General features: G+C 39.9%; 4 protein-coding genes, 1 long non-coding RNA gene and 1 pseudogene across 7 annotated transcripts; 4 read left to right on the top strand and 2 right to left on the bottom strand.

Annotated features, from left to right (window-relative positions):
- Positions 1 to 12,015: 12,015 nt before the first annotated feature.
- On the top strand, positions 12,016 to 13,948 carry LOC308522157 (heat shock cognate 71 kDa protein-like; the record flags this gene model as incomplete). Its single annotated transcript, XM_081095377.1, is given in 4 exon segments — positions 12,016 to 13,169; positions 13,171 to 13,543; positions 13,547 to 13,759; positions 13,763 to 13,948. Coding segments are annotated over 4 exon segments (1,926 nt in total).
- Positions 13,949 to 49,123: 35,175 nt separating this feature from the next.
- LOC308524800 (peptidyl-prolyl cis-trans isomerase A-like) lies at positions 49,124 to 49,613 on the bottom strand (annotated as a pseudogene). Its single transcript has one exon. The product of its transcript is annotated as a peptidyl-prolyl cis-trans isomerase A-like (transcript).
- Positions 49,614 to 62,727: 13,114 nt separating this feature from the next.
- H2AZ1 (H2A.Z variant histone 1) lies at positions 62,728 to 65,041 on the top strand. The gene is made up of 5 exons (XM_081107606.1): positions 62,728 to 62,893; positions 63,337 to 63,414; positions 63,708 to 63,821; positions 64,179 to 64,308; positions 64,603 to 65,041. Exons 1-5 carry the CDS (start codon positions 62,891 to 62,893, stop codon positions 64,662 to 64,664), a joined length of 387 nt encoding a protein of 128 aa, XP_080963732.1. The 5' UTR covers positions 62,728 to 62,890; the 3' UTR covers positions 64,665 to 65,041.
- A 1,238-nt stretch (positions 65,042 to 66,279) lies between these two features.
- Positions 66,280 to 112,237, top strand: DNAJB14 (DnaJ heat shock protein family (Hsp40) member B14). 2 transcript variants are annotated; one of them, XM_081085653.1, is made up of 9 exons: positions 66,280 to 66,551; positions 75,377 to 75,459; positions 84,010 to 84,178; positions 92,935 to 93,080; positions 105,181 to 105,366; positions 106,941 to 107,035; positions 108,005 to 108,114; positions 108,917 to 109,089; positions 111,052 to 112,237. In XM_081085653.1, exons 3-9 carry the CDS (start codon positions 84,027 to 84,029, stop codon positions 111,174 to 111,176), a joined length of 987 nt encoding a protein of 328 aa, XP_080941779.1. In that variant the 5' UTR covers positions 66,280 to 66,551; positions 75,377 to 75,459; positions 84,010 to 84,026; the 3' UTR covers positions 111,177 to 112,237. The 2 variants fall into 2 exon arrangements, with proteins under 2 accessions (XP_080941779.1, XP_080941778.1); XM_081085652.1 differs by lacking the exon at positions 75,377 to 75,459.
- Positions 112,238 to 118,190: 5,953 nt separating this feature from the next.
- On the bottom strand, positions 118,191 to 122,741 carry LOC308524116. The gene is made up of 4 exons (XR_013996387.1): positions 122,072 to 122,741; positions 121,521 to 121,821; positions 120,313 to 120,414; positions 118,191 to 118,373 (listed from the first exon to the last, which is right to left on the bottom strand). It is a non-coding gene; the product is annotated as an uncharacterized lncRNA (long non-coding RNA).
- Positions 122,289 to 137,725, top strand: LAMTOR3 (late endosomal/lysosomal adaptor, MAPK and MTOR activator 3). Its single transcript, XM_081098256.1, has 7 exons — positions 122,289 to 122,400; positions 122,674 to 122,719; positions 125,930 to 125,964; positions 131,564 to 131,622; positions 134,005 to 134,138; positions 135,310 to 135,373; positions 137,176 to 137,725. Exons 2-7 carry the CDS (start codon positions 122,711 to 122,713, stop codon positions 137,247 to 137,249), a joined length of 375 nt encoding a protein of 124 aa, XP_080954382.1. The 5' UTR covers positions 122,289 to 122,400; positions 122,674 to 122,710; the 3' UTR covers positions 137,250 to 137,725.
- Positions 137,726 to 144,179: the final 6,454 nt, after the last annotated feature.

Consider the following 144,179-nt stretch of genomic DNA (forward strand, 5'->3'; position numbering starts at 1 on the left):
GAAGGCCATAGCACAGGGATATTCAGAGGGAAAGGACCTCCTGCTTTCATGCCTAGAAAACAGATTTTTCTAACATAACTGCTACATGGCAGCATCCAAGATAAAGAACTTCTTATTTCAATTAACAAAGGATGGGAAGGAGCTTCTGCGACTGCAACTTCAGAGCCCACAATTTTTTAACAAAACTGCGTATGTTCAATCACTATTTTGCTCTTGATTTAGAATTTGTTGCCAAGGAAACACCAATATCTAAGCGCAGTCCAGGTAAATCTTTCTTCTTCCTGTTTTTGAAGTGAATTGTCTAGCAAGATAGCAAGTTATAGTTTAGGTAATCCAGTAGCTAGTTGGGTTTAATCCTACTCACCATGTCCTTGAATCAGCTGGACCTCCTTATGCCTCAGTTTTTTTACCTTTAGTTTAAGGTAACTATGATTTTACTCTTGTACTCTCTGGTCATTCAACTCTGGGCCATGGTCGCTTTATCTGATGTATAGTTTGCCATCTCATTATGCTATCAAGAATCAGTAGATTCAAAGTCTTCTGTGAAATTATCCTGGGAAGGAAGGGGCATGAGAACTTCCATTTAATCCTTCAATAATGCAAAGCCAATACCTGCCTTGCCCAAAGGAACTGGGGCAATGTGAAAGAAAAATGAAGTTTTAGAAAATCCTGTCCCTACAAATATTATATAGTTCTCAGTTTCTATATTATATATGGTTTCTCAGTTTCATGGCACTTCAGAACTCAGAGCCAAGGAAAGCCCGAAACCTGGGTATGTGCCCTGACCGGGAATCAACCAGCAGCCTTGCAGTTCACAGGGTTATGCCCAACCAACTGGGCCACACTGGTCTGGGCTATAAAAGTTATTTCATGATTTCTATAGGGAGAGTAGAAGGACTGTAATATCTCTATAAGCAGTGTTAGTCAATTTTTATTGATAATTTAGAAAGGCTGCTTTCAGCTTCACTTCTCATTATTGTTAGTTTTATATAAATTTTTAAGATTGTGGTCAATATTGAGAAGGCTTTAATCAAGGTTTTTGTTTTTGTTTTTAACATGGGTACTTTAGAATTTAGAAGAATTTCCTACCAGTTGCATCTAATTTAGTACATTCCCTCTGAGAATGTGGCCACACCACGAAGCTCACCTCCGGGAAATCATAGACAGGCTCCTATTGGGGACCTTAAAAGCAGTACATGTTGCATTGTGTACTGAACCCCTCATCCCAAACAATTCCTAATGGATACGCTCCCCATTATTATTCATCAGAGAAATGCAAATTAAAACCAGAATAAGATACCACTTCACAGACTAGAAGGGCTTAAATTTAGATTGGCAAAGCCAGGTGTTCACAGAGATGAGGGGAAACTGGAACTCTTAAAAACTGATGGTGGGAGTGTAAAATGGCACAACCACTTTGCAAAAATACTTGGCAGAACTACCTAAACTAAACGTAGGTATACTTATATTTCCCAGTAATTCCATTCCTGGGTATATGTACAGAAGAGATAAGTGCTTGTATCCAACAAAAGACATGTACAGAAATGGTTATAGGTGCTTTTTCCCTAATATCCAGAAAATGGAAACAACCTGAAATCCCATCAGGATTTCAGGAGAAAGGAGAAAGGATGTATTGTGCTATAATCATAGAATGAAATAGTGTACGAAATGAGAATGAACTAACTTCCACTGCAGGCAACAACAAGGATAAGTCTCACAAATAGCATGCGTGAAGGAGTCCGGACACAACAGACTGTATACTATAGTATTTACAAATTTACAAGTGAATATGACAGCATTAACAAGAGGGCAGCACCAGTCCCTAATGATAGAAATCAGGAGGGTAGTTCCTGGGGGGTGGGAGTGGGGTTTGACCAGGAAGGAATGTTGGAAATCTACATCTTCCTCTGAGCAGTGGCTTCCAAGGTGATATATATGAAAAATTCATTGAGTTCTTGACTTAAGATTTGTATGTCATAAATATTGTGTCATACTTTAACATAAAATATTGTTTATATTGGCATCAATGCACACTTGCCTTGAAAAGAAAAAGAATCAATACATCGAAGCAGCTAGCCCTAGCCAGCTTGGCTCAGTGAATACAGCATCAGCCTGCAGAACTAAGGGTCCTGGGTTCGATTCCAGTCAAGGATAGTACCTTGGTTGCAGGCTCCTCCCCAGCCCAGACCCTGCCCTGGTCAGGGCGTGTCCTGGAGGCAACCAATTGATGTGTTTCTCTCACATCGATATTTCTCTCTGTCTTCCCCTCTCTCATCCACTCTCTCTAAAAATCCATGGGAAAATATCCTCAGTGAGGATTTAAAAAAAAGAAATATATCAAAGCAGCTAAACAGGAAAGTTGAGTCTCAACCACTGTGGCCTTGAGAGAGCCTAGGCCAGTGATGGCGAACCTATGACACGCGTGTCAGAGGTGACACGCGAACTCATTTTTTTGGTTGATTTTTCTTTGTTAAATGGCATTTAAATATAAAAAATAAATATCAAAAATATAAGTCTTTGTTTTACTATGGTTGCTAATATCAAAAAATTTCTATATGTGACACGGCACCAAAGTTAGGGTTTTTCAAAATGCTGACATGCCGAGCTCAAAAGGTTCGCCGTCACTGATCTAGACCCTAGGGGAAGAAGGACGGAGGACAGAACATGGGGTATCTCTGAGCACCGAGTATATATAAGCTGTTTCTCTCTCTCTGTCTTCATCCCTCCTTCCCTCCAATTTTTTTTTCTTATTTCTTGCTTTTCCCCCTCAAATCTTTCCTAACTACAGAAAGAATAAGTAGAAGCAGAGCTATGGAGTCAGGGAAGCCTGGTGCATCACCCTCTTATGGTTTTGCATGAGGCAAGGCTAGGCTTCTGCAGGAATGGGTTGGCAGGTCATCGCACCCTCTCTAACACTGGAGTCGTGTGAAACTCTAAATGGAAGAGGTTTGATAGTGAGTCCCCTATAGTCTTACTAATTGTAATTATGCTTTTTCAATTATCTTTATTACTTTATTTCAGCAACAAAGAACTTGTAGAAGGCATATTAACCCCCTAAAACAACCTAAATCAATGTTAAAGATGTTTATAGAAGCTACCTGAAGGAATTTCTTAAAATAAAGAACGTTAACACCATTTGGTGGTTATTCTATGGCACATCTCACAATGGCACGTTTGGGTCATCAGTGTAAACCAGGGTCTGAAATATCGCTTTAAATGCAACACACTAAAGTGGGTCTCTTAAAGGTAAAAAAAATGCTCATTTACATGAGGATTGGAATTATTTTTCTAGTATTATGAGAATGAGTGTGTGTGGTTCAGGGTAAAATTGGCAGTATTATATCTCAAATGACATAGATTGAAATAAAAACTATATCTTCTGGGAAAATGTAAGAAAATTTGAAGAGGTTCTAGGGATGACAAAAATACTTCAAAGGTTCAAGGGAAAAATTCAGTTTACGGATTTTGTGTTCTCTACATTGAAGAGTTCTAATTTGCTTCCTAAAATATGAAAGCAGAGAGGAAAACTTTTTGATCATTTATCTACAACCTGAAAAGTTTCTGCGTTCACATTTGGACAAAGAAGAGATTGACGATGATCCAGTCACCTTGCCTATGGGTAAACTTGACACACCAACTTGAAAGTGAAACAAGTAGTTTAAATACAGCATAAGCATTTTATTGAATTCTAGTTTGACACTTTTGTTATCTTCACATCATGTTTCTGATTTCAAGGAGAGAACTGTGCTATGATATGAAGGCAACAAATCTAATTGTATTTAAGATTAAAAACACCTCTTTGGAAGACTAGGAATATGTGCCTTATGCTAAAAAAAAATAGTGCAGTTAGAAAATGTGACTGCGGGGAGTCCTCACTATGCACTAGTAATCACCCCAAGTCCCTGCTCTTTAAATGTGTTGTTAGGAAGGAGATAGGAATAGTTCGAGGGAGTAAAGTGAGTAGAACTAGGTAAGAGGTTCAAACCACAATCTACCACTCACTCCCTGACCCTGCACATATTATGTAACTTCTCTGCACCTCTGTCTCCACATCTGTAAAATGGGAATAACTCCACTAACCTCGTAAGGCTTTTATAACTAACAAATGCTAAAACACTTCTAAAGCAGCTAGGAAAATGCCTTACACATGGCAGTACTCCATAGCATGAGCGCTTCTACTTGATCCTCTTCCCTTTTGTTGACAATATTCATAGCCTTTTATTTTTCCCCATAGAGGACTTTCTGTAATACAAAAAGCGAATACAATAAAATACCCCCGAAACTTAATAGAGCAGAAAATGGAAACGTAGAGACATGGAAACGAGAGTTTATTTTAAGCAGAACACCACATGTCATCGTTTAGGCTAATGACGACTTTAGCTCCTTCAGTGGACCCACCGGTGCCAACGAACACATCAAAGGAGCCAAATCTCTGACGTGACAGGTTTCTTTCCTCTGTTCCTCCCACCGCTTCGTGCAGTGCTCACTGACTTCAAACCCAGCTGGGGTGAGCAGTAATGAAACTCAAATCAAATACTCCTCGATCCAGAAGAGGTCAAACTCAGATCCCTGGCAAATGTAGAAGCAACACCTCACTTAAAAGATTTTGCACAGCGACTTGATGGCACAGCAGCATGAGCTACAACCAGAGCAGCTTCCACTAAAGGTTCCACACGCATCGCAAGGGCCCCGTGCACCACTGAGAGCGAAACGCCACTGTGTTCCAGGAGGAGCATTGAGGACACTCGTCTGGTTTATAAATCCCCACCCCACCCCACCCCCATGCTTTCCGTTGGCAATGGCTTGCTTTTAGTCCAAATAACATTCTCCAGGAATTCCTGGGCCTCTTGGACCCCTGTCTTGAGCGACATGAAGGAGCAGCTCTGGGTCCCTGGGAGAGGCGGTTCGTAGTGGAAAGAAAGTGGAAACCAAAAGCACCTGCGTGTCCAAGTGTTTAGGCTCCGGGCCAGGTTAGCACCTGGTTAGCCTCAATCTAAGATACGGAGGGAAACACACGCCACTTCATCTGGGTTTCATCATGGATGTCTTCCTAATAAAAGCACAGCTACTCGAAGGAAGAGCCTTAACAACATCAGAGTCCAAATGGATTCTTTTGCCCCATTCTGGGGAGTTGTTCCAGCCAAGATTAGGTAATGTCTGAGACGCCCCATTCTCGCCAGCAAATTCTGTGTTTTGGTTTGGGAGTGGTAACTGGAGAGGGGCTCCATTTAATCTGCCCACTGTCGGCGGTAAAACTGCCAGCCATCCGTTGTAAGAGAAAACATATCGGCTGTGCCATTTTGACTTGGCTGCCTCACGATGGCTATTTCAACTTTTCATGACCAAGTAAAGCGTGCAACCAACATCCCTGAGTATTATGCATTGTTATTGCCAAGACTCACCCATCCTTCAGCCTCTCACTGAGACGCCCTCTTTCTGAACCTTGTCTTACCCTCAGCTTGGGAGAGATTAAGGGAGGGAGTTGGAAGAGGGAATTGTGCACATCACTTGGTGGTGGAATATATGTACTGGAGGCTAATTCCAGCAGGTCATAAATGCAAGAAGTTCATCAAAAGGTCGATGAACCTTGGGGCTTCAGCAGGGCTGAAGATCTGCATGTTATTGCCTGCTGCCAGACAGCTGAGGGCAGTTCCCCCAACCTGATAATCCTTTACTGTTTACCAAACCTTACCTTTGCTATGTATATCTGCTTTGCTATATGGCAAAATGTGTGCATAAAAAGCCCTGGGTACGGAAATTCAGAGAGCTTAGTTAGTAAAGCTAAGCCTCCCCTGGATCCCCCAAAATGCCTCCCAAATTTATATTTCATGTCTAGTCTCTTTAATAATTTGCATCGCAGCCCTTTCTCCAGATTCCTAAACCCTAGTAGATGTGGATAAGACCCCGGCACATATGCCAGTTTCATTACTTTTCTTTTTAAAAAGCTGAAAGTTTAATGGTTTATGTTGGGGGCCCTATCAAAATGTCTCTGACTCAAAATAGCTGCCTGAAAATGTCACAGACTGTGAACTGTTCAGAAACATTAAGAAAAACGTCTCCAGAGAAAGCAGTAGTATTTCTCTCGATGACCGTGAGTAATCACCAAAGGATTCATCCAAAAGATGCTGGGGCATTTGTATCCAAAGGGGCCTATCTACCTGTATGCTCACCACACGTTCTCTTCTGTGTATAAGGAAATACCATAAGGATATGAAGACAGAGCTCAGGAAGCCTTAGAAATTCACCAGAGACTTCAAGGATCATGAAATGGCCCAACCTTTCATCTCAGGCTCACAGAAGGCCTTAAGAATGTCATCAGTGGGCCCAGCCGGCGTGGCTCAGTGGTTGAGTGTCAATCTAAGAACTAGGATGTCTGGAATCGATTTCTAGTCAGGGCACATGCCCAGGTTGTAGACTCAATCCCCAGTAGGGGGTATGCAGAAGGTAGCCAATCAGTGATTCTCTCTCATCATTGATGTTTCAATCTCTCACTCCTTCTTCCTTCCTCTCTGAAATCAATACTATACATATATATATATATATTATCATCAGTGGGATGAATGCACATATATGAATCTTGGATTCCTTTGCTTTGTTACTGTTACCATAACTCATAGCAATACAAGTACATAAACAGGAAAGAGCAGGAAGTGAGCTACATATCATATGCTTTTGTCTGCCATTTCCAGATAATACATGGGAGCAGGTTTAGAAGGAAGAACATACCCTCTGGAAGGGAAAAGACAGCTAATTTCATTGCTCTACTTCCGTGGACCCAATCATGTTTCAGTTTTCCTACTACAACGTTAAAGGGGATGGTCCTGCTGGGAGGCTCCTCTGAAAAAGAAAGGACAATAGAAAGGTCACCAATAAAAGGCGATGGCAGTGCAGCAGAGTATGCAATAAAAAACAAGCAAACAATCTGGGAAAAAGCATCCCCTTAGTAAAACCAAGAGTAGTGCCAATAAAAATATGTAACCATTACTGGAAACCAATACCTTCATCTTGTCACATATCCATGCAAATGTTAATAAGCCTCTTTCATTAAAAATGCTTCTCTTACTTGAAACAAGTATAGCACTTAAAAAAAAAATAATTACTCATCCGCTCCAAACACATTCATCAGCCTTTGCCGATATTGTACAATTATACTCTTTTCTCCAAAATATAGAGGAAATCAAAATATAAGAAAGCACGACCTGGGAATGTTAGGAATTCAATAAGGTTTTACCTCAACCTTAAGCATTATTTCCAGTTGCTGATATATACAGGTAGTACACCGGTGCTTTCCAATAGAACTTTCTCCGAAGATGGAAATATTCTATATCTGCACTATCCAATACCGTAGCCACTAGCTATTGAATACTTAAAATCCAGAGAGTGCAACTAAGGAAGTGAATTTTTAATTTATTTATATTTATATAGCCACACGTGACTAACGGCCATCAAATTAGACAGTATAGATTACTTAGCTATTGCTTTGTTACTTTGCACATTCTTTTCGCATTAACTATGACTGATCAGGGAAAAAATGTTGTCAGAAGTACAAGAAAATATACAAAAGTTTGTGCATATCTTTAGCGCATAAAAATTTTGGAAAATGAGTAAGAAAATAACAAAATCCAGTGGGGGGGGGGGGGAGTGGACAAACTGAATAAATAGACAATTCTCCAAAAAAAAATAAAATTGCAATAGATATTTAGAAAAAATCCCCAACATCACAATTGATATCAATGAAAAAATTTAAATGAAGACACCTTCAAGTTGGCAAAGATTAACAAATGGTTATAAACAATATTAATAAGTTTATGAGCATTTATACTAGAACTTGGACAATCTTTCAGGACAGTTTGTCAATATGCATCCAAAGCTTTAGGAATGATCTTTGTCTGACATGGTCATTTCATTGTTTGTGGGAGTTTTTTGTTGTTAATTCTTACTGGAGGATATTTTTTCCATGGATTTTTTTTTTTTTAAGAGAGAGAGTGGAGGGGAGAGAAGGAGGGGGAGTGAGACACATCAATTGGTTGGCTCCTGCATGCACCCTGATGAGGGCTGGGGATTGAACCTGACACGAGGTGCTGGTAGTCTTGACCCAGCATCTAGAAGGGTTTAGGAATCTGGAGAAGGCGCTGTGCTTAACTTAAATAAGAGTCCAGATACAACACGTAATTTTGAAAGGCATTATAGGGAGTCAGAGAAGACTAAGCTAAAGGAACTAAGTTCTCTTTGCCTCAGGACCCCTTGCTATTTATTAACACAATTTGTCCTAAGGCAACGTAGATACACATCAAAGGCTAGGGTTAGGTACAGAATCCATTGTCAGATTGGGGAATTGCCTACGGTTGTTCAGGTGTTTGGCCAGTAGGAGGCAATAACATGTAGATTAAGATGCACTTAGCTGTCTGGCAGCAAGCAATCAATTTATGCATCCTTTTCAGGTTTGGGGAAATGCCTTCAGCCATTTCCAGATGATTCAGCCCTGCTGACATGCTGGAATTGGCTTCCGGCAACCAGGTACATGCCCTTGACCAGGAATCAAACCCACCAACCTTCGGTGTGCAAGCCAACGCTCTAACCACTGAACTCACTGGCCAGGGCATTTTGTGGGGGTTTTTTTGGCAAGGAAATAATCAGATATACAAAAAGATGTATATAAAAGGCTCTTCCCAACAGCTCATTGTGATAGTAAGAAACTTAAAAAAGTACTTGAAGTTTATGTTTATAAAATAGTGAAATCTTCTCTAAGGTATATTATGCATATATTAATTGAAAAAAAGTCTGAAAGAATATTTATTAAAATGTCAAAACTCATTTTTACTGTGCTATGGGATACAGGCAATTTTTTTTTCAATGATTTCCACATTAGGCATACATTATTGTGTAAATCAAAAGCCATAAGTTCTATTTTTAAAATATGCACAGTGAAATCTTGCCTTTGTAATGCTTTCCCCACCGGATCCCTGACAGTGGAAGGCATCACTGAAAGGTGGAAAGATTTTTCAAGCTGGTCCCATGTTAGGACTTGGCTTACAAAATGTTGTCTCAAGCAACACTTCAAAACTTTAATGCACATACTGGTCACCCTAGAATCTTGTTAAAATGAAGATGCTGCTTCAGTAGGGCTGGGTAAGGGCCTCAGCGGCTGCGTTCCTAACAAGTGTCTGCCTGGCAAGGCGAATGCTGCAGGCGGTGGCCTGCACGCCCAGTTGCAAGGGCTTCAGCCAATTATCAATCACCAACCACAGTTTGCCACTCTGGAGCCATGCTACTCCCTTCCCCATTCTCAAAGGTATTTCTTCTGTTCTCAGGTTAACTTCATCAGAACACCCACTTTGAGCTTTGTGTTGGCTTAACATGGCTTCCTGCGCTGGTCTGCATTTACTTTATAAATCACTGCCGACTTCTAGTGTTTGACCTTGCTACACATTACAGTCACCTGGGGAGCTTTTACTGCTCAATGAAGTCAATATTAATTCTAACATGACCAGCCATGTTTGCTAACCACTATTCTACAGAGAAGGAGAACATCTGAGGAAGATGAGGTCATCAATACATGAGCAATAGCAGACATAGCTGTGCTCACTTTCCTATCAGATAACCAACCCCTTCTCAGGATCATAAGGGACCCTCACATCAGCATTATATAATAGAAACATAATGCAAGCCATGTGTCATTTTTAAATTCCTGATAGCCACATGAAAAGTTTTAAAACAAAAAAAAAGGAGACATATGTAATACTCTTTGTAGTACTTTAAGCAATAAAACAAAATTTAAAAAAAAAGTTTTAAAACAGCCCGGCTGGCATGGCTCAGTGGTTGAGTGTCAATCTATGAACAAGGAGGTCATGGTTCAATTTCTAGTCAGGGCACATGCCCGGGTTGCAGCTCAGTCCCCAGTGGGGGGCGAGCAGAAGGCAGCCAGTCAATGATTCTGTTTCATCATTGATGTTTCTATCTCTCTCGCCCTCTCCCTTCCTCTCTGAAATCAATACAAATATATACATATTTAAAAGAATTTTGAGCTATAAAATTGTGAATGGCTCATAGAATGCAATTTACTAAATTAGTCCCTGTTCTTACAAACTAGAGTAATCTCATCCTTTGACAGTTGAAAATGTATATAATTTATATTTTTACAGTCAGTGATCCATAGTTAATTTTCATCTTTGGGGGGATTGGCAGTTTCCACACATTTTAGCTAGGGTGCTGTGTCCCTGTTGGCTTGGAATAGCAGGAGGCATTCAGTTTGTTTATAGCGGTTCTCCAGATAGATATGATTGGTCTGATAGGGGAGCAAGGTTGTTCTGAGTGAAAAGAAGATCCCTAATTTGGGGTCTGTTTGGGGAGAGATGCTGAAAATGTTGTCCTAATGAAGGATAAAATCATGTAGATGAGGAAGATGTATTTATTTCTATTCTTTAACCCCTAGTCAGTGTGAGGTATGGTATTCAAATGTATATAGTTTCAAAGTTATTCTTACTTTCTCAAACTTCAAATAAAATATGAAATATTCTTCTGTGAGGACTCATCAGGCCAATGATACACAATCAGAATCAAGAAAGCTGTCTGTGTAAAATTCATCACACTGAATACAAATCAGTTGAATAAAGTTTAAGCCAAATAATGGATGGACTAAACAATGAGTAAGATGTGTTTCCACTTTTAAATTTCGAATTAATGTGTCTCTTATGGTCAAGAGCTTAAAATTTAAACAAAGTAACAATAACGCAGAGCACTGTTAATAAAATTATTGATGTTCTGCCCTGGCCAGTGCGGCTGAGTTGGTTGAGCATATCAATAAGTCATCGGTCCAATTCCCAGTCAGAGCACATGCCTGGGCTGCAGGCTTGATCTCTGATGGGGGGCATGCAAGAGGCAGCCCATCTATGTTTCTCTTTTCCTCTCCCTTCCTTTCTCTCTAAAATCAATAAAAACATACTTTAAAAAAATTACTGATGTTCTGAATATTGACCTAGAATGGTATATGTTCTACAGTCTAACTCTTTAAAGCTTGTCTATTGCTTGCTTACATGTAGATTATTTTTAAATGCATTGGCCATGGCACCTCCACCAATATACCTACCCCACTACCAAGTGGAAAAAAGTAGAAAAGGTACTACGACTTTAATATTAAGAGAGTTTATACCTCTACCTTATTCTTGTTCTAGGGAAAAAGCACCAAATCATTAGGCTTTACATTTCATCACTTCCTAAAAAGATAACTCTAGAGTTTTACTTGTGGTAGATGTGTCATCTTTCTTACCTAAACCAATACATTGCCATGTCTTCATCCTTCGCCACACCAGCTCCTGGGTAAAACCAAAAGATATCATAAAGAAAGGGAAACTCAGTCAACTGCTTGATGCTAAAATCTTCTATAAACCTATAAGATACAGAAATATAGCCAGCAAATCCCTACTCTCTCTCTTCCCCCCATTGAATGAGCACCAGAATAACAAGGAAGTTACCTTTCAGGTGTCTCTGGCCAACAATATGCTGGGCACTGGGGTACCCAAAGCAAGCATAAAGATGTGCCACATGGAAATGGAATCTCTGAGAATACATCCAGATGTAAAGCAAAGAGATCATGGTTCCCATTATGACCAGGAGCTGGGAGAGGGGAAAACAGAAGAGAGAATGAGAAGAAAACTTTGAGGATCTACTTCAAATATGGGTCAGATGTGAGAGAAATAAGTATATTCTATTGGAAAGGCATTTCAGGATGCAATGCATATGACTTAAAGATGAGGTGTGTCGTTTATTGGTCTCTGTTGGGACAATAATATTTATTGTGACTAGTCTTTCAACTTATTTTTAGTCATTCTGATATATACTTTTCCTGGGTGGTGCAGATAACTGTATTGAATAATTAACTAAGATTAGATGCTAACCAACAGGATGTTGGAACTTCATAAAAGAAAAAACATGAAAAGAGTTAATGTTTTTGCTCATTGAACGCGGGGATACCAGTTCTGCTCCATCTGCGCAAGCTGAGTGCGCACACCAGCAACCATGTCTAAGGGACCTGCAGTTGGCATTGATCTTGGCACCATCTACTCTTGTGTGGGTGTATTCCAGCATGGAAAAGTGGAAATAATTGCCAATGATCAAAAAAACCAAACCACCCCGAGTTATGTTGCCTTTACTAATACTGAGCAATTGATCGGTGATGCTGCAAAGAATCAAGTAGCAATGAATCCTACCAACACGGTTTTTGATGCCAAGCGCTTGATTGGACATAGATTTGATGATGCTGTTGTCCAGTCTGACATGAAGCATTGGCCTTTCATGGTGGTGAATGATGCTGGCAGGCCCAAGATCCAAGTAGAATACAAGGGAGAGACAAAAAGCTTTTATCCAGAAGAGGTGTCATCCATGGTTTTGACAAAGATGAAGAAAATCGCAGAAGCCTACCTTGGGAAGACTGTTACCAATGCGGTTGTCACAGTACCTGCTTACTTCAATGACTCTCAGCGTCAGGCCACCAGAGATGCTGGAACTATTGCTGGTCTCAATGTACTTAGAATCATCAATGAGCCAACTGCCGCTGCTATTGCTTACGGTTTAGACAAAAAGGTTGGAGCTGAAAGAAACGTGCTGATCTTTGACTTGGGAGGTGGCACTTTCGATGTGTCAATCCTCACAATTGAAGATGGAATATTTGAGGTCAAATCTACAGCTGGGGGCACCCACTTAGGTGGAGAAGACTTTGACAACCAAATGGTCAACCATTTCATTGCAGAGTTCAAACACAAGCATAAGAAGGATATCAGTGAGAAGAGGGCTGTCTGTTGCCTTCACACTGCTTGTGAACATGCGAAGCGTACTCTCTCTTCCAGCACCCAGGCCCGTATTGAGATTGATTCACTCTATGAGGGAATCAACTTCTATACCTCTATCACCTGTGCCCGATTTGAAGAATTGAATGCTGACCTTTTCCGTGGCACCTGGGACCCTATAGAGAAAGCCCTTCGGGATGCCATGCTTGACAAGTCCCAGATCCATGATATTGTCCTGGTGGATGGCTCTACCCGCATTCCCAAGATTCAGAAACTCCTACAGGACTTCTTCAATGGAAATAAGCTGAATAAGAGCATCAACCCTGATGAGGCTGTCGCTTATGGTGCAGCTGTCCAGGCAGCCATTTTCTCTGGAGATAAATCTGAGTGTCCAAGATGTGCTGTTGCTGGATGCCATGTCTCTTTCCCTTGGCATTGAGATGGCTGGCAGCTTCATTATGGTCTTCATAAAGTGCAACACCACCATCCCCACCAAGCAGACACAGACCTTCACCACCTACTCCGACAACCAGGCAGGCGTGCTCATCCAGGTTTATGAAGGTGAGCGTGTCATGAACAAGGATAACAACCTTCCTGGTAAATTTGAACTCACAGGCATGCCTCCTGCACCTCATGGTGTCCCCCAGATTGAAGTCACGTTTGATGTTGATGTCAATGACATCCTCAATGTCTCTGCTGTGGATAAGAGTACAGGAAAAGAGAACAAGATTACCATCACTAACGACAAGGGTCGTCTGAGGTAGGAAGACATTGAGCCCATGGTCCAGGAAGCTGAGAAGTACAAAGCTGAAGATGAGAAGCAGTGGGACAAGGTGTCTTCCAAGAATTCACTTGAAGCCTATCTTTTCAACATGAAAGCCACTGTTGAAGATGAAAAACTCCAAGGCAAGATCAATGATGACAAACAGAAGATTCTTGACAAGACCAATGAAATCATCAACTGGCTTGAGAAGAACTAAACTGCAGAAGAGGAAGAATTTGAACATCAGCAGAAAGAGTTGGAAAAAGTCTGCAACCCCATCATTACCGAGCTGTACCAGAGTGCAGGAGACATGCCAGAAGGAATGCCTGGGTGCTTCCCTGGTGGCAGAGCCCCTGCATTTGGTGGTACCTCCTTTGGACCCACCATTGAAGAGGTTGATTAAGCCAGCTTTGAGCATAGATCTAGCATTGTTCCACGCAGAATACTGAAGGACCCAAATTTGTAGCAAATTCCATGGCAGTTCTAAAAGTTGAGCTGCTGTATAGTAAGTGGGCATTCCTGATACTTGAATACAGACTGTGCACAGGGAAAAGAAATAATGCACTTTATAACTGTACTAGAGGCCTGGTACACAAATTTGTGCACAGATGGGGTCTGGCCGGCCCACCCTGATCAGGTTCGATTGAGGCCAATTGGGCCAGGCCAGCTGGGGGGAGGTGCCTCAGGTGGTTGGCCAGCCGGTCCTGCCCGCTGGTCAAACTCCCAGTTGAACTCCTGGTCAAACTCCCATCAAGGGGACAATTTGCATATTAGCTTTTTATTATACAGGACTAGAGGCCCAGTGCATGAAAATTCATGCACTAGAGCAGGCGGTCCCTCAGCCTGGCCTGCCCCCTCTCACAGTCCGAGAGCCCTCAGGGGCAGGAGGCAATGCCCCATCACACCTCTGCTGCTGCCACTGCCAGCAGTGCAAGCCTCAGCCCGCCCTGGTTATCTGAGCCTCAGACATACCTGGGCAGCTGGGCAGTCACCATCCAAGGCTTGCCTATGCCTCAGGCCGGCCCTGGGTGGCTGGGTGGCTGGGGATCTCCAGAGGCAGGCACAGGAAGTGGCCAGGCCCACCCCAGACCCTGTCACCCCAGCAGGGCTGAGGAGACTGGGTGCCACCCTCTCTTGCTGTGGGCGCTGCCATCTTTGAGGGTGGGGCAGTCAGTAAGCATAGTCCCTCCTTATTAGCTGTGGGCACTGCCATCTTTATGATGGCATGAGGGTCAATTAGCATATTCCCTCTTTATTAGATAGGATTGTAAAGTGGAAAATGCAATATCTTAAATAAAACTATTTAAAATTAGCACCATAAAAAGAAATAAGAAGAATTAATGTGTTGGCAGTTTGGGCAAAACATGGTGGGTTCCAGACTCACTTTGTCACAATCAGGAAAACTCACAGTCCTGGCCATTTTTCTAACACCTTCAACTGCCTTCATAAATAGAAGACCTTCATACAGCACTTTCAGCTCACTCCATTAAAATGTTCAGGTGAACCAGTGGGTCTCCAGAAGGTGAAAGAAGGTGAGAACTCACAGCTGAGATCATAGCTGTGTTAGTTTTCTAGGGCTGCCATAACAAAGTATGACAAACTGGGTGGCTTACATAACAGAAATATATTTCCTCACAATCTGGATCTAGGTATTCCGGATCAACGTGTCACACACATACTTAGGCTTAGGATAAAGCTATAGAAGAAGAGGCATGCATTTTTTAAAACTCGGGCGTTTGAGAGAGAGAGTGCAAGATTGAAAGTGTTCCAGATTGAAAGAGACATGACCACTAAATACAATGCAAGTTCCTGGACAGGATACTAGACTGAAAAGGAAAAGAGACTTGTTAGGACCATTGGATAATGTGAAGAAACTCTTTGAATTTGACAGTAGTGTTCTATCAATGCTGACGTTGTTTGATGGCTGCATTTTCTGTTGTTACAGTAGCAGACATTCCAGCTTGGGGTGGAATGCAGTATATTTTAGGGGTGATGGGGCATCATGTCAGGGGGGTTGAGAGAGATGAGAGAGAGAGCAAATGAAATAAAATGTTAACTGATCACCCACCCAGGAGCTGGGAATACAAATGTTGTTGCCTCTTCTGGCAGCATTTCTGTAAGTTTGAAACTGGTTCAAAAATTGTTTTAAATGTTAAAAGCAAAATCATAATTCTTGAAATAAATTTTAAAAATTATATATATATATATATATATAGAGAGAGAGAGAGAGAGAGAGAGAGAGGCCCAGTGCATGAATTCAAGCATGGATGGGGCCCAGCTGGACGGCCCCAATGGGGGCTGATCGGCTGGCAGGGGGGGAGGGGCCACAGGAGGTTGGCCAGCTGGCCTTGCCCCTGATCAGGGTGAGGGGGGCCGATAGGGGATGGGGACAGTGGGGGAAGGGGCCGCAGGAAGTATGGGGGGGGGCCAATCTGGCAACCAGTTGTTCCAGTTGTCTGGTCATTCTGGCCACTTGGCTTTTATATATATAGATTGCTTTATTAAACCCACCTGCAAGTTTTTTCTGATCCTATGTATATAATTAATTTGAGCCAAAAAAAATATATATGTACACAGGCTAACATATAAAAAGCAGCTAGGCCATTTCCACAACCAGGATACTCAAATGGCAATACCAATAAAAAAATAAAAGTTCAATAGTTTTGCTTTGTCACTGTCATCTATAATTTTATACCATCAACTCAAAGTAGCAAGTCTATGCCTTTCTCCAAAATAAATTCCTGAGCATTTTTATTGTCTTTTTCTATTTCAAAAGGCCCTATTTTCTTCTTGTAAGCACTTAAATGTTACTTTTTTATATTAATGTTAAATATTAATTAAATGGTTTTTTTCCCCTTTGTTGTATGACCCTTCAAGGGGCTTTTGTTTGTTTGTTTGTTTACACATGTCCTTCTTTTATTTGGTTCATTGGCAAATACTCTATATAAGTATTTATTTATTGAGAGAATAATTTATCTACTTTCTTTTTTGTACCATTCACTTATTTAATAAAAATATTGAACAATACTATGCTAGATATTAGGGGTGAACAAAAAGGAGAACAAAAACATATATAGCTTATGGTATGGGAGATAGACACTTAATATATAATAAAATATGCAAGTAAGATTACAACTGTGGTAAGTACTAGAATGAAAACATAATAGGGAGGTTTGTTTCTCCATTTCTTTGTATCCAAGAGTGAGGGTTAGTTTCAGTAAGATGAGGCTATAAAGAGAGACAAAGAGCAAATTATGAAAAGCTTTGAAAAAAAAAAAAAGAAAAGCTTTGATCAAAGGCCAGTTAGAGACTTTGGTCTGCATTTTGGGAGCAGCAGAAGTCTCTGGAGTGTTAATGTGTAGGGAGCAAGGGGAGGTGAGGAGTGGTGGGAAAGGATCATTTTGAATTTCAAAAATATCACTCCGATTTCAGTTTACAGCTGAAGTGGAGTACACAAGATGCTCAATTGGGCAGCAAGAAAAGTATTTGAGCTCCTATTAACATATTATATTAACAACTTAAGCTTTACTGATATTTAACCTAAGGGTTCACTTAGCCTGTATATCAGGTGGTTGTATGTTGCTTAGGGTAGTGGAGATAAACGATGGAAAGTATGATTATTCCACAGTGTTGACTGATTGGGGAACCCTCACCCATTTATTTGTTTATGCATGCCAGGTTAAGTGTACTTATAGACATAATGCTAGTTTAACTGAAATAATCTTTGTAAAGTGAACACAATCTTTAAAGGACTCCTGTAAAAAAAAAATGTGGACTGAAGTTAATAGTAACATCATAAGGCTTAGTGATCAAGAAGTCACCCTGGGTTTCTGACTTGCGCGACTCTTGTCACTGAAATGAGATGGCCAGCTTTGGAGTGCTGTGAAGGAGAGAGGGCAGGGTCCATGGCTTTGGTTTGGACCATGTTAGGCTCAAAGAAGTGCTGTTGAATATGGATGTCAGGCATTTCACAGATGTCTGGCCTAAACGTGTGAGTCATCTCAGTAAAGGTGTTAATTTAGGTTATAGGGACTTGAATGAAATCTTAACTTGAAACATCAAAATTTCAATTTTTAAAATCTTCATATCTCTGTGATCTATCTTCTCTTATTGTCAATAATTAAAGTTGTATATTTACTCTGATGTCTTTAAAGTTATCCTTTCTAAAGTAAAGCAAGTCTGTTTCCACTCTGGGGTCTTATAAGAGGAGCTCATAATATTGTTTTTTATGAGTAAATGTATTAACCACTTTTTATATGGGTGCTTGTTTAAAAGAGGCATTTGAAACCATTTCACTTTTAAAAGTATGAATATTTCAAACATACAGAAAAGTAAATTAGATATATACCTATTCACCCACCAGCCATATTTGGTAGGTTTATATTTTGCCATATTTGCTCCAGATTTTTTAAAAAAGAAGTAAAACATTATAAAAATAAAAACATATCTACCCTCATCTCTTCTCCTCTCTCTTCCCAGAGGTAACCATTAAGTCTGCATCTTAAGTGCAACACTCTAATGAATGTTTTTAAGGAATAATAGACTCAAGTTAGCTGTATCAACAAGGATAAATCTTAAACATAAATGGTAAGGGGAAAAAAGGAAGTCCCAAGTTATTTTAGCATTTCACATAGTTGAATGAAAATAATATTTAACTACAGTAGAATTGCTAAGGCTAATCAAAACATCAAATTGCTTTACTCTTGGTTGGAAATTTTTTCAATCCCTGTGGTGTTATGTTTATATCAACAATAATGATAAGCTAGAGATTATTTTAAAATTGCAGTTTGTTTGGTAGAAATCTGTTAAAACATGAACTTCATTAAGGGGAAAGAATCATTTTAAGAGGACCTTGTAATGAGAAAACTAGAATCATTTCTGGTTTAGGACATATGCCTGATTACTTAATATTTCAGTCACTAACTATGGTCAGTTCTATAAATTTGAGGCCATAATTTGTGCCAAGCTCTGTGGTTATAGAGTCTAGACCAGTGATGGCGAATCTATGACACGCATGTCAGAGTTGACACGCGAACTCATTTTTTTGGTTGATTTTTCTTTGTTAAGTGGCACTTAAATATATAAAATAAATATCAAAAATATAAATCTTTGTTTTACTATGGTTGCAAATATCAAAAAATTTCTATATGTGACACGGCACCAGAGTTAAGTTAGGTTTTTTCAAAATGCTGACACGCCGAGCTCAAAAGGTTCGCCATCACTGGCCTAGCCCTTGCTCTTCAGCATTTCAAAGTTGTGGAGCAAAGATATGAGCCAATTGCAAAACAGCATGATAAGCACTTTCATAACCACCCAGAATGTTCAAAGTTCCAGGGGAGAGAGGATAGTATCTGATTCTACCTAGTGGATTTGTTCCAAAGGTTCTGTCACCGATATGACCAACAACATTCTTTGGCCTAGAGAACAGTTCGCACACATAATTACAAATTGCAATGCTCTTTTTTCAACTGGTCTTTGAGGCCCAGAGAAGAGCCCTGCACTGGACATAAAATGCTGTTGTCCTTCAAAATAGGGCTTAGACACTGTCCCTTCAGCTTCATGTTATAGATAAATAAGTAGACGAACTCTCAGATTTTGTGTAAGCAAAGTGAATAATTTTCATATAAGTTTATTTGCCTTCATAAAGAAATAAAGACCCAAAGAAATGGTTAAGGCTGAGTGCTTTTATGCTCAGTTTGAGGAAGAATACAGTCATGGAGAATTATAATAAGGTAGTAAAGTGGGTAAAACTTAGCAAGGCCTGTTTGTTCAGATTCTTGGCAGTGTCCCTCAGTTTTGAAGATAAGGATGGTCCTTTCCTACAGGAGTATCCTCGCTCTAACTGGTTTGACTCAGTGGATAGAGTGTTGGCCTGTGGACTGAAGGGTCCCAGGTTCGATTCCAGTCAAGGGCAGATGCCTGGGTTGCATGCTCAATACCCAGTACGGGGCATGCAGGAGGCAGTCGGTCAGTGATTCTCTCTCATCATTGATGTTTCTATCTCTCTCTCCCTTCCTCTCTCTGAAATCAATAAAAATATATTTTTAAAGAAAGAAAGAACATCTCTCACATGAAGGTTTTATGACCAACTTCAGGGAAGAAGGATGGTAGGAGGTCAGAGAAACCTTTCTGCTTCTGCCATTTTCTCAAATTCGTTCAGCTTAAAATATTCAATATGCCAAGGTGCTATATTTTGGGGTAGCCTATCCTGAACGTCACCAATGCTAATTGCTCATTTCTTGAACCCTCTCCTCTCTTGATATATATGAGATTGTCTTTTCTTGCTACCCCATACATGTCCATGTTCCCTAAGGTTTCATCGTCCAACCTTCTCTAACTTCAGTTGGGCACTTTCCTCCTTGACCTCAATTGATATGGCTTCAGATATCACCAATGTGTGAATGACACCCAAATATCTATTTCCAGAGCAAATAATCCCTTTTGTTCTCCTATTCAAATCCCCTCTTAGATATCCCACAGGCAAATAAAATTCAACTTGTCCAAAATTAAACCCCCTGTCTTCTCCCCCACAACTCACCCATCCTCACTCCCCCAAATAATTCCAAGTCCTAATTAGGCTCCTGTTGTCTTTCATACATTCACATTTCTCCTTCCCCACTGTCACAGACTTAATTCAGCCACCACTTTCTCACCTGAATTATTCAACAGTCTTGAGTTTCTACCAGGCCCCGTGTTGAGCCTTCCTATTCATCCCATAGACTGAAGCCAGGGATTAGATGACCCTCCTTTCTTTCAGACTAACACATACTCACCTCTATTTCAGTATCAATGATACTAACCCCGCCCACCCAAAACACACACACACACTTATACCCACATTTTATAAATTTCACAAAGGAAAAGATGTTTTGGTTTTCCAATTTATTTTTGTATCCCTACTATCCAGCTAATTGCTTCATACAGTGTAGGTCCTTTAATATTTGAATGGATGAATTTGAGTGGACTTAATTTATAAAACTTATAGATTATCCCTACTTCATCCTTAGCTGAGATAAGAGTTTGTAATTTGGCTTTGCGGTGCTGCAGAGGTTGTTATTAGGCCAAGCTGACAATCAGTCACAAACATGCTTTAATCTAACACTATGTTTGCTCAGCTTTATGGAGGGAAACAGGACAGGAGACACAGTAGGTACAGTCTCCACCTCTCACTCAATCTCACCCACAGCTCGTAGGACTGCCACAGAGCAGGAAGTGTGTGTGGTCATAGGCCACAGTGAAGCTGCCCTCACTTTCCACCTGTCTTCTAAATGTTCGTCACATCTGCCTAAAGCCTGCCTACCCACTCAGACCTCCAGGCCAGGAGAAAGAGAAAAGTCATGCACCAAGGAGCATGAATCATAATAATGAAAACTGCATATTGATTTATCAAAAAATGAAGCTGAAGCTATACCAGAAGAGGAGAGGGTCACTTCGTGTCATTTGAGGAGCAAGAGTGCAGGGTTTAGAAACAGGGAATTGACCGCTAGAATATAAATTGAACAAAATTGCATTAAATCAATGTTATTTCCAAATATGGCAGGACACACCAAGAAAAGAAGTTGAAAGTGTTTTTTCTGAAGAGTAATAATCAGGGGAAGGAAGCAGGAGAAGGTTGTTCTTTGTAAATTACAATCCTTGTGAAATACATGGCTTCTTAAACCATGGATCTGCATAGTTTTGAAATAAAATGTTGGTTTAAAAAGTAGAAGAAATACGACTGCTTTATCTTCAGAAATTCAAATTTAATTTATGGGTAATAACAAATCAATATGTCTTGGATGGTCGACCTAAGAAAGTAAGTATAAAACAGGTTTAAATTTCCTGCTGGCACATACAGGGTGGGGCAAAAGTAGGTTTGCAGTTGTTCATAAGAGAAATAGTACAGTAATTAATAAATAATGCAAGAATAAACTCTGTTTCATGGTCTCACAACTGTAAACCTATGTTTGCCCTACCCTGGACTAAAGGCATAATACTTCATAGTGAGCAATACTATTAGAATACATTGTGAGATGTGGCATTCCCATCTTTTTTTTCTTCCTAATATATTTTTATTGATTTCAGAGAGGAAGGAAGAGGGAGAGAGAGATAGAAACATCCATAATGAGAGAGAATCATTGATCGGCTGCCTCCGACACGTTCCACACCAGGTATCGAGCCTACAACCCGGGCATGTGCCATGACTGGGAATCGAACCACAACCTCCTGGTTCATAGGTTGATGCTCAACTACTGAGCTACACTGAATATCATCTTGAATACCATCACGGTATAACTGTTCTGCCAAAATTAAATGGCTCAGCTAGCTGCAGACTCCTCCTTGCCCCCAGCAGTCCTCCTCCTGGTCGGCCACATGCACCAATTCAGATGTGAGCAGAAAATGAAAATATTCATCATTCATTGTCATCATGGCGTGTTTGTCACAACTGTTCCAATTCAATCTCCCAGGTAAAGCATTGAGAACTAACAGGGTGCTGGCATTTACTTAACGCTGCTGTAGATGCCAAGCAGAACTTTGGCATCATAAGAGCCATAGACACATTGCTGAGGACTTTCTGCTGTACCACCCTGGTAAATTTTAAATGGTTGCAAACTACAGATATTTTGGAGACATTATCAACTTTAAAGTGCTTAGAACTCAAAGATCTATTGCTGAATTATTAATGACTGGCATTTTATAGAGACAAGGTAGTCTTATAAATGTGTCAGCACTCTGCGTGGGGGTGGGAGAATGTGCAGCCTCCGCCTGTCCTTTGTTATCGATGTGTTTTCACGTGGCTGGTGATAATTCAGCCAAAGCAAATAGGAAACCTGGGACATAACAACAAAAAACAAAGAGCAATCTGTTTCCTTTCACAAGCCAGGGCCACCCATATCACTCAACTTATAAGAGGGAGTCACATTCATTTTACATTTTTATTTGGATTCAGCTGTAATTACTGGGCAGTGAACTAATGAAATAGAGCCCATTAAGGCAGGACAGATCCCTAGGAGTCGGCTATTTATCTAGTTGCCATAGGAAAGAACTCTCTGCTAGGGGAGAGAATCAGGACCGTCCTGGGTACATCCAGCAAGTTTTCAGTTACCTGGACTTGTAAATGGAAGCCTTTTCCATATGGGAATCAAAGACGACAGTGCCATTTTGTTGTTTTAAGTCATGAAAAATTGAATATCTTAAGTTTCAACATGGGGACAGAAGAGAAGTTTTAAAATCTTCCATATAATACCTCTGGAATACACAAGATATTGATAATCATGGTTGCCTCTAAGGAGGATTGGGTGGGTGGAGGTTAAGAATGATAAGGTTTGGGCCTAGTAATAGGAGGTTAGGGGTCTTTCTTCTTACTACACAACTCTTGAATTTTACACCATATGCATAAATTACCATTTTTAAAAAACTAACTTTTAAAATCACTGTGCGTGAGTGTATATCTATAGTCTTGTACTCTTAATTGCTCTTGCTCAGACTTCAGTGTTGCCCGTTAGACCAGCAATCACAATACTTTCTGTTCAAGAATATTCTGTAAAACTTAGGTTCTCCATTAATATATTCCATGGCTTTTCTTTTGAGTACAACATAGCTTCTACCTTCCTTCCTTTGGTTTCTGGTGTGTGTGTGTGTGTGTGTGTGTGTGTGTGTGTGTGTGTTTTCACAGCTGGAAACTGAATTATTAGGTTCCCTGAAAGTCCATCTAGTTTCATTTCTTTGGGGGATATCAAGTGTGCCATGTCCATTAGCCATCAAGTAAGAGAAAAGAAATGTAGAAAACAGAGTGGTAATATTTATTTATTTTTAATTGCATATTGTTTTTTATTAAAAATTCAGGATTTGAAAACACATTATTATTACACAGAGTATCCTTATTTTTTTATTTCTTTATTGATTAAGGTATTACATATGTGTCCTTTTCCCCCCATTACTCCCCCCCAACCCACCAGAGTGGTAATATTTAAATGGTGCTATAGAGAGTGTCAACGTAAGAAATGTTCAAACCTGTAGAGAGTTTTTATGAGTTTGTATGAACCAGACAGATGACAATTGCCTGGAAGTAAAATCTCAACAGATTGAGAAAATGCTGCCGAAAATGGCAGTTTTACCACTTACTTTATACATCAGACTCAAAGGGCATTACGGAAGCGCGTTACGTGAAATTCATTGGTGATAGATTAGGAAGGTGGGAGAAAGCAAAACTGGGGGTAAATAGACGCATACTTGTTTTACATTTGTGTGGGTACAGGATAGTTAACAGCCAACAATTAATACAATAACAATAACAGTGAGGGGATTTGTGGTCTGTGCTCTGATGTGTGCTTGTGCCCTGAGGGGTGAGGTGGGGGATTACTCTGATATTCTGAAGGTATACTATCCCAGATGCAAAAAGACAATAGACAGGCTCAGTAAGGTAAAGACTGGCCTTTGTCAGGGAAGATACTAGCCTAGGACATGACTACTTGCTATGACCTGCTTTTAGTTTGGAAGTTTTAATTTCAGACCATCCTATGAAGTCTCTGAGTTTGTAAGGCCCGAAGGCCTCCCCTGAGCTTGTCAGGTTTATACGTGGCCCCTTTTTCATCCTTAAAGAGCCTAAAGTTGTAGGTGTAGCTGCAATAATGTCTAAAATAACAGTTAATTTGCACTTTTTAATCTATTGATTAAAAATATGTTTATATTTTCTTCACTTGGTCATCACAAAACTGCTCACAGTCCCCCTTCCAGCACCTCTGCGGCCTCATCCCCTTTATTTACCTGTATTTAAATAATTCACTCTCTAACGCATTAGGGTCGGAGTATGTTAAAATGTAAAATGTGAGTGAGCCGAGAACACTACCAAGCAAGTCTGATGGCAGGATTTTATTCTTCTCACACAGAATTTCAAACTTTTAAAGTTCTAAATTTTTAATACCAAACAAACTAATTTTCAAAAATAGAAACAACTGAAATTGATACTTGTCCTCTATTTTTCCAGCTAAGTTTGTATAAATTAGACTGTGTTTACGTGATTCCTAGCAGCTGGCTTTAAAAAATAAAAAAAATGTAAAGCTGGCTATCAGGTATCAAAATTATTTTGACTAAATTTTAGTGAATTTTTTGTTTTGCAAGTTCTTTGTAAATAAATGAAGTGGTAAATTCAGGAAGTCCAACTTTGTGTAAACATATAAATGTGGAGAATTTTTTTCATGTGTATAATCTTGAGTAACTATCTACAAAAACTGAAATATTTTTACATAAACTCTTAAATATGGAGCACTGTGGAAAAACAGAGTGGTTCCTATTTTAAGTAATTATGACCCACAATATTAGTGTTTTTCCTCTCAGTTCTGTCTCGTGTCCTGGGTTGAGCACTTACCTCCCATGTACTGCACAAATCCGGAGCATGCGCCTTCTACTTCCAGGGCAGACTCGCTCCCACGGCACTTATGTCACTTGCCTGGGATCTTCTTTTCTGCGTTTGAGCCATGAAGGGTTTCATCTTTCTCTTCCCTAGGTGGCTTCTCTGCTCTGCCAGTGCTCACTCGACTAGCTGAGGACTTTTGTTTGTTGTGTTTGGCCTAGCAGGGATTCTCTAGGGTCTTTTATTCTTCCTTTCCCCTTCTCTCCATTTCCCTTTCCTTTCATCCCACCCAGCCCCCCTCCCCCGCCCTCCCCCCCTCCCCTCCTCAATGGGCAGCTGGTTTTGCTCTTCTGATTTATGCCTGAGGTAAAGCAGCTGCCTTTTAAAGATAAGAACCAGAGAGCAGAGATATGAAACTGACACAAGAATAACAGAGGAAAGACAAAAGGCCCCTTTCCCTAAAAATAGCTTTGTCATTAGTTTTTTTTGTTTTGTTTTGTTTTTGTTTTTTATGTTGAACACCGAGATTTATTTCCCTTTGTCTCTCTTTTTGAGCAAACCAGTCAGTCAAAGTACCTCCACCTGAAGAAAAATGAAAAGTAAGTCCTTGACTCCAAGCTGCTTTTACCAAAGTAATATGAGGACGTGAAAAGTGGCTAATTTGAATCCTCTTTGTTTTTAGTAACTGTTAAAATGGCAGTACCTCCATGAAAATAAATTGTTTGGGGGGCCAAAAAAAGAGTATCTATATATACAAAAGCCTAAGTGACCGAACGACTGGTCGCTATGACTCGCACTGACCACCAGGGGGTAGACGCTCAACGCAGGAGCTGCCCCCTAGTGGTCAGTGGGCTCCCACAGCAGGAGTGCTGCTCAGTTGACCTATCCGTCCTGGTGGCAGCCACTCACTCCCTCAGTAGTCCCGCAGGTCTAATCTCCAGAGAATGGGCCAGGCACCATGACCACTTCCCCTCCATAGACGCTCTGCAAGGAAGAAATGATATAAAAGCCACTGCCATGAACAACATAAACTGATGAAGAAAAACAGATCCAGAGACAGGGAAGCATTGACCAGATACTCAAACCTCAGAGGGAAGGAGGGGAGGGTCGGGGCAAGGGGGAGAGATTAACCAAAGGGCTTGTATGCATGCATATAAGCCTAACCAATGGACACAAACACCAGGGGGTTGAGGGCATGAATGGGAGTGGGGTTGGGGGGGCAATGAGGGGATAAGGACACATATGTAATACCTTAATCAATAAAGAAAAAAAAAGCAGCCACCAGGTGGCTCCCGACACCAGGTGTGAACATCAGTGGTACGGATCCAGATCCCGGGCCAGCAAGGGTGTCCCACGGCCTGCCTGGAAGACCGATCAAGTCCCGGCCCCCACCTTCCCACCTCGGGACCGGTGCCAGACACAGGGCTCATGGCTGGCCAGCGCTGCTGTGGCAGTGCAAGTCTCTCCTGATCAGGACTGACTGGGCGAAAGCCCGCGGCAGGCACATGGGGGCTGGGATGAGCAGGAGTGGCAGGCAGGAGCAGCAGGTGGCTTTGGACTGCTGTTTTCAGCCCAATCCCCACAGGCCACACGGAGGGACGCCACCCGTGCACGAATTCGTGCACCATGCCTCTAGTAGGAGGATAAAAAGACAAATCAGAAGAAAATGGAACTATGAACACCAAAGAAAATTGGAAGCAAAGTAAAATAAGTTAAAAAATATGAAGCAAGTGTAATACATAGATTATATTGATAAAGTTAACTCATATATTGGGACCCACAAAAAGAAGGCCATCCCAATGGCCTGGCCAAGTCATAGCAGGTAAATCTAAACTCCATCAGCCTGCACTTACAGGAAATCCAGCCTACACCAATCACAATCCTCCCCCTCAGTTCAGCCAGCTGACCTTCCCCTAGAACAGCGGTCGCCAACCTTCGGACCTCACGGACCACCAGTGGTCCCCAGACCACTGCAACCGCTGCCCTAGAAAACAGGACCTGCTAGCCTTACAAGGCAATCCCTGGCCTCCTCGCCAATCGTGCTGTTCCCTTAGTGCCTCTTCTAAGGCTCTATAAAACATTCCTTCCCCAAGTCCCTCCGGAACAGGGCTGCACTGCTGGTGAGGCTCCACAATCCATTGATTACTTTCCCTTGAGTAAAGGACATGAAACCTATTTCTAAATTATTTAGTTTTGTCATTTGACAACATATGTATGTTTATATGTGTGCATGCTATATGTATGTTTATATACACACGCACACGTGTGTGTGATGCATATTTGGGCATAGAGGAATAAGATAGTGATGGACAACTCCATTCACTGAGCAAGAGAAACCCTGTGACTCAAAAGCAAAGGCGAGGTGGCAGCTGCCACTGCCCCCTGTATGTTTCCTCCGGGGAACAGTGGCCCCAGAAAAGGCAGACATTCAGTTGTATTTTGTTTCTCTGAATATCCTCAAGGGTAAAGTTACATCACAGATGTACAAGCAGCAGGAACTGGCCTCACTCCTCTATCTGTAAACCATAATGTAATGAAGAGAGAGGCCACACATACTCTGCGCAGGGGTTCGGTGCCGGGCCTTTGGTGTCAGACAGTCAGGGTTAAGACCGTCGGCCAGCTACTGTGTCGTGATGTAAGACCTTGCTACTCAGTATGATCAGTAAGCCCACCGTGTTGGCCTACACCTGAGAGCTGGTTAAAAATGCAGAATCTCAAGTCCCGCCCCAGACCTATGAATCAGAATTTACTCACTAACAAAACTCCCAGGTGATTCTTTTCATAGAAAAGTTTGAGAAACATTGGTGAGTTACCTAATCTGTGTATGTCCCAGGTTCCTCATTTATAAAACGGACATACCAGCACTTACTCCCAGACAGGCAGACATAGCGAGTGTCCACTAACTGTTAATAAAGACAAGTCATAAAATATGGCTCAGGATTCTGGAATTGAATTCTACACACCAGTGCAGGTATGATTAAATGTAACTAAAGTTGGGTTTTCATTTTAAATGTTAACTGACTTTTATGACCATTTCTCCCAATGAAATGGTCATTTAAAATTGAGTAGTTTCAAAATGGCCATCCATACTAATTGCCTAGATAAGCAAGTCACTGTACTTTTCTAAAAATTGTGGGGTGTTTGTTTTTTAAAAACTATCTGGGCATAAGAGCCAGTCAGCTAAGCTCCTTCCTAATTCTAAATTTTTATTTTGAGGTATTAACTATAAAAAGTAACATTTATTAATTCATTTGGAATGTCACAAATTAGATATAATGATAGTATATTTCTTAGTCTATCTAATTTATGAGTATTTTACCTTAGAGGGAGAGGAAAAGAACCAAAAGGAAGGATGACCAGAGTTAAGAGGCAAAACCTGCAGGAGGGACTGAGAGATCGTGTGGATTTCTGATTTCTTTTCTATAAATCTATGCTCTCTAAGACTACATGCCGTTAAATATGTTAAGCCAGAGATTTTTTAAGCATCATGGTGCATAAGTCATGTGAGCCTCTTGTTTAAAAATGCTAATTCCAAGGATCCCACCTTCTGATCCAAGAAGTCTGAAGAATGAAGCCCCGGAATCTATATTTATAACAAACAGGATCCTTGTCCTGACACTGACCAATCGGTGGAGACCATGGCCCTGGAGGAGAACTCCTTAAAAAAAACCCCAAAACTGATGAATATTCTGCTGAAACCTCCCCTGACACCTGTGAGAAAGAGATAAAGCCTCCAGACAAAGGACCCAGCACGTTCTGTCCCTTTGGGGAGCAGCCCCTGCCAGTCCCTGTCTCCCCTTCATCCCTCCCTTTGTCCCCACAAAAGGCATGCATCTCCTAAAGTCGAAGGGACCCCATGAGGCTTGCAACCTGGGGAGCAATGGGCAGTGGCAGCTCATCGAAAGCTATTCCCCTGAACCTGTTCCCAGGCCCCCTTTTCCCTGACTTCTCAGAGGGCTAAGGCAGCCCAGCCTAGGCTCTTGCTGCTTCTTCAGTACCAGCCCTTCCTTGCTGCACTGTCCCCAGCTTTCATAAACGCTCCCTCATCGCCACCTGGACCCGTGCTGTGAAATCTTTCCTGCAGGAAGTCAAGAGCCCACACTGCCGGCCAGCCCTAGGCAGACCCACTCAGGGCCACTGCCCCTTTCCAATAACAGTATAATATAAACACTTTTTTCCTCACAAATACATACTCATAGGCACTCCGCACTGTTGCATACAGATAGAACTGTCATTTGGAAAATATATATATGAGTTTCAACTTTGATGTAAGTTCTATGTTGAGCATAATAAGCAGCAGTTAAGAAAATTAATGTCCATGCTTCTCTTTGTCATAAGACTGACCTAAACTGTTCTTATAAGGATCACATGAAGTATTTCAAAAACTCTAAAGCAATTTTATTTATTTATTTATTTTTTATTTTTTTTAATTTCTTTATTGATTAAGGTATTACATATGTGTCCTTATCTCCCCATTACCCCCCCCAGCCCCCCCTCTCATGCCCTCACCCCCCTGTTGTCTGTGTCCATTGATTAGACTTAAATGCATGCATACAAATCCTTTAGCTAATTTCTCCCCCTTACCTCCACCCTCCCCTACCTTCCCTCTGAGTCTTGATGGTCTGATCGATGCTTCTCTGTCTCTGGATCTGTTTTTGTTCATCAGTTTATGTTGTTCATTATATTTCATAAATGAGTGAGATCATGTGGTATTTATCTTTCTCTGACTGGCTTATTTCACTTAGCATAATGCTCTCCAGGTCCATCCATGCTGTTGCAAATGGTAAGAATTCCTTCTTTTTTTACCGCAGTGTAGTATTCCACTGTGTAGATGTACCACAGTTTTTTAATCCACTCATCTGCTGTTTCCATATCTTTGCTCTGGTGAATTGTGCTGCTATGAACATAGGGGTGCATATATCCTTTCTGATTGGTGTTTCTAATTTCTTGGGATATATTCCTAGAAGTGGGATCACTGGGTCAAATGGGAGTTCAATTTTTAGTTTTTTGAGGAAACTCCATACTGTCTTCCATAGTGGCTGCACCAGTCTGCATTCCCACCAGCAGTGCACGAGGATTCCCTTTTCTCGGCATCCTCTCCAGCACTTGTTGTTTGTTGATTTGTTGATGATAGCCAGTCTGACAAGTGTGAGATGGTACCGCACTGTCGTTTTGATTTGCATCTCTTGGATGGTTAGTGACTGAGTATGTTTTCATATGTCTCTTGGCCTTCCTTCTGTCTTCTTTCAAAAAGTATCTATTTAGGTCCGTTGCCCATTTGTTGATTGGGTTGTTTATCTTCCTTTTGTTAAGTTGTAAATATATTTTTATTGATTTCAGAAAGGGAGAGGAAGAGAGAGATAGAAACATCAATGATGAGAGAGAAGAATTGATTGGCTGCCTCCTGCACACCCCCTACTGCGGTTGAGCCCGCAACCCAGGCATTTGCCCTTAACCAGAATCGAACAGGAGACCCTTCAGTCCGCAGGCCAATGTTCTATCCACGAGCCAAACCAGCTGGGGCTCTAAAGCAATTTTAAATATAATGTTGATGATTATATTTCTTCAGCCTATAATTCTTTTCACTTTTATAAAGTCCCTGAGGGCAGGGACTGCATCTTTTAAATTGAACAGCTATTGTTTTAGCTTGCCTAATATTCCTTCCCCCTTTAGTTTGGTAACAGAATCCTGATTTTCCTTAGGGAAATCTCTGTTCTTGCATGTTCAGTCCATGCTGCTGGTGGGGAGGAAAGTGGCTTGAGTTTGGGTCCAGCCACCGGCCTGTGACTGGCCTAACAAATCTGGGTGCTTCATTCCTCCTTGTCACTGTGATCAGTTCAGGAATTTGTAAGTGATCCAAGACCGGCCAATGGGAGCCAGCCCCAGAAGTTTTGCTGAAACCATTGGGAAAGAGAAGTCTCTTCTTCCTGAAGTAGCCAAGCCTTCCGTTAAATATACCCTAGAGCAGTGGTTCTCAACCTTCCTAATGCCAAGGCCCTTTAATACAGTTCCTCATGTTGTGGTGACCCCCAATTTCATTGTTACAAATTGAACATAGTTAAAGCATAGTGATTAATCACAAAAACAATATGTAATTATATATGTGTTTTCCGATGGTCTTAGGAGACCCCTGTGACAAGCTGAGAACCGCTGCCCTAGAGTCATGTTCACCATCACAAAAGAAAGCCTAGGTGAAAAAGAAGCCAAATGTAGAAGAAAAGAGAGGCAAGAAATCCGGGGCCCTGAATTAGTCACACTTAGATTTCTTCCAGCAGAAGAACCTCTCTCTTTCTCTCTCTTTCCTACCAAAGCAATTGCCATGCAGTTGGAGGTTTTCAAAAAATGCTGATCAATTTGTATGCAAATGAAATAAAACTCCTTAGTCACAGATGACAAGGCAGGGAGGTTGTTCAGCTTCATCATTGCAATGTTTTGGTGATTTGTTAAAAAATACATAACACGTACATACATATAACTGACAGGGTTTTAAAATTCAATCAGCAGAATACCCAAAAACATCTTATATAGCTCCTAGACGTTAAAAGTAGTCACATCCTAAGTTATCATTCTCCTTTGAACAATTCGCCAAATAATTGACTCACTTGTTAACAGAAGGCATTCAGCTTAAAGGATGAGTCACAACCTGATTGTCTGGTCCCACTTACAATCGCAGAGCTCGGCTCTCTCTCCTCTCACTCCTTCTTGTTTTTGAGATCTCAACCCCATCACTTACCTTTCACTCCTGCGTCTGTGAGAATCAACTAGAAAAGGGGCTCTCTAGGTAGGTAGATCTGCAGTTTCCCTCTTTGTTCATATGGATTTTTAAAAATTAAAAGGATGGCTGCATGTGAACAATTCTTTATTCTTTTAACATGCTGCCATCATGTGGTTGCTTTGCTCATTCACATTCAAATGTGCGAAGAACAATGGTTATTCATCCAGGTGCAGAGGAGGACGCTGCCAAATTAAATGCAAGTGAATAGAATACATTCTTCCCTTAAACTTAGTGCAGAGGACGGTAGCAAATATGTACAATTTGCCAAAGCTGTGGATGATACCTGTAATTTGCCAACACGCAAGCTGAAATGTGGCCGGCACCTAAGAAGGCTTAGACTAAGTGCCAAGCAGATTCCGAGGGAAGCGTTTACTGTCTCAGACTTCAGTCTGTCTTTAAAATTCAAAGGCTGTAATTTTAATAAAGCTATCTAATAAAATTTAACAGTATTTTCTTATATTATAACCCCTTCCAACATAGCTGCCATCTCCATTTTAATTCTGAGGTCCTTGAGGCCAACAGAGAATTTGCTATATGTCTCAATAATGTAAAAGCAAAAGCAAGACTCGTTGTTCACAATTTGGTATAAAAATACCTCGGACTTGTACAGCTTCCTATGGTAGTCTATAATGTATCTTTATTTGTGTGTTTATTCTCTTTTGTTTTTGTGTTTTTTTTACTCCTGTGAGACAGATTATGCAGATACATTATAGAAGTTTCCATAAAAATTTTCTGACTCTCATCCATTTCTTTACTGCATTTTGCTTTATGTACAGGTGTTCAAAACTATGATTTCATTTGATTGTATGGATCCATGTGAAAATACGAGTTTTGAGGTTTTGTATATGATTTCCCATAATCAAAGAGTCAGTTAAATTAGTAGGATTCAGTTTTACTGCAATACTGTCAAACTGTTTTCAGAATAAGTTTTAGCACCTAGAGAGAATTAGAGAAGTTGTGCCTTTTTAAATTTCCAAAAGATGATAGATAGATAGATAGATAGATAGATAGATAGATAGATATAGTTTTTTGGTGCTGCATACAGGACAAAAACTACCAAATTCTGCTGGTATTTAATTACCTAGATTATGTCTGCAGGTTATTCTTTTAAAATGTTGCAACCATGGTTTGTATATAGAGAGGTCTTCTTGGGCCTGCCCATATTTAGAAATGCCATTACCTCAGACTGCTTTCTTCCCAAATTAGAAGCCAAGACAGTCCTTTATAGTCTCTTTTTCTCCTCTCCGAGACAGACATTTTATTAAGATTAGCAACCAGATTGGCCTTGATGTGTCTTCCTCAACATTCATGTTTTGAGGTCCTCACCCATAGTAGCTCAGAATGAGACCTTATTTGGAAACAGGGTCTTTACCAAGATAAGCAAGTTACAATTAGATCATTTGTATGGGCCCTGATTCAATACAACTGGGGCTGTCCTTATAAAAGTGATAAACTCGGGCACAGACACATACAAGGGAAGACGATATGTAGACACAGGGAGAAGATAACCATCTATAAGCCAAGGAGAGAAGCGTGGAATGGATCCTTCCTTTGCTGACTTGAGAAAGAACCAACCTTGCTGAAGCCTGGATCTTGGCCTTCTCGTCTCCTAAGCTATGAGAATTACATTTCGGTATTGCTTAAGCCACCCACACTGTGGTACTTCGTTACAGCAGCTCTAACAAACTGATACAATTAGCCTGAGGGAAAGGGGTTCTATTAACTTTTCTTTAGGCCATGTGTATATCTGTGGCTAGCCCTAACTTAACTGTTGTAATGCTAGAAAATATAAAAACAATAAACTGATTTTCATTCAGAAAATATTAGTGTGTTAAATAATTTTTTATTAAAAGTAAGCTAGTGAAAAGAGATGGTGTAATTTAAAAGTTAGATTAATGGATTAAAAATGGGAACTTCCAGGAATAAATTTTAGCTTTGGGGGCTAATTGTCCAAGTGCACCCTTTTATGTCCTGTCCCACCCAAACCTCTGATCAGCTTATGTGACTAGAGGGCCAATTATTTTCCTCCTTAGCCCTTAGTATTTCAGGCCAAGAGAACAGAGTGTTTATCAGTCTTGATTCTCAAGTACCAGTCTTACAAAGACCTCTGCCAAGAGAAGAAGAAAATCAGTAGAGAACTACTGATGACAACTGTCAATATTTTTGGCCACCCTTCCAATTATAGAGCCTCCTCATCTTGTCAGGCAGAAGATGAAAATGCCTGGTTCTGGTTTCCAGAACTTTCTCCCAGTGAGAGCATAAACCCCTGACCCAACAGACCAGACATACCTAAACTGACCAAAGCAGATGTTATGGGTCCAAAGAAGCAGGGATTTCTCCAAATCCACGTGAGATGAGCCAATAGTAGTCACATCCAGTTTCTGGGGTAACAGGAAGAGCTGTGCTCCAACAGCGCTGGGCGTCCATCAGCAGTGATCAAGCCACATGGATAGCGCTCAACAACTGTGATGGATTCATGATTGTGTAATGTGACTCTAACCACAATTCAGAGATCAAGAGCCTGGTTGCCTGCCTACCAAAGATTCTAGAGTCACTCCATTTGTGTGTAAATCATCCATAGTTCTGTTGCTTCCAACTAAGAACTCTGACGTAAAGAACATGGGATTTTTAATTTATCTGTTTTTTTAAAGAGAAACTATATATATATATATATATATATATATATATACAGACTAGAGGCCCAGTGCACAAAAATTTGTGCACTCAGGGGAAAGGGGGGGTCCCTCAGCCTGGCCTGTGCCCTCTCACAGTCTGGGACCCCTCGGGAGATAACGACCTGCTGGCTTAGGCCTGCTCCCGGGTGGCAGAGGGCAGGCCCAATCCCTAGGTGCAGCCCCTGGTCGGGCTCAGAGCAGGGCTGACTGGGGAGTTGGGGTGCCGCCCCTGTCATGCACAGAGCAGGCTGGATCTGGAGGTTGCAATGCCACCCTCAGTCACACTCAGGGTAGGGCTGATTGGGAGGTTGCGGCACCACCCCGTCACGCACAGAGCAGGGCCCATCAGGGGGGTTGGGGCTCTGTACCCTGTCATGCACAGAGCAGGGCCGATCAGGGGGTTGGGGAGCTCCCCCCTGTCACTCACAGAGTAGGGCCAATAGGGGAGTTGGGGCACCACCCCCTGTCACACACAGAGCAGGGCGGATCAGGGGTTTGGGGTGCCGCACCCTGTCACACTCAGGGGAGGGCCGATGGGGAGGCTATGGCTCTACCCCGTCACACACAGAGCAGGGCCGGTTGGGGGCGGGGGGGGGGGGGGGGCACCTTCCCCTGTCATGAACAGAGCAGGGCCGATAGGGAGGTTGTGGCCCCACCCCCTGTCACACACAGAGCCGCAGGGCGATCAAGGGGTTTGGGTGCTGCCCCCTGTCACGCTGATCCCGGTGCCGGGAGGCCTCTCAGCTCCGCTGATCCCAGTGCTGGGAGGCATATTACCCTTTTACTATATAGAATAGAGGCCTGGTGCATGGGTGGGGGCTGGCTGGTTTGCCCTGAAGGGTGTCCTGGATCAGGGTGGGGGTCCCCACTGGGGTGCCTGGCCAGCCTGGATGAGGGGATGATGGCTGTTTGCAGCTGGTCACACACCCTTCAGGGTGGGGGTCCCCACTGGGGTGCCTGGCCAGTCTAGGTGAGGGGCTGAAGGCTGTTTTCAGGCCGACTGAAGCTCCCAACTGCTCCTTTTTTTCTTTTCTTTTTTTTTAATCTGGGCCAGCTTTAGGTCTGAGGCTCCAGCTCTTAGGCCTCCACTGCTGAAAGCAGGTATCTGGTTTGTTTCCGTTCCATAATCGAAACAATGTATAACTCCAGCTCTGAGATCCCAGCTCACTGAAAGCAGGTTTCTGGGGTTTTGTTTAGCTTCTATATTTGTTACAATGTTTCAAACTGCAGGCTCAGAGGCTGGCAAGGCAGGCGGGGAAGGTTGGTTTCCTCCGTTACTGAAGCAAGCAAGCCTCATGTTAGTTTCAAGCTGCCTGGCTGCCGGCCGCCATCTTGGCTGGCAGTTAATTTGCATATTGCCCTGATTAGCCAATGGGAAGGATAGCGGTCGTATGCTAATTACCATGTTTCTCTTTTATTAGATAGAATAGATATAGATATAGATATAGATATAGATATAGATATAGATATAGATATAGATAGATATATTGATTTTAGAGAGGAAGGGAGAGGGAGAGAGAGAGACAGAAACATAAATGATGAAAAAGAATCATTGATCTGCGGCCTCCTGCATGCCTCCTGCACGCCTCCTACGGGAGACCAAGCCTGAAACCCAAACATGTGCCCTTGATCAGAATCGAACCCGGGACCCTTCAGTCCACAGGCTGACAGTCTATCCACTAAGCAAAACCAGCTAATTTATCTTTTAACAAATACAGAATCCTCTAATTATTTTTCTTTTACACAATATGAAAAGAGATTACAACAGTTACTCGATGTATATATAAATTCTTTAGGAATAGTTAAGAGAGAGAAGGGCCAGAGTCAAACAGAAAAAGGAAGATAGAAAATGAAATGCAGAAGGAAAGGTGATCATTAAAAATTTGTCCAAAGTTTAAAAAAAAATTTTAAGATTAAAAACCTTCTGTCTTGTTTCTGACAATTATTTAGCTATTATTTTATATAATTTTTAAAAATCTGTGTGAGATGTATCTTTGTTACCTAAATACTATAAACATTGGCAAGTGATATTATTATATAATTAAACACATCAAAAGATGGTCAGCCTCACTCACAATAAGAGATTGCAATTTAAAACAACAGTGAGAAACTCTTTCATCTGTCAAATTGGCAAAACCAGAAAAGTTTGATGATACACTGTGTTGGAATGAGTGTAAGAAAACGGGCCTTCCGCCTGTGGGAATATAAATTGGTCTTTTTTTTTTTTTGGAGGGAAATTCAGAATCAACCATCAAGATTACACATGCTTCTGTCCTTTGACCCAGCATTTCTATTTTTAGGAATATGTTCTGTCAATAGATACATGCACAAAACTACAAAAATAAAAATATCTTAATTGCAGCTGTAATAGAAAACTAAGCCAATTCTGATATATCCAAACAATGAAATGTTATGAAGCTGTTAAAATAAACCAGGAGCTCTCCACATGCTGCTAAGGCAATCAGAGCCAAGACTTATTCAGAAGTAGGAGGAAAAACTGTTTTATTACATAGCATGTTACCATTAGGGAAAAACAATAATTATAATTATCTCTGTATTTATTACTATGCTTGTATTTATATGCTGTATATAGCCAGCATATTTCTAGATGTTCTCATTTTTTTTAAATACTGCTAATACAAGTAGGGATTGCTTCTGAATAAGGAAAATAAGTGTCCAGGAAATTGGGGAAACAGGTAGATTAGACATATATATATGCTTTTTCCCACCTTCTGAATTTTATGTTTCTGTATTATCTACTCAAAAAATGGTCAACTATATAGCTCATAGTACTTGTGTAATACTATTTGTTTTTAAAGCTCTATCATTGCCATAGCAATAAATTATATGCATTATTTTGATATTTTTTGACATTTTTATTGATTTCAGAGAGGGAGAGAGAAATGGAAACATCAATGATGAGAGATATTCATTGATTGGCTGCCTCCTGCACGCCTCCTACTGGGGATTGAAAGAGGCTGATGCTCTATCCACTGAGCCAAACTGGCTAGGGCTTATTTTGATCTTTTAAGTAAAATTTTAAAATTGTGTTTTAAAGGATATTGATAAAATATGCACACATCATACTACTTTAATTTTAATGTCTTCAATATTTACTGTAAATAATAAATAATTTCAGGGGAAATGTGCTATTTCCATCATTCCAGATACAGATTTTTCTATGGGTAAGTGAAATTTCTATAGACTAGGAGTTGGCAAACACTTTCTCTAAAGGTCCAGATAGTAAATTCTTGAGACTTTATGTGCCATATGGTCTCTGCTGTTAACTAGTCACCTCTGCCTTTGTAGCTCATCATGGGCTGAGTTCCAATAAAACTTTATTTACAAAAGCAGGTTGTGGGTCATAGTCTGCCGACTCATGCTATACACAATAAGAACTAATAACAATTAGAGAACAAAGTCATTAACGTAGACTATACATAGAAGGGTAGGCAATGTATAAAATGTATTCTATGCAGTAGAAACTGAACGTGTCAAGATACAGACATAGGACTATGCATTAGTAGAACCTCCAAACAGGTCTATAATGGGGAAAGAATTCACTTAGGCCAGGGCTAAGAAATTTGGAGGATGTATAAATGAATGTTATGAGTCATGGTGGGCAGATTATTAATGGTCCTGAAAGTCTGTTTAGTGGAGCAGAGCGAGGCAGAAATCAGCATAATAGGGCTGACATGCATCAGGTGTCAGAGCGCACATGGAATGAGAAAGGCATCCACATTGGGAGAGGGATGGTCCAGTTTGGGTATCAGAGTATGAGAAGAATGAGGTGAGCATCCCTGAAGGAAGATGAGCCCAGTGATGGCGAACCTATGACACACGTGTCAGAGGTGACACGCGAACTCATTTTTTTGGTTGATTTTTCTTTGTTAAATGGCATTTAAATATATAAAATAAATATCAAAAATATAAGTCTTTGTTTCACTATAGTTACAAATATCAAAAAATTTCTATATGTGACACGGCACCAGAGTTAAGTTAGGGTTTTTCAAAATGCTGACACGCCGAGCTCAAAAGGTTCGCCATCACTGTCCTAGAGGTTCAAAAGAAGAAGGGAGGGAGCTCTCAGTTCCCATGTGGAGTGAGGAAAGCCCCCATGCTAGGCAACTTGGAGCCCAAAAGAGTGAGGCTGACATGCTTGAGGGAAAGCAACCTGACATCGGGTGTCAGCGCCAGAACAGAATGAGAAGGGTTTTCATATGATGTGGGATGGAGGGAGGATGTTAGAGGCTGAGCAGGGCAAGGAAGGTGTTCCACAAGGGAAATATGTGGCTGGAGTATCAGAGCCTACGCAGAGTGAAGACAGCATTAACCTTGCTGGGCAGCCCATGCCGGACACCAGAGCCTGAGGAGGGTGTCCCTGCATGGGGACAACCTGGTATGGGGTTTCAGACTCGGAGTGGGTTGAGGAGGGAGTCCACATGGGAAGAAGACCCAGCTGGAGGTGTCAGAGTTCATGCAGGAAAAAGAGGCCATCTGTATAAGAAAAGGCCCAGTGCAGGGTACTGAAGCCCAAGGGAGGTGAGGGATTCCTCTATGCACGGAAAGTGCCCTGGAGTGGTATTAGCACCTGAGTGAGGAAGATGCATAGCAGTGGGGGTGCCTAGCCCAGTGCAGGGAATCAGCCTGAGCATGAGGCAGGGATGGGAAGCTCCCACACTGGAGAGGGGCTGCAGTAGACTGACTAAATAAATATGAAAAGGGAGAAAAACGAGATGGAATTCTATGCTGCTTAATTGGAATCGAAGGTATCGATGTAACCTCATGGATCTGTAGATATATGTAGAAATTAATGCAGTTGTAAATGTATATTACACATGTATGCATATGTATGTGTACATATTCCCCACCTCTAACCAGCGATAGGGCTTGCGGCAGGGACTACCCTCAATCTCATCTCTGTCCCTGGTAACAATGAGCTCACCAAGCACACAGAAGATCAGTGCTCATCCGTTTCCCCTCAAAAAGGAGCAAGGACTCCTTGAAGAAATGGCTGATTTCAAGGATAGGATCCACCAAGTACAAGATGGGACTGGGCACCTTATGCACCCAGATAAGGAAGTGGTCCAGAATAATGAGTGTCAAGGTCATAAAATTCAATGACAAACTGATGGTTATTTCAGACTGAGATGAAAATGACCTGGCAACTACATGCAATTTGTGTTTCTGGACTAGATCCATTGGCAACAAAGGACATATTGGGACAAATGAAGAAACTTGATTGAGATCTGTCAACTGGATGTGGATTTGATGATAGTAATGCAGGAATGGTGATTTCCTGGCTTTGATGGCTATCCTGTGGTTATATAGGAGAATATCTGTGTTTGTAAAGAATATACTCCAAAGCATTGGCCAGTGATGAGTATCTACTTAGTATCTAATGGTTTAGGGCAGTGGTTCTCAACCTTCTGGCCCTTTAAATACAGTTCCTCACGTTGTGACCCAACCATAAAATTATTTTTCATGGCTACTTCATAACTGCAATGTTGCTACTACATAATTCATAATGTTGTTATGAATCATAATGTAAATATCTGATAAGGAGGATGGTCTTAGGCGACTCCTATGAAAGGGTCGTTTGACCGCCAAAGGGGTCGCAACCCATAGGTTGAGAACCGCTGGTTTAAGGGGAAAAGAATACTGTACTTGTAACTTTTCTGTAAATCTAAGATTATTTCAAAAAAATGTAGAAAGTGTTTGTATTTTAATACTTATCTCTTTCATGACTCAACTATCCCTTTCTCAGTGAAGTCTTCCATGACAATCCCATTAAAACTTCAGCCTTAGCTCAGCACTCCCTATTCCTCTACCCTGACTTATTTTCTTCATAGGGCTTAGCCTCACATATAATACAATCTATATAACTTTGTGTTTGTTTTTTATCTGCATCCCTACTTACATCCATCCCACTACTAGAATGTAAGTCCCTTGAAGGCAAGGCTCTGTACCATTCACTGTTGTAACCATGTCTAGAACAGAGGCTGGTATATAGCGGGTATTTGATATTCATTAAGCTACTGAATGCAGTTGGTTGTTCAGGGACAGAGTCTGTTTTTGCTCTATAAATTGGTGGCTCTTTGGTCTTCAAAAACCGAAGGCATTTTGTTCCACTAAGTTTTGGTCTAAGTCTGTTAAATAAGATATGGGGTTAAGGATCCTTAAAACTCAACTAACTCCCTCATTCTAACTTCTAATTTTAAAAATTCCAAAAGTAAGTGTACTAGTATGGGTAGATATGAATAAAACAATAAAAGAGATCTCACAAGTTTGTAATAAAATATATTGCCATATCTCACATCTTTACATGTGGTTCATTTAAAAGTCATGCATAGTATGTTGTACATGAACAGATAAATGGATAAAGTGGCATGATCTGACACTGAACACCAGGACTAGAGGGCAATAATTCAAGGATTAAGGAAACAATTACATAAGCAAAGTGCCTCTTGGACAGCATGAGGCCAACATTTTGAGAATCTCCACCTTAGATCTGAGAATGCAGATCTAGATTAAAGCAATAAACCCCAAAGTGTACATGACTATGGAATAGAGACAGCACAAGAGAAGAACAAAAACTAAAATAAAATGAAGAAAATGTGGTATATACATACAGTGTAATATTATTCAGCCTTAAAAAAGAAGGAATCCTGCAATATGTGACAACATGGAGGAACTTTGAAGACATTAAGCTAAGTGAAGTAAGCCAGTCACATACTCTATGATTCCACTTTGTGAGGTGCCTAAAATCATCAGACTTACAGAAGCAGAGAGCAGAGCAGTGAATGCCAGGGGCGGGGGCAGGGGAAAAGGGGAGCTGCCAAACAATGTGTATAAAGTTTAAGTTATGCAACATTAATAAATTCTAGAGATCTGCTGTACAACATTGTGTTTATGGTCAACATTATTGTATTGTACACTTAAAAATCTGTAGAAGGGGTAAATGTCATGGTAAGTTTTACCCACAATAACATAAAAATGAAAACGTTAAAAATGCATACATATCTTGCTTTTATTCAGATTTTACTACATAATTGTTGATATATTTATATATACTACTTCCTGAATATAACTATTTCTTAATATTCCACACACCACTCTTAATTAAATCAAAATGTTGCCTTTGTAATATTTATGAATTTACCTTGTATTGAAAATGACTGTTGAGTATATTTCTGAGTCACAAAATTAGCACCATTATGCATATTTAAGCCTATTTTGAGTAAAGTTGTTCTAAAAAGTATAATTTAATTACAAATTAACATCAATAATTTATGGGGAGCATTTGAGATCTTGCTCCCCAGCATATGTCATCGTTTGGCTCAACTAAACTCATAAAAATTAGCTATAGGTTTGAACAATTCTTATGTCAACATTTACTTGGCATAGTGGACAAGATGCTGAAGAAGCCCACCCAAGACCAACCTGTGGACCCAGCCACGATGCTAGGTACCAGCAAGGGCCCACCAGCTCAGCTCCCTGCTCCCCATCTGGTGAACTTGGGTGAGTCTCTCAGAATCCCAGGCCTCCTTGCTTTAAATAACAGGCCATGACTTTATTTGAACTGTTCTTAGAAATCCTCGAGGTGGATAAGGGTTGAGACAAACCAGGAGGAAATAAATGGGTTGCTGCTTTTAATTTTGGCTTTTAATTTGATTGCTTACTGAGAGTCTGAAGAAAATCTTTGCTGGTTAAATGAGCGACTGAACTCTCATTAGTTCCAAAAGAGAAAGGACACTTGCTACCCCAACCTGAATAGCCAATGCGGTGAAGAGAGTCGTTCAGATTCCAGAATTTGGAGTTGCGGAGACGGGTGCTGGGAGTCGTCCAGTATGGTAATGAAGCAGATCCCAGAGAAGCCAGCGGGAACTCCAGGGAGAAGGGCAGGGTGCCCTGAAATGGGTACATCCCAAGATCAGGCCCTGTGCCTGTCAGCGTCTGGTAAGAAAAGCAAAGAATGTTTGTGGGGCTCTGGCCAGTGTGGTTCAGGTGACTGGAGCGTCGCCCCGTACCCCTAATTTTAGCATGCACTCTTAGTAAAAGCCGGTTCTAAAGTCTATCTCTCAATGCTTCCAAAAGAGGATTTGGGTATGGATATTTATATAAATGGATCAACCTGTGATGTCATTTAGGTGTCAACCCAATTCTTTGAGGAATTAAAAATGTCTCTCCTTATTTTAAAAGGTGGGAGGTCATTTGGAATGTGACATAAATTTTAAATGCTTCCAGGGCAAAATTTGGATTTGATTGTTCTTTTATAAACTAGTGAGTTTTTCTCATGGCTAAAAGGTCTCTGTTTTTTTGTCTGTCTGTGCATGTCTATATATGTACAGGGGTGAGCAAAAGTAGCTTTACGGTTGTTCATATGGAAAATAATGCAAAAATTAATAAACAGTAATACAAGAATCAGGTACTCACAACTGTAAACCTACTTTTGCCACCCCTTTATGGTTGTAAATGTAAGGTAATTTTTTTTTACCACCAAATGGTATTCTTAAAATTAACTTAAAGGCAAGTGCTTGTGAGGATTGGATATTCTAAAATTCTTAGAAATGTAAAAACTAATTAAAATGCTTTTCAAGTTCACATTGTCTAAGATTAATCCTCAGTAAATAAAAGTTAGCTTAAGTTTGTTGGTTTAAATAAAACAGACCTGTCTTTATTTAGCCTGGGTTTTACAAAGTAAATCCATGTTAATAATTGACTTTTATGTCTATGAAAAATGTTTCTAGAGGTTATAAAATGTCTTTATAAAATGCCCAAGCTAAAGAATGCTAATTGATCACTTCTTAGTTTTCATTAGACTGAGGTTCCAAGGGTTAAAACCTCAATATACGTAGGGAAAACTTTGTGGTGTTTCAGAAGGGCCCCTGGGACCCCTCAAAAGATTTGAAATTGCATGGGAAGCATCTATATATAAAAAAAAGCCAGTGTCTGAGACGACCAGGACGACCAAACGACCGGACCGTGAGGTGCATTGAGCACCTCTCGGTCCCACCCCCGCGGCCCATAGGCTCCATTTGCAGCAAGGCGGGTGGCGGGCAGGGCTGCGAGTTCCGCCAACAGTGGCAGTGGCGAGCGGATGGGCAGGGCTGCGAGCAGCGACGGGCTACCGGGTGTGATTTCACACTGGGCTTCTAGTTGTAAAATAAGTGATGAAAACTTCTAGGATACTTTGTGTAGGTAAACAATGGTTGTAAATTAAACAAATAGGGTTATGAGAAACCCAAGATGGCCCCTTGGTTCTTCCCTACTCCCTGACGCCCCATTTTCGGTTTTTGCATTCCTTCATGCATCACAGTGCATTTAAGCTGGACTTAGATGAAGGAACTTATGAGCTGACATTATTGAAAGGAGAAATCTTACACTATTGTCAAGGTTTGATAGAGTCACTTCAAGAAAACGCCAAGTTGCAAATGAGCTCCCAGGAGACAAAGGCTGTAAAGATTATTGACTGCCACCTGGAGATTTTTTTTTTTTTTTTGAAAGAACATCAAATAAACACTCTCCAACCTCATTGGAAGGTACTTTATCCGATGCTTAAAAGAAGCTGCAGTACTGTTACACTGCAGATCACTTGAGATCTTACTCTCTAGTGTATATCAGCAGTTTGGCTCAGATAAAATCTTGTAAAAATTTAAAAAATAATAATGTATAGAAATTTTAAAAATTTACTGGTGAGTAGATAAGTATTTTTAATCCATTATTCCAAATATTTGGGACATTTCAAAATATCCACATTTGCCTTCTACCATATAACTCTAACAAAATAGAGATTTTACTTTGTTTCTTATGTCCTAGAAATATACTTCTTTATTTAGAAATAGGGTTATTTGTTGTTGCATCAAATATCTACAAGGCAAGTCTGAAACCAGGGCAATATAATAGTTACTTACATTACAAAATATTGTTTCCCAGTAGTGACTAATATACACTTTTTTGCTTTGTGTGTGTGTTCCATTTGTGGTTTTAGAAATACTCACAAAGTAACTGGTAATGATAATCACCACAGTTGCACATGGTAGTTGAAGAACAATTTTCATTATGTAAGTCATATAACAATTGAATATGTAAGTCTAGATAGAACATTAATCAATTCTTTATATTACTATCCAGATTTAAATGTTGCTTTAATGGACAGGATAAATTGCAATATAAATAATGGCAATGCACTTTTAAGTATTTTGTAAAATCTTATGGGATACCAATAACTTGCCATATGAAAGCCCATTATAACATTTGAAGATGACATGTAAAATTCATGATTCCCTATCATATCTAAGTATTGCTTTGAGTTCTATTAAAAATATAGATATTATTGCTTCAGCAGAGTGAAGCTTTGCCCCATTCTAATTCATTTTAAAAACTATCACAAAGTTTCAATGAATCACAAAATGTTTAATTTGGCAAGCTGTCAAGATATATTAAATGAAAATATTGATCATAACTCTATTTTTCTAAAATAAAAGCAAGAAAAACAAATATTACAAAGTATATAATAACTTATTAATTGCATATTCCTTTATACTACCCAAACATCACTGGTCTATTAACAGAAGGCCAGACATGCCAACTATAATTAAAATCAGTCATCCTTTACATTTTCTGAGTTGGAGTTATGTAAAAACAACATAGCTCTTCACACTTCTATTTTTGTCATTGTAAATGTAATTTTTCAATGTAGGAGAATAATGCATATATTTATTTAACAATGTTAGCTTAATTTTTAACATGTAAATATTCATGAATATCTACACTAATAAAAGAGAAAAATGGTAATTGGCGTACGGCGATACCCTTTTCATTGGCTAATCAGGGCTATATGCAAATTAACTGTCAACTAAGATTGGCAGTTAAATGCCAACTAAGATTGGCAGTTAACTGCCAACAAGATGGTGGCTAATTTGCATATGTAGGCACAATGCAGGGAGGCGAAAGGGAAAGCAGGAAGAAGCCCCCTGCCACTGACAGTGATCGGAAACCCAAGGGGGAGCTAAGAGCTGGGGGGCAGGGCAAAGGCGGCCCTGGGGCCATGATCAGAGAATCAGACGCCTTTGCCACCCTGGCCAGTGATAGCAGGAAGTACGGGTGGAGCCAGCGATGGGAGCTGGGCACGGTAGAAGCTGGCAGTCCCAGGAGCTAGGGGTCCCTTGCCTGGGCCTAAAGCGAAGCCCACGATCGCGGCGCCTCCCGCTGCCACTGCAGGTCCCCGCTGCCTGGGCCAGATGCTTAGGCCAGAGGCATTAGGCCTGGGCAGGGGCGGAGCCTGCAACCACGGGGAGCTGGGGGTCCCCTGCCCAGGCCTGACACCTCTGCCGGAGGCCTCAGGCCTGGTCAAGGGGCCGATCTGGTGATTGGTGATCGGAGGGTGATGAGGGTCAACTCCTCTGGCCGAGGCATCAGGCCTGGGTGGGGGGCGGAGCCAGGGATTGGGGGGATATGATGGTCCCCTTGCCCAGGCCTGAAGCCTGGGTTAGAGGTGTCAGGCTTGGGCAGGGGGTGGAGCAAGCGTTCAGAGGGAGATGGGGGTCCCCTGCCCAGGCATGATTCCTGGGCCAGAGGCGTCAGGCCTGGGCAAGGGGCCGATCAGGCGATCGGAGGGTGATGGGGGTCAACGCCTGAGGGCTCCCAGTATGTGAGAGGGGGCAGGTTGGGCTGAGGGACACTCTCCCCGCCCCCCCACACCCAGTGCACGAATTTCGTGCACCGGGCCCCTAGTAGTATATAAGCCTCCACAAATGCAAGGGCTGAATTATTAAAAGTTGTTACATAAATGTCTAAAGCAGGTACTGTTTCATTCTCAAGAAACTAAGAATTTATGTGTTATTTACCTGCCTTATTTACAGTTTGTCAGCAGACAGAGTTTGTGATGCTGAAGAGATGACCATGAAGACTGAAAAAAAAGCAAAAATGTAGCAATTCTATATAATAAAAGTGTAATATGCAAATTAACCGAATGGTGGAACGAACGGGGGCAGGGCCAGAGAGCAGGTGGTGCCAGGCCAGCCAAGGGCAGAGGGAGGGGACAGCGATGGGGTAGGGTGGAAGGTGGTGACCAGCAGCAGGGCAATGGGGGCCAGCGCCATTCCCTGATTGCCCGCCCAGTCACCTCTTGCAAAGGAAGGCCATGAGCAGTGGCAGTAGTGGGGCAATTCGGGGCAGGGCCGGCCGCTCACTGCCCCAGATTGGCCCGGCTGGATCGCCTCCTGCAGAGGGAGGCCACCAGTGGCACTGGTGCAATGTGGGTGGGGCTGGCCACTCGCTGCCTGAGCCATCCCCTGATAAGCCCGCTAGTCATCTCTCACAGGGGGAGGCCAGACTGCAGCTTAGGCCCCCTCCCTTTGGGGAGGGGGCCTAAGCCATTCGTTGGACATACCCTAAGGGCTCCTGGACTGTGAGAGGACACAGGCCAGGCTGATGGACCCCCCCACCGAGTGCACAAATTTTTGTGCACTGGGCTTCTATAGGGATAATAATAAAAATTGGTTACTCATTGTTATTGACTTCTGTATTGTCTAATTTCCTGTCCTTCGGAAACAGTATATTTCTTGGAGCTTTATTATAATCTAACTAGAGGGCCGGATGCACGAAATTTGTGTAAGGGCCTTGGCCCCTGCTGCTGCCACAGCCACCTCTGCCTCAGCCTCCACCCTCCACTGCCACAGAGGGGGGCCTCTGCCACCTCTGCGGTAGCCCCTGCCCACTGCGGCTTTGTCCAGAAGGAAGGATGTCCAAAAGGACATCCGGTCTAATTAGCATATTACACTTTTACTATTATAGATAGATATAACTATAGATACTAATAGAATTATTAGCTACATTATATCATATCAGACCTTATTATTATGTCAGGGTTAAAAAAAACTAACAGAACTACTAGAAAATAGTAAATTTATTGTATCATATCTATTCTGTTAGAATCTTAGAGATGCTAATTTAATAATTAGATAGATTTATATATTGACAATGCTTTGTCCTATTAAATGTTTTAAATAAGTTGGTGATCGAGATGACAGCTTTGATGTCTAAGTGCTTTTGAGACTCCCGGTTCTTAGGGTATACCAACATTTCTAAATGTGAATTATTCTAGACGCTTACATAATAAAAACATATTTGAGACAGACTTTATTATTTAAACTAGTGGCCTGGTGCACAAATTTATGCACATTGAAATGAAATTAAGTAGAAGAAATATTTTAATATCGTTATTCTCCCTTTCTTTATAATAGAAGTGTCAACCAAATTCATGATTGGCAATGACAGATAGAAACACACATGTGTGATTGGCACCAGAGAGAGCTTTATATGTGTCATACATGCACGAGTCAACTTAGCCTTTTATATATATAGATACACTTAATTATACCTGCTTTCTAATGTAGCTAAACTTTTTCCAGCCCAGTGAAGCACCCCAATTTCTCTTTCAGGTAATTTGTCAGCAACACAGCAGTAACTGTCAACACAAAGCAAATTATTATTGTAGATCATGCAGGGAGAAAAAAGGGCAAAATATTTAACTGCAGCAGTGTTTGACTATATTCTGCACAGAGAGAAAACCTGAAGTCATTTTCAAGTTCCACCATTTCTTACTTATTTTCAGTTGGGTCAAGTTTATAAATTATCTAAATCTCCGTTTTCTGGCTAATGAAAAGAAAATAGGATTCTACTGAATTTCTCATCTACCTACTCCAGGAATCAAATGAGATGAGGCAGGGGAAAACACTTCATGAGCATTTGGTTAAACTGTAAAATGTTGCACCTGGCTGTAAAGCAAGTTGGGTTCCTGGGCTGAAGAACTTCCAAGGAGGCTAGTCACTAAGGAGAGGAAGCCGGGTGCTGCTACATGATGTCATTACCCAGACAGACACTTAGCATATTAGCCTTTTGTATATAGAGATACATTTTTATACTACTTTATTGACCCATTTTTTTCTTCCCCAGAGTCCTCCTTCTATATCAAGTAAATTCTCTACGGTTTCCTTGCAATATATGTATTGTCTATTTTGAAGACTTTCCTGTAGGTGAATTATAACTTCTCAATACAAGCAATTTCCATACAGGGTGTATTATCAGCAAGATGAGTTTCCACTGGAGGTGAGGGGGTGTGGGGAGAATGGAGACAGGAAGCTGGAGAGTATGTTTAGGGGGAAATCTAGAGAAAAGGGGAGACCTAGCAGTTGATGGGGAACTTTGGAAAGAGGGAAGATAGCTGTGATTTGAAGAACTTTAGGGCAAGAAGAGAGACGTGTAAAGAGTGTTTTATGGTTTGCAAGATGATTTGCCACTTAAATTCATCCCCCCTTCACTTTACAGTCTTTTTTTTTTTTTTTACAGACAACTGTCTGGTTTTCATTTAATCATCATAAACTTAACTCTGCAATCCAGCTAGACTGGGAAAGGGTAAGGAAATTATGGAACCCAATGAACTGTGGCAAGAACACAAAGATTGCCCTGACTGGTTTGGCTCAGTGGATAGAGCGTCAGCCTGTGGACTGAAGGGTCCCGGGTTCGATTCCGGTCAAGGGCATGTGCCTTGGTTGCGGGCACATCTCCAGTGGGAGGTGTGCAGGAGGCGGCTGATCGGTGTTTCTCTCTCATCGATGTTTCTGGCTCTCTGTCCCTCTCCCTTCCTCTCTGTAAAAAATCAATAAAATATATTTAAAAAAAAAAAAAACACAAAGATTATAGAACATTCCAAACAAATCATGGTGAAAGGGTGCTCTCCTGAGCTACAGAAGGAATGGTCTGGTGGTTAAGATAAAACACAAGTCAAATGTATTAGAGTTGTCCACAGTCAGCAATGGAGATCTTCTTGCTGATCTTGCTATTCCTGGACCCAGAGCGCTCCATGGCTGCCACAATACCCATGCCTTCCTTCACCGGGCCAAAGACCACATGCTTGCCGTTCATCCACTCAGTCTTGGCAGTGACGATGAAAAACTGGGAACGATTGTGTTGGGTCCAGCATTGGCCATGGACATGCCAGGACCTGTATGTTTCAGGGTGAAGTTCTCATCCTCAAATTTCTGCCCATAGATGGACTTGCCGCCTGTGCCATTATGGCGTGTGAAGTCTTCACCCTGGCACATAAATCCTGGAATAATTCTGTGAAAGCAGGAACTTTATAACCAAATCCTTTCTCCCCAGTGCTCAGAGCACGGACGTTTTCTGCTGTCTTTGGAACTTCGTCTGCAAACAGGTCGAAGGAGACGCGGCCCAAGGGCTCACCGTCGATGGCGATGTCGAAGAACACGGTGGGGTTCACCATGGCTGGCCACGTGCGGCTCCGGGGCCACGGCGTCTGCAAAGCCCACTTTATAGTGTTAAAGTGAGTTTGACATGTAGGTTATAGTCTTTTCTAGTATCACTGAAAATAAACATTTACCTAGTAAGGTAAAAAACATTTCAACTACTTACTCTTTGAAATCATCTTTATATACAAGTTATCCACGGAAATGGGTGGAGAAAACAGAAGGCTTAGGACCAAGCCCTGGGAAGCTGCCACCTTGAAGTCAGGTAGTGAAGAGGCAATACAAGGGGGGAAGGCAACAGAGGGAGAGAAGGAGCAGCAATGTGGTGTCCTGGGAATCAAGAAGAGAGTGTTGGAGCCAAGAGTGCTCATGCAGCTGAGAGGCAGAAGGCAGAAGACTGGCCCTGGGGTCTGGCTACATGACAAGAACATTTTTGGAGGCCTGATGGGAATGAAAGCCAGATAGAAGTTGGTTGAAGAGAGGCTTGGAGGTAAAAAATGACAGCCATCTGTGTAGCAAAGCCTTATGAGGAGGTTTTCACGGAAGGAGGGTGAAGAAAACGTGGCTCCTGGAAGGAAGCCTGTGGGAGGAAGGGGGCTCTGTGTGAGCCACAAGGGCCGCAAAGCAGGAGAAGGTGGGTGCGTACACAGGAGGGACTACGTTGACATTGGTAGAAAGAACATTTCTAAGATATGTTTTTTATTGATTTTTAGAGTGAGAGGAAGGGAGAGGGATAGAGAGATAAAAATATCAATGAGCCGAAACCTGTTTGGCTCAGTGGATAGAGCGTCGGCCTGCGGACTGAGGGGTCCTGGGTTCGACTCCGGTCAAGGGCATGTGCCTGGGTTGCGGGCACATCCCCAGTGGGAGATGTGCAGGAGGCGGCTGATCGATGTTTCTCTCCCATCGATGTTTCTAACTCTCTATCTCTCTCTCCCTTCCTCTCTGTAGAGAATCAATAAAATATATTAAAAAATATATATATCAATGAGAAAGAAACGTCATCTATCGGCTGCCTCTTGCAGGCCCCCTACTGGGGATCTAGCCCACACCCGGGCATGTGGCTGAACCAGAAATCAAACAATGATTTCTGTTTTTATTTGTTTTGTTTTTGATCAATCCTCACCCGAGGATATTTTCCCATTGGTTTTTTTAGAAAGAGTGGGAGGGAGAGGGAGAGACAGAGAGAAACATCAATGTGAGAGAGACACATTGACTGGTTGCTTCCTATATGCATCTCAACCAGGGCCAGGGAACCTGCAACCGAGGTATGTGCTCTTGACCAGAATCAAACCCGGGACCCTTCAGTCTGCGGGCCGATGCTCTGTCCACTGAGCCAACCCCGCTAGGGCTCAAACAGCGATCTTTTGGTTCCTGGGTCGACACTCAACCTTTGAACCACACCAGCCGGGCAGAAAGAGCATTTTTAAAACTCTATTTTTATTGACTCTATTACAAATGTCCCCATCCCCCCACTTCTTTGCCCACCTCCCTCCAGTCCCACCCCTTTCCCTTGGTCATCACCACCTTGTTATCTGTGTCTCTGGGTTATGGTTAATCCCTTCACCTTCTTTCATCCGGTCCCTCCCACCCCTCCCATCCCCCTCCTCTCTGACATCTGTCAGTCTGTCCAAGAGTATGTTCTCATGAAATAAGATACTTAACTGAGATGAGTGCATGGAGGTGGGTTAGGTAACTGATTCTCAAATTTAGCTGCAGGTTGGAGAATTTTAAATAGCACTCATGCTTAAATCCCACCCCCAGATTCTGATCTACTTGGTATGGCGTGAAGCCAGGGCATTCTGAGTTTCCAAACCTCTGCAGGTGATGCTAATAGCAAATTTTGAGAATAACCAGGTAAGGATTTCACAGGCTAGATACGGTATAAGGTCTCAGCTACTTGCATAGGTCCAGATTACATGCTATGTGGAGAACAAAAGAAATACAAGTCATTGCTTGCTTTTGAGGAGCCAAATCTGTAAGCTATTTGGAAAGCTAAAATCTATGCAGGAAATGTAAAAATAATTTAGGAGCATTAGCAAGTTTAAGCATATTAATGAAAACAGGGTACAAGTCACATTTGATTATGCAGAATAAGGGATCAATTATAAAGATGATGGTTCCGAAAAAAGCTCATTAAAAGAGAGTATTAAGCTACATTTTGAAGATGTGAAGGATAGAAACTGAAAGATATTTGAAGGACATTTCAGATAAGGATAGCAACATGAACAAAAGCAGGCGATCAAGAAAAATATGGGGAAAGCACATATTTCTAGGTAACTGAAGGACAGGTTGGGAGAGAGAATTTTCACTAGATACCTCTTTTTTAACCTTTAAAATACTGAAACATGTAAAAGTATTACCTTTTTGAAATTAAATAATAATTGTAATGGAAAAAGATCAATCTGGACTGAAAAACAATTAAAAATAGTGAAAGTGAGGACAAGCAAAAATGGAAAAGCTAGTCGTATTGGGAGTGCTAACAATATCCCCAACAATATAATGTTTTCTCTATCATTTCATCTGAAGAGACAGAATAATAACTCCATAAGGTCCCACATTGCCAGGGTCCAACCCCAGCAGGTCCAGGGGTTCCCAAAGGCGTAGACGGAGTTGGCGAAGAAGGAAGGACATGGAGACAGTGTTCAGTTGATCAGCAGCCTAGCCAGGATCTCCAGCCAGGATCTCCAGCCAAGTTCTGGTCTGGATCTCCAGCGAAATTCTGGCTAGGCTCTCCAGCCAGGTTCTGTGTCCATGTTCTCTTGCTAGGTTCTCCAGGTTCTCCAGCCAGGCTCTGTAGCCATGTTCCCTCGCTAGGTTCTCCAGCCAGGTTCTGTCCAGGTTCTCCAGCCAGGTTCAGTCACCAGGTTCTAGTCAGGTTCTCTTGCCAATTTCTGTAGTCCGGTTCAGTCCAGGATCTTTTGCCATGTTCTCTCGCTAGGTTCTGTCTCTAGGTTCTGAGGCCAGTTTCTGTCCAGGATCTTTTGCCATGTTCTCTCCAGCGAAGTTCTTCTGTTTCTAGAGAACGTTCTGTGTAGGTTCTGTGCCTAGGTTCTGTCTCTCTAGGTTCTGTCTTCTTACATCTGTATTTATACCAGTTGATTCCAATCCTATCAATCTCTATTCCAAAGGTTAGGGCGTTTCTTATCTCCATTCCAGGGAGTAAAGATTATGTAGCTTAAGCATGATTGTTCATAGTTAAAGTGATTAATTACCCGCCTGGCACTTAGTTAAGAGGTTTTAGTCCCTCCCTAACTTCAGGGGAAAATCCCTACCTGGGGAAACAACCTTTCTCAGAGACCTCGGTTAAAACACATAGTGCCAAGAAGGTGAGCAAACATATTAAGAACAGTATGCCATATATGCCAGGTCCCTTGAAACAGCAAGGATGGACCAGCTCCCGGCACCACATCACTTAGTGAAATGAGGTTTAGCAGGCATGAAGTGAAAAGCCATCGTGGAGCTGTGTATTGGTTGAGCTGATCTACTCCTTGTCCTGATGGAAATATGGAGAGTCAGATGAAATGTTTCTTATTGCTGTTTATTAGGAGGCAGGGGGACGCTTTTTGTTTGTTTTTGAAGTACTTTATGGCTCTTACATCATCACTTACTTTGAGGAGCTAGTCATGTTCTTTCATGTGACATTTTTTTTCTGAAAAGAGGGTAAAGGAAAAGGTTATTTTTATAATTACATTGAAAGAACAACTTTTCATTAAAGTAGGACGCTTATGTGCCTTATATGATTTCGGGGGAAACTGTGTTGGAGAGCATAAGAAGCATAACAACCTGAGTATTGGCTGCAAACTGAAATTATAAATTACTGAAAACAATCTAAGTCAGTTAATGCTGCCTGTTGCTCTCAGAATGATACTAAGTTTACCTATAAGTCTTTAAAATATATTTTTATTGATTTCAGAGAGGAAGAGAGAGGGAGAGAAAGATAAGACATCAATGATGAGAGAGAATCATTGATTGGCTGCCTCCTGCATGCCCCTGACTGGATATCGAGCCTGCAACCTGAGCATGTGCCCTGACAGGGAATCGAACGAACCCTGACCTTCTGGAACATAGGTCGACACTCAACCACTCAGCTACACAGGCCAGGCACCTATAAGTTTTTGAAGAGGTGGAGCTGACTAGGTGAAATTAAAATAAACACACACAAAAATCATGATTATTAACGACCAGAGGCCTGGTGCACAGATTCATGCACTGGTGGGGACCCTGGGCCTGGTCTTTGGGAATCAGGCCAAAACCGGCTCTCTGACATCCCCAGAGGGGTCCCAGATTGTGAGAGGGTGGTTCTTGGGTGATGCCCCTGGAATCGGGCTCCCTCCTCTCTGGTTCTGGGTGGGTCACCCAAGAACCACCACTGCCAAGTCACCGCAGCGCGGAAGCTCCTATGTTGAGCGTCTGCCCCTGGTGGTCAGTGTGCATCATAGCACTGGCCAGTTGGCTGGTTGGCTGGTAGCTTAGACCAGGGGTCCTCAAACTACGGCCCGCGGGGCCACATGCAAATACAAATATTGTATTTGTTCCTGTTTTGTTTTTTTACTTCAAAATATGTGCAGTGTGCATAGGAATTTGTTCATAGTTTTTTTTAAAACTATAGTCCAGCCCTCCAACAGTCTGAGGGACAGTGAACTGGTCCCCTGTTTAAAAAGTTTGAGGACCCCTGGCTTAGACTTTTATAGATATAGATAAGGCATAAAACAATAAAACTGAGGCAATTATCTGTATTATGAAATTTTTATTTCTTTACTCTGGTATATTTTAATGGAAAAGTTTGGTATGTTTATTTGACTTATTTTTAAAAATCAATTTAGATAATTTTTCACTTTTACAAAGTGAAAATAATCATATTAAATATTGCCAATATTCATTCTTCATGCTAATATTGTTTATCTTGGTATGATGCTTTAGAGTAGAAAAAGCATCTTGCGTAATAGCTCATGCAGTCTTTACAATAGTCCTGTTACCATTCCCATGTTGCCCAAGAGAAATGTAATATTCCCAGAGGTTGATTTAATCAATGTCTCTTAGCTGGGAAGTATCAATATCAAATGCATGTTGTCTGAATTCAATTTTCCTTTTCCCCCCCACTAATGCTTAATTGTTCCTTATCATTTGTGGTCCACATTGGGACCCTGTGAACTCGTACAAGTTCCTGCATGTTGTTTTACTATAACCAAACCAAAAACAAGTTAACAACAGAAACATTTATACAGATAAACATATCTGTTAGAGACAGTTAAACACAACCTGAAACAATAAAGTCTCCTTTACATGGTGAAACCACAGTGGCTGAGAAGCCAACCCTGCTCACTCAAATCAGAAATCGGGATTCCCCATTATTAAAAAAAAACAACACAAGCCATAACTGGTTTGGCTCAGTGGATAGAGAATCGGCCTGCACACTGAAGGGTCCCAGGTTTGTTTCTGGTCAAGAGCATGTATCTTGCTTGCGGGCACATCCCCAGTGGGAGGTGTGCAGGAGGCAGCTGATCAATGTTTCTCTCTCATCGATGTTTCTGGCTCTCTGTCCCTCTCCCTTCCTCTCTGCAAAAAGTCAATAAAATATATTTTTTAAAAAAACTTTTTTAAGGGCAAACTATGATGCAAAGCATAGTTTTGGCTCCAAACAATGGGCAAACTGCATAACTACAAAGCGAAGTTTACAATTTCTTTCCTCTCCTACATGAAGATGCCATTTATAATAGTTTCTTCACCATTAAGAAACTTTTATTTTCAACTTTTCCTGAAATTTTCAAAAGGTAAATATTCAATTTCAACAATCATCAGTATTTTGACATATTTTTTTTTTTATCTTCCCTGAATCTTTAAAAAATTATGTTTTGTTTTTGGAACATTTTAAAACAAATTCCAGAAAAATCATTTCTTCCCCCTAAATATTTTAGTGTTCATCTTTAAAGTAATAAAATAGCTCGGCCGATGTGTCTCAGTGGTTGCCCATCCAGAGGTTGCCGGGTTCAATTCCCAGGCAGGGCACATGCCCAGGCTGTGGGCTCGATCCTCAGTGTGGGGTGTGCAGGAGGCAGCTGATCAATGATTCTCTCTCATCATTGGTGTTTCTCTCTCTCTCTCTCCACCTCCCTTCCTCTCTGAAATCAATAAAAATATTTTTAAAAAATAAACAAAGGAAGGAATAAACATACAATGGAGAAAAGAAAGCTTCTTCAATAAATGGTGCTGGGAAAATTGGAAAACCACATGCAAAAGACTGAAACTAGACTACTGTTTGTTCCCATGTATAAAAATTAATTCAGAATGAATCAAAGACCTAAATAGAAGACCTGAAACAATAAACTACAAATCTCAATAAGTCATTCTACTATGAACTGGGGAAAACTCCTCATAGCAGTAATAATACCTAACAAGATGGCTCTCAGATGTATTGTTAGCTGTATTAGTTAGCTTTCACTACGTTATTCTGTGCTAACAAACAATTCCCCCCCTACACTCACAGCACCACACACAAAAATGAAATTGGGAAAGTAAGGGAATGGAAAAGCCTTTAGTTTATTCTCTGAGCCATTTTCATCCAATTGAGGAGACAGGCGAGTCACAGTTACCTACACAGGTTGCAACAATAGGTGTGGTAGTCATATCTTTTCATATGGTTTTTGCCTTGGGGCTGAGTCTGTGGAGGGACATGAGCATATGTTGAATGATTTTAGAATCTTGTCTTTTTTTGTGGTGCTTCCCTTTCCTCTTCAGGATGAAGGTAGTATCTGGAATCCCTCTAATACTAAGAATGCTGCATGAAATTTCAAACTTACAGAATTTAGCCACCAGGCTCTCTTGTAACACTGGGCATAAGAAATTTATACAACTACCAAGAGTGTTGACAAAATCAGATTTAGTCACAGAATCTATGGCAATATCATCTTTGATAAACAGAAGAGAGTAGTAAAAATAAAAAATAGCTTACTATTTCTTACTCAGAGCTGGCAATACACATGTGGAAACGTTCTCAACATCACCTGGTTAGATGTTAGGATTACAGGAAGTTTTCTAGTTTGATCCGAAATCATTATGCCTAGTGAGACACTACACTTTACTTCTCTGGGTCTTTTTTTTTTTGCCTGCTCTTCATCTTTCAGTTGTATTCACTCTTTACCTTAGAATTCTCATCTATGGTGTTATTAAACAAGGGGGGCATTATGCTGAGGTGGCTCTAATGCTGTGGGCCTATGAAAGCAAACCAAAATTTAAGGTTACAAAAGCAAAACCACAGGACAACCAATGACCAACAGCCAACCAGGCTTTAAGCTTACAGTCAATCAAATAATGTTCTTGCTGCCCTAACCGGTTTGGCTCAGTGGATAGAGCGTCAGCCTGTGGACTGAAAGGTCCCAGGTTTGATTCCAGTCAAGGGCATGTACCTTGGTTGCGGGCACATCCCCAATAGGAGGTGTGCAGGAGGCAGCTGATGGATGTTCCTCTCTCATTGATGTTTCTAACTCTCTATCCCTCTCCTTTCCTCTCTGTGATAAATCAATAAAATATATTTAAAATAAAAATGTCCTTGCTTTGCTTCCATACCATCCTATATAATAAAAGTGTAATATGCAAATGGACCAAACAGCAAAATGACCAGTCGCTATGAAATGCACTGACCACCAGGGGGCAGATGCTCAATGCAGGAGCTGTTCCCTGGTGTTCAGTGTGCTCCCACAGAGGCGGCACTGCTCAGCCAGAAGCCCAGCTGATGGCTGGTGAGCGGTTGCGGGAGCTTCTCTTGCCTCACTACAGGCGGGTGGTAAGGAGCAAGGGGTCTGGGACTGCAAGAGCCCCAGACTGAAAGAGGGATGTCTGACTGACAGCAAGGCGGACATCCCCCGAGGGGTCCCAGACTGTGAGAGGGTGCAGGCTGGGCTGAGGGACCCCCCGACCAGTGCACAAATCTCATGCACCGGGCCTCTAGTCTGTGTATAAGTCTCTTCCCCAGCTCCCCTCAGCAGAGCACTCCAGTTTGGCACTGCCTGATTGGGATCAGTGTTTACTCAAAGAAACTTAAAATTTTTAATATCCCTCAGTTTATCTTTTAATAATTCTGACATCATCACTTTGTTAGGAATACTCCTTCAGATATATCTTTGAAACACTTTCCTTTCTTAAACTCCTGACCTTATTGCCAATGTACCTACTAGAAAATTCCACTTGGATTTCTATAATGTCAACTTATAGTAAATATTTCATGACTTACCTCTTCCTCTTTCTTCTTCCCCCATCAATCCACATTTACCCTCTTGGTTTTCCTATTTCTATAGATACTATGTTATACCTTAGATCATGAATGTAAAAAAACTGGGTATTTTCTTTGTTGCAATCTTTTACTTACCCATGTCCACTCTCTATGCCTTCCTAAATGTCATACCTAGTCAGTTACCAAATATCAGTGATTCTTCCTTCAAGGTGTTTTATATCCTTCTCTTGGTTTCATCAGTACACTGGTTTCTGGCTTTATACCCAAATGGCTTACACCATTTTTACCAGCCTCCCAAATATTTTCCCTGTTCTGATTTGCATCATACCTGATGCTATATTAGTATCCTAAAATTGAGGATCACTGCATTTTCCCCTTCTCAGGAATATTAGTTGGTTTCTTAGTCCCTCAGGGTAAAGTCTGCTATCTTTCTCCAAGTATTTAGGGTGTTGACTTACTGTGATGGTTAAGATTGGGTTCAGCTGCAAGTGACAGATAATCCTATATAATAAAAGGGTAATATGCAAATTGACCCTAACAGCAGAATGACCAGAATGACCGCTGGACCAGTCACTATGAGGCGCACTGACCACCTCTTGGTCTCTTCCCCTGGCCGGCAGGCTCCGATCACCTGATGGCTACCTGCGGCAGGGGCGAGGCCAGTGAGTGGGCAGGAACAGCCAACCTATTGGTCCCTTCCCCTGGCCATTAGGCACTGATCACCCGATGGCAAACGGGAAACCAGGTGTGGGTAGTGGTGGGGGGCGGGGCCAGCTTTGGGCAGCTGGGGAAGATGGCCCTGATCACAGGCCAGGCCTAGGGACCATACCTGTGCATGGATTTCATGCACCGGGCCTCTAGCCCAAAATAAAAGTGGTTCAAATGAAATAGATGTAAAACTTCAGAGAGATCTAGGGTAGGTTTGATATTCTATAGTATCAAAGATGCTTGATCCTTCTATCTTGTTATTCCTTTGTGTGTGGCCTACATTCCCAATGTCATTTCTTGTCAGCAAGTACCTACCACTGCTGCTTATACTCTTTAGTCAAAACTTAACTCCATGGCTAAATGTACTTATATTCTGATGACCAAGTGTCCCACTAAAAATTAGAAGTTCTATTACTGAGGGAAATGGGAAAATAGACATAGGGTTCTAACCAGGAATCTCTGCCACACCTACCTTCTAGCAGCATCTTCCTTAAAGCAACCTGCCATTCTAGACAAACTCTCCCCTAGTCCATTTAAACATAAATTCTCCCAAACACTCCAACCCCCAGCTGTCTCTGTCCATTAAACTAGAGGAACAGTCTATTTGGTAGTCAATCAGGTACTTATTTTGTAACAGCCCTTATTAATGTGGTCATTTTTAAACTTTATCTTTACTGTTGACAGTATTACAGAGGTCCCCCTCCTTTCCCCCATTGACTCCCTCCACCCCACTCCTGCCCCCCAATAATGTGGTCTTAATAATTAAAGCATTGTTTAAACTTTCCTCTTTGTCTAATCCTCTCAGCCAGTCCGTATAAAAGTATAACGTATCACCTATGTACGTACAGTACATAATACTTGATCATGATAATAAACAACTATGTTACTGGATTATGTATTTAATATACATTGTATCATTATTTTAGAGTGTGCTTTTTTTACTTATGAAAAAACTCTGCTGTCAAACAGTATGCTCTGTTACACCGACAGCAGCCTCATACATCTCATGTTTAATCCCACTCTTGATTACATCATTTTCTCTTGTGCTTGATTTAAGCTCCTGTTGTTTTGTAGGCTACACTGTATAGCCAAGCTATGTAGCAGGCTATACAATGCGGATTTGTGTACATGCGCTCTGTGATCTTTGCACAGTGACGAAACCCCCAAAGAAGCATTTCTCAGAACACATCCTTGTAAGCAGCATATGACTGTATTAAGGAGCTAGTTGGGCATGACACTGAACAATAAGAATTACATAGCTCTGGTTCTCTATATATTATATACATGTATTAGCATAAATGCAAGTACAGGAGAGATAAGCCAAGAACATTAACATATTTTCCCCTTACCTTTTCAGAGCAGCAAAGAAAGTAATCTTACAACTGCCATGAAAAGTCAAGAAACTGATACTGTCCTTTTCTTCAAAGGAAAACTTTTCAGTGTATTAAATCAATTTGGGATTTTAGTTTGTATGTTGGATGACTTGGTCATGTTTACTTTGGGCAGGTTTCAGGCTTGCTGCTTTCATGTCAAAGGAAGACAATGTAGTAAATATGAAAAAAGATTTAGGAATTGGATACTTTATTTTTTTAAAAATATATTTTATTGATTTTTTACAGAGAGGAAGAGAGAGGGATAGAGAGTTAGAAACATCCATGAAAGAGAAACATCCATCAGCTGCCTCCTGCACACCCCCTACTAGGGATGTGCCCGCAACCAAGGTACATGCCCTTGACCAGAATCGAACCTGGGACCCTTCAGTCCCTAGGCCGACGCTCTAGCCACTGAGCCAAACTGGTCAGGGCTCAGATACTTTATTTTATCCCAGTATCCAATGCATAGTAAGATAATAGCGATTATCAAGGAGTACTTATTATGTGGCAAAACATGCTAGAGTGTACACTGCATAACTCTCCTCAACAACCGCATGAACATAGATGTGACTATACTCCTTTTGCAGAAGAGGAACTAGAAGCTCCAAAAGGTTATTAACTAAGATGACACAATGAAAAGGAAGCAGAGCAGAATTCACATCTACCTGCTTCTGACCTCATCCCCTTAACTACTAATCAGGGAGGCAACAGTGAATTCCTTTAGTCTGGCTTCATAATAAAGAGTACATCTATCTATATAATAAAAGCCTAAGTGACTGTTAAGGCAGAACGACCAGAACGACTGGTTGCTGTGATGCACACTGACCACCAGGAGGCAGACGCTCAACGCAGGAGCTGCCCCCTGGTGGTCAGCGGGCTCCCACAGGGGGAGCGCTGCTCAGCCAGAGCTGGGCTCATGGTTGGTGAGCGCAGCGGTGGTGGCGGGAGCCTCTCTTGCCTCCACAGCAGTGCTAGGGAGCAGTGAGCTGAGCGGTAAGGAGCAGTGAGCAGGTGGGTGGTAAGGCACCAGACTGTGAGGGATCAGGCTTAAGCTGGCAGTCGGACATCCTCGAGGGGTCCTGGACTGCGAGAGGGCACAGGCAAGGCTGAGGGAACCCCCCCCCCCAGTACACAAATTTTGTGCACCAGGCCTCTAATATATATATAAAAGCCTAAGTGACCGTTAGGACCAAATGACCAGAACAACTGGTCGACCAGCCGCTATGACATGCACTGACCACCAGAGGGCAGATGCTCAACACAGGAGCTGCCTCCTGGTTGTCAGTGCGTTCCCACAGACAACCTCCCGCCCCCCCCCCCCCCACCACCACCACCACCACCATTACCTCCCCATCAGGGCCATGGCGGGGGGTTCACATTGAACCCCAATCCAAAGTACTTAAAACTACTTTTTCGCCCAGCTGGCATGGCTCAGTGGTTAAGCATCAATCTATGAACCAGGAGGTCATGGTTGGATTCTGGGTCAGGGCACATGCCCAGTTGCAAGCTTGATCCCCAGTGGAGGACATGCAGGAGGCAGCTGATCAATTATTCTCTCATCGTTGATGTTTCTCTCTCTCCCTCTAGCGTCCTCTCTGAAATCAATAACAATATATTTAAAAAAATGAAACAGTACTTTTCCATAAAGTTTCTTCTTGTCAGAAATATGTTAAGTGTAAGACACTTATACACTATTAAGCATTACAAATGTGAAAGATTAGATCACTACTATCTCCAAGCAGCTGGGGATATACACGGGTGTTATTAATCTATTAGCTGGAAGACTATTATGATAGTACTGTGCATACAGTACAATTTTTTTAAACCCACCATTTTCAGTTGATTACATAGACCATCTGTAACTGCCTGTGAATCATGTTAGGAGTTATCCAATGACATTTATATAACACTTGTCATGTAGCAAAATGCGCAGTCTAGAAAAATGGACACGTAATAGCTTTAAGGTTCCACTAAATCAACTTTAGACACCAGATTATAGGTGCAACCCACTGATGTGTAGTCTCCAGGTGAATATAGTTTATGATCTGATTACAGAAAATAATTGCACCTCGCTCCAAGCCCTCCGTGCACAGACCAAAAGGTCTTTTGCACCCAGCGAGGCGACTTGGCCACCACACCATTTGTTCCCGTGCAATTACCCCGTGGGGAGTTTCAAAAGTGGTGAGAAGGGAAGCGGTGGGAGACACCGCGGCAAAGGACGTGCGGGCACAGGGTCATGATCAGCCGGTGGCTGGGGATTCGCCGGCCGCGGTGAAGTAACGCAAAATCCTCATCGAGGCTGTGCTTCGCAGAGGAGACGGGACGCATTAGCGCCATCTGTCAAACCTAAGGGATGGACGACAGGAGGGTGGAGAGGAGGGTGCCCCGGAAGGAGGATGTCTGCCAGCGGGTCTCAGCCCACGCAGCGCTGGGGTGTGCGGGGCGGGGAACCGGAAGGAGGACGCGTGAGACCCGGAGGCAACTTCACGCGGTCGCCAGAACCCGGCTGGGCCACCAGGGGGCGCTCCTGCGTGCTCCTCCCCCCAGGCCTCCCAGCTCCTCCTCCAGACACGTGACCACCACCGGAGACTGTCCTCGCTCCCGCGGCGCAGCTCGCTCTGTTTCTGCCTCCCGCCGCGGTGCCCTTCTTCTCCCCGGTTCCCATCCCTCCCTTCTCCCCCCTCCTTCCCCACGTCCCAATAGCGGCTCGAGCTGCGAAGCGCCCGCCCCTCCAGTCTCCTCTGCGCTTGCTCATTGGCTGAAGCCTCAAGGACGCGTCCCGGGGGCGGGAGGCAGCCATTGGTGGGCTGAGCCATCCGAGTTCCCGGATGAGGGAACATTCTGCCGCCGTATAAAGGGAGCGGGGAAGGCGGGAGACAGCGCAGTTTGAATCGCGGTGCGAGGGAGTCGGCGCTGGGATCTCGCTGGGTGTCTGGCTCCTCCTTTCTCTGCCCTGCTCGCTTGAGCTTCAGCAGAAATCGACATGGTAAACTTCGCAGGGGCTCTCGCGGGCTCCTACCGGAGGGGAAAGCCCGCAACCCACGGAGAGGGGGGTGAAGCGGCGGCGGTTGGGAGCGCGCGGAGACGGCATTGGGGAGCGCGGGGGGGGGGGCGATCTGTCGGTGGCGAGCTGGCCGCCTCCGATCTCGCCGCGGGCGGCGGCGGTTGAGTGGCGCGCGCGGCACCGCTGGGGACCGGCGGGCGCGGACGGACGGACGGACGGACGGGGGCGCGTGGCCGCGGCGGGCGGGCGCGCAGCGGGGGGCGTGCAGGCGGGATCGCCCCGGCGGCGCGCGGCGGGCCGGGGACCCTGGCGGGGCGCGGGGGCGCGCTCGGGCCGCGCCGCGCCGCGGTGGGGGAGGGGCGCGCCGCCCCAGTAATCCTATCTTCTCCGTTCCTCCTCCGCTCGCGGGCGTGTGCGCGCCGTAGGCTGGCGGTAAGGCTGGGAAAGACTCCGGAAAGGCCAAGACAAAGGCGGTTTCCCGCTCGCAGAGAGCCGGCTTGCAGGTCAGTAGTGGTGGTTGGGTGCAGCCGGGGGATCGTGGCGTCTTCCTTACCTTTTGCTTGTCTGTCATTTGCTCTCGATGAGCGTTTTCGTCTTTGCGTGGGTGATGCGGTGTCGCGATTTGTTTTGCCGATTCGATCAATATCGGGGCGGGGGGGGGCGATCACGTGTGTGGATACGGGGGGGGGGGGTTGCCCCTCGCTGCACCAGCGTCCTTGCTCCTAGCTTTGGCGCGCGTCTGATTGTGTCATCTTTGATTCATATCTTTGTGCATTTGTTTTTGCTTAAAATTAAGTTTCCGGTGGGCCGTATTCATCGACACCTGAAATCTAGGACGACCAGCCATGGACGTGTAGGCGCGACCGCTGCTGTGTACAGCGCAGCCATTCTGGAGTACCTCACCGCAGAGGTAAAGGGGTGCACGCCTGTAATCTGGGAATGGTTTGCGGGGGGGTGGGGGGGGCGGGCGGTAGGTGGCGAGAGGGAAGGAGGAAAGTGATGCAAGAAAACTCCCAGGCCCCGAACGCGGCGAGAAGCCTCTGGGAACGCTAGAGGGAGCTGGTGGTCATTGAGCGATCCTGCTGAGCTTGAGCTGCTCTGGGAAATAAAATTGCGTGCCCCCTTTTTATAGCTTATGCCATTTTGACATTCAGGTAGGGGAGGGGAGGGAGGCAATTGCTAGATGTATGTTCATGAAGGTTTGTTCTGCTCTGGATCTTGGCCTAAAGAAAAGCTGGAAGAAAATTGATGAGTCTTTGCCTTCTAGGTACTTGAATTGGCAGGCAATGCATCAAAAGACTTAAAGGTAAAGCGTATTACCCCTCGTCATTTGCAACTTGCTATTCGTGGAGATGAAGAATTGGATTCTCTCATCAAGGCTACAATTGCTGGTGGTGGTATGTGAATACTAAAATTTCACTTCGAATTCCTTCAGGGGAAATAATTCGTAGCTTTTTAAACATTCCCATTAGTAGTTTTTAATCTAAAGGAGGACACCTGAGCAGAATTTCACTGATAACGCAGTGTCAGTGAATATCAATGTATGGGATAACTTAATGAGTTCTTACTTTGTATACTTGAATTTCACATTTAAAGGCATCTGCCAAGTTGAACAACTGTTCTGGTTTAAATATAGTGTGATTTTTTAAATGTGTATTAAAAACTAGAATTAATCCCTGTCCCTCTCCTAGGTGTTATTCCACACATCCACAAATCTCTGATTGGGAAGAAAGGACAACAGAAGACTGTCTAAAGGATGCCTGGATTTCTTATTATCTCAGGACTCTAAATACTCTAACAGCTGTCCAGTGTTGGTGATTCCAGTGGACTGTATCTCTGTGAAAAACACAATTTTGCCTTTTTGTAATTCTATTTGAGCAAGTTGGAAGTTTAATTAGCTTTCCAACCAACCAAATTTCTGCATTCGAGTCTTAACCATATTTAAGTGTTACTGTGGCTTCAAAGAAGCTATTGATTCTGAAGTAGTGGGTTTTGATTGAGTTGACTGTTTTTAAAAAACTGTTTGGATTTTAATTGTGATGCAGAAGTTATAGTAACAAACATTTGGTTTTGTACAGACATTATTTCCACTCCGGTGGATAAGCTCAATAAAGGTCATATCCCAAACTAGTTGTGTTTTTAAATTTGCTTGATTGTAATAGAAACGCCTTTCTTTTGAATAGGTCTCTCATCCATCAATAACTTAAGCATATATCTTCTCCAGAAATTAAATGTAATTTTCTATATAAACAGCAGGCCAAACTGTAAATTAATATTGTGTAATTAGCTATTAAAGATTTTAAAACTTGCAGGACCTGGAATGGGACAAGTTTTTTAGGCTCTTTGTCCATCTCAGTTTGCATGTTGTCCAAACCTGCTGTGTGTGACAGCTCTGCACTGTGCAGTATGGCTGCGATGGACTTGGGGGGGAGGAGGGGAGGCAGGCAAATCCTGTATTTAGCTACCCGCACAAAAGGAACTTTCAGTTTAGACTTCATATAATGCTTTCTGTGCTGCACAGTATAGAAAGCTGAATTCAATCATTCGATACTTGGTAACATCTTTGGGGAATACTATTGCATTTTACAGAGAATCGAAGCCTTGCCTGAATTTTGGTAGGTCCAACAAGGGTAACAGTAGCTTGAGTGAACATTGTAGAAATGGTTATTTTGTGATTGGGTTGAGGGGTATTTTGACCTTTGGTTTCTGGCAAGTTGTCTTAACCTTTTAAAATTTGGGTTACGACTTTGCCAGTCAGTTGGCCCCCTCCACAGGAGACCAGCATTTCGCTGGCAATGTCATGAAAACGAGAGTAGGGAGGGAACCAAGTAGTTTTCTTCTGTGAGGGTGATACCTTCCCCTAAAGCTGGTTCCTGTCTTGTTCTGGGCATAAAGGAATTGGGGTCAAGACCAGAAAGATTGCACACAGTTGGCTTTGAACCTCCCTGACGTCCCAAGAGACAACGGGGTGGAATCTGGGTCAGGGAAAAGGGTGCTCGGCTGAAACGAGGCAGGTAAAACGCCGGCTTAGTCCCAGCCACGCTCCGCCGGTCCCTGCACCTGCTGCGGAAGCGCTGCGGCGGGCTGACGGCGGCCCCGGACCGCGCCTCCCCCGCTGCGGGGCCGCCGGGGCCCTCGACCTCCGGGAATTTCCTGGAAAACCATCACCACCTCCCATCTGTCCACCCGGCCCTGGACGGCGGGCTGCGGCCAGCGCGGGGCGGCCCGGGGCTCGGCGCGGCCAGTGCGGGCGCCGTCCGGCCTCGGGTGCTGGGCTGGGCGCCCGTGGGCGGCGCGCGCAGGGCGCCGAGGGGCTGAGGCTCGAGCCGAGCGACCCGCGCGGGGCGGGGGGGCCGCCGCGAGGAGGCGGAGCTGCGAGCCGCCGTGCGGGCTCCTCCCCGCACACCCCCGCCCGGCCGGCCTGCCTCCTCGGCCCTCCTCGGCCGCCGCGGCGGCTTCCGCCCTGACCGCGCTCCCGGAGGAAGCGGAAGGAGGCGCCGGGCAGCCATGGAGGGGAACCGGGACGAGGCGGAGAAGTGTGTGGAGATCGCCCGGGAGGCCCTGGACGCCGGCGACCGCGACAAGGCCCGGCGCTTCCTGCAGAAGGCCGAGAAGCTGTACCCGCTGCCCGCGGCCCGCGGTGAGGCCCCGGCCCTGCCCCCTCCCCCCGGCCCCGGCCCGGCCCTGCCCCCACCCGCCCGACCCTCGGGGGACACCGGGAGGAGCATCCCTTCCCCCCTCCCGCCGGGCCCGACCGACCGTCCGGGGACACCGGGAGGAGCATCCCTTCGCCCCTTCTGCCCGGGCCCCGACCGTCCGGGCTGGGCACTGGCCGGGCTGGGCTGCCCGAGCCCCCGGCACCAGCGGCCTGCGAGTGCCCGCCCTCAGCCACCGGCGAGCGTTGCCGGCTCCCCGGGCCGTTTTCGGGACGCCTGGCTCCATTCTCCCAGGAGAACGTCCCTGGGAGCCGGCCTGGTGGCCCCAGCCTGCCCGAAGTGGGTGCTCCAGGTGCTGGGCTGTGCGGCCCCCCGCCCCCTCCTCGCCCCCAAAGAGGGCCTAGGCGCGGGAGGGAAGGGAACTGGGAACCCGAGTCGCTCCTGTGCAAGTCTCGGGCTCCAGCACCTCTGGGTAAACATTGTTCCCAAAGCAAACATTCTCCAATCCCCGAGATGACAGTGCTTTTCCCGGGAGAGGAGAGGAGCACACATTTGACAGGAATGATAAAGCGTCCGTAATGATTTGCAAAATAGTATCTGATTTGATAGCACCATGATTATCCACAAATGAGGCAGGTCTCTAAGGAACAGAGTACTGGGCTCTTAGTTGAATTCACCCTGTTCCTGTCCTAGGCTTTAAAGTACCAATCATAGCAATGTTTATTGAGCATTTACAAAGTGCCAGACCATGTGCCCAGTGTTTTATATGAATTACTTCATTCATTCTTCAGAACAAGCCTGCGTAGAGGTCCCGGATTCGTTTGAACAGGTTTACCCATATGGAAACAAACTGTCTTTTTGATGGATGGGTGGATGGGTGGATGAATAAATGAATGAATGAGAATATCTTACACAGGCTACATAGTAATTAGTAGCAGAGTCAGAATAGGACTTGTGCTTTCTAGCTCCAAAAGGCCTATCAACGCTACACTGTAGTGCCTTGCAATCTATATATATATAAAAGCCTAATATGCAAATTGTCCACCCGGGAGTTTGCTCGCTCACTATGACATGCACTGACCACCAGGGGGTGGCGGGAAACGAAGGAAGGCCCCAGCTGGCAGCCTGAAGGTTCTGATGGGCCCTGATCGCTGGCCAGGCCTAGGAACCCTACCCATTCATGAATTTCGTGTACAGGGCCTCTAGTAGGATAATATTTCAGTGGCAACTTAAGGTGTTTCCAGGTTAAGAAGAAAATTGATAATGAGAATGTGGAGTTCTCTTAATTTGTTTCTACATTGTTGAAGCACTTGTATTCTTTGTTTTTCTCTGTCCTTTCATTATATTGCTATTGAATACTATACCAGAGAGGACAGGAAAGGGAAGTGAAAGAAAAGAATATTTTTTAATTTGGCAAAAAACACTTAAAATTTACCTTTTAACCATCTTTCAGTGTGCAGTTTAGCAATGTTGACCATTTTCACCATGTGGTGCAACAAATATCCAGAATTTTCCATCTTACAGAACTGAAACTCTATGGAAAGCTGTTTAACTCAGTTAAACTGTTTAACTCAGTTAAACAGCTTTCCATTTTCCCTACCCACCATCCTCTGGCAACCACCATTCTATTTTCTTTTAAAATTTGACCACTTTAGATACTTTATAGAAGTGGAATTATATACAGCAATTCCTCACTTAACTTAGTCCATATGTTCTGTGACTTTAACCAAAAGGATGTATAATGAAAGCAACTTTGCCACAGGCTAATTCATATAAACAAAAATTTAGTTCCTGCCCTTGCTGGTGTAGCTCAGTTGGTTGGGTGTAGTCCAGTGCACCGAAAGGTTGCTGGCTCCATTCCCAGTTAGGGCACATTCCGGGTTTCAGGCTTGATCTCAGTAGGAGGTAATCAGGAGGCAGCTGATCGATGTTTCTCTCTCACATCGATGTTTCTCTTCCTCTCCCTCTCCCTCTTTCTCTTAAAAAAAAAAAAATTTTTTTTTAAATTAAGTTGCTATTGCATCTCATCAACCTTATAATAAAATGAAGTTGAGCAAAACAATGTTATTCGAGGACATGCCTTTTTTTAACCGGCTTATTTCACTTAGCATGATGTCCTTCAGGTTCATCTATGCTGTAGTATGTGGTAGGATTTTCTTTTTAAAAGTTGCACAATATTCCATTGCGTGTGTGTACCACATTTTCATTATCCATTTATTTGTCAATAGACACCTATATTGTTTTTATATTTTGACTATTGTGAATACTGCTGCTATGAGCATGGGAGTGCAGATACCTCTGTGATCCTGCTTTCGATTTTTTTGGGAATACACTGAGTGGTCAGATTATTATGACCCCCTGACGTTTGTAGGCAAATTAGCCATACACTGCATCATATGGGATATGGAAGCCGAAGGCCTGTTCAAACACCTTTGCTGTCTGCAGTTACCAAGATAAAACGTCTCCAATTCGCACAGGAACACAAGGATTGGACAGTCGAGCATTGGAAAAAAGTCATGTGATCCGATGAATCACATTTCCAGTTGCATCATGCAGATGGCAAAGTGAGAATTTGGCGGAAACAGCATGAAAGCATGCACCCCACATGCATGAGTACAACCCTTCAAGCTGGTGGGGGCAGTGTTATGGTTTGGGGCATGTTTTCCTGGCATGATTTGGGCCCTTTAATTCATGTGGAACAATGTCTGAATAGCACAACATACCTAAGTATCGTTGCTGATCAGGTTCATCCTATCATGTTGATGGCGTATCCCAATGGTGATGGCTTCTTCCAACAAGACAATGCGCCATGCCACGGTGCTCATATTGTGCAGGAGTGGTTTCAAGAACATGAGAGAGACTTTACCTTGCTTAGGTCGCCCCCACAATCACCAGATCTCAATCCAATTAAGCATTTGTGGGACGAAGTTAAAAGAGCCATCAGGCAGCTGGTTCCACAACCATCAGATCTCACAGAACTGGACAGTGCTATTCATCAGGCATGGTGTCAGATTCCTCGCATCACCTTTCAACATCTCATGGAGTCAATGCCAAGAAGAATCGCCGCAGTATTGAAGGCAAAAGGTGGCCCAATGAAGTACTGATGGGGTGGTCATAATAATCTGGCCACTCGGTGTGTGTATATATCCCATGTTCAAAGGCTGTTGTTTACCAATATCTTCAGAAAATAATCACTTCTATTGTCGTGGTAAACAACCTGCTTCCCTATTTATAATGGTCTGGCCCTCTAGCAACTTCAGCGCAAAATTATAGCTAATTTGCCTATAAACATCAGGTGGTCATAATCATCTGGCCACACAGTGTATATGCAGAAAGGGAATTGCTGGATTATATTGAAAGTGCTATTTTTACGTTTGGGGGGACTGCTATACTGTTTTCCATAGAAGTTGCACCATTTTACATTCCCACCAACAGTGCACCAGAGTTCCATTTTCTCCACATCTTCATCAACACTTATTTTCTCTTTGCCTGTTTTTTGTTGTTGTATAGTACCCATCCTGACCAGTGTGAGGTGATATCTCATTGTGGTTTTGATTTGCATTTCTCTTAGGATTAGTGGTGTTGAACATCTTTTTATACACTTGTTGGCCATTTGTATATCATCTTTAGAGAAATGCTTGTTCAAGACCTTTGCCCATTTTTTAATTGGGCTATTTTTTTAGTTATAGGAGTTCTTCATAAAATCTGGATATTAACTCCTTATCAGATACAGGATTTGCAATTTTTTCTTCTATTCTGTAGGTTGTGTTTCACTCTCTTGATTGTATCCTTTTATGCACAAAAGTTTTTAAGTTTGATATAGTCCCATTTGTCTATTTTTCTTTTATTGCCTGTGCTTTTGGTGTCGTATCTAAGAAATCAGTGCCCAGAGTTAAATATTTTTATTCTCCCTACAGTATAAATACATTTCATTTAGTCACTATCTAGTCCTAGAGTAGCGGTTCTCAACCTGTGGGTCACGACTCCTTTGGCCGTTGAACGACCCTTTTAAAGGGGTCGCCTAAGATCATCCTGCATATCAGATATTTACATTACGATTCATAACAGTAGCAACATTACAGTTATGAAGTAGCAATGAAAATAATTTTATGGTTAGGTCACAACAGGAGGAACTGTATTTAAAGGGCCAGAAGGTAGAGAACCACTGTCCTAGAGGGATAGTTTGAACTTTAAGCAAGTAAAGGTGTACTTGAGACAATACCGTGGCTTTTGAAACCTAGCTTCTCCACCTACTAACTTGTAACCTAAATCTAGGGCAAGTTAGAGAACCTCTCTAGCCTTTATCTTTTTCCTCTGGGATAATAATGTACTGATTTCATAGGGCTGTTGTGAGGATTAAATGAGTTAATACATGGAAAGCATTCACAGTAAGCACTCAATTATTTTGGTATCATTTTTATTTTACAAGTGTGAGGCCCTGAGAATTTTTCAGCTTGTAGTCTGACATTCTTCTGTCATACAAGCAACTTGAATCAACAAACTAAAGGCATACTGTAAGATATTAAAGCACAAAACAATTGTTGCTCTTAAAGACATGAACTTAGGAAAAATTAAGAAATATAAAGTGAAAGTAGTACAATGTATTATAAGGCTGTGGATGTAATTACCAAATAAAGTGATAGTATACAGTTGTGGTGTAGTCTGAAAACCTTAGTTCAGATGCAGACTTTGCCTTTGACAACTTTGTAACTAGGGACAAGTTACTTAGTTTCTCTAAGCCTTGTTTAGTTATGTGTAAAATGAAGATTACATCACAGGATTGATGTAAACATTAGCTGAAATAAATTATGTGTAAATACTTAGCAAAGTGTATTTTACATTGAATATTTTTAGATGATGTTTATTGGAATAATTTAAGATTTAAGAGGGGGGAAAGGTCAGGTACACTTTTGTAAGCTCCTGGTAAAATGTTTAGTGTAGAAGGAAATTGAAGCTACTGGTTAAAATGAAATTTTATATTTTTATTTCTGAATTTCACTTATTCTAGACTACCATCAAACCCTTATAACTCAGACCCCTAACCGGTTTGGCTCAGAGTGTGGCGCGTTGGCTTGCTGACTAAAGGGTCTCTCAGGTTCGATTCTGATCAAAGGCATGTGCCCCAGTAGGGGGCGTGCAGGAGGCAGCCAGTTGGTGATTCTCTCTCATAATTGATGTTTCTATCTCTCTTTCCCTCTCCCTTCCTCTCTGAAATCAATAAAAATATATTCTTTAAAAACCAAACAAACAAAAAAACCCTTATACCTCAGAGTTTGACTCAGGGTTTTCATAGTAAGATGGGCAAAAGAAAACATTGCATTTCAATGTTCATTATTCTTATACTGTGAATGGAAAAATATGAAACTAAATTCCAGAATCTTTGTCCTCTGTACATTTTATTCTTGCTGGGTAAGAAGTCTGATTGATAAAACACTTTTAAAAATTGGCAAGAGTTTTCCTTGAGGAAAAACTGGATCTTCAAATGGATCTAGGATATTATTGCTTTCTATGTTTTTAGTTGAGAATATTATTTTACAATTATTTATTGCAGTGAACATCTTAGTGAAACAAATTTACAGCTTTCAAATATTTTCATATTATGTGTTTAGTTTATATTTGAAAGGATTGATATATATACCTCAGTAGCTACTACATAAGAAATATAAATATTCTGGAAAAATATTGTCAGCAAGCAGAAGTAAATTACAGTTGTTTCTTAAACTATATTTATTTATTTAAAATTTTTTAAAATTTATTTTATTTTTGAGGGAGAAACATCTGAGTCCCCTGGCCAGGGCTGGTGAGCCACATTAATTCTGTAATCACACAAATAAGTCACTTCTAGTTTGTGAGGGGGCAGGGATTTGTTTTTCAAATTATGTGTTCTTATTTTAGATTCTGCTAACGATGGACATGATATATAACAGGTGTGTGACAGAAAATTATTAAATAAAAACAGACCTTCGAGTAACTTGCTTTTTTTTGGATCCTTTTATTTTTAATTTTAAATGAATATGAATTCATTACCTTTTGCTATTGTATAGAATTCAGTAATAAGTAAATGGCACAACTTATCCATTGCTCCATGGGTAGGTCATTTATAATTTTTCTATATAACAATACACATCCTTGTGAATATCTTCATGAACACATCTGCCAGAATTTTTCTAGGGTCTAATCCAGGGGTGGGCAAATTTTTTGACTCGAGGGCCACAATGGGTTCTTAAACTGACCGGAGAGCCGGAACAAAAGCATGGGTGGAGTGTTTGTGTGAACTAATATACATTCAAAGTAAACATCATTACATAAAAGGGTACGGTCTTTTTTTTTTTTAGTTTTATTCATTTCAAATGGGCCGGGTCCTGCCCGCGGGCTGTAGTTTGCCCACGGCTGGTCTAATCTAAAAGTGGAATAACTGAGTCATACATGTATGAATTCCTGCTTCTCTAGAGATGGGCTAATTATTTTCCAAATGGCAATACTAATTTTCCCTTTTCTTTCCAACATTTTAAATTGTCAGGCTTTTACATTTTACATGCTCCAAGATGAAGAACGTTAAATTTTGTTTTAATTTATTTGAATATCTGTCTTTTGTTTATTGGCCATTCCAGCTTCCTCTTCTATGACTTGCCTATTTCAGCCATTTGCCCATTCATTCCTACTATATTTTTTATGTCTTTCTTACTAGCTTGTAGGACTATTCCGTATTGTGAATATTCATCCTTTATTGATATATGTGTAGCAAGTGCTTCTTTTAATTCATAACTAGTCTTTCCCCCTCTTTTATGGTGTGTGTGTTTCATATAAATGTTTCCAATTTTAATATAACTAAACTTTGCAGTATTTTCTTCTGTGTTTTGTGCATTTTGTACTTGGTTTAAGAAATCAATTTCTACTGTTAAAATTTTTTTCTAAAATTTTGAAATTTTGCTCTTTCAATTAATCCTTTAGATATTATTTTTCAGGATTACCTATATTAATAAAAGGGTAATAATGCTAATTATACCAGATAGACTGGAGATCTTCCGGGTGTCCTTCCGAACAAAGCCACAGTGGCAGGAGCCGAGGCAGAGGTGGTTAGGGGTGATCAGGCTGGCAGGGGAAAGCATTTAGGGGTGATCAGGCAGGCAGGCAGGTGAGCAGTTAGGAGCCAGCAGTCCCAATTGTGAAGAGATTGGGCCTAAACTGGGAGTCGGACATCCCCCAAGGGGTCCCGGATTGGAGAGGGTGCAGGTTGGGCTGATGAACCACCTCCACCACCCCGCCCCGCCCCCCCGAACAAATTTCGTTCACCGGGCCTCTAGTTTTTTTTTAAATGGGTGTTCAGTTATCCCCTAACTTTTTATTAAACACTCAGTTCATCTTTTCCTGGCTATATCTAAACCAACCTATGTCATATGCAATTTTTTAACACATTGTTCGCGGGTAGTTTTTATCGCGCGCTAATAGGTGGCGCCGGCCATTTTTGCTAATTTTTTGCGCAAATGGCAACATTCAGTAAAATTACGATAACTTTAGTTTACGTATTTATACGTTACCCACATTCTACCGCTAGTCTATAAAAAACCTATTAATATGTGTCCCGCGCTCTGCTACACTGGTAGAACGTATAAATACGTAAAACGTGTAAACACGTTTCCTGCATACAATGTGTTAATAGAAGCTTGGGCTGTTCTGGCCCCTTTAGTATCTTACATAGATCTAGTTTTCAGTCCTTACACCACACAATATATGCACATTTTAAGATGTAAAATAATACACATGTATGTAGTAAAAGTATAAATTCTGAATGGGAATATACTGTCACCTCTAGAAATATAATTATCTATGGAATGAAGGAGAAAAATGAGATTTTAGATGGGAACAAAGGAGGTTTCAAATATATCTGTAATATTTATTTCATTAAAAAATTTGGAGCATATATGACACAATTATTATATTTGTTAAATCTAGATAATGAGTTTTTGTTATGGTATTCCGTTTGCAATTCTGGTGTTTTAACAGTGTTAAATAATTTTCATCTAAAATAAAGATTTGACACATTGGGTGATAATTGGGTCCAGAATGAGGCCCATGGAATGGGTGACTCAAGTGCCTTTTTCAGTGAATGCAGGAGATTTTGAAGAGGTTGAGAATAAAGGAGGGAAGGAGGATCCAGGGGCTATATATGTTGCTCATCCAGGGTTATATATAGAGATGTCTGCTTAATGGACCCAAAATTATATTTATAAAATGCAAAAAATAAAAATCAGACCTTGGTTTTTCACTTCTGGATATCCACATAAATATTTTTAATATTGTATATACTTTTCACTGTTACAAAATATAGTTTTATTGATTTCAGAGAGGAAGGAAGGAGAGACAGATAGAAACATCAGTGATGAGAGAGAATCATTGATTGTCTGCCTCCTGCATGCCACACAGGATCAAGTCCACAACCTGGGCATGTGCTCTGACCAGGAATTGAACCTTGACCTCCTGGTTCATAGGCCAATGCTCAACCACTTAGCCACGCTGGCCGGGCCTTTCACTGGTTCTTAATATGGAGTATACTTAATGCAGATTACATTAAACTCCAGGCAAAGCAGTATGTCTAGAAAGTGAATGCATAAAATAAGGCTGAATAGTTTAAACCAAAAGTAAATGTAATCTGGTTCATAATCACTACATTTGCCCAACCAATGTTTGTAATACTGCACATTATTGTAAATGAGATTTCATGTGATAGCTAAGATATTTAATAAATTAAGAAAATCCAATGTACTAAAAATTCTGGCAGTACTTGAACTGAATTATATTACCTTCTCAGGCATTGGTTCCAGTGATTACTAATACAGAAAACCTTGCTGATTCCATTTTTAAGATGACAGAAATGGATATTGAGACCCAGAGGTAATGGAACTTGTGCAAATTTTAACTCTGGAACTAGTGTTTGGTGTGAGCGCATGTGCAACGTAGTCATTGTTAAGCAGAATCTTTATGTGTGAAATTGTAGAAAACTTTTCAGTATCATAATTGCTTTTGAAAATCTAAAACAACTATATGATACTGCTTTAGTGTAGTATTCAGCGTGTAGCTATTAACATAGAAGGTGTACAAAAAAACATGTTTGTGCTAAGAATGAAAGGGAATGTACAGATAACTTCTAACTAGCATGCAAGGGAACTTTGTGGCCACCTGTAAATACTAAACACATGTAACCACTTTCATATCTGGCTTCATAATTTTAAAAAATAATTTATTTAACTGAAATACTTCTATAAAGAGACACTTCCCCCTCACCTGTCTTAGAGTTGCACAGTGGTATAATTCATATAGGAAAAGTGGGGTAAGTGCTTGATTGCTTTGATCAGTTTTCAAGGAAAGGAGTTGATTCTTTTTCTTTTCCAAAAGCAATGGGATCCCCTTTAGGTTAGCTCTGGAGTACTGGACACACGCCCAGTGGTTTTTAGTAACTACCTTGCTCTTCAATATAGTATTGTTTCGAGCTACTTTAGTACATTTCCTGTACTAGAAATTGGAATCAACTATATTTCCAATAAGTCGTGGTTTCTTTTAGTGGAAAAATGGGGTTTTAGTATCACGATCTGGCATTAAGAGTACTGTGGGTACTAAATTATTTACTGTTTCTGGGCTTTTTCAGTGTACAGAAACAATTCCTTCCATAGTAATAATTGCTTCTTAAGGCCATGGTAAAGGATAGATATGTCATAATTATCTGCTTTATGCTACATCATATACATAAAAGTTTCAGAGTAACATTACCAACACTACCTACTGGCATAATTATTGAAAACAGTTAAATTGTCTTTGCATATACTCCATTTCCCTCACCATTTTGTATTTTTTTTTTTAAATTTTGAAATAATTTCAAACTTAGAGACAAGTCACAGAAGAGTGCAGACTTCCCATATGCATATTACTCAGGCTTTCTAATGGATAAAATGTGGTCACATTTGCTTTATCATGCACTTCTTCTCTCCCTCCCTGGTATCACCCCCCCCCCCCACTCCCACACACAATGTTATTATATTTTTCCTGAACTAAGAGTAAGTTGTAAACATGATGTCCTATTACCCTTAAATAATTCAGTGTATATTTTCTAAGACAAGGGCACTCTCAACATAACCATCAGATTCGTGAAATTAATGTATGTACTTCATTCAAAGTCTGCCAATTTTTTCAGTTATGTCTTGGATAGCAAACAGGATACAAGTTGCATTTATGGGCATGTTTTATTCTCCAAATACAGTGTTTCTCTTCTTTACTTTGTCCCTCAATCAATGTTTGGCATTTCCACATATAAGTTTTTGGCAGAAATACCATAGAAGTGATGTTTCTTAATGTAATGTGTGAGGGAATACATTATGTTGATTTGGTCCTTACTAGTGAGATTAACTTTGGTCACTTGATGAAGTTGGTGATGCCAGGTTTCTCCACTCTAGACTTACTTTTCTTTCGCTTTATAATTAATAAATATTTTGTGGGGAAATACTTTGAGACTATGTAAATGTTCTGTTCCATAATATATTTTCACCAACTCCTTTTAACATTCATTGATGATTCTTTCCTGGGTAAATTGCTGATGGTTGCTAATTCCATCATTCCTTCTATAATTCATTAGTTGGCATTCAACCTATTCAATTTATTAGTATGGATTTATGGATTCCTATTTAACCCATTACTATCATTATTTATTTTGATGCTCAGGTTTAGTAGGAGCCCTGTGTCTTTTTGACATGTCCTCATCATTTTTTCAGCATCTCTACTTTATGGCACAAAAGATATTTCAGCCCCACTTTATTTTCTATTCTGGGAATCAGTTGTTTCTCTAAGGAGCCCTGATTCTTTTTAGTGGACAGTGATACTTGGAAACAGATACTGACACTAGATAAGCTCATTGGGACAGGAATGCCCCTAGGTCTCTTCAGGAGACAGAGCTAGGAAATATATATATGTATGAATACATATATGTCTATGTATGTGTATGTATATATCTGTGTTATATGTGTTTGTATGTGGGAATATACATATCTATAGTAATTTAATCTACATTAATTTAATCTATGTTAACTTTTATATCTAAACGAGATTTATACACCTCCCTTTATAGTTCACCACAGAGTTCATTCTAGCCTTTTCCGTTTCCATATTTGTAATTCCATTCTCTGACAGTGAGAAATGTGGCTCCTGCTGTCTTCAGTTACTTGTTCAATTTCTTCTGTAAATAATTAGTTGCCTCCTTGAACCCGTTGGTGCGGGCCCTATCAAAATCAGCCTTGGATTTGGCTATGAGTCCTTCCTTGGTCCAGGCCTCAGCTGCCAAAAGGAAGAGAAGGGAAGGTAGAGAAAGCCAATATTTTTTTTCAAGTAAAAAGAAAGAGTAAGACCACCATTTAAAAAATATTTCAGCCGAAACCGGTTTGGCTCAGTGGATAGAGCGTTGGCCTGCGGACTGAAAGGTCCCAGGTTCGATTCCGGTCAAAGGCATGTACCTGGGTTGCGGGCATATTCCCAGTAGGGGATGTGCAGGAGGCAGCTGATCGATGTTTCTCTCTCATCGATGTTTCTAACTCACTATCTCTCTCCCTTCCTCTCTGTAAAAAATCAATAAAATATATTTAAAAAAAATATTTCAACTTATTTACAGTGTCAGAACATAGCACTACATACTATCTGCGCTCTCTTTTAATCATCATTTAGTCTTATCTTTGTAGATCACTATACATTTAATTCTCCCCATCAGTCCCTATGTATCTCTAATTACTTTGGAATCCTGAAGCTTGTCAACTAATAGGTTTCCAGGAAGGGCCTATGGGAATTATGCTAAGTTCTGGAATGTTGAAAACAGTTCATCTGTCATCTTAGTGCTTATAGTTAGGTAGATATAAAATCCTTGGCTCCAGTTTTCTTTCTTTGGCTATCTAAGTATGTTATTTTATACAAGTACTGTAGATGAGCAAAATCTGGTGGCAATCTTATTATTCTTTCCTTTACAAGTCAGTTGATATTTTTGCCTAGAAGTTCAGTAATTTTATTAGAATATAGCTTGGTGTTCATTAATCTGGGTCAGTATTCTTAGGTATGTGATTTGCCCTTTCATTATATGGCTTCAGATGTTTCTGTTTTTATATCAGAAACATTTTCTCCAATTATGGTTATATAAGTTTTGTTTTTCTTCATCAGGCATTCTATTGTATGTATGTTGAGTCTTCTCTAACTGTCTTCATTCTTTGTCATTTTCTTTTAAATTTTTGTCTTTTATATTTAAAAATTTTTACTTTTTAGTTACATAATATCTGTCGTGTTTATAACTCCCTCTTTCTTCTAATTTATTCTTTTTTAATTGATTTTTATTTCTTATAGAAAGGTCCTTTTGGAGGTTGTCCTAATTCTAATTTATATTATCATTTTGTATTATGTCTAAGTTCTTAAAGTTTTTAGCTTGATTTGAAGTAGTAGGTTATAGTGTTTACCTGTTTTGTCAGCAAGTCTTTGTGGTGTGCTTTCATTGTCTTTAGATATTTATTTATTCTTATTCTCTTTTTTCTTATAATAACTTTGTTTCAGACTTTATTTCTTTCATTTTCTTTTACACATTTTTATGTGTAGTTAGCCATTCTAAATACACAGAAACCCTTCGTTTTTTGTGTAATGGTTGAAAATATTTCACCTTATTATCTAAGATCTCCTCACTCTTTTCTCCTTCCCCACTTTATCTGGAGTTTCTCTTTTCTTTTTTCCTATTGCCCCTGTCCTCTTCAGTCTGGGGCCTGTTCCCTGTAGTTTCTCCTCAGTGTGGCTTTGTTCTGGAAGAGAGCTTTGAGTGTTTAGTTTTGAGAGTTTGTAGTGATTGGAGTGTTCTATGCCCTAAAGCAGCGGTTCTCAACCTGTGGGTCGCCAACCTGTGGGTCACAACCCCTTTGGGGGTCGAACAACCCTTTCACAGGGGTCACCTAAGACCATGGGAAAACACATATATAATTACATATTGTTTTTGTGATTAATCACTATGCTTTAATTATGTTCAATTTGTAACAATGAAAATACATCCTGCATATCAGATATTTACATTACGATTCATAACAGTAGCAAAATTACAGTTATGAAGTAGCAACGAAAATAATTTTATGGTTGGGGGTCACCACAACATGAGGAACTGTATTAAAGGGTCGCAGCATTAGGAAGGTTGAGAACCACTGCAAGAGTTTATTATGAACCCATTCACTCACATTCTATTGTAGTGAGCAGAACCCATTCCTTTTTATATACTTTTCTTAATTTTGCCTGTGGTGCTGTATATAGAGTCCCTGTTGGTAATTTTGAAGTTCTTTTGTTCTGTCGAAGGGCAAATGCCCTATTACTATCGTCTTCTTTGTACTACCCACATAGATCTATTGGTGGGTTGTGCCCACTTTCTTGTATTTTGGAATATTGTGCATGAGGTTTTGATTTTTCTATTTAATTGCTCAGTTTTTATGAGGGAATTTGCAGAGATTTAAATTTTAAGTTGCTGTCACAGTCTACTTCTAGAATTCTCATAAAATTTTTCATATTTAGAAGTTGTGAACCACTACCTCATGGACCATGCAGTCTTCTGACCTCAAGGTTAACATTGTGTTTGCATTAAGTAAGAAACTGCAGTTAAAAACTGACTATATACTACAGCATGTCCCCCCCAAAATGTATACACACTTTAATAGCTGATAGCTGTAGATTCTATTACATATTGAAAATGAAATATATATATTTTATATGTGTGTATATATATGTTTATATATATATTTTTATATATATGTAAAAGCCTAAGCAACCATATGACCAAACGACTGGTCAACCGGTCACTATGACATGCACTGACCACCAGAGGGCAGATGCTCAACGCAGGAGCTGCCTCCTGGTGGTCAGTGCACTCCCACAGCCAACCTCCCGTGGCCAGCCAACCTCCTGTAGTCCCTCCAGCAGGCCGGCCCCAATCGGCCTCAATCGGGAATGGGCAAGACAACCCTGATCACCAGCGAGGCCGAGGGACCCCACCTGTGATTGAATTTGTGCACCAGGCCTCTTAATATTTTAATAAACTGCCTTTATAGTGTGCACACATTTTGGGGGGACACCCTGTATAATATAGATAGATAGATAGATAGATAGATAGATAGATAGATAGATATAGATTGTTTACCCGTATCTTCAGAAAAAAATCACTCTGTCATGGCAAACAACCTGCTTCTCTATTTATAATGGCCTGGCCCTCTAGCAACTTCAGCGTGAAATTATAGCTAATTTGCCTATAAACGTCAGGTGGTCATAATAATCTGGCCACTCAGTGTATATTATATTATACTTAATTTGTTAATAATAGATTGTCTAATTAGGAGCCTTTCTGTACCATCTACTACTAGATTGTTACAAAAACTCAATTTCTTATATCTTTGGTGACCTCTTAAATGCATTAGCTAGGGAAAAATATGGTAGAAAGAAATTCTCATACAATGTATATGTATATGTGTGTGTGTGTGTGTGTGTGTGTGTGTGGGCAAAAGTAGGTTAATAGTTGTAATACAAATAAATAATACAACAATTAATAAATAGCAATATAAAAATAAAATTTTGCATACTAGCAACTGTAAGCCTATGTTTGCCCACCCTGTTTTATATATATATATTTGCAAATTTACCAATGACACTGCTAGGATTTTATATATATACTAGAGGCCCAGTGCACGAAAATTCGTGCACTGGCGGTGGGATCCCTCAGCCTGGCCTGTGCCCTCTCGCAGTCCGGGAGCCCTCGAGGGATGTCCGATTGATGGCTTAGGCCGCAGGGAGCAGGCCTAAGCCAGCAGTCTGATATCCTTAGTGCTGCTGCAAAGGCAGGTAGGGCCCCCGCCACTGCCACTGCACTTGCCAGCCAGGAGTCCAGCTTCTGGCTGAGCAGCACTCCCCCTATGGGAGCACACTGACCACCAGAGGGCAGCTCCTGCATTTAGTGTCTGCCCCATGGTGGTCAGTGCGTGTCATAGTGACCGGTTGTTCTGCTGTTTGGTCAATTTGCATATTAGTCTTTTATTATATAAGAAAAGCTTTATTGAGATATAATTCACATACTATACAATTACTTTTTTTAAAACATACCATTGAGTGGGTTTTATTATATTCACAGAGTTATACAACCATTACAACAATCACTTTTAGAACATTTTATTTGCCTCAAAAGGAAACCCCTTGCACATTAGCAGTCACTCCTTATTTCTTCCTAATTCCACTATTCCCTTCCCACTAGCTCTTGGCAATGACTAATCTACTTTCTGTCTCTGTAAATTTCCCTGTTCTATATATTTCATATATATGGAATTAAACAATATGGTGACTTTTTCACTTAGCATGTTTTCAAGGTTTATCTATGTTGTAGTGTATATCAGTAATTCATATATTTTCATTGTTAAATAATATTTCCATTGGGCATATTGCATTTTATTTATCTACTCATCAGTTGATGGACATTTGGATTGTTTCCATTTTTTTTCTGTTATCAAAAATGCTGTTATGAACATTTGTGAGCCAGTTTCTGTGTAAATGTATGTTTTAATTTCTCTTGGGTATATACCCAGGGATAGGATTGTTGGGTCAAATGGTAACTATGTATTTAATCTTTTAAAGAACAACCAAATGATTTTTCAAACTTGCCACATATTTTACATTCTCGCCAACAGTATATTAGGATTCCAGGTTTTCCACATCCTTGCCAACACTTGTTATTGTCCATATTTTTTATTATAGTCATCCTAGTACAGTGGTTCTCAACCTTCCTAATGCGGCGACCCTTTAATACAGTTCCTCATGTTGTAGTGACCCCCAACCATAAAATTATTTCGTTGCTACTTTATAACTAATTTTGCTACTGTTATGAATCATAATGTAAATATCTGATATGCAGGATGTATTTTCATTGTTACAAATTGAACATAATTAAAGCATAGTGATTAATCACAAAAACAATATGTAATTATATATATGTTTTCCCATGGTCTTAGGTGACCCCTGTGAAAGGGTCATTCGACCCCCAAAGGGGTTGTGACCCACAGTTTGAGAACCGCTGTCCTAGTAGGTATGAAGTGGCATGGTTTTTTTTAATGTATAGTTGTGTTTTTTTTGTTGTTTTTTTAAATATATTTTTATTGATTTCAAAGAGGAAAGGGAGAGATAGAAACATCAGTGATGAGAGAGAATCATTGATTGGCTGCCTCCTGCATGCCCCCCACTGGGGAAAGAGCCCGCAACCTGGGTGTGTGCCCTGTCCAGGAATCAAACCGTGACTTCTGGTTCATAGCTCCACACAACCACTGAGCAACATTGGCTGGGCTACTTTTTCAACTGGATCATAATCTCTGTCCATACAGCAATCCTATTTCTTTTTTTTTTAATATATTTTATTGATTTTTTACAGAGAGGAAGGGAGAGAGATAGAGAGTTAGAAACATCGATGAGAGAGAAACATCGATCAGCCGCCTCCTGCACATCTCCCACTGGGGATGTGCCTGCAACCCAGGTACATGCCCTTGACTGGAATCGAACCTGGGACCTTTCAGTCCGCAGACCGACGCTCTGTCCACTGAGCCAAACCGGTTTTGGCTTAATGTATAGTTTTAACTTACGGAAAGTTTCACACATTCATAGGAGAGGGAATAATATTATCAGTCCCTATCACCCTCCCATCTTAACGATTATGAATATGTATATGGTCAATCTTATTTTATATATTCTCTCTACCTTCTCTTTTATGACCCATCAGTATTTAAATCAAATTCTAGACATACTATTATTATTTTATAGACTTAGTGTTTATATTTACTCCTACATTTATCAAAGTATTTGCTCACCATTCCCTTCTACAGCCTGTCTAGAAGCATTTTTCTTCTGCCTAATATATTATAGTACCCTTTAGAAATCTTAGAAGTAAAATTTTTGGTCTTGTTTGTTTAAAAATGTTTCTAATCTGCATTTTTAGAAAATTAGTGCAGAACTTGAGTTGAAAGTTACTCTTTCTGAGCATTTTGAAGATATTATTTCAGTGTCTTTTAGCTGCCATTGTTGCTGTTGAAGAAGAAATAGGAAGTCTAATTTCTGTTTCTTTGTAGATAATCTTATCAACTACTTTTTCTTTGGTATTCTGAAGTTTTATCATGATATGACAAATAAAAGTGTCATAAGTAAATGAACGATAGTAATTTTGAGGTATTAGTTTTAAATTTCTTGTTATTCTACTTTTAAATTGTGATTAGTGTTCTGTAAACAGTTAAATACTTAAGGGAACGCTTGCTCTTTAAAAAGATGCTATGGAGAATTTTTATGGAGTACATGATTCTTAATTTGTCAACTTTATAACTTCTCGAGATCATATATATGTAAACAGACATAGTGTTTTTTTGTATCTTTCTACAGCCCTATTGGAAATAATTATGAAAAATGGAAGCACAGCTGGAAATAGCCCTCATTGCCGAAAACCATCAGGTAGTGCTGATCAAAGCAAGCCTAATTGCACAAAGGACAGCACGTCTGGTAGTGGTGACGGAAAAGGCTACACCAGAGAACAAATAGATGGAGTTCTCAGGTAGGAATAAACATGACTTATATTTCAACTACAGTTGCTGCTAATGTAATTTTTAAATGGTATAACAGCTAAAAAAGTGTTTAAGTTGTAATTCAGTAGAACAGACATCAAGAAATCGAACTCTGGGTATGTTACATTTTATATATTTTTTTAAAATATATTTTTATTGATTTCAGAGAGGAAGGGAGAGGGAGAGAAGGATAGAAACATCAATGATGAGAGAGAATCATTGATTGGTTGCCTCCTGCATGCCCCCTACTAGGGATTGAGCCTGAGCAATGCCCTTAACCAGAATTGAACCCGGGACCCTTCAGTCCACAGGCCAATGCTCTATCCACTGAGCCAAACCAACTAGGGCTGTTTTATATTCTTAATAAAAACAGTGTGTAGCCCTAGCCAATTTGGTTCAGTGGCTAGAGCGTCGGCCTGTGGACTAAAGGGTCCTAGGTTCGATTCTGGTCAAGGGCATGTACATCGGTTGCAGGCTCCTCCCCAGCCCAGGCCCTGCCTGGTCCGGGCTCATGCAGGAGGCAAGTAAGCAATGTGTTTCTCTTAAATCGATATTTCTCTCGGTCTTTCTCTCTTTCACTCTCTCTAAAAATCAATGGCAAAATATCCTTGGGTGAGGATTAAAAATATATAAATAAATAAAATCAGTCTGTAAACTACCATCTTTGTATTCTTTATAAAGTCAGATTATACAATACCAATTCTATGGAAGGCTCCATCTATTTTTTTTAGTACTTCTAGATCATTATTTTTGAGCAAAATTATTTCAATTTTTTTACATAGTACAGTATTTAGATAAAATACTGAAAGAGGACAGAAGAATTGTTCTGTCACATATATACCTGAAAGCAGAATTTTATATGTGAGAAGAATCGAGGGCAATAGTAACAGCATTTTCAATTTACCTACTTATGTTAATGAAGTATAGTTTTTTTCCCTATTTATATTCTTTACTAAGGTTACCTTTATATATGTACTAGAGGCCCAGTGCATGAATTCATGCATGGGTGTGGTCCCGGTGATCGGGGACTGGCTGGCCCGGGGGAGGAACCTTAGGAGGTTGGCCAGCTGCAGGAGGTTGGCTGTGGGAGCACACTGATTGAGCATCTGCCCCTGATGGACAGTGCATGTCAATGCCACCCGTCGTTTGATCGCTTAGGCATATATACACACACACATATATATATGTTTATAGACAGATATAGATATGCAAACACCATAATGTTCTTTTAATTTTTGTGAATTTATTGGGATGACATCCCGCCCCTTCCTGCCAGCCAGCCGGCCCTGATTGGCCCTGATCTGCCCTGATTACTGGCCAGGCTGAGGGACCCACCCATGCATCAATTTGTGCACCAGGCCTCTAGTTGGTTAATAAAATTATATAGGTTTCAGTATACAATTCTATAATGCATTGTCTGTAGATTGTATTATGTGTTCATAAAAGCCTTCTTTGATCACCATTTATCCCCCTTTTTACCCTCTTCTACTTCCCCCCACCCACCTTCCCCTCTGGTAACCACCATATTGTTGTCTGTGTGTGTAAGTTGTTGTTTTTTATTATTACTAGAGGCCTGGTGCACGAATTCATGCACAGGTGGGGGGGTCCCTCAGGGTGGCCTGCAGGAATCGGGCCCCACCTCGCACCCCCAGCCTCACAGCCCCGCCTTGGCCTGGCACCGCCCCCTCACCTGCTCCACCATCCTGCCGCAGTCCCGCTCTCGTCGGGGCCCATTGGGGCCGGCAGTGCTTCCACTGCCACCTGCTGCTAACGCCGCATTGCTGACACCTGCCATGTTCCATGTCACCCCCTGGTGGTCAGTGCACGTCACAGTGAGCAGTCGAACTCCCAGTCATACAGTTTGCATTAGGCTTTTATTATATAGGATTATTATTGCTTAATCCTTTCACCTTTCTCACCCAGTCCCCCAACACCCTAATTTTATTTTAACTGACTGTTCTCTCTCAGTGTTTTAGTTTCACCTCATGATACACTTCCACTAAAAGCAGAAGAATTAGGTAGAGTTGAAAAATTATGAACTGGGTTTTAAAATTTTACTAATTTTATAATTAAGAAAATATTTTATGGAAATCAGATGAAGCTCTGAGTGTGACACACTAGAGAAAATACTGTTTTGCTTCCTACTACAGCTTTAGGAAGCTATATTGATGTGTATTAATGTTGCTCTCTAGAGAAACTAAAGTATAAGGATAAAGGACTCTGAACAGTGATTAATCAGATAATTCACACAGAAAGTGAATTATAATACAGTGAATTGGCTAAAGTGAAGAGGAGGTAAAACTAGTTAGTTTTTCTTTTTTTGCTTTTTCTTATTTCTTTTATTCTTATTTTCTCCATTCTTTTTAGTTTATTTTTTTACTCACCATAATTTGAAATTAAAATAATTTTAAATAAAATAGCAATAACTTATATATTTTGCTTTTTTCCCTATATATTTAGATGCTAAAACTTGATTTAAAAGAATTCCTAATCATGGTTAAGCCATGGTAAAGGGTATTTGGTTAGCATGAATGGTAATGAAGCAATTTAAGAATATGAATAATGTTGCCCAGCTGGGGTGGCTTAGCAGTTGAGCATCAACCCAGGAACCAAGATATCACTGGTTAGATTCCCGATCAGGGTACATGCTCAGCTTGCGGGCTACATCTCCAGTAGGGGTGCGTACAGGAGGCAGTTGATAAATGATGTTTCTCTCTCATCGATGTTTCTATCTCTCTATCCCTCTCCCTTCCTCTCCCTCTAAAAATCAATAAAAACATATTAAAAAGAAAAGGAATATAAGTAATGTTGTTAACCACACTTTTATAACTATAGTATTTTGTCAAAGATGACTAAGATAGTGAGACTTGCTTTTAAATTTCTTTAAGAAAAAGCTTTAATTAACCAATGTGTTGAAATGCACTCCAAGAATCCATATCTATTTGAAAATATATATCTATATTTTCTTGTAGAAATTGCTCTTTTAGGGGAGAACATGTCCTCAATGAAAGACCTAAATAAAATTAATTGTATACATGTCATTTTTATTTAGAATCACCTAATGATTTTTTTAAGAAAGACTATAGAATTACCTATATATTTGAACATGTAATTTAAAAATACAGTTGAAAATTTTGGAGAACAGGAATATTCTAAATCTGGTGTTATTTTAAAAAAATCTTTGTTTAAAATTTTTTCTACTCTAACCTTAAAGAGAGGAGTACATCCTAGTGAGCAGTCAAACTCCTGGTAGAAATGAGGCATGGTAGAAATGAGGAAGGGAGAGCAGGGCTTTTTTGTTGCTATCTCCTTGTTTTAATATTTAGGGGGGGGGGGGACATCTTAAAAATTGAAGGCAGAAATATGATGGTGAGTTCAGATACATTTGTATATGGTCCGAGTTGTCCAGATGGGAACATAAAATGTTGAGTTTCTGTCAGTTGGCTTCTATACTCTCTGAAATTGGAGATCAGGTTATCTTTTGAGAGTTATGAAAAAAGAGATGAGTTTGAAAGCTTGAGGAGGATGGTAAACGTATGAAATATTTGCAGAGCAGAAAAACAGAGGAAATGGAAAGATTGTTGGTTAGCATTTGGGACCCAGCTATGTTTGAGACCGTGAATTCTTACGTGGAAGAAGTATTAGCTTAGTAGTATACCTACATTAGAAATTCTTTCTCTGGTCAATAGTTTTATTATACCTTTTTTATTAGTAAATTTAGTTATTTTTCCCCTATAGGGACTAAATATGATTGAAACATTCTTTAATAGAATCCCTAACTTATTCAAAATACTTCAGTTAATAAGAGTTGATTAGCTCAATCATGGAACATTTATCCTATATAATAAAGAGGTGATATGCAAATTAACCCTCACACCCTCACAAGATGGCTGCCTATGACCAGGCCGGCAGGGGGGTTAGTGAGGGACAACCAAACGACTGAACAAGCAGCCTGTGTGGGGCGACCAGGCCGGCAGGGGGGCTGTGAGGGGTGACCAGGCCAGCAGGGGGGGCAGTTAGAGGTGACCAGGCCGGTGTTTGGGTGCAGTTGGGGGCTACCAGGCTGGCAGGGGCGGCAGTTGGGGGCAATTAGGCTGGCAGGGGGGGCAGTGAGGGGCAACTAGGCTGGCGGGGAGGGAAGTTGGGGGTGACCAGGCTGGCAGGGGGGACAGTAATGGGTGACCAGGCTGGCAGGGGGAGCAGTTAGGGGTGATCAGGCCGGCACGCAGAGGCAGTGAGGTTGTGATCAGGCTGGTGGGGGGCAGTTAGGGGTGACCAGGCAGGCAGGCAGGTGAGCGATTAGGAGCCAGAGGTCCAGGATTGTGAGAGGGATGTCTGACTGCCGGTTTAGGCCTGATCCTGGCCTAAACCGGCAGTCAGACATCCCCCAAAGGGTCCCCAATTGAAGAGGGTGCAGAGTGAGCTGAGGGGACCCCCTTCCCCCACCCCCCCGGGCCTCTAGTTATTTATATCATCTTCCAAAGTGTTGCTTTAGTGAGGTAACAGATCACCAGCAAACATTTACATGCTGTATGTTTTTGTTTTTGTTTTACCTATACACAGGGGATTTTTCAGAAGAAAGCCATGTTATCTTGTTGTTAGCACAATTATGCAATCAAGTTGCTCAGTGACAATTTGGCTCAATGGGAGAAGCCATGCAATAATGCTGCATTCATTACATAAGTAAGACTAGCTTACAGTAAGATGGAAGAAAAAGGGTATAACTTTGTAAAAGTAACGTTCTGTGAAACTAAGCACATTGTTGTCCTTGAGTTGAAATATATTGAAAAATTGAGGAAAAGGTGTCATGGATCTAATATGAAAGATTTTTAAGATCTCATTTTTAAAAGCCCATCTATTATTTTAAAATTTTCAAGATCAGTGTGCAATCATTAACTGGACTTTCATTATAGTTATCAATTCAAAACACTTCTGTACAGCTATTAAGTAATTTGAATGATGGGCATTTTTATTTCATTAGGATTTGACTTTAATTGTAGTTCTTTAAATGAAAAGAAATTATTTTGTTAAACTCATAAAATAAATAATCCTTTGCCTCCAAGAATAAATGTTTCCTTAAACACTAATAAACATGGAATCTATTTAAATAACCAGTTATGTTATATAAAAAAGAACTAAAAGAAGACCCTCCTCCCCTACCCACTATTCTTTTATGCACATAAAGGAAGACATGAAGGCTGAACCAGATATACCTCTCCAGTGTTGAGCTCTCAGACAGATCTGTCTGTCTGTGTTGCACAATGTTTCCTTTGAGGGTAGTTATATTTGGAGTATTGAAATACGTAGCCTTCAGCTTTCCATTGGTGATTGTAGACTTCATACTTCTATGTTGGTTTCTCAAAGATTTCTCCTCTAATATATGATGAAAAATTTAGTACAGAGAAGATATGGCAGAGCTAGATACAGCTCAGAATTAGTGAAATAATTGATTTTCTTAACTTTTTTCTTCCTCATTGTGGTAATTCTTTAACCTTTATGACCCATCTCTAGAGGATTGTGAATTCCAACCTAATTTTTCTACACTATTCAGTAACTCTTTCCTAGGCTGCTTTTTTGTATTGTCTAGCCTTTTGTGCTCAGAAATTATCAACAAAACAAATTTAGAGGGTTAGTCTGGTACATAATTAAATATCTTATGCATTCTAACCAAATAGTAATAACTTTAGGATAGTTCAGTGTTTGGTTTACTACTCTTGTTTTCTGCATTCCTGTAGTATGACATATTTTTAGCCTATTCCTTGTTTCATAGTCGATTCTTCTTTATTCCAAATTGAGTTCTGATGCCAACAGAACTCAACTACATTTGCATTATAGCACATATCACCTTTAGCCTAAAAATTACTTGGATTCTCACCATTTCTGCTCTCAAATTGAATCAGTCATCCATCTGTCCATCTATTCATTCAACACACATGGTGAACAAGACACGGTGCCCGCCTTCAAGGGACCTAGTCTAGAAAAGAGTTGTCAGACAAGTACACAGGTAGCAGCAGTACAGGGAGGTAATTGCTGGCAGAGGGCTAAGTTCCAAGAGTTTTGAGAGGCTATAAGAGGGTCACCAACCTAGTCTTGAGGATTTTTTGAGAAGAGAAAGAGCCAAGCTGAGGTTTGAGGAAGTGTTGGAAACTAAGCAAGACGGGAGGCAGAGAACGCATGTTCTGGGCACCAGAAATGACATTTGAAAATATCTAAGAGGGAAGAAAGTGTGTTTAAACATTGATTGGAAAAGCAAATTGCAAGGAAGGAGATAGTTAGTTACTCTCGAGTCTGAGGAGGTTCCTTTTCTTCTTGATTCTGGATCTCAACAGGATTTTCAAGTTGTACAAACTGATATTTGAATCCTTACTGTGCCTTTCCTAATCACTGTAGCAGGCCTCACCTTTCATTCCCCAGCCCCCTTTGCACTTTATTTTTCTCTAAATATGTATTACCATGTGACGTACTCTGTTCATTGCTTGGTCCTGTCCCAATTGTAAATTGAATGTGAGCTGGGATTTTTTTGGATTGTTTTATTCCCCACTATAGCCTCTGAAACAGCATTTAGCAGAAAGTAGATGTTCAGTACATTTTTGTTGAAGAAATAAGTCCTGGTTTCTTCCCATCTATTACTTGATTATATGACTTTTGGCAATTTACTTAACCTCTCAAAGCCTTGATTTCCTCATTGGTTAATTAGGAATAATATCTGCCTAATGAGTAAATGAGATAATTTGTGTAAAATAATCAACATAATAAGATTCTACAATTCTCTATGTGAAAAGTTAGTGGACCAGATATAGTTTGTAATTTGAATCATTCATGTTTAGAAAGGTAATAGGAAGTATGCATTGTACGTTACATAACTGGTAAGCAGCTCGGACCCTAATGGGAACATTTCTGCAATAAAACATACAACTATTCACTTAAATGGGATATATGAAGACTGTGTAGCAGTTTCACATTTGTTCAGGTCAAATTTTACCTTTCAGAGTTCAAGTCAGGTTTTTGCAACCAGATTATTTATAGAATAATTTAATGTTTTTCAGAGCTTAATGGATATTAGAACATGGATATTCTTAATGGATATTAGAGCATGGATATTGCTTTTGAAGCAGTTTTACTACACTCTTTCTAGAAGCCTGTGCCTGACACACAGTAGTGTTCTATAAATGTCCCCTTCCCCTTTTTTCTATTGCATAGTTTCTAATATTCAGGAGAGTGAGTCTCTTCTATGGTAGGATCGTGCTCTGTTTTGTTCACTAATATATCTCAAGGGCCTGAACACTATCTGGGACATAGTTGGTATTCAATAAATATTACTGGACCAAATAAAGAAAATGTCATATTTATTAAATAAAATTGACTTGTGTTAATATTTGTTATCTAAAGTAGAAAAATCCAATTTTAATTATCATTATTTTAAAGAAGGACTGGGTATCAGATTTTAATTTATGTGCTATGGAAAAATTTCTCTAATTTTATATAAGGTCTTCTCTCTTTTTTTCTCCCTATTTAATATACCAAATAATAAATGATTTCATTATAAAAGAAGAGCTTTAGGCTCATTTATCCCAGAAATATTTACTGAGAGCCTATCCTGTACCAAGCGGTGTGATGATTAATATATTTAGTAGTTTAAAAAAAAGATCAATCCTGTCTCTTTTCTTTGAAAACTTTGAGTCAGTGTTTGAAACACTTTTGCTGCCAGTGAACAATTATGCCTCAGATCTTTTTACCTGTTACTACCTCTGTCATCAAGCCACTTACACATGGAACACATCTAGAGTCATAAAGTCTGCTATAAAAATGTGTACGATGTACCTGGATTTTAGTGAATAAAAATGTTTAGGTTGTGAGAGAATGTTAGGATCCAAAAAAATTAATGTTCTCTGTTCCATTTAGAGTATTTCTTTTCCTAATATACTTTAAAGACTCCAGCTTTAAATCAATTACATCTTTAGGGTTATAAACTATGTAAGTACAGTAGGTCCTTGGATAATGATTCATTCAACATTGTTTCATTATAACATTGATGAAATGTTGTAGGAACTTAACTCTTGCTTATGTAAATTAGCGTATGGTAAAATTTGTTTTGTTACACATCATTTTGCTAAGTCACACAACGACATCAAGTGAGGACTTACTGTAGGTACTCTTTAAGAATATGCTTATCACAGTGAAAATGGGAGTAACAAACATTTTTGCATCCCATGATCTTTCACCAATGAATTCTCTTTAACATGGCCGAGCTGAATTGACTTGCCTTGACATTTAAACCATAGTGTGCTGTGATTGTTTTTACATGCACTAAACTGTTGCTTTGGTATTTGGTTAGATATACATTACAGGACAACAAAACTCTTGAGTGTAACATATACTATTCTTTAGCTACAATGTACTTGCGAGGATTATTGAATTTCTTTATGCTTAAAAGTTGTTCTTATCCTCTGTGCTCTGTCCTTCATCCACATTTGTTATGGATTTTGCTTTACTTCTATGTAGTTGTGATAAATTGCACCAAGGACATTCTCATGGTCAACTCTTCTTAGACTGGGAAGAGGTTGGAGGAATGGTCTGGTCGAAAACCAGATCAAAGCATTAACCCTTAATAGGATAAGTTATCATTTGATATTGAGGAATCAGTCCACAGACAGTTCTTTATACTCTTCTAATAAATAAAACATTAGAGCTATTACATAAACTTCTTCCTTGAAATTTTCATTATAACACACTCTCTTGTTCACAGCATAAACAAATGTAAAAATTACTATGAAGTACTTGGAGTTACCAAAGATGCTGGTGATGAAGATTTGAAAAAAGCTTATAGAAAGCTTGCTTTGAAGTTTCATCCAGACAAAAACCATGCACCTGGAGCAACAGATGCTTTTAAAAGTAAAGTAAACCCTTTAAAGCAATTTTACCAAGCTCTTTTTAGAAGCCATTTAGTGTTTCAGAATATTAAATTCTGCCTTTAGACTAGTGCCAAGAAGCCAGCATAAGCAAGGGTCCTCAAAATCCTTTAAAACTTCACTAACTTGTTTTTCTAAGAGCCAAACAAATGCAGTTTGGTTTCATGAAAGCAACATGCTTTCTAATTTACTGTGCACGTCGTATAATGATTATGGATGCGCCTCTAGCATATTACCATCTGGTTCTAAGGGAACTAAAAGGAAAATACAGATTTTGTGAGTTTTTTAGATATTAGAAACATTAAGGTATTAGAATTGGGAAATTACTTGGAATTGCTATCTGTCCAGTGGTTTTATATTTCTATTAACTCTGGCCAAGTTTTGTATTTTTTATATGTAGTTCTAATTAAAGTGACTTTTTTCTTTTTAATAATTAGTTTCATTTCTCTTGCCTACTCTTTATTTGTCTTAATTTATCAATACTATTTTTGTTTGTCAATTTAGTAAATAAATGTAAAATAACTGATTTTGTAATTTCATATTTTGTTACATAGAACTTACTCATAATAGATAACTTCTAATTCATAGGAAAATGCTTAAATTTATGATTGTTCTTATGAATTTGGCATTTATAGAGCCAAGTATAATGCTTACAGTGAAATAAATGCTGGGATCTTGGAATAACAGGAAGGAGATACTCATTTTTAAAATATTTCTAAAAGGTGGAGGACTCAATTTATCTTTTCTACAAAACAGTTTCCAAATGGTTTTATTTCTTAAAGGAAGTTGCCAAGCAAAATATGTTTGAGGATTGTTAATATAGTCAAATAAAAACAGCCACCAAAGTGGTACTAAGTGAAAGTAAAATAATCACCGTGACTGAACCTTCTGTTTCCTTAAATTAATGGTGTCTTGGATAGTACAGGAAAAATCTCTTTACTAGAAAACACTAACTTAACTTTAGCATATTTGGCCCCAAAAGTTAAGGCAAGATTTTCACATTATAAATTAAAATCATTTAATTTTTTTTGCTTTTAAAACATTTAAAAACATAACGGCAGTGAGTTATTGGCATGTTTGTGATCTGCTAGGTCTGTGGTCGGCACACTGTGGCTCACGAGCCACATGCGGCTCTTTGGCCCCTTGAGTGTGGCTCTTCCTAAGCCTTAGGAGTGCCCTAATTAAGTTAATAACAATGTACCTACCTATATAGTTTAAGTTTAAAAAATTTGGCTCTCAAAAGAAATTTCAGTCGTTGTACTGTTGCTATTTGGCTCTGTTGACTAATGAGTTTGCCGACCACTGTCTAGGTCAGTGATGGCGAACCTATGACACGTGTGTCAGAGGTGACACGCGAACTCATTTTTTGGTTGATTTTTCTTTGTTAAATGGCATTTAAATATATAAAATAAATATCAAAAATATAAATCTTTGTTTTACTATGGTTGCAAATATCAAAAAATTTCTATATGTGACACGGCACCAGGGTTAAGTTAGGGTTTTTCAAAATGCTGACACGCTGAGCTCAAAAGGTTCGCCATCACTGGTGATATCATTCTTCATGTTGAGAATGTTAAGCTGCTTTTTTCTCACATTTCTGCATTGAAGTCATGTTAGCATTATTGGTTTTGGAATAACAATAAGTAGATCTACCAATATTTTTACAGCCTGTGTTGCATTTTGAAGTGTTGAACAGCATTAAATGTCACCCCAGCTACACACCCAGAAGGGGTTTAACAAAAGTGATTGGTTGTACTTTTGTTTAATATATTTTAGATTTTAATGCTCTGCTTTACAAAACTAGAAAGTTAATATTTATCAAAATGCTAAGTTGACTTATCTCTAGAGTAAAGACATTATTCAGTATACAGGAGATTATCTATAAATCAGAATGCCAATTAATCCCAAAGAAGGTCAGAATAGGGAGTTTGTTGATGAGCCCATTTTTCATTGAGTGAAAACTGCATAGAAAACTCAGGTTGTAATCCATAGATGCTTGGTGAGTAAAGGCAGTTAATTAGAAAATATTACATCTAGTGTCATCATACAGAAATGACAAGTTTCATTCATCCAGCACACAGGATCTTTTCATTACCTTTTGGGTCATCTTATTTTAACCAGTCTATATTAACTTCTGTTTTGGGGATACCAAGCTGTTTAATCTAAGCAAAACTATAGTTTTTTCTTTTGTATAAAAGGTAAGTATAGGTTGATTGCTCTGTAATTACCAAAACACTTTTTGCAGAACATGAAACCATTTGCTTTTAATTTCCTCTTAGAAAAAGAGGGGGTAATTGGTTTAGGGAATTAAATTAGATAGAACAGATATTTTCATTTGTGTGTTTTGTAAAGCTTTAAAAATAAAAGGTTGCTATCAAGGAGGGTAGAGTAAATGGACTTTCAATTCATGTGGCTGTTTGTTCTTTACAGTTAGGATTGTAAGTTTCTCAGAGCATGGAATAATATACTTATATTTTGAGAGTGACTTGCACAATATGTGTAAGCACACTTTAAAGCAATACTTAACTGAAATACATCCCTTCTCTCTGACATGGATGTTTTCAAAACAGTAACATTGTCTTCAGAGACTCACAAGTATTTTAGACACTATCTGAATAGTATCTGTGTTTTTCTATGTATACATGAATGTAATAAAAGGGATGTGAATTAGCTGTATATGTTTGCTTGGTAAATAAGAATGGATCAGAGATATTGCCTGTGTTAGTTCAATATTTTTAATATCTAGAGTGTATCTCTAAACATAAAGAAGTCAATTCTACTCTTTGGCCTAGTTCTTATAGACAATCCGAGAATATGAAACACCCTCTTACTCAAAGAATTTGTCATTCATAAAGGGGAGTCAAGCTTCATACAGAACATTTGAAATAATAATAATACCTAACATTTGGCAAGCATTTTATAGTTTTTTATTTAATGCTTATTAAATACTAGTGCCCCAGTGCATGATTTCATGCACATTGAAAGGAAATTAATTAGAAGAAATATTTTAATATCGCTATTTGCCCTTTCTCTATAATAGAAGGGTCAAGCAAATTCATGATCAACAATGAAAGATCGAAACACACGCGTGAGATTGGTGCCAGCTAGAGCTTTTATATGTATTGCGCATGTGCGAGTCAGCCTAGCCTTTTATAGATATAAAATAAACTTGTTTAATTAGACCTGCTTTCTGATTTAGCTAAACTTTTTCCAGCCCAGTGAAGCGCCCCAACTTCTCTTTCAGGTAATTGTCAGCAACACAGCAGTAAATATCAACATGAAGCAAATTATTATTGTAGATCACGCAGGGAGAACAAAGGGTAAAATATTTAACTTCATCAGTGTTTGACTATATTCTGCGCAGTGAGAAAACCTCAAGTCATTTTTTAAGGTCCACCATTTCTTACCTCTTTTTAGTTTGGTCAAGTTTCTAAACTTTATAAATCTCCGTTTTCCAGCTAATGAAAAGAAAATAGGATTCCACCCAGTTTCCTATCTACCTACTCCAGGACTTCTGTGAGGATCAAATGAGATGAGGCACAGGAAAACACTTCATGGACATTTGGTTATAGTGTGAAATGTTTCCACCTGGCTATAAAGCAAGTAATGTTCCTGAGCTGAAGAAACTGCAAGGAGGCTAGTCGCTAGGGAGAGGAAGCTGGGTGTTGCTACATGACGTCATTACCTGGATGGACACATAGCATATTAGCCTTTTGTATATACAGATCTTATGAAATAGTTAGGGGACCAGTGTCATCCTCCTTTCACAAATAAGAAAATTAAGGCTTACAGAGATTAACTGATTTACCCAGGATCCCAGACTGTATATAATTAAATACCAAAACATAGAATAAAGATATCTGAAGAAAAGTAAGAAAGATAAAATAGCATTATAATCAGAGTAATAAGGGAAGCCTTCATATAATAAGTGAGAATTAAGAGTTTTCTCAAGATAAATATGATTTATATGGTTAGAGAAGAGAGATGATGGTAGAAACTTGGGTATGAGAATGACACAAGAGATTTAAAAATCAGTGAAAATTTTCATTTTCAACAAAACGGAGATGTACTTTTCCCTATTCTTCACACTAATGTACAATCTACACTAATAAAAGAGAAAAATGGTAATTGGCGTACGGCGCTACCCTTTTCATTGGCTAATCAGGGCTATATGCAAATTAACTGCCAACTGAGATGGCGGCTAATTTTGCATATGTAGGCACAATGCAGGAAGGCGAAAGGGAAAGCAGGAAGAAGCTCCCTGCCACTGACAGTGATCGGAAACCCAGGGGGGAGCTAAGAGCTGGGGGGCAGGGCAAAGGCGGCCCTGGGGCCGCCTTTGCCCTGCCCCCCAGCCATGATCAGAGAATCAGGCGCCTTTGCCGCCCTGGCCAGTGATAGCAGGAAGTAGGGGTGGAGCCAGCGATGGGAGCTGAGCACGGTCAAAGCTGGCAGTCCCGGGAGCTAGGGGTCCCTTGCCTGGGCCTAAAGCGGAGCCCATGATCGCGGGGCTGCTGCAGCTGCGGGTCCCCGCTGCCCGAGCCGGATGCCTCAGCCAGAGGTGTCCTGCAGGGGCAGGGGCGGAGCCCGTGCGATCACGGCGCCCCCCCCCCCCTGCCACTGTGGGTCCCCGCTGCCCGGGCTGGACGCCTAGGCCAGAGGCGTTAGGCCTGGGCAGGGGCAGAGCCTGCAACCGCGGGGAGCTGGGAGTCCCCTGCCCAGGCCTAATGCCTTGGCCATAGGCGTTAGGCCTGGGCAGGGGCGGAGCCTGCAACCGCGGGAGCTGGGGATCCCCTGCCCAGGCCTGACACCTCTGCCAGAGGCCTCAGGCCTGGTCAAGGGGCCGATCCGGTGATTGGTGATCGGAGGGTGATGAGGGTCAACTCCTCTGGCTGAGGCATCAGGCCTGGGTGGGGGGCGGAGCCGGGGATTGGAGGGATATGATGGTCCCCTTGCCCAGGCCTGAAGCCTGGGTCAGAGGCGTCAGGCTTGGGCGGGGGGTGGAGCAAGCGATCAGAGGGAGATGGGGGTCCCCTGGCCAGGCATGATTCCTGGGCCAGAGGCCTCAGGCCTGGGCGGGGGTCAGAGCCAGTGATCGGGGGGAGATGGGGGTCCCCTGTCCAAGCCTGACACCTCTGGCGGAGGCGTCAGGCCTGGGCAAGGGGTTGATCAGGCGATCGGAGGGTGATGGGGGTCTACGCCTCTGGCCGAGGCATCAGGCCTGGGCAAGGGGCAGAGCCACCAATCGGAGGGGTCTGGGCCAGAGGCATCAGGCCTGGGCTGGGGGCAGAACCAGTGATGGGGGGAAATGAGGGTCCCCTGCCCAGGCCTGACACCTCTGTCAGAGGCGTCAGGCCTGGGCAAGGGGCCGACCCTGCGATTGGAGGGTAATGGGGGTCAACGCCTGAGGGCTCCCAGTATGTGAGAGGGGGCAGGCTGGGCTGAGGGGCACTCCTCCCCCCCCCCCCACCCAGTGCACGAATTTCGTGCACCGGGCCCCTAGTTGAATATTATAAAAAACAAACATAAAAGCCCTAGCTGGTTTGGCTCAGTGGATAGAGCATCAGCCTGCAGACTGAAGGGTCCTGGGTTCTATTTTGGTCAAGGGCACATGCCTGGGTTTTAGGCTTGATCCCCAGTAGGCGTGCAGGAGGCAGCCAATCAATGATTCCCTCTCATCATTGATGTTTCTCTCTCTCCCTTTCTCTTCTCTGAAATCAATAAAAATATATTTTTAAAAAACACGTAAGAAAACTCTGAAAGGTGGAGGAAGGTAGACTGGCTAGAGACCTTGGGATCCAAAGAACAACATGGCAGTAAGTTAGCCGGGTCTTGATTTTGTCTTTTATATAAGACTGGATTCTAGAGAAGCAAACAATCCAGAAACACCTATGAGCACAACAATCTCCAAGAAAAGCTTGATGTCTCTTAGCCAAGTGAATAGAAAAGGGTAAACTGGCAAGACAGAAATCTTTTAAGCAATAGCCATTCTCCTGCAGCCAAATACCACAGACATAAAAAACTGTGGCCACACCCACACCCACACTAACAAAGGCTAGGTAGAGAACCTAGACTGCCACCTTCTTCATGTATAATGAGATTCTCTAACCCACCCACCCATCCATCCCTCCTGGAGTGGTGGGAAAAAAGATTGCATAGGAGCTGAAATTTCCAGTTCTACCTGGCAATAACAAGGTGCCCCTTCCCCTCCCCATTGGGTTAATGTCATAAGTGGCCTAGTAGAGACCCCTGGACCTGCTGGGGCTGGACCCTGGCAGACTTTCACCACCATCCAGAGGCAAACAAAGTCACATCCTCATGGTAAAGCCACCTGGAGAGTAGTAATGAGGCACCCCTATTCTTTCTAGTCAAATATATACCAGTGGAGGCTTGATGGAAAACTAGAAATCCTATCCCTGCAACGGTAATAAGGAGCCTCTCCTTTCAGATGTCAGCTAATAAGGTGGTATCCCCTTGTCCCATACCAGAATAGTGTCAGGGGGAGACAGGTAAAACAAGTTTCAGATAAGGTACAAAGTCTCATGTTATCACATGTCAATCGAAAATCACCTGACAAAATAAGAAGCATGAAAACCTCAAACTGAATTTAAAGCCAATTGTAGATAATACATTTGGAGATGACAGAGAAGTTAGAATTGCCTAACATAGATTTTAAAGTATTCATCATATAACTACTTAAGTGAGTGAGTGCAGCTATGCTTAAAACAAATTTAGAAAAAATAAGTTTCAACAAAGAAACAGTCTGAGCAAATAAGCAAATTATATAAGTAATCATATTGAGGTTTTTACAGCTTGAAAATACAAAAACAAATAAAAACTGGCAATGAATGGAATAAACAGCAGAATGGTAGAGGAAAGAATCAGTGAACTGGAAAATAGAAAAATAAGTATCATCCAGTCTGAACATAGTGAAAAAGTACTAAAAAAAAGTTGAAAGTTCCCATACTTGGCAAGACATATAAGCTTATATAATTTGAGAAGTTAAATGTATTCCAAACAGATAAACCCAAAGAAATCCACTGTCAAACTCTGAAAACTAAAGATAAAGGAAAAGTTTGAAAGCCACAAAAGAGAAATGACATCTTACTTATAGGGGAAAAGTAATTCAAATGACAGTGACTTTCACATCAGAAATCATGCAGGCCAGGAGAAAATGGCACATTTTTCAAATACTGTCAACCCACAGTTGTATACCCAGCAAAAATATTCTTTCGGGAATGAAGGGGAAATCAAGACATTTTCAGATGAAGGAAAAATAAGAGAGTTTGTCATTAGCAGATATACCTTAAAAGAATAGCTAAAGGAAGTTCTCTAAACGAAATGAAATAGTAAAAGAAGGAATCTTAATATATCAAGAAAGAACATGGTAAGAAAAATAAGGGTAAATGGAATATACTTTGCTTCTTCTCTTGAATTACTTTATTATGTTTGACATTTGAAGCAAAAATATTTAACATTGTCGATAACATTGTTGTAAATGTTTGCTGAGAAAATATATAAAGCAATTATATTATAAATGAGGAAGGATAAAGGAAAGGAAAGAGAATTAAGGATTCCAAAGTATACTTGAACTAGTAAAATGAAGACAGCAGTGGGCTGTGATAAGTTATGTACATATAATGTAATACCAGTAGCAGCCACCAAAAAGCTGTACAGAAGTACACTCAGAAAATACTAGATAAATTAAAATGGAATTCTAATAAAAAGTTCAAATAACTCACAGGAATTTAGAAAAAAGAAAACCACAAAAAATAAAATGCAGACATAAGCCCTAACTCAGTAATTACATTGAATGTAAATTATCCACATATATCAATTAGATTGATAGAAAGTTAAATAATGATTTGACTATATATTATCTACAAGAAACTCACTTCATTTATGACAGTTTAAACAGGCTGAAAGTAAACAGATGGGAAAAGATACATCATGCAAACATTAATCAAAAGAAAGCAGGAGTGGCTATGTTAATATTAAGTAGACTTGGTACTGAAAAAAAAAAATTACCAGACAGGGGCATTATGTTATGATAAAAGGGTTAGCCCTTCAAGAAGTCATAACAATATAAACGTGTATGCACCAAAGAACAGAGATGCAAAGTATGTAAATTAAAAACTAATATAACTGGAAGAAGAAATAGACATATTCACAATTGTAGTTGGAAATTTGAACACTTCTCACTCAACAATTGATAGAACTAGACAGAAAATCAGCAAGAATATAGTCTGATGTTTAACAAAACTTGTATAGGATTTGTATGCTCCAAGCTATGCAATACTAGTGAAAGAAATCAGAGAAGATATAAATAAATGTAATGATATCAGGTTCATTGATTGGAAGATCAACATAGTAAAGATATCAAGTCTCTCCAAATTGATATCCATATTTAACACAATTCTGTTAGAATCCTAGCAAGACATTTTTTTTTTCCTCTAGCAAGATATTTTATAAGTAAAAGTAAGTTTATTCTAAAACTCATGTGGAAAAGCAAAGAACCTGAATACAAGAAAATGATTTATAAAAAGAATAGAATAAGTGTGCCTGATTTCAATGCTTACTTTATAGCTACAGTTATTAAACCTGTGATATTTATAGAGGGATAGACTTAGATCTAGGGAACCCACATATAGACCCATACAAATATTCCCAATTGATATTTTACAAAGGTGCAAAAGCAGTTTAATAGAGGAAAGATAGTCTTTTCAGCAAATGGTTTTTAGAGTAATTGAATGTCTATAAGCAAAAAAATAAATTAACCTTGACCGAAATCTGTGCTTTATCCAAGAACAAACTAAAAATGAATAAATTTAGAACACCACTTTTTGAACTGTTAGCAAAAAATCATGCGGACAAATCTTTAGGATCTTGGGCTAGGCAATGATTATGAAGAAAAAAAAACATTGATTAGTTGGACTTCATCCAAACTTTTTAAAAGTTTGCTCTGCAAAGACCCTATGAAGAGGAGGAGAAGATGAGCGACAGGAAGGGAGAAAATATTTGTCAAGCACATATCTGATAAAGACTAGTATTTTGAATATATAAAGAACTCAACTTTTAAAAAAAGAGATAATCTAGTTAGAAAATCGGTAAGAGATATGAAGAGACATTCCACTGAAGATGATATACAAATGGCAAATAAGCATATGAAAATAATCTTAACATCCATTAATTAGCCATTAGAAATAATGCACAGTAAAACCAAAATGAGATACCATTACACACCTAAATAAATGTAATGATATCATGATAAATAGTTACAAGACCAGCTACTGGTATGGCTGCAGAGAAACTGGATCATTCAGACATTGTCGATGGGATGTAAAATGACAGTCACTCTGTTAAACAGTTTGGCAGCTTCTCATAAAAACTAACTATTCAGATGCCGCCCCGCAACTGCATTCCAAGGCATTTATCACAAAGAAATAAAAATTTATGTTTATACCCAAACTTGTATCCAAGACTAGAAACAACTCAGATGCTGTTCAGTGGTTGAGTGGTGAAACAGTGATATATTCATATTATGAAATAAGAAGCAATGAACTCTATTGTTTTCCATAGCAACCTGGATGAATCTCAAAAGAATTATGCTGATTGAAAAACGGAAATCCCAGAAGATTTTATTTCATTTATATACTGTATTATTTCACTTATGTAATAAACTTTTGAAATGCCAAAAGTTTAGAAGTAAGGAATAGATTAGTGGTTGTCAGTAGTTAAAAAAGGGATGGAAGGGAAGGAAGTCGGTGTGGTTGTAAAATGGCAGTATGAGGATGGTGATGGAAATCTCCTGTCCTGATTGTATCTAGTCAGTACCCTATCTGTGATACTGTACTGTAATTTTACAAGATATTACCTTTGGGAGAAATTAAATAAAAGGTGCAGGGATATCTATTATTTATTTCTTACTGCTTCATGTTACTCTAAAGTTATTTCAAAATAAAAAACTAATTTAAAGAAAAATGAGTAAAGTGAAAGGTATCTTTTTGTGAAGTTACTGAGACTGAGGTAGAAATGTATCTTGTCTTTGAATACCAAAATAAATTTTGGATTTAATCTTTAGATAATAAGGAACTGAAAGAAATTTTGATTATGCTGTACCACAAAGTAAATAAATAGAAAGTTAGTCACAGTAGATAACATAAATTGTTTTACATATATACTTATGGATTATGAAAGTATTTCACAAGTAACACAAAATATCTTAATGTTTGGAAATTTTTAAAAAGTAAAACCTTAAAAATAGAATTGGGTTGATAATATATTAGTTTAAAAAGTAATAGCATTATGAAATTACTTGAAATAGTCCATTCAGTGAATAGAGGTTAAATTCTAAAACTGATATTATTACGGGAAGTACAACTTCCACAGATATTGATAGATTTTTTTTTTTGTAGGTATAGGTTAAAACCTTGGTGTTGTTTGTTAGTACATTGTTTGGATCTCTGATTATGCTTCCACATTGGAGCAACTTTATAAATGATAGCTATATTTCTAAGTCATAGATCTGCCTGAGAATCTGAAGAAAGTTTTGTACCACCTCTTCAGATAAATGGATCATCCACCTAATTTTTCATACATTAGAGTTTACATACATACCATCAGAGACATATCTTTGAAATCCAGGTTTAAGAAGCCCTATCGGAAGAAAAGTTCCAGAGTATCTGTGTATCATTAATTTCAGTGTGATAGGTGATCAGCCCAAAACAACTGCCTAATGAGCATCTGTTTGCTTGCACAGTACCTATAGCAGCCACCACAAGGGACTCAGAAAGTGTTTTTAAAATATCCCATATTGCAAGAGGTTTATGAGATCTAGTTTAAGAAGGAAACTATATTTATGAAATGATTAGAAGTGTCAGAATGAGAATAGGGTAGTTTCTGCTTTTGTTAATTACCTTAAGATATTTTCATAACCTATGTAACATTGCCTTTTTTAAAAATTAATTTTTAAAATTTTTCTTCCATTACAGTTGACATACAATATTACATTAGTTTCAGGTGTACAACGTAGTCATTAGACATTTATATAACTTATGAAGTGGTTACTCTGATACCATTGCCTGTTTTGGATACGGGAGTCTGAGAGAGAGAATTCTTTATAAATAAATATGAAGAAAGTAACAAAGTGAGATGGGAAAACTAGAGACTATCTGGATTCATTTAAAAACAAATTCAGGCCCGGCCACTGGCTCAGTGGGTGAGCGTCAACCTTTGAGCCAGGAGGTCATGGTTTGATAACCAGTCAGGGCACATGCCCAAGATTGTGGCTCAATCCCCAATTGGGGGCACGCAGGAGGCAGCCAATCAATAATCCTTTCTCATCATTGATGTTTCTATCTCTCTCCCTTTGTCTCTGAAATCAATAAAAATATATTAAATAACAAATTTAGACTTTATGGTGAACTATTGGAATAATGCAGTGAAAACATAGACATAGTTTCTTCCCTCATGAAGTTTACAGTTTTAAGAGGAATAAATTTTTCAGAAATAGAATGAAAAATAACTCATTCTGGGCTGGAGTGTGCAAAAAAAAAAAAAAAAAAAAAAAAGATTTATGATGTAGGTTGCATAGAGTTTACTTGCTAAAAAGTTTTTTTGACCTTGAACAAGTTTCCTAACCTTCATGAGCCTTATGGGGCTCATCTGTACAGTGGGCATCATAATGAATAATATATTAAGGTTTGGGGTTCAGAGCCTGGCAGTAGTACTGACTATTATTATTGGTCTGAATGGCACTAATGAATGACTAGATCAGGATATTCAAAAATGAAGAAGCAGAATGTTAGGGGATGAAGCCCAATAGTAAGAAAGTAAGATGGACATATCCTTACAGTTAAGGCAGTCTACTTGCCTGTCTACTATAAAAAATTGTATTGGGAGGTAATAATATGTGCAATTGCAAGCAAATATAATATCTTTACAAGAAAGTTTTACTGTTTTACTATTTTGTTGATTAGCCTCAAGTAGTTTTTGTTATTGTTTGTTAACATGACAGTTTTTATATGGGGCAGTCTTGTAATATAAAAACTTTGCTTACCAACTCTTACTCATTACTTTTTCAGAGATTGGAAATGCTTATGCTATTTTAAGCAATCCAGAAAAACGAAAACAGTATGACCTCACAGGCAATGAAGAACAAGCGTGTAATCCACAAAACAATGGTAGATTTAATTTCCATAGAGGTTGTGAAGCTGATATAACTCCAGAAGACTTGTTTAATATATTTTTTGGTGGTGGATTTCCTTCAGGTATTTTAATGTTAATTATAAGTATTATATTTTATGAAGCTAGAGATTTTTACTTCCAGATAGGCTATTTAGTGATTTAGCTACCTTCTTTTCTGTATTTCTTACAGCATTATTATCCTGTGATGGTTTTTTATGAAAGTAGAAGAAAAATGTTATACTCATTACCTTTACTATTATAAGTCTGCCTTTTTCCTAGAACATATTTTAATTAAAAAAATAAAGAAATGAAGAGTACCAATATTCTGTATTTTACATAAAGCTGAAGAAAGGATATATATATAAGTAGGAAATCCAGTGATAATGTCTTAGTTAAGTGCTATTATGGTTATGGATGACTATTTGGCATTGATTCTCTGGAAAGCTTTGTATATATTTTATTAATAATAATATAGATTGCTAATTTTGATATATGTGGAAGTGCTTTCCATTGAAATATTAAAATGTCTGATTTATAGGTAATATAAAAAGTGAGTGGGTTTTAAAAATTATATTGGAATAGAAATAATTACTTGAACTAGGCTATCAAAGTAAATATTATAGCGTACTACTAAATGAATAGATTGTATAATACTAGTATAAGTATTATTATGCTAGTTTATATTTACTGTGAGTTGTTGTATGGAAATTAATTTTCTTTAAGAGCAGCTTCTCTAAGGTGTTTATAATTAAACCTCCAGTCTTTTTTACAACATTTCCTTAAGGTTCTCAGTTAAACATCCCATTCAAAATTCGGAGAACTTTTATAAACACAGCGATATAATTTGGTCTGGTGGCTCTGTCTGAATTTTTCTGAGAAAGATGGTAGTCATAGATAGAGCATCTTATAAAGAATCCTTGAAGGACAGAATGTATAAATACAAATTAATGACTAAAAATATAACCTATATTTTTAAACATTAGGATATATAATCACATCTCAGAAAAAAATATTCAGAATAATAATTCTGACTAAAAATATGCTAGGAACAATTAGATATCTTCCAGGTAGTAGTGAATTTTCTGATAGTATTTTCAGTTCTTTTGCCTTTTTGTACCATAGCTTGTTTTGTCAGTTGTAGCCATTTCTGGTTGGTCACCTTATTTGAAAACAACTTGAATATCCATCAGAAGGAGAATATTTGAATAAATTGTGGCTTGCCTCTACCATAGTGTATTCTACAGCTATTTTTAAAAAAATAATTTTTGATTTTTAGATATATTTGTGATTAGTTGATAAATGCAGAATGCAGGGTTTCAGAGTAGTGACCCAAGGTTCATAAAAGCAACCAACCACAAAAAATGTTCTCTGTGTATGCATATTAGGGAGGAACTTATATTCAAGTTTACATAAAGAGAGAATTCTACTTTACTTGAAAGGAAGCAAAGTCTGGGAAGAATCATCGCTGTTTCCCTTCACCCTTCACTCACAAAAGGAGAAGGCAATTAAGCATTCACTGCTCAAACATGTATTATTTTAGTAATTTTTTAAAAATTAAAATATGAATAAAACAAAGTATTTTCTTTGTAAAAGAAAATATAATTTTTTAAATCATAATTATCCTCCCTAATTTAACCTTGCTTTTAATTTTCTTTAGGTAGTGTACATTCATTTTCAAATGGGCGAGCTGGTTATAGCCATCAACATCAGCATCGGCATAGTGGACATGAAAGAGAAGAAGAAAGAGGCGATGTATGTTTATGTTATGAGTAGAAATTATAAAATGGCAAATTTCAGCTCAGGAAAAGCAATTAGAGTTGTCTGAAAATAGAGCAAGTTTTTCTAAAAGGAAGTAGTGAGTTTCTCTTACCAGAGTTGTTCAATAGAGACAAGAATATTCCTTAGAGATATTAGGGGAGCAGGAGGGTGGTTGGGCAATATGAAACCTTTAAATTTAGTATTCTATGGTTCTAATGAAGGTAACCTGCAGTGTGCATATTTTGAAGGTTACTTTTTTTAAAATATATTTTTATTGATTTCAGAGAGGAAGGAAGAGGGAGAGAGAGAGAGAAACATCAATGATGAGAGAGAATCATTGATCAGATCCCTCCTGCATGCCCCCTACTGGGGATTGAGCCCGCACCCGAGCATGTGTCCTTGACCAGAATCAAACCTGAGACCTTCCAGTCCTGTAGTCCAACGCTCTATCCACTGAGCCAAACCAGCTACGGCTTGAAGGTTACTTTTCATTGTTAGTCCTAAATAATTTAGAATTTATACTGAAAAACTTAAGTTGGATGTAACAGTTATACCTTATTGCATACAACAATTAAATCACATGAAGTGGAAAGAGCACTAGACTAGAAATTAAAAGGCCTGGGCCCCTACTCTGCCATTCAAGCTTCCAATGCTCTACCTTCAAATCCAGAGTAGAAATGCAACCTTTGCCTATTGATAAGAGTCTGTGGGTGTGAGAGAAAGAAGTTCTCATCTGTAAAGTAAGATCAGGTTGTTAGAGTGTTTTCCAAATCAGGATCCTTAGGTGAAGCACCTGGAAAGCTAAGTTTTTAAGAATCACCTCAGAAAGATGTTCAGGCAGATTTGAAAGCACTGAACCAGATGATCTCAAATGGCCCTTCTGCCTATAAAAATGCATGACAACTGTTGGATTATTGACAACTACAGTTATATTATAATTTGTTATTCTTTGATTTTTTACAGGGAGGCTTTTCTGTGTTTATCCAGCTGATGCCCATTATTGTATTGATTCTTGTGTCATTATTAAGCCAACTGATGGTCACTAATCCTCCTTATTCCTTATATCCCAGATCGTAAGTAACTAAGTGAAGTTTTGTAAAAAAGAACTTTTGTTTTTATCTGGCTTTCATTAAAAGGCCTTGTGATTTTCTTTAAATTTTTAAGTGCCAAATCTTCTATTACTACAAGTATACCAGGTTTTAAAATGTCCAGTGTTTAAAATAGTTACTCAAGTGATAAGTTTATATATGTTGTTAGCTTACATCTGTTTCATTGTGGATAAGGACAGTGCTATATTTGAACTTGTTAGCAATTTAATGTAATAATAATGACATTAAAGGCAAAAGTACTTTAAAAGACAAAAATAGAATTGTCATAATCTTACATAGGTTTGTGTTTATTAAGGAGGAAATGATTTCAGTCTTCTGTTTGTTAAATATTAAGTAAAAACATATTTGTTATCTGAAATATTTTTTCATAATGTGCTTGATATATGAGGTCCGTACATAAAAGAAATTTAATGCAGCATCTATTCCAGAAAACTTTAGTGTAATACAATGAACATATAGGAAGCTCTGTAAAATCCCACTGCCAGTGATTTTACAGTATTAAAAACATTGGTCTAAAAACAAGAAATAAATTTATATTTCTTCCAGATAAAATTTTTATTAAGTAAAAATTGAGAGAACATAGTATATTAAAATATGATTACTTTTTTATTACATGATGGTAGTAGTTGTGAATTTGAGATAATGTAAATAAATGATTACCAATAATTTTAATTCTTTTTAATTATTTTTGTTAGCTTGGTTTATAGTAGCAGATCAACATGTACCAATTTTAATTAAAAATAATGATCAAGCATTTCTTTTACAGTGGATCAGGGCAAACTATTAAAATGCAGACAGAAAACTTAGGTGTCGTTTATTATGTCAACAAGGACTTTAAAAATGAATATAAAGGAATGTTATTACAAAAGGTAGAAAAGAGTGTGGAAGAAGATTATGTGACTAATATTCGAGATAATTGCTGGAAAGAAAGACAACAGAGTAAGTTGATCAAACGTTTAACATTTAACTTATTCAAAGTCTTGGGAAGTGATTTCTGCAGATTTTCTTAAAGAATGTTCTAGAATTGCCTAGTATATAATCAGAACTCAATTCTTAAATGAGACAGTATGTTTTAATGTACCTGTGGCCTGTAACAGTATTCAGCATATAGCAAGGATTTAAGTGGTATTTGTGTTACTGTTGTCATCAATAAATATTTGGTTGAATAAGTGAATATCATCATCATTGGGACAATTGTTGAAATTGAATGTGGACTATATATTAGGTCAGCGGTTCTCAACCTGTGGGTCGCGACCCCTTTGATGGTCGAATGACCCTTTCACAGGGGTCCCTAAGACCATCCTGCATATCAGATATTTACATTACGATTCATAAAAGTAGCAACATTACAGTTACGAAGTAGCAAAGAAAATAATTTTATGGTTGGGTCACAACAGGAGGAACTGTATTTAAAGGGCCAGAAGGTTGACTACCACTGTAGGTGGTATGATATCATTAACTTTCTGAATTTGAAAATTGTATTATGGTTATGTGAGAGAGTGCAATTGTTCTTAAGAAAAATATGCTAAAGTACTTAGGAATGATAGGTCATGATGTCTGTAACTTATTCTCAAATGGTTCTATAAAGTAATAATAACCACAACAATCACAAGTTTTTATTGTAGAAACAGTAAAAACAAAATTGACAAAATGTGAGGTTTGAAATTTTCAAAATAAAATCCAATAAATTCAGTACATCTATCTATGTTAGTGATTTTGAATAAAGATGAAGTGGGAGGGGCTCAGTATAACATTAATTAACCCATTAATTGAATGTTTTACTAGTTAAGTAAAATGAGATTATCTTCTTTTGTAACTTAATACAATCAAAGAGATTTTTAGCCAATGAATATTCTTTCAGTGTTATTCTGTTTTGGAGTCACTTCTAACACTCTCTAATGCTTAAATTGCAAATAGGTGTTTTATGAAATACAATAAATAGAGGTAATGGAAAGAATATTAGACTAGGATTGGGAGATTTGGATTGGAATCCAGGTTCTGCCATTCACTAGCCCTCTGAACTTTGAGTTAACTACCTCATTTGGAAAGAATCAGCTGCAAATGGATTTTCTAAGTGCTTCATTTGTAAATATATTAGTTGTTAAATTCAAGCCTGAATGATTGAATAAAGATCATTCCTGAAGATATTTAAAAATAGAAAACACTCTTACTTTGAGTATTCTGTTTGTGGTCCTGGCTGATGTCCTCTACTTTGGTCACTGTTGTCCCCTTCTTTTTTTGTTACATCTTCTCTAAGTACTGCCACCCTTTCGAAGTGGTACCAATCAGCGAAATGGCTGAGAATAACAGGAAAACAAGGAAAACTCTGAAGAATGTTTGGTACCTACTGCATTTATTTTTCTTTAGTGATGTATTCCACATACTGAAGGCAGCCTCAGAAGTACTGATTGCTGAATGTCCCTACGATGATTGTAGAGGAAGCTTTTTTTCTCCTTTGTGTTCCTTCAGTACAGTTATTGTATATATACTTTTTAAATTCAAGCAAACTCAGATTTCAAAATTTTCTACTTCCAAGTCTTGGAAATAATTAATGTGACACCTTAATAAAAGGTCACAGCAAAAACAACCAGTAGCAGAATAGCATATGGATTCAAGATGCTGCTTTAGAGCAGTAGTTCTTAAACTACTGGGGACAGGAGTGGAGGGAAAAGGTTGATAGGATTCCATCCTTGTTTCTCTTCCAGAGCAGTTCTGTGTTTGTTTTACATGCTAGGTTTCCAAGTAGCTTTTAGGAGTAGCACTTGGACTCCTTTATTTAAAAAAAAAAAAAAAGTCAATTAACAGAAGTACATTGAAAAGTTTCTATGAAACATCATTTGTATTAAAAAAAAAACTTGATTTAAATTATTTACTTAGCAAAATATTTTTGTTTATTAACAGAAGTAGATATGCAATATGCAGCAAAAGTGTATCGTGATGAACGACTTCGAAGGAAGGCAGATGCCTTGAGCATGGACAACTGCAAAGAACTGGAGCGGCTGACCAGTATTTATAAAGGAGGATGAACTGGAATTTTATTTATATCTTTTAGCATACTATTTATTTTTCCTGTGAGTTTAGTTTCATCATGAGAGCTAAAGAAAAAGATTTGTTGTTAAAAACTAAACTGAATAGTTGGTCCCTGAAATTTTGGACTGTTTATGACCTACTGACTCCTTTAAATAGTAATAAACTGAAAACTAAAATCAATATTTTAGTTATGCTTCTGTAATTATTTTCACTTTAAAAGCTTTTATGATGACTAACAAAAATGTCTCAAGAAAGGATTATCACACCTGTAGCAGTTTTCAGTTTTAGTGATTCTCCATTTTTCCCCTTGTTATGTAAATATTTATGAAATGATCATTTTGTGTACATATAAGTTATTGCCTTTTTATTTAAATTCTTTGTGTTTAGCTCCATGAAACACTTCAGTTTAAATTGATGGAATAAATGTTCTGTGACAAAATTACATGTTACTTGTGAGATGTTGAATGTGTAGATTTAAACACTGAAACTTTTTCAAAAAGAAAAGGAAAAACAAAAGATGTTTAAATTAATTTTGTGTAAAATCTTGTAGCATTATTAGCTATTTTAATATTGCCATTATATTCCAAAATATATTTTGAGATAAATGAACTGGTGTAGAGTATCAATTTGCTGTTTATTTAGTTTTATGAATTGCTAAGCCATGCATAGAAATGAAATGCTATACTGATAGATTTTAAAGAAAATATGAGGAAATGGCTATATATTAAACAAAATGGGTCTTCAACAGTAAATTGCATTATGTCATTTGCAATTCCAATTATCAAAATACCCCCAAATGTTCATATACAGGGGAGGGCAAAAGTAGGTTTATGGTTTTACTATAAATAAATAATACATAATTAATGAATAATAACATAAGAATAAACTTTTGTGTACTCACAACTATAAACCTACTTTTGCCCACCCCTGTATATGTCTTTGAAAGCTGCTAAACTTTATGAAGAGAACCAACATGTTTCCTCCACCCTCATGGAAATTTGCAGTTTCTTCTTAGTGATAATTTAAGCAGAATCCAAAAGTAAATGGATTCTTCTACAAATAAATAATAGGAAAAACTACTACTTTGCTTTGTGCCTTTTAACCTGATTGCCAACTCTAAATACATAAGTAGATTACAGCACACTTATTTGATCAGGGCATGATCTGTTTGGCCACATGCAACAGTGAGCAGAAATATAGCAGCAGATAGAATAATGATTTATAGCAAGTTATCCTTATAAAATTCTGAGCTAAAATCTATTCACCATTGAGAATTCAATTAATCCATTAGGAATAAGCTCCTTGTAGTTAAATCCATAATATAAATTTGAGAAATCAGATGGAAATTGAAGTTTTATTACCTGTATTGGGTATGAAACTAGTTGATTTCTAATCTATGTTCAACATAGTAATAATTTTGCTGCATTCTCAGTTAATGGAACATGAACACATCTTTGGTAATTTTTGTGTGTGTGAGAGAATGCTAACTAAAGTGGCAGTATTCCTTTGTTTAAAGATTTTTTTTTCTGAATGTAGTCAATTTATAGCATCTGTTAAAACTTTTAAAATGATCACTTTTTTTCTTTTTTTAAATATATTTTATTGATTTTTTACAGCGAGGAAGGGAGAGGGATAGAGAGTTAGAAACATCGATGAGAGAGAAACATCGACCAGCTGCCTCCTGCACACTCCCTACTGGGGATGTGCACGCAACCTAGGTACATGCCCTTGACTGGAATCGAACCTGGGACCTTTCAGTCCACAGGCCGACGCTCTATCCACTGAGCCAAACTGGTTAGGGCAAAAAAAATGACCATTCTTTAAAAAATGTTCTCTTGTATCCCCTTTCCAGATGAATCAATAGAAATACCTGATTGAATTAGTTTAAACTAAACAATATATTGTCCTAGGAAAGTTGGACAGCTTAACTTTCTTTTAGAAATGCCACCTTTAAAAAAAAAAAAATAGCAGTACTTAAAAGAAATACGATTTCAAATATTTTTTGAGCCTGTACAATGAATTTTTTTAAAAGGCCACAGCATTCTACTTAACTTTGAAAATGCATATGCATCAGAAAACTTATGAAGATTTTCATCCATTTATTTTTCCTTTTTAAAAAAAATACATTTTATTGATTTTTTTACAGAGAGGAAGGGAAAGGAATAGGAGAGTTAGAAACAGTTGATGAGAGAGAAACATGGATCAGCTGCCTCTTGCACAACCCCTACTGGGGATGTGCCAGCGACCAAGATACATGCCCTTGACCGGAATCGAACCTGGGACTCTTCAGTCCGCAGGCCAACGCTCTATCCACTGAGCCAAACCAGCTAGGCTATTTTTCCATTTTACTGGGATATTTACACGATTGTGGTTGATGCTTATGTGACTAGACTCTCTTGCCTGATTCTTTTTTTCCCTTAATCCTGGCTTTAAGGAGGCAGATAAAGTTATAAAAATAAATGAAATATATTAACAAGTCATACATGGCTTTTGGACAGTATTACATTTCAGTTTCTTTTCTACATTCTATTATATTTCATAAAATGTTCGGGGAAATGTGTTTGATAAAATTTTGGAACCGTGGGAAAGGACTGAGTGCCTGACAGCATAAGCTACATATAAAATATGCAAATAAAGATTAAGTCCTTAATGTTACCTGTATCATGGTGTAAAGGCCCAGCCAAGTGTTAGAATTTTTGGTTAATTCTACAAAATAAGAAGACATTAGCTATTTTAACACATTGCGGACAGATCATGAGAATTCTCGCTTCATATTACACAATGTTTTACAAAGTATCATACTTTAAAAAGATGTTAGCTTGTAAGAACATGTAATAACTTCAGAATGCAATGGGTATTTAATTTTAAAGCATGCCTTTAACATTTATGTAAAACATTTTTTGTACTCGTTCAATAGGAACTTATCTGGTCACTGGGTAAAGCTAGCAATAAAACTACTGGTCCACAGTGTGTTAAGATGTAAGATTTTCATATTTTTTGCTACTTTTAAAAATCCAACATTTTGTCATCTTAGTTTTACCTACATGAGTCTTGCAATTTCATTTGAAAACTTGTACTGTTCATTTTAATCATTGCCTAATAGCCCTCTTTAAGTATTGCTTTACTAGTTTTTCTTACTGGTATTTTAGAAGTTTGGCAGCAAGTATATTTATTAATGATTTACATTTTTATCCTTTACAACACACACATAAACATTATCCTTGTGAGGATGTGGGGGAAAGTAAATAATACCTTTTCTTCTACTTTTTTTTTTTATTCCTTAGTGCTCAATTAGACAGGTGCTAGACATTTGTACGTTTCAGAATTTATTTTAATGAAATGATAATTCTCAACAATGAGAAATTTCAAAGTGTAATCCATCTAATAAATGAGAATAATTTTAGAAACAGATTGCATTTGAATGCTTGAATAAGTAGTTGTTTCATAATCATTACATGCTTACTTAAGATTTACAAAGATTTGGTAGAGAAAAGGTCCTTAAGGCATATATATGCCAAGGCATTAAGCCAGTCTGCCTTTGTATCAGCTCAGGTGTTCACAGGAACAGGAATGTAAAATTTCAGCCCTTTTCTTTAATTGCACTTTTATGCTTAAGTTTTCTTCCTGTTAACTCTTCAGTTACACTAGTATGTAAAATAGTTACCAAGAAATATGATTAACATCTTGATTTCCTTTGTTGGTCTCCATTATTTTCAAGTGCAGCTGTTATTTAATACACTTGACATGTTTATATTACCTAATAATGGATTCCTACATATTCATTAAAAGTAAATTTCCCACTTGTGTTAAGGCAGTGAAATATTTTTTGATGTTGTCCTGAGGACCAAATTAGCCATTTTTTCCAGTTCAGTAAGTATTAAGTCAGAGGACTAAGTGGTTCAAAAGGAAAATTAGTGCATTTATTTAGCCTTCCCCATATGAAGCTTGGGTTTACTACTACCCATATAACTGTCTTTATACTAAGTGAAGCAAACTAAAATGGCATTCATAATCTTTTTATCAGAATAGAAAAACTTCCAAAAATGAACAATGAACCAGAATTTTCATCTTTACTAAATAGCTAAAAAGGCTTGTCTTTTGGCCACAATGGATTACTATCCAGTTAAAATCCATAAATTTTTCTATAAACCAGTGAAGAGGAGTCATCTGATAATAACTTCCCAAAATCTTTTAATTGTATTTTTTAATTACAAAGAAAAAGTGGGTAGAAGAGGATCGTCAAAGAATTCTTGCATATTTCTTTAATAATCTGGGAGGCAATACAGTCCTAGAATTCAGGTTTCCTTTTTGGTTTTATTACTATTTAAATAGGTACTTTCATATAAATGGAGACATTTTCCCTCAAACATTAATTCAAAACATACTCCTTATATTAAGGATTATGTAACCACTTTTTTTTGTAAGTTCCCTGTAACTTTTTCCTGTGGTACGTGATTATTTAATTTTATTATCTGCTGGTTTGGGGGCCAATAGATTTGTGAATAGTCTGTGGATGTGTCCATGTATAGTTGTATATATTTTCCAGCTAATACCTCAAATGTGTGATTATTTTATACCACACTATGTTTGCACAGAGCAGAGCTTCCATTAGCCATGGATATTCTTTGAAAGCAGTTCACAGAATTTCATTGGTGGGAATTCTTTCATTGGTGTAATATTTTTCATATTTTCAAGTTTCCTGTTGTAAGGCCCATACTTCAAATATAATTGTCTTCTATATCTAGAAATCTGGAAATATGTAGGTGGTAAGAAGTGTTTCTTGGAATGTCTTAGTATGTTATTGAAAATTGGGATTACTGGTTGCCAAGCTGTCTAGTAACTGCATAACAGATGATGCCTGGGATGAATATGAACAAGTCTCCTTCATTTCAGCACAGGAATCGGGACTTTCCCATCTGAGAGTTGCCATTTAAGAGCACTTCTAAAATGATAGGCATTTTCCAGTGATATTGGAGTATTTTAAGCACCAATTTCAAAATGAATTGTTTTAGTTGGATAACTATGCCAATGAGAAGAAACTCACACATAAATGATATTTTACAATTTATTTGTATTAAGAAATGCTTCTTACCTATTTTTGTTTTGTTTTTTTCTGGATTGCTACATAAGACTTTCCATTTAAGTTTAAGTCATGTGTCTTTAAAAGCTGCAGGTAATTTTCAAGGTGTGGTAGGATTTTAATGGAAGCCTTGTATTAGTTAAATGAAGTGAAACTGGTCAAGGAAATCTTTGTCTATAGTGCACTCAAGATTATACGGTTAGATTTAAATGAAATGTCTGATTTGTAAAATATTTAATGTTATATCAGACTTAAATTTTTTGTGAGAACTCTGTTCAAGAATGAATTTTAATGAATGTTCTGCTGAATGATTTGATTTTTTTCTTTCAGTCTCTGAAGTTTATCTCAGTATATGAATAAAAAGGTCTGTTCTCACTCTACAGCATTTGTTTTATCATGTTTTATATTCTTAATATGCCCTTTCTTTCAACCATCCAGTAAATGAATGAATGCCTCGTATCCCCAGGGAAGGAGCGGAGTGCTGGGAATTAATCACTGAACAGGACAAAAATCCTTATGAGGTCTATATCTAACAAGGAAGATAAATGTCAAGTAAATGACTATGATGAAAGCCACAGAAAAATTACAAGGTACAATGAGAGCATATATCTAGAAGACTTAACCTACTTTGGGAGGACCAGGAAAGATTTCTCTGACAAAGTGAGTTGAAGCTGAAACCTAAAAGATGAGAGCAGCAGTAAGGTGAACCCTAGAGAAATGTTTCAGGCAGAGTGTGGTAAGTTGATAAAGTCATAGGAACTTCACAGCAATGAAAACAAACTTTTATGGTTATGGCATAAGGAAGCCAGGGTAAGTTAGACAATTAAAATAGGAGTCAGATTCCATAGGACCATATATAAACCATAATGGTGATAACTGGACTTTAAGTCAGGAGAAAACCTTTGTGATTTTTAAGGAAGGACTTACATTATGAGATCTGAGATTTTAAAATATTTTAGTTGCTGTGTGAAGACTGGAGGGCAAAAGTGAATGTAGGAAGGATAGGAAATTGTCAAAGAAGAGGTGATCATGGCTTGGACCAGAGTAGGAATATTAATAAGTAAATTATTTTGAGATATAAACAAGGCAGAACCAAAAGAATAATCAAATTGAATTTGGGATAAATGGAGGCAGCAATTAAAAACTTCAAAAATTTGGCTATAAAAGTAGAGAAAAAGTGGTAGCTGGAAATGTGGTTTTATAAGGCCTTTCTTTTATTACATAAGACCTTAATATTTATTACATAGGAAAACTTACCAATTTTTTATTTTGATATAAAGGGCCAAGTAGAAAGTGAAAATGAATTCACTCTCAGGATAAGAGAAAAACATAGAACCCCAAGGCAGGCTTGAATGCCACCATTTAAGTTAGGAGACCAGAGTAGGCGAGGGCATAAAATTAATGGAGCTGTGTCCCAGGTGCTAAGGGTTTAAATAAGGGAATGGAAATGATTTTCAATCAGGTCATTTGCTATGGAACTGCTAAATTCACTTATAATAATGAAAGTCATTTGTAACATATGTACCATTTCATCTTCTCAGGAATAATAGAAAATATCCAATTCTTTTCATCATGTCTTGGGCTAGAGTTATTTCTTTTTGTACTCTTGCTAGGGATTGGAACTGAAGACGAGTCATAAACAAGTTCCCCTTGACTTCATTTTCCTTCTATCTACTGTAGGTTTTTTTAAAATGTGCAAACAAGCAAGGCTCCAAATAAAAAATAGCATTCCTTACAGGCACAGCCTTCCAACTCAAGAGCCTGTGAAAGAAGGTTGTCCAATGTCTGCATATTGAGGTGCATAGATAGATAACTGTGAGAACTCCATAAAGACCATGGCTCCTCAATTCACTCTAGACAAGGCCATGAGTTAAGAGCAGTGGGTGGTGTTAAGTCCGCACCAACAGGAGGCAGGCAAAAAGATCCTGTTAGAGTTTAAGAAATTTTATTACATTCTCTCACAGTGGGCTGAGACCAGTATATCCGGGTCAGGAAGCAAGAGTAGGGAGGGTGGGATATTTGTGTCTTGTGAAGGTCCCCAGGAACCAGATGCAGGTGCAGGAAGTCAGGTCTAAAGCCGATTTTCTCAGCCGGTCAGCTTTCTCTGTGACACCTGAAATAAGAATAACAGGAAAACCGCAGAGAGAGGGGATCCAAGTGGGGTATAATGGAAAAGAACTGAGTGCAGGGAAATGATTCAGAATATGCCTAGCATTCTAACCTCCTATTTTCCTTCTGTGAACTGGGGCTGACGAGGGAGGTTGATCTCATTCTTCTGTAGCTTCTTCCTGCTCAGGTGGGGCGTAGAGCTGTCCCTACCTAGTTAGGGACTGAGAAAGGGGATGATATCTAGTGTAGGGCTGGAGAAGCATTATTTCCCCTATGGATCTTAGTGACAGCCTGGATATAGTTTTGGAGGGAGCAAGAAATGGCTCTTAGGATGCATGAGCCAAAGATCAGTGCCAGAAAGAACATTAAGAGGGATCCAACTAAAGGCAGAAGCCAAGAGGTCCAATCTAGATTCTGTGGCCAGGTGCCCAGGATTCTGAAAACTGTCAGAGTTTTGTGGCCCTATCATCTAGTTTGTCCTTGCTGGTCCCAGAGTAAGCGGTGAGAACCTTAAAGGACTGGTTATTAGGGGCAATGTCTATCTCAGGGATGATAGACTAGTGTACAGGTCCCAGTCCAGTTGGCTGGGAGACAGAGATAGGTACTGGTACCACACAGTAACAAGATTCCTTGATTTTTTAAGCAGAAGGTGTTTTCGATGGTGAAGAGGTGAGTGAGCTTGTTGTTTTCATTTTCCCAAACAGAAAGAGTTCCAGCTAAGGTTGCCCCCGTAAGGAGCTGAAAAGGGCCTTCAGGATTGACCTGTGTAGCCCCTGTGGTGGTATTCTCAAAAAAAATATATTTTCTGTCAGTGTCTACCCAAAATTTGGAGTATGTGAGGCCATGGGAGGGGATTTGGCGGCAGTTAGAACGTAATTGTGATTTGCAATCCTGCCAGGGGAAGTAGTTAATGCAGGAAAGCGGTCGACCTGAACAGAACTGGGAGGTGTCAGTTGTTGGGAAGGTTGCTGAGATGGTAGGCCAGGCTGAGAACTGAACAGGCTTTGAGAAGTAGGCTGTTTGGGTAACTATATAACTAGCCCAACGCTTGAAAGAGGGCTGAATTTCAAGAGTAAAGTGGCATAGGCGTTGATCAAGATATCCTAAAACCTTTCCTGCAGGGTGTGTCCTGTTGATGCAGAGAGGGGCCGGAGATACTATGACGGTGTTGGTTGTTACTGGTCTTAAGATGGGGACTTTGTTGGAGTGCTCAGTGATGTTGTTTAAGTATGACTGGAGTAACTGTACGGCCCTGCCTGTGAGTGTTCCTTTAGTCATTTCTGTGATTTTGAAGTTATAAATTCCATCGAGGTGCATGAGTTGGAATGGGAGTCCTCCATGTACCTTGTAGTGGAAGGATAGACTGGAGTTGGCCCATGTATGTAGGGAGGCTGGGATTGCCGAGTAGCTAGCTGAAAAGGGGGGAAAACAGGTTAGGATGAGGACGTGATGTGTTAGGTCTAGGGTTCGAGAGAGATAGTGAGGACTTAGGAGATTTTTTAGAGGTATGGGGTAAATCTGTGTACAGAATAAGGGGAGAAGGATTAGGGAGATCATTGTACAACCCCAACAGTGTTAAGAGTAGTTCCAACCAGGTGACATAAGGTAATGGTACATCAGAAGATCAAGAATGATAAGGATGACCCACAGGAAGACCAGGCACTAGAAGAGGGGAGATCTTATAGTATCTTGGTCAATCATGGGGCCAGGTTTAACCAGGTTGTAGTCTGTTCCCAGGAATAGTCAAGAAAATCCTCTGGGAGGAACGTGTCCCGCAGGAAAGACAAGAGGTGCGATCCGTGGGGGTGGGGCGTGGATGCTGAGAGGGACAGGAACAGCTGCTATGAGGTGCAGAGTGAGGCAGGGACCAGTCTAGGCAGAGCGGTGAGGGGCAATGGGGGGAGACTGGCTTACAGGGGATTAGGCAAAGGTCTGGGACTTACAGTTGCTTGGGAATTTTTGTGAACTTGAGGCGAGCTGGTCCGAGGCTGACACTCCAATACAAACGGACCGGTGGAGCCTGGGGTGCAGGGGCTCCCTTCAACCTGGAGGAGCGGAGTGAGGAAGGACATCCCTGTAACTTGGCCGCCTTCCTGTGGTCAGAAGTACCTGGTGTGGGCCGGTCCACCTGGGCTTTAGGGTCCCCCGGCCGTTGGATGCTGGAAGCATATCCCGTCTCCCGGTTCCAGTGGAGGATCAAGGGGGGAGTGAGTGGGGGGCGTAGAAGCACTGTGTTGGCATGTTGCCCAAGGAGGTGACCAGGGAGGTCGAGGGTGGAGAGAATCCCCACAAAGGGCTAGAGGTGGTGGGGCCGTGTCCAAGGAGGAAGGGTCTGCAGTGCAGACGCTGGAAAGGGCTGGAGGCTGGGCTGTCTGGAACCAGTGAGATGGGGCTCAGGAAGACGGCTGAGGGGGTGGATGAAGGGGTGGAGTCCAGAGACCAGAGACAGAGGGGCAGTGGGAGGAGGGCTGGGGGGGCCAGAGGGGAAGGGGAGGACTGACCAGAAGCCTCAGGGTTGGGTGGGAGGGGGCTCTGAGTGCAGGAGGAGGATCTGGTGGGTGTAAGTATGACAAGAGAGAAGGACGATGACAGAGAGTTAAGAACTGAAAAACTTTACCAAAAACCCTTCATTACAGTTACACTTACGGTCTTAACAACTCTATGAGATTTTTTTTTTAAATATATATTTTATTGATTTTTTACAGAGAGGAAGGGAGAGGGAGAGAGTTAGAAATACCAATGAGAGAGAAACATCGATCAGCCGCGTCCCGCACACTCCCCACTGGGGATGTGCCCACAACCAAGGTGCATGCCCTTGGCCGGAATCGAACCCGGGACCCTTCAGTCCGCAGGCCGACGCTCTATCCACTGAGCCACACCGGTCAGAGCTCTATGAGATTTAAAGCCAATGATTACCTAAGCCATTTTCCTGATACATTCTGTAACAGGGGTAACATGACCGTGACACCTTTGAGGAGGCTGGAATAAAGGCGGGGATGGGGGAGCAGGCTTGCCAGCTGCTTGCATTCAAAAGCGCCACCTCCTCCCCTTACAGGGGGGTCAGGCCCGGGCCCGGAAGTGAACCCCAGCCCCGCGCCCGCGGGCGTTCGTGGGGCAAAGCTAGCAAAGCAGAAGGTCAAGTGCCTCTTACCGGAAACTGGGGTGGCCGGTGTGGTCGGGAGGAGCCCGCAGCCGGGGGTGGGGGTCCCTACGGGCTGCTGTGCATCCTGGGTTCCAGCACCAAACTGTCGGGTCCCCGCCGGCAAGGAGCCAGGCCAGGAGGCCTCGTGGGAGTTTAAGAAACTTTATTGCATTCTCTCGCAGTGGGCTGGCCCAGTGCGGCCGTGTCGGCAGCAACGGGGGCGCGGGGGGGAGCCGAGGCGGGTGCCGGCGGCTGCGGGGCGCCGGGTCTAGAGCTGCTTTTCTCAGCCGTCCGCTGCCTCCTGCGGCGCCTGCAATGAGAGTAACAGGGAAATCGCAGGGAGGGCGGGAGCCCCAAGTTGGGCACAGGGGGCCGGGACTGAGCGCAGGGGGAAGGTTCCGGTAACGGGAAAGCCAAGACTAGGACATCATGGGGCTTCTAGTAACCGCAACCTGGTGCTTGCTGTGCACACCTTCACATTTCTCCAACGGAAGAAAACCGAATGGAATCCATACACTCTCTGCGCACAAAAAAAAAGAAAGTCTCTTCGCTAGACTTACGGTGGGGAAACACGCAGCGAGCGATCCGGTTCAAACTTGAACCGCGGGTATCCCAGCGGCCGCGCGGCCGCGCGTCTGCGCAGGCGCGGGAGGCCGCAGCCCGCGGAGGGCCTTGGTATGGGGGCGGGGCGCGACGCCAGCCCGCGCACACGGTGTCCGTTGCCCCTCCCCGGAAATTCCGCGTCCCCGGGCGTCGGAGGCGGAGGGAGTGCTTCCTGGAGCACAGAGGAGGTCACAAATCATGTGACGGCGGCTTGCGGAGGAACCTGTCTTGGAAGCTTGTCCCCGAGGCGGTGGACAGCCACGAACCTTGCTGCTCAGAGAGCCGGGTAACTGGGCCCCTTTGCCGGATGGTCAGGCCTGGGCCCGCGGGTAGCGCGGGCGCTGAGCTGGAAAAGGAGTGGACGGCCCTTCCCCTTCGCTGGGGACTTCGATTCAGGGGGCTGGGGAGGTGGGGTGGGCTGAGGCATGTCGGTGTCCGGGAACTCTGGCTCCCTTCGGTGTCCGCCACTCCTGGAGGCGCGGGTTCTTGCCGCTTGCTAGGGTCGCGGTGGGGCGCGAGGGAATCTTGACGGGAGAGTCACCAGGAGTTTCTTTTTCAGGCGTGGATCTTGAACCCGCGGGAGAAAGGGGTGCATCATGGCGGATGTGAGTTACCCCCCAGCACAGGAGGAAGGAGAGGGTGGAGAGTTTGGAGGAGACTCCTGGGCGGGGAGAGGGAGCGCTTCCCCGGTAGAAATTTGTTTCGTTTGGCCCCGCCCCCCGTAATTATTTTCTGTAGTCTGCAGTGAGCGGCTAATATGAATGGGTTTGCCGGGGTCCTGAGTGGGTCTTGGAATGGGGGTGGAGGACACCAGGTCGCCTGTTCGTACTCCCCAAATCCCGCGGGCATAAGAGGCTCTGAACATTGCCATTTGAGTTTCTAAATTGTGGTTTGCTGCTCGGAATCCTTTTTTTTTTAGCAGTGGTCATGGTGTCTTTTTAGGTTCATTGCAGCAATTTTAGTTGATTTCCAACTGGCATCTCTTTAGCGCAGTAACACAAGTCAAATGCTAAGCTTAGGTAGCTTGTGCTAGTTACTAGAAACAGCAGGGCATTAATACTCACACTCATGGTGATGCTTTACCTCCTGTTACTTTGCTTACGTACATGCTGAGTGTTCTAAATATTGAACATATATTCATTTCTTATAACTTTTGCGCGGTAGGCACTGTCACCCCTGTGATGATAAGGCACAGAAAGGTCAAGTAACTGGCCTCAGGTTACACAGCTAGTACTTGTGTAGTCCAGATACCAACTCGGGCAGTTTCAGTCCAGAGTCCATGCTCTTAACCATTACACTAAATAGTCATTCAGCATTAATATGAATCTGATTCCTTTTCAGATTGCAAGATTATGTGTTTCAATATTAAGCAACATTTACAGCCCTTATATCTCCATTTTTGGGTGTCTTCCATTATATTTTTGAGACCTTATTAGTCAGGCATAATCAGATCACTTTCTATTGAGCATCTGTCTTGCAAAAGTTTCTGTCATAAGGGCTGAGGGTGAAATAATGAAGATTGAGGTATAATTCCTCTCCTTCAGAGTTTTACAACTTAAAAAAAATACTATGCAAGGGATCATAGATAAGCATACATTACTGTGTGAAAATTTCGAGTGATTACCTCTGGTTTGTGTCTATCAGGAGAGCCTGATTGGAGTATTTGGTGGTTGATATTAGCTCTAAATGATGAGTGGCAACTTTTTAAAAAGAGAGGGAGAATATTACTACTAGAATGAATAATCTAAGCAGACTTAGGGAGAGGTATGTATGGAAAAGCTGTGAATAGTCTAGTTTAGCTGGGGCTAAGGATATGTATGAGGGAGTGGTAGGAAGCAGGGCTGTAAACTTAGTCATAGGCCATGTTGTAGAGCAGCGGTTCTCAACCTGCGGGTCACGACCCCTTTGGGTGTCAAACGACCCTTACACAGGGGTCACCTAAGACCATCGGAAAACACATGTATAATTACATATTGTTTTTCTGATTAATCACTATGCTTTAATTATGTTTAATTTGTAACAATGAAAATACATCCTGCATATCAGATATTTACGATTCATTACAGTAGCAAAATTATAGTTATGAAGTAGCAACGAAAATAATTTTATGGTTGGGGGTCACCACAACATGAGGAACTGTATTAAAGGGTCGCGGCATTAGGAAGGTTGAGAACCACTGTTGTAGAGTCTCAAATGTCTAAAGTATCGTCTATAATAATAAAAGCGTAATATGCTAATTAGGCCATACTTCCTTCCTTCCAGACAAAGCTGCAGTGGCTGGTGGGGTCGGAGGCAGAGGTGGCCACTGCAGGAGTTTTGTGCATTTGGCCTCTAGTTTGTACATAATTCAATGTACAGTTGAGAGCCTTTCAAAGATTGGTTCTGAAACTGGCTGCACAGGGAATCATCTGGGGAGCACCTCCAACCCCGGCATCAGAGTGTGTTTGTGTGTGTGTGTGTGTGTGTATGTGTGTGTATGTATGTATTAAAGCTCCTCATATGTTATCCATAGCAAAGGTTGAAAATCACTGCAATTATGGCTTTAGAGAAGGAGGAAATATGACTCTTGGCACTGTGTAGAACTGCATGGGATAGAAACATGAGATCGGTATACCAATTGGGAGGTTAGTGCACGTCACAAATAGTAAAATGAAAGTAAACCGTATGTCCATTGAAAAGGAGAAGAAATCGGTTTAAAAACATTGGACTTCACAGGTGATTTAAAAGTGACAAATGTGAGGTTAGGGTTAACTATTACTCATAGTTTCAAACCGAATAATGGGGTTGGTAGTGCCATTAGTAGGAACAAAATGATTGAGAAATTTGGATTTTAGATGACACCATGATAAGTTGAGATTTTCTTGTGTATGTTTAAAATGAGAGGAAAGGTAAACTGGTGGTGATAACATGAAATAAAATGAACATTAACACCAAAACCGGTTTGGCTCAGTGGATAGAGCGTCGGCCTGCGGACTGAAAGGTCCCAGGTTCGATTCTGGTCAAGGACATGTACCTGGGTTGCGGGCACATCCCCAGTGGGAGATGTGCAGGAGGCGGCTGATCGATGTTTCTAACTCTCTATCTCTCTCCCTTCCTCTCTGTAAAAAATCAATAAAATATATTTATAAAAAAAAAAATGAACATTAAGGTTTGGAGAATTGTAGGGTTTAGAGGTTCAAAACAGCAGGTATCATATTTATCTTTGTAGAGCTCTTAATTGATACCTGCTTGTCATTGAAATTCTCCAGATGAGAGAGTGTAATGAGACAAAGTAAAGTAGTTTTTTATTTCATTTGTCGTAATTATGTCACATGCTAAACACTTGACATCATATATTTAGTCATGTGAGGAAATTAAATTTCCGAGAAATAAATGAATTTACCCAGGATTGTTAAAGTGATGTGTATACATGGAAAGATATTCACAATATATTCTCAAGTGAACACAACAATAGCACCAGGATTTGAAATAATACGAAAGTATGACCTAATTTTACAGCTAATATGTATTTGGGTTTCCCATTTCCAGATATGCTCATCACTTTACATTCATCTTCTCAATAAACTTTAAAACAATCTTAAGACTTAGGTTCTGCTATTGTCCCTACTCAACAAATAATGAAACTGAGGCTTAGAGAAAAAGGTTAACTTGCTTCAAGTCACACAACCAGTAAGTATCAAAATCAGAAAGGGAAAGAACACAAACAAGAAAGGTTAGGAATGATGACTCAAGGTCCCTGAAATGTGACTAGGACAGGATCTAGAGAATTTAGTACAAGGCATGTTTTTACATGATTTGTTAATGTTCTCTTTCAGGACCTAAAGCGATTCCTGTATAAAAAGTTACCAAGGTAAAAAATTATTTATTTGTCATTAAATAAATTCTGCATAACGGTTAATTTTATGTAGCATTTTGTTTCTTGCTATTTTAGACTAAATATTGTGTGTATATAATGCTATTGTTTAGCACTTTACCTAAGATAGCCCTAGGTAGCATGAATAATATCCTTCGAATTTGCAAATAAATAACATGGGGCCTAGAGAGGTTACAAGAGTACATTTATTTTGCTGTAAAAAAAACTTAGCAGGAGTAGTTTGAACAGTGTTTGCCTACTTCTTTCCATATACCTTAAGATACATGAAAGCTATATGCTTACAATAAGGAACAGGCAGCTTTTCTGTGCCATGGCGAATTGGCATGCTCCTAAGTCTGAGTCAGCTTTCAGCATGTTGTCCAGTGTTGTGAAATATCTCCGAGAGTTCTTTAATAGGAAGCTTGTTTGCCAGTGTCATTTCCTCTGTCAGTTCCATTAACCTTTTCATCACAACCACTTTCTCATTTATGTCACTAAGTCCACCTTCACTAAGTTCTCTGGCTGTACATTTTGTGCAGAACAATGACAATGTCAACCTCTCAGCCAGCTATTTCTTTTCTAACTCCATTTAATTTCTATTCAAATTTCACCTCCAGTATTACCACTTTTCATTTCTTTGCTATATTTCACTTTAATTGGCCTCATTTCAGTTATTTTTTTAGTATCACTGGACAATGAGATAATGCTGCATGTTTTTGTTCTCTGCATAAATCAAACAGATGCTCAGTAATCAATCACCAACACTCTGGAAAAAGAGATGTGACTACTTATTGATCACAATGTGTGTCTGTTATGTCAGTTATTTACATAGTAATGTGTGAACTAAAGAAATAGTGAAGTTTGTACTCTATATAATTATTCAGTTAATATATCATACTTACTGATATTTGATCCATGCTGTTGAGGGGGAATGGTGTTATTTAATCTGGCAATTAAAATGTTTCTAAATTGGAACTTTACAAAAATGAGGGCTTTCTGTATTTGTATTTGCCTTCTTAGAAGTTTAGCATATTGAAAGGATGCTAAAATTGGTGATGGGTGGGGGATATCACACTGACGACAAAATACAGAAATGGAGGCATAGCTGATACTTGTAAAAACATAATGAAAATCTTTTCATAATGGAAAGAAAATGATTAGTACAAAGTGGTGTTTTTTTTCCATCATGACTGAGGCCAGTTTAATTCATATCTGTGACCATTTGATGGTAGGCATATTGCAACCCAAGAGCCAAAAGAATGGGGAAGTAATATTATTGAACATTTATAAAGAAAAATATTAGAATACACACTGATTTGTTGCTAGATGTATGTAAGTTAAGGGTTTGGACACAGGCAGCCTAGCTTCAGAGCTGTGGGTCCATGCTCTTAATTGTACTGCTGTGCCTCTCAACCAAGTCAATTTTGTTTTGTTTTTTTAATTCTCTGTTAAATATAGTTCTTGTATTTGTATTTTTAAGTCTAGTTGTGACTCAAGCAGTCTCAGGCTTAAATAATCACAACTTTGTGTTTTAAAATAACCAAATGTTTCATTACTATATTAATAAAACTAAGTATGATATCTTTGATTACCAATGTAACATTTGCTTTTGCGGGGAGTGGGGATAAAAATGTTTTAGTGCTGGTGTTGCTCGGTCACGGGTCGATTCCCTGTCAGAATACATGCCCAGGTTTCAGGCTGGATCCCCTGTAGGGGGTATGCAGGAGGCAGTGATTCTCTCTCATCAGTGATGTTTCTATCGCTCCTTTCCCTTCTTTTCTGAAATCAATAAAAACATGTTAAAAAATGTTTCAGTAAGTGTAAGGTTTAGATTTCTACAGAATATTTCATACAATTTATTTCTTCTGAAAGTATAGTGTACCTATCAATGCATTATATTTATTTTCAATTATTAGTAAAAATCTATTCTGGTTATTCTTTGTTGACTGTGTGTAGAATGGGAAACACCTTTTATATTTGTGACCTGATTTCTTTTAAGTGATTACTTTAAGTATGTGAGTAATTTTTCTACCGTTTTGGACAGTTATCTCTGTGAATTTGGAATTAAGAAGGAGATCTTTTTAACTTCTACCTCCTCTTTGGGTGCTTTAGGTGGCATTTAAGTTAACTACTATGAAAAGAAAAAAGGTACCTATGGTGACAGATTTTTAAAACATTTTGTAGTACTCTTTACCTGTTTTTTTAATTTGCTTTTTTTTGAGTAGGTAGTACATTCATAAAATTCAATATTCAAAAGTTAATTGAAGGGCATAGAATGAGAAGTTTCCCATCACTGCCCTTCAGCCACATAGTTCCCCTCTCATAGGCACCCATTGTTACCTACAGGCAAACATGTATATAAACATACATATTTGCATGTATACACAGAGGTCTCAGACTGCTATAATACAAAGTACCAGAGATTGGATATTTATTTTTATTTTTATTGATTTCAGAGAGGGAGGGATAAAAACATCAATGATGAGACAGAATCATAGATCGGCTGCCTCCTGCACACTCCCTTCTGGGGATGAGCCAGCAATCAGGCATGTGCCCTGACTGGAAATGGAACCATGACCTCCTGGTTCATAGATCAACATTCCGCTATCTGAGCCACACTGACCAGGCTGGATACAGTGGGGCCTTGACTTACGAGTTTAATTTGTTCCGTGACGGAGCTCGTAACTCAAATTACTCGTATCTCAAATCAGCAGTGAACAAGTGAGACATGTGATGCTGGGCTGATGTTGTGGCGTTCACTGTGACGTTCGCTGCGCCAACTAGCGGTGGGGTATCTGAAGCTGGCTCGTAACCCGAATTTTAGCTCGCAACTCAAAGCAAAAAATCAGCCGAGAGACGGCTTGTATCTCGAAAAACTCGTTAGTCGGGACACTCGTAAGTCAAGGCCCTACTGTATTTCTTATATGTAAATGATCAAAATTTATTTCTCCTAGTTCTAGAGCAGGGGTGAGCAAACTTTTTGACTCGAGGGCCACAGTGGGTTCTTAAACTGGACTGGAGGGCCGGAACAAAAGCATGGATGGAGTGTTTGTGTGAACTAATATAAATTCAAAGTAAACATCATTACATAAAAGGGTACGGTCTTTTTTTTTTTTTTTTAGTTTTATTCATTTCAAACGGGCGGATCCGTGGGCTGTAGTTTGCCCACGGCTCTTCTAGAGGCTGGAAGTCCCAAGATCAGGGCACCAGCATGCCTGGGTTCTGGTGAAGGCCCTCTTCTGGGTTGCAGATTGCAGACTTCTCATATTCTCAGACAGGGAAGGAGAGCTAGCTAGCTTTCTAGCCTCTTAGAAGGGCACTAAGTACATTCATGAGGGCTCCACCCTCATGGCGCTGTCACCTCCCAAAGGCCCCACCTCCAGATACCATCACATTGGGATTAGGGTTTCAACATATGATTTTGGAGGGTGACAAACATTTAATCTCTTGTAATATACACATATAAATGCTTACATTGTGTTGTTATATAAGTTGCTTCTTGTACACACTATTCAAAACCATGTGCCTTTTCACTTAACATCTGTAAGTTTGAGATCAGTCCTTCCCAGTACATGAAGAGCTGCTTCTTTGTTTGCAGAGTATTCCATTGCATTTATGTGTCATAACTTATTTAACTTGTTCTTTTTGATGGTTAGTTAGGTTACCAATCTTTTTCTATTTCAAGAGATGGTGCCATTGGTAACTGCACAAAGTGGTGTGTGGGTGTCTCAAGTATCTGTAGGATATATTTTTATGCAATCTAGTTTTTAACTTAGAAGAAAATATTGTTTTATGTTTTGATCACATAAGTTATGTTTCAATCCATAGATAATTTTAGGATTTAATGATAATAGAAAATAATACTAGTAAATATACACAATTCTTTCATCTTTCTTATTTTTAATGTGAGGCAGATAAATGGCTTTGTTTGTAACATTTTCTCAAATTGTAATAACACTTCTCTGACAAACATTTTTTGACAGTGGGATTTAAAAACATAATTTCAGTAATATGAGTATAAGTTAATGTGAATATTATTCACTGCTTAGTTAAAATATTAAGGTTAACACAATAAGGAATGATAATTGTAGGTTATATAGTAGAAACATTGAGCATATTTCTGAGTTGCAACCTACATACGATGTAGTTACAAGGCTCTAGGTTTTGCATAAATATTGAAAGTTTGAGAATGTTTCCTCATAATTTTTGACACTATACTTTTATGCTCTAGCAATTCTTACTAATAATTTAATACTTAAACTGTAGTGATAAATTGTATCATTATCAGGGTGCACAGATGATACCCTGATATTAATAATAATTAGTATTTTAATGTAAACTTATGTACCAACCTCTACATGTATTATTTTATTGAATTTTGCAATAGCCAAAAAGTACACTTATCCCCATTTTCAGATTGTTAACTGAGGCTTGGAGAGTTTTATAACTAGCCCATGGTAGCATAAGTAGTAAGCAGGAGAGCCTGGGTGCAACTCACCTTTTTAATTTCAGAGGTATAGTCTTGACAATTCTGCTTACTGCTCCTTAGATAGACACTAGAGGCCCGGTGCATGAAGTTTGTGCACTCAGGGGTGTGCGGTCCCTTAGCCCGGCCTGCTCCCTCTCGCAGTCCGGGAGCCCTCAGGGGATGTCCGGCTGATGGCTTCTGGCAGTGGGACATCCTTGGTACTGACACAGAGGTGGGAGAGGCTTTTGCCACTGCTACTGCGCTCGCCAGCCCTGAGCCTGGCTTCTGGCTGAGTGGCACTTCCCCAATGGGAGGACACTGACCACCAGTGGGCAGCTCCTGCGTTGAGCATCTGCCCCCTGGTGGTCAGTGCACGTCATAGCTACCAGTCGTTCCTCAGTTCGGTTGATTTGCATATTAGCCTTTTATTATATAGGATGGCTGAAAGGATTGCTGCATAACCTACATTCTTCCCATCCAATTTCTTCAGCTTCAAATGATCTTTGTGCCCTTGTCTTAATCAGTGCCATAACACCTAAGCTGAGCTTTCACTTCCTCAGGGAAGCCTTCCTTGACCCACTTGGCCCACCTTGGCCCTCCCTCCCCTCTCCTCTGCGTTATAGGCTCTTGTATCCCCACAGATCACTTACTTGCCACAACTGTAGCTTTATATTTGTTAGTGCGAGATTATTTGATGGATAGTTACTCTCCTTTTAGATTGTAAGTTTTGTGAAGACAGTGACTTTATTTTTCCTTAGCATGGTATTATAAATATTCAGTGCCACAAATATTGGGCACTGTTATTAGAATGAATGAAAGAAAAAGTCTGTCTTTGCCATTGTTTCCACTGCTAATAACCTGTCATACTTCAGTAAACCACAGAATAATTAGCAATTTTAACAGAGAATCAGCTGTGTTTTAGCTCTTCATCAATAAACTATAAATTGTAAAAATATATTGTCAGTGATACACATTCATTCAGTTTCTGGAAGAGTTTTAGTAAACAGGAGTTTAGGCTGTCAAGAATTGAGTTTCCATGGTTTTTCAGAAATACACATGAAAATTATCATTATGACTTTGAGGTACACATTTTCAGAAAGTGAAATGTTATATATTTTTCCTTTCTAGTGTTGAAGGGCTTCATGCTATTGTTGTGTCAGACAGAGACGGGGTGCCTGTTATTAAAGGTAAATCAGAACTTAACATGCCAGTGTTGTGTTTGCTTTAGAATAAAGATGTACTTACATCTGAGTAGTACAGAAGCAAGTATATGAAACCCATTTCAGAAAATTTAGGAGAAGGTTTTTGGGGGAAAATGTTTGCTTTTGTATGTTGAAGGCTGTGTTGAAACTTAAAACTTATTACATATTAAGTGTATCATGTTGCCATTCAGAGCTTAAGCATGGATTTAATCACAGGCCCAGTTTCCCATTAAAGACATACTATGGTATAGTATAAAACAAGCATGTCAAACTTGCAGTCCACAACGAGTATTTTTGTGGCCCAGCAAATATAACGGTATGTAAGAAAGGCTTTAATAAAAATTTTGTAACTTAATTTTTACAATATCCTGTTATACATAATTATTAATAATGAACTACAACGTTCACTAATGACTGATTACTATAATCATGTTGCATTCATTTCCCTTATGCGCCTTATGCGAAGGTGCACCATTTCTCTCCACTAATAATAGCAGCGAAGATTTTAGCAGCTGATTGCCACGTCTTTCTTTAGTCTTGTACTGACTTGTTTGGTGTGGGCAACAGAAAATATTTTGCTTTTGGAAAACAAGGGAAGTAGGTTTATTTGCATTACGCTTATTAATTTGTGCAGTTATTCAGTGTCTGGTAAGTTAATGTTCAAGAAAAAAATATTAATTTTTATTAAAATGTTCTATTACTTTATGTTAACGATTACTCATTTACTTCAGCCCTTTGTATTCAGTATGTCTCTATCGAAATAAACCTACGTTTCTATAAAAATTGAAGTTTTTGTTTTTTTGTGGCCTACATAAACTTAAACCTTGTTTATTTGGCCCGTGTTAGCCTTTGAGTTTGACGTGCTTGATATAAACCATTAGTAAATCTATATGATAAGGCTGGGCATGTATGCAGCTAGATATATTATACATAAAGACTCCTCCCCCCTCCCCAATATATATTTTTATCAGTAGTTTTAGGATAAATATCCATATATTTGAATCAACATACTATTGGTTGTTTTTGTTTAATCTTTCTTGATTCTGTACTTCTTTACTGGAAGTAAGATTTAAAAAAAAAACAAACAACTTTTTATGTTTTACAAAACTTTTAGTTAACCAGAATCTAACAAGAATTTTTTACCTAAAGAAGAGCTTGCTAACCTAAAAAAAGAACTTTTTACCTAATTTAAGCTTTTTTGTTTGTTTGTTTTTGTTTTTAGTGTATATGATGTCATAGTCAGTATATATTAAGAATATCTTTCTACTCTCTCTGGTATCATCAATGGATGTGTACAGTTATACTAGGACACTGTAATAGTGTTACCAAAGAAAGAGTAAATAATGCTCTACACATTTTATTGCCAATTTATTTTCTAGCTGGGTTTATCATACATGTCAGGTAATTTTAGACTTGAGTTAAAGGAAGTTTAGAAATAATGTATTTATTTTGTTTTATAAATGAAGATTGTCAAGTGCAAAGAGTACATAGTTATTCCTAAGTTGTGATGTGAGTCAGTGACAAAGTAACATTAGAACCCATCATTTCCTGATGTGTGATCCAGTGTAATTTCTAACTTACCATAGAACATTGGTGGCTATGGGCAAGTCACTTGTCTTTTCTTAGTCCTGTAATGAAGGCTTTAAACAAAATAATGTCAGATTTGCCAGCTCTAATATTCTTTCTGAGGATCTCTGTGTTAAAGCCTTATGCTTGCCCAGCTAACTCCTTGACTTAATGAGTGAAGGAAAAAGTTGGCCAGCTGCACAATTATTAATACCAATAAGCAATATTACTATAGGTTTTATGAGAGCAAAGTTTTCTGAAGCTTTTTTAAAATTCTAGCTTGGCCGTCAATTAACGAGAATATTCAGTTTATTAAATGTACTGATTGCTCTGGGTACTTCAGTTGGTTAGAACGGCTTTTGATACACCAACATTGTGGATTTGATCTACAGTCAGGTCACATATAAGAAGCAACCAATGAATGCATAAATAAGTGGAATAACAGATTAATGTACCTCTCTCCCCCTCCTTCCAAAATCAATCATTCAATAAAATATATAAATGTACTGATTAATCTGTGTCTTAAGGTAGGTAGATACTAAAGAAATATAATCATTTAATCTTTTTAAAAATAAAAATATTGTGAGAATCATCATTTTTTCCCTTAGTTTTGATCGCTCACTCAACATCTCAGCAGTTTTTCACACCTGAATTGATGAGACCCAGTTAGTGATGTGATTTTAAATATTGGAAAGAACTCTTGTGCTTGGTGTTTTTCCAGATCCATGTCTTAAAAAGATGCTGCAAATCTTTCTACCATGTCCACTGCATAATTTTTACTTAAATCATTTGTATTTCCAGTGGCCAATGATAATGCTCCAGAGCATGCTTTGAGACCTGGTTTCTTATCTACTTTTGCCCTTGCAACAGACCAAGGGAGCAAACTTGGACTTTCAAAAAATAAAAGTATCATCTGTTACTATAATACCTACCAGGTAAGTTCATAACTGTTCAATGGCTTGCTGATTTCAACTATTATTATGTTTTCTATATAAAATAGCTTGTGCTATCATTCTAAATTTGAGTTTTGAAAGGGGTGGAATTTTAAGATCTTAGCCTTCAAATTTGACACCAGGAATTACTTACTGTGGAAAGTAATTAAAAAGATGTAGTAATAAAGTAATGTTATCCTGGAAAGGGTAAGTCAGGTCACTCTTACCTCCAGTAGATGGTGCCCTTAGGTTAACAGTGTAATTTCTCAAATGACATTTGTGTTGTTGGTGACAGGTAAAAATTTCTCTTGAAAGTCAAATGATAAATTATTTAAATTGGTTATTTTAGCTAATTCCTTCATTTGGTTTGGGATATATGTATATATATATGTAAAATATACCATTATATATAGGTTGTCCTAAGAAACATACACACACTTTGAAAAATTATAAAGGCAGTGTTTATTTAAATACATTTTATTTTCAAAATTGAACCATCAGCTGTTAAAATATGTATACATATTTTGGGGGGACACCCTGTATATAAATAAGTGAGGTTATTAATTATGGAGAAGAAATTAGTTGCTACATACTTCTTGATCTCCAGCTACATTTTCGTTAGAATAAATTAATCACTTGTCTATATGAGTGATGCTTATTTTAAAAGTTGTATATTCTAATGTATATTGGTAAAAAAAATAACCCATCTGGCCTTTAACTTGACTGATACAGATTAGATTGAAGCTAAGTTAAAGATAGTTGATTTAAAGTTAATTTAAATTTGTTTAAATTATAGTAGTACATAGGAGGCAGAAAAATCTTGAAGATACAGCTACTTGAATGAGAAATACTTCCTTTAGCCATTTAATTATTAAATTTTTATTGAGCTCTTACTATGTAATTGACACTCTGCTGGTCTTTAGAGATAAAAAAAAATGAAGACACAGTCCCACCTTAAAAACTTTCCAGGCTAAATGGTGTTGTCTCTAAGAGATACTCAGTAACTCTGTTTCATGGAAATATTTATTTTCATCTCTTTCATATTTCATGAGATAATACCATGATACCTTACACATTGACCATTTAAAGGTTTTTTGAAAGATTAAGATAGTTCATTGAATTATACTGCCTTTTCACAATGCAACATAATATTTAGATCTTCTTTTCTTTTTAGGTGGTTCAGTTTAATCGTTTACCTTTGGTGGTGAGTTTCATAGCCAGCAGCAATGCCAATACAGGTGTGTTTTAATTACTTTAAATGCAGCTTTAAAAATATATATATGTATATATATATTGATTTCAGAGAAGAAGGGAGAGGGAGAGAAATACAGAAATATCAATGATGAGAGAATTGTTGATCGGGTGCCTCCTGTTACATGCAGCTTTTAATTGTTTATGATACCGTATCTGAATAGTCTAATATGATAGCATTAATAGATTTAGGATAAAAGAAAATCTGAATTTGGGGGCAAGGTCTTTGCTCTCCGAAAAAATAAATCTGTTTTCCATATCTGTATAATGGAGCTAATATCTGCTTGTGTGGTAAGTTATCCTTTAAGATAAAAAAGAAAATTACATGTTATCTTTACCACTTGAATGCTATGTCTTGCTCACATTAAAAGAGCTTTAGAAAACAAAAAAAGAGTAGAGAACCAAAAAATAAAATGGTCACGGATGAGTTAAATTCTATATATACCATTCTATTAGCATTTTTAAATCCTGGACGATAGTGAGCAAGATGACGGAGGATTGTGAATAGGTGAGCATAATCACATTCTTCCTGAGGTTGAAGAATTGAGAACACACACTAGGAAGCTGTATTTCCCATGGAGGATAGCAAGACCCCATTACATCCAATAGCCTTCACTGGGTGTTTATGTGTAAAGTGACAGTATTTAGTTGAATTATATATTTTTTACTCCCTTTGGATAAAGTGATTTGTTTGTTTTTAGGGTCTGTCTCCTTCAGATTTGACTACTGTTTAGAATTGTTAGAGCAAGTTCTAGTTCTATCTATGTCACTGAAGCCAGTCCTTAGATTCCTGGTCTTTAAAATGAGGGGTTTAGATTTGATGATTAGTTCTCTTCCATTTCTGATGTATTGAAGCTGTAAAATATATATGTGAAAACACTTTGTAAATTATTCAGGGGTGGGCAAAAGTAGGTTTATAGTTGTAATACAAATAAATAATACAAGAATTAATAAGTAATACGAGAATGAACTCTTATTTCATGTACTCACAACTGTAAACCTACTTTTGCTCACCCCTGTATAGGATAGTGGTATCAATATTGTAAGTATATTAAACAGTAATTGTGATAAATCACCATCACATACTAACATAACTCATTGGTTGTTATAAATTATGATGTTGTACAGAATTATATTTTAGTACTTAGAACATTTCCTTGAGAATCCCAGATGCTTTTAATATTCTGTGAGAAAGAGGACAATCCATATTTATCTATAATAATAAAATAGCGTAATATGCTAATTAGACCAGATGTCCTCTGGACGAAGCCGGGGCTGCGAGGGCTGAGGCAGTCGCCACAGCCAGCAGGGTCAGAGGTAGAGGAGGTACCTTGGCTGCCACAGCAGTGGTAACCAAGGCAGAGGCCCCTCGCCACTGTGGCAGCAGGAGCCGATGCCGCCAGCCACCGCCGCAGTGAGGGCCGAGCCCCTTGCATGAATTTCGTGCATTGGGCCTATAGTTTAAACATAAAATAAGCAGTGTCTACAATATGTAGCCTTTCACTCTGGTAAATTAAGGAGAAGCTAGACACGCTAATTTCTAGACTAGGTTGTCTTCCAGATTCATCACTGAACTTTTCTTTAAACATGGAAGAAAGTTCATAGTGAATATGAGTTTTTTGGTTACTTTACTTAGAATTAGAATATTTTGCTTTAGTTACAGGGAATAAACTATCTCATTTACTTTTTACTTTTTAGTAATAATTTCAACCAAAGGGAATTTAAGTCAAAGACTTTTTTCATGAACATTTTTTCTAAGGTTCTAATTTTCTTAATCTCTTTGTTTTAGGACTAATTGTCAGCTTAGAAAAGGAACTTGCTCCATTATTTGAAGAATTGAGACAAGTTGTAGAAGTTTCTTAACCTGACAGTGGTTTTGATGTCTACCTTATCTTCATTATAATAGACAAGATATCAATCTAGCAATCTTGAGACCACAAGATACTTGTATCCAGGTACCCAAAAAAGGGTCCCTTTTTTACCTTATACTAAAAATTTATGGACAGATTGTTATCTTTTTTTGTATAGGTCTTATTTACTGAGATCTGGGGATACCACAGAAATGGTTCTGTCTATCACAGCTCCCATGGAGTTAGTCCAGTCCCCAAATCTGCATGAGATTCTATTGGGTGGGTCGGAATCAAAATGGTCCTTTGATCCACTTGAGCCGTGAAGTGCTCCCCCTTGTACATTCTGCCAGGCCTGCAGATTGAAGCAGATCTATTTTATTGTGAATAATAATGAGGACATATTTTTTTCATATTGTTTTATTTCTTTGCATTGAAGTGTGGGAACATAAAATGGCTTAGTAAAAGTAATAAAATCAGTACAACCACTAACTTTTTTGTGTATATATTCTTTTGCAATATACATGAATATTACTAATTGATTTGATTCTTCTCAGAGGGTGCTGCTCTTTAATAAAAATGATAGCTAATGGTTTTCCACCCACTCTGCTTCCTATATAACCATTCAGTGTTTTAATGTTTGTGCATTGTTCGTAAAATTTAGATATGATTCATTATTGAGCTCTGTTCCCAGTATTGGTACATATGTAAACATGATACTACAGCCATTTTTTTCAATACATAAGTATAAATAAAATAGTATTTTTAAAAGTATAGTTTGAGTACTATAGTTTTTTTCCCCCCAGACTACTTTCAAAAGTTTAAAGATATAATTACTTAATTTCACTCTTCTCAACCACAGGAATTAATAGTGAGTGTTTCTTGTGGATATTGGTGTGGAGATAGTTTTATGTGGCATAAGCTGTCAATAGGAAAATAAATATTTATGAGCCTAATCTAATATCTATGAAATTGGTATCATATTTCTAGAATTTGCCCTTTATAGTCAGGAATGCAGTCCATCATTCACGGTGGTTAATTTCCTCCTGGGCTCTTTGACAGTCAGTTTGTCCTGATACAGTTCAGTACACATGCATTGAGGACCTGTTGCCATTCACAGAACTACCACATTGTAGAACTCTTAAGGAGCACAATTCACATCATATTTCTGTGCTCCAGGGGTGCATTTTACATGGAATGTGTGCAAATGTGGTCCTTGAGTTGTGGAGTGAGGTAGTGGGCCAGGCACTGTGCCTGCTTCTTCCTCTCCCTCTTCTTCCTTAAATCCTATACAAATATGAGACTAATTTGTGGTACCTACCTTTAAAGAACTTATTGTTCAGTAAATTAAACAGATATGTGAAATGTGATAAAGGATGGTATAGAAACAAAATAGGGCCATTTATTTAGCATTAGATTCTGCTTTATTTTGAGAGAGAATAGGGGCATTTGAATTTTGCAAGAACCAAAGCCTTTACAACAGTGGTTCTCAACCTTGGCTGCACATTAGAATCACCTGGGAATCTTTTTAAAATCCTGATTTCTAGGCCTCATCCTCTGGAAACTCTGTTTCTTTGTTACTAATATTGTGGCCCCACCCCATAACAAAGAAACAAAATTTCCAGAGGATGAGGTCCAGAAAAGAGGATTTTAAAAAGATTCCCAGGTGATTCTAATGTGCAGCCAAGGCTGAGAACCACTGCTTTACAAAGAAGTGGAGACAAGAGAGATGCTTTAACTGCAGGGAATTATACCTAGTTAATTGTTACATTCTAATGAAGTATTAGACACACCAATCATAATCCAGAATTTCCATTATCTGGATTATTGGTGTCTAGGAAATTTTTGCCAGTGCTATGATTCATAAAACAAGAAGGTCTTTTATAAATGAGGTGACATTTTAATTGCAGGTAATAAGTATGTATCTAAAAACCTCAGAAAAGATAGTAAGTAGAGATACTTAACCTCTGCATGGCAAATACTGCTACTATTACAATTTCTATTTGAAGGGGTATAACAAATTATTCTATAGTTCCTCTGGAAAAATAAGGTGAAAATCTCTTAAGAAGTTTTGAAAAGGTAGTATAAAATTAAATTAGGTACACAGCTAGACAGATCAGTGAAACAGACTACCCCAGGAACAGGCAGGCCTTAGTACATACCGCATTTTTCTGTGTATAAGATGCCCCCCACTTTTCCAACCCAAAATTAAGAAATCAATATTTTAAACATAAAATAGAACACATTTTTATTTAGTAACTAGAGGCCCGGTGCACAAAAATTTGTGCACTGGGGGGAGGTGTCCCTCAGCCCGGCCTGTGCCCCCTCAGAGTCTGGGACCCTTTGGGGGATGACCACCTGCTGGCTTAGGCCTGCTCCCCAGGGAATTGGGCCTAAGCTGGCAATCAGACATCCTCTGGCAGACCGGCAGGTCTTGGGGGATGTCCACTTGCTAGTGGGGAGCAGACAGACCTAAGCTGCCATCAGACATCCTTAGCGCTGCTGAGGAGGCAGGAGAGGCTCCCACCACCACTGCTGTACTGGCAGCCATCAGCCTGGCTGTGGCTGAGCAGAGCTCCCCCATGTGGGAGCGCACTGACCACCAGAGGGCAGCTCCTGCATTGAGCATCTGCCCCCTGGTGGTCAGTGTGTGTCATAGTGACCAGTCTGTCTGCTGTTAGGGTCAGTTTACATATTACCCTTTTACTATATAGGATGGAGGCCTGGTGCACAGGTGGGAGCCGCTGGTTTGCCCTGAAGGGTGTGTCGGATCAGGGTGGGGTTCCCGCTTGGGTGCCTGGCCAGCCTGGGTGAGGGGCTGATGGCTGTTTGCAGCTGGTCACACCCTCTTCAGGGTGGGGGTCCCCACTGGGGTGCCTGGCCAGCCTGGGTGAGGGGCTGATGGCTGTTTGCAGCTGGTCACACCCTCTTCAGGGTGGGGGTCCCCACTGGGGTGCCTGGCCAGTCTGGGTGAGGGGCTGAGGGCCGTTTTCAGGCTGGCTGACGACTGAAGCTCCCAGCCTCTCCTTTTTTTCTTTTTTTATTCTGGGATTATTTACCTTGTGTAATTGAAACTTTGTTGTCGTCACTGGAGCTGAGAGCTGGGCTCCTGCTCGCTGCAGCTCTGAGGCCACAGCCTGCTGAAAGCAGGTATCTGGGGTTTGTTTAGCTTCTGTAATTGAAACTTTGTTGCTGTCACTGGCGCTAAGAGCCGGCTCCGTGGCCACGGCCGGCTGAAAGCAGGTATCTGGGGTTTGTTTAGCTTCTATAATTGAAACTTTGTTGCTTTCGGAGCTTAGAGCCTGGCCGTGGCAGGCGGGGAACCTTGGTTTCCTCCATCACTGGAGCAAGCAAACCTCCTGCTCGCTTCAGCTGCATGGCTGCTGGCCGCCATCTTTGTTGGTTAATTTGCATATCTCACTGATTAGTCAATGGGAAGCATAGCGAAGGTACGGTCAAGTACCCTTTTTGTCTTTTATTAGATAGGATTACTGCAGGTAATGTTTACATTCCAATACTATGATATTATGCAGCGTATCACTTTATTCAGCCTCTGTTGCATCACTGCTCTCTTCATCACTATTAGTTCCAGACATATCAATTTCTTCAACTTCTATTGTATCACAACTGTCTTCTGAGTCACTGTCTATATATGTGAGATCATCCTCATAAACTGATGGCATTTTCTGAGCTAACTGTGTTCTCGTGGCCAACCCTTCTCTCCTCATGAAATTGAAGCACCATTTTGCCTTTCCTGTAAAATCAACTATGTTCATTTCGCTTGCAAACATTCTTGCCTGACATTGAGTAAGCTTGGTTGACACACATAAGCCACTCAGGCACTGCTCCATAATCCAAGTCTTAAACCTCTGCTCCAAGTTTGCCCATTTTGCTGGTTTTCCTCTTAAGGCCTTCTTTTTTGGCATCTTAAGGAGTTGTTCTTCCCATTTTCTCCCTGTCTGATCACTCAGTGGGAGGAGGTCCAAATTGTGTCTCTGCGGCTCTATTTCCATGCTCTTTTGTATAGCTGATTGCATTCAGTTTGAATTTTGCAGAGTAACCAATTGCTTATCTGTATTTACCTTTTTATTTTTTGACATCTTCATGGGCTCAGAACGCTCTGGTCCCTGTTGCATCTGTGCACTCTCCACCTCCAATTATAGCATCAGCTGACGTCAGTAACAATAAGGCTCGTGATTGGAGGAGCCTGTTGGACAAGGTATGGGCAGCTACACACCCGCGTGGCTCTCGGCTGACTTCCGTGTATAAGATACCCCTTTGCTTTTCAGTCTAATGATTTTAGAAAAAAATCGCGTCTTATACACGGAAAAATACGATACATATGAGGACTTAAAAAATGACATCTTAAGTCAATGGGGAAAGGATTATTCAATAGCTAGTAGGACAGGCATTTTTTATGCTCTGCTTATAGAATTGCTGTGCCTCTTTACGAGGGACAATTGGGCAATCTCTACCAAACTTTCAAATACTAGGATTCTCCGGAGAACCCACAGACACAAAATAATATTTAATTTGGGTATTCCAGGGCCAGTCAAGTTGACACAAAATTAACCTTTATATCCAAAAATTCCACTTCTAGATATTTATCCTACTGACACATACAGACACGCACAAAATTAGAAGGCCCTTAATTTTTTGTTGGACTTATTTCCTACCCTCAGGCACACAGATGTCTTACAAATAAGCCTAGAGTACTTGGTACTTCTGGCTCACTATGTCCAAACAGTATAATGTCATCTATGCAGTGGACCAATGTGAGAGAGTCTTGTGGAAAGAAAGGTGGTCAGGGTCTGCATGGACTAAATCACAACATAGGGTGGAGAACTGATCGACCTCTGAGGTAGGAAAGTGAAAGGTGTATTGCTGGCCTTGCCAGATAAACTGCTTCTGATGCTCTTTACTAATAAATATCAAGAAAAGAGAAAAACAAAAAATCAGTTGCCAAATCAGTAATTGCTGTATACCAGGTATCAGGGGGTGTGTTAATTTGTTCAAGGAGTGGAATCACATCTGGAACAGCTGCAATTGGAGTCACCCCCTGGTTAAATTTGTCATCATCCACTGTCATGCTCCAGGAGTCATCTATTTTCTGCACAGGCCAAGTAGGCGTGCCGAATGAGGATGTGGGAATCCCCACCCTTGCATCCTCTAGTCTGATGGTGGCACTAATCTCTGAAATCCCTCCATTGCTTTTGGTTTACTATCTTTCTAGGTAGAGGCAGTTGCAGTGGTCTACATTCGTCCTTTCTAGCCCTTAGAGCCCTCATGCCATGGCTCAGAAAACCAATGTGGGTGTTTTGCCAGTTGCTGCGTATGCCTGTACCAGTGTTGCTTTCTGGAACTGGGGCAATGACCACAGGTTCCCGAGCCCACTGGACCACTGCTCTGGTTCCATCCTTGTTGCTTCTATGGAAAATCCAGTCCCTCTTAAATGCCATCCAGATATTTCTGGGAGTCCCCATAGGGTCCTTTACATGTACTCCTGAAACCAGTTTTTGCAGACATCACATGGCACCTGTCAATTTCATTTGCTCTTGTTTCTATTCTCTGGGATGAGCTTTGCCCCCCAACCTTGGCCATTGCTGCTGCTGCTGACAGAAGACAAGGATGCCTAGAGGCAGCTGAAGGCTAAGGGTGCCATCTTCACAGCTGTAAATGGGACAGTCAGTGTCTGTCCCTTGAGACAAGTGAAAAAACTTCTTTCGGTTTTGCTAAGCATCTGAGTAGTCGACAAGAATGCTCAGATTCACCCTATGACAGATGTCCATAATTCATCAATAAAACATCCTCCTCAACCCTCTCTACTTCCAGGTGAATCCTTTCTCAAGAGGCTTTTAGTTCCTTTAACCTGCCAGTCCTTTAGACCACAGCTCCTCAAAGCATGGTCCTCAGACTGGGCTGTTCTGTCCATGAGCAGTATGTGACAAGTACAGAAATCGAGAGCTGTAAAATCTTACAGCAATTTGACATAGTGACTTTATGTCTGTAGAACCTGATAATAAAACTGGGGTTATGATATTTGTATTTTATTTAATTTTTCTAACAATGTATTTTTATTGGAATTTATAAAATTCCAGTCTGAAATTAAAAGGGGCAGGGGGGTGGTTGGTGGATCTGGTCCTTCACCACAGATGATTTAGGAAACTCTGCTTGACACCCTGCCCTGACAGCCTGAATCCGTAGTGAGCAGGGTGGCCTCAAGCCTAGAAGTCCTCTCTGTACTGTACTTGCTCAGGTGAGGATTTAAGAACCTGGTCTCTCACGTGCCACGTGGGCGGGAAGAGAAGGGCTCTAGCCTACTGACTGTTCCGATGTCCGGTGGCTCTGGAGTAGGGGGGCAGGGTTCCTCTGAGGCAGTAATAGCCATCCCCACCATGGGGTGACTCTCCTGGTCTGGAGTGAACATTGCTTCTGTGGGCAAGATATTCCCAGGGGAATTCTGAGAATACAGTACTCCCCCTTTATTCCCAGTCTTACTTTCTGGGGTTTCAGTTGCCTGTAGTCAATCATGGTCTGAAAATATTAAATGAAAATTCCAGATATATATATAGAGAGACCACACTCACACGACTTATTACAGTGTATTATAATTGTTCTATTTTATTAGTTATTGTTAATCTATTACTGTGCCTAATTTATAAATTAAATTTTATCATAGTTATGTATGTCTAGGAAATTTATAGGATTTGGTACTACTAGTATCTGCAGTTTCCGGCATACACTGGGGGTCTTGGATCATATTCCCCAGGAATAAGGGGGCACTACTGTGTGTCTTAACACATTGCGGACCAGTAGTTTTATTGCTAGCTTTACCCAGTGGCCAGACAAGTTTCTATTGAACAAGTACAAAAAACATTTTACACAAATGTTAAAGGCATGCTTTAAAATTAAATACCCATTGCATTTTGAAGTTATTTTATGTTCT

Source organism: Myotis nattereri (genome assembly GCF_964212035.1).
Source record: "Myotis nattereri genome assembly, chromosome: 1".
Lineage (NCBI taxonomy): Eukaryota > Metazoa > Chordata > Mammalia > Chiroptera > Vespertilionidae > Myotis > Myotis nattereri.

Excerpts from the sequence above, each read along its gene's own strand:
- H2AZ1 (XM_081107606.1), top strand. Across the intron at positions 63,822-64,178 it reads TGGAGTACCTCACCGCAGAG|GTACTTGAATTGGCAGGCAA; the intron begins GTAAAGGGGTGC and ends TTTGCCTTCTAG. Across the intron at positions 64,309-64,602 it reads GGCTACAATTGCTGGTGGTG|GTGTTATTCCACACATCCAC; the intron begins GTATGTGAATAC and ends TCCCTCTCCTAG.
- DNAJB14 (XM_081085652.1), top strand. The coding sequence starts at position 66,419 with ATGGAGGGGAACCGGGACGAGGCGGAGAAGTGTGTGGAGATCGCCCGG. Across the intron at positions 107,036-108,004 it reads GAGAAGAAGAAAGAGGCGAT|GGAGGCTTTTCTGTGTTTAT; the intron begins GTATGTTTATGT and ends GATTTTTTACAG. Across the intron at positions 108,115-108,916 it reads TATTCCTTATATCCCAGATC|TGGATCAGGGCAAACTATTA; the intron begins GTAAGTAACTAA and ends TTTCTTTTACAG.
- LAMTOR3 (XM_081098256.1), top strand. Across the intron at positions 131,623-134,004 it reads CGGGGTGCCTGTTATTAAAG|TGGCCAATGATAATGCTCCA; the intron begins GTAAATCAGAAC and ends TTGTATTTCCAG. Across the intron at positions 135,374-137,175 it reads CAGCAGCAATGCCAATACAG|GACTAATTGTCAGCTTAGAA; the intron begins GTGTGTTTTAAT and ends TCTTTGTTTTAG.